The 121,896-nt window shown below is 32.7% G+C and overlaps 1 protein-coding gene across 1 annotated transcript; it reads right to left on the reverse strand.

The window, feature by feature from the left end:
• Positions 1 to 35,145: 35,145 nt before the first annotated feature.
• Positions 35,146 to 119,375, reverse strand: LOC142330049 (carboxylesterase 4A-like). The gene is made up of 12 exons (XM_075375077.1): positions 119,174 to 119,375; positions 110,406 to 110,495; positions 100,501 to 100,653; positions 94,089 to 94,236; positions 84,186 to 84,371; positions 81,925 to 82,121; positions 79,783 to 79,945; positions 71,088 to 71,287; positions 68,166 to 68,310; positions 62,009 to 62,147; positions 46,544 to 46,800; positions 35,146 to 35,525 (listed from the first exon to the last, which is right to left on the reverse strand). The coding sequence occupies exons 1-12, from the start codon at positions 119,300 to 119,302 to the stop codon at positions 35,401 to 35,403; spliced, it is 1,932 nt and encodes a 643-aa protein (XP_075231192.1). The 5' UTR covers positions 119,303 to 119,375; the 3' UTR covers positions 35,146 to 35,400.
• Positions 119,376 to 121,896: the final 2,521 nt, after the last annotated feature.

A 121,896-nucleotide genomic window follows, 5' to 3' on the forward strand; every position in this document is an offset into this window, starting at 1 on the left:
AGAAAACATTGCGATTTTCTAAAAATAAATACTAGCACCAGAGTCAGATTTGACCTGGAAATAAAATTCAGTCGGGAAACAATGGTGTTACTATCATTTGATGGGCTAAAATATTTGATAAACTTTCTCTTGGTTAGCATATGTGTTAGTCGCTTATCAAACAGGGCTTTAGTAATGATCATTGTCAATGTATTTGGCATTGGCACGAGTTCAAAAATTGTTTAATAATATGTTATTATGGCTAACTGAAAACTAACTTAGCTAACTAAATGCTAACTTAGCATTTTTTAAATTAATTTTACCGGCTGAATCTGGTACTTTGACAGTCACTGAAAAGGATAATGCTACTCGACATGAACGTAAGGGTTCATGGAATTAAAGTTCATCATTACACTTTTTATCTTACACCACTAGCAAGACAAGGACGATCTATTTTCCTAGAATTTTCCCCGCCATGGTATCCCTTGTCTGATCCGTTTCCTCCGCAGTAGCTCGTCAAGGGATCGTCTTCAGGGGGATGCTCATCTTTCACACCAGCATTAATTCTGTTCCTCATTAGGTAGGCATTATGGTTTGCGTCTTACGGAAGTGGTTAACGCAGTGGTTACTGTTGGAACACCTCCAGAATCCTATCTTCTTCTACGAACAAATATATTGACGCTACTTTGACAATACGAATTCACTACGATTCACTTAGGAGCTATCTACTTTTTTCATTTGACTGGTTCGCTGGAATGAGTTTTTTTTATTTCTGACTGGTTCGATGGATTGATTTATCCAGCATTTCCATCTCCAACATCTGCTCTAGGGTACATTAAGTAGCTCTGACAAAGAGGAATCTTACTTTCATTAACTGACCTTTTTTTTTACCTTTTTATCTTTTTTTCTATTATCAGCTCTCAGCAACCACTATCAGTTTGAAGGCAGTATGAAACATTTCTTTGGTCTTAGCATTGTAAAACGTTTTTTAAAGAGTTCACAATTTACATGCTAAGCACGGAACCGTAAATATATTTTTATGATTACGTTACATTCAAACTTTAAAACAGTATTGTAAAATAATAATAATATAAAATTTTTTCAAACCAGGAACGTCAAATTAATACCTTGGAATCAAGTACCGGAAATCTTTAGAAATCTTGTTGAAGCAACTGAATACAACATAATAACGTCAAGAAAATCTCGATTATGAAGCAGTCTTGCATTGAGAATGAATGTTTTAACAATAAAGAAAATAAATTTATTGATCAACTCTAAAATAAAATGTAAATGAACAATATTTGTAAAATTCAGCTTACATATTAAAAGATTTATAAATTAGATAACTCGGAAAACAAAATTCAGGAGTTTATTTATGTCTTTTTCTTATTAGAAAGAAACTGTTCTTTCAATTTTACAAACACTTTTATAAGAATAAAATTGAAAAATCAAACATCATATTTAATTAAATATGTTTAAATTAAACATCATTTTTCATTTGTCAATTATTGTATTTAATAAGGCAAATACTCTTTGTGTCATGCTTAAAGTCTACTTGAAAAGTTGAAGACCTGGGGATGACATCTCGTGTTTCAAAGGTGGTTACTGTATTGTAAGCAACAATTTTTCTTGTTATATTTTTTCTTGCAACATTAAATATTGTTACAATCCAATTAGAGAACAATTTCTTGACTTGATTAGAATTTTCAATTCCTTTTTAATAATTATCTGCATCCTCAAAGAGGGAAACAATGAATTATTGAAGATTTTGAGCCATATCATTAACGAATAATAATCTAAAAATTCTATATCTTGATATGAGCCTACATTTTACATGACTATTCTTATCGAAAGATGAAATTTCAACTGCCTGTTTACAGTTTTTAAGGCGTGGCTTTAAGGAATTGTAATCATCAGCTCCTCTGTTAAGTTTTTTATCAGTAAGAAATGTGAAACTAAACTAAATGCTTTACTTATATAAAAAAAAATTTAAATGAAATATTTAGCTATTTAGGCTATTTAAAATAGTCTAAATAAGAGTCCTAAATAACTGAGTTATTTCTCAGTTTATAAAAACAAAGAAATAACTGTGACAGAAGAGAATGTTTTTCTAAAACGATGCTAAAAATTTGTTAATACGTTATGTTTTTCAAAAGATATTAAATACAAATATACGCAATAGTTTCTGAGGTGATTAGCCAATATTGCAAAAAACATTCAAAATCTGGTGAAACATCATTTGAAAAAAAATATTTCAACTTGTTTGGTTTTATTTCTCAATCATTATATGAGGTAGCCGTATCTTTTTTTTTGTTATAGATGAGTCTGAGAAATCCCATTTACACACCCCCCTTAAATGGGGGAGTGTTGGACTCGCACGGGTTCGGCTAGATGTTATTAAGAGCCTATGTGTACCCGCACCCTACCAACTAAAACTCCTATCTCACCGTTTCTCCTCCTTCGGGGTCGGTCCTGTAGTTTAAGCATTGCGCGGGCCCAGGTCCTTTGGGTCCAGAGTCCCCGTGGTTCTTCAACCATCCGCACAAGTGCAGACGCACGACGGCTCCACAGGGGGCTGCCCTTCGCCCATTCACCTTCAAGTCACTTTGTTCGTGTCTCAGGTCTTTTGTATGGAACTTTGATTCCTTGCTGGATGATCTTCAGTTCTCTTACTGATCTGGGTCCTAAATCAGGCTCTATCCGATTCTCTAGCTTCTCTGGCTTTAGTTTTCAGGATACTTGTTGTCCCATTCCGCTCTTCCTATCACATGTATGGAACTGTTTCTTCCGGAGAAAGCCAACTTAACCCGACATCTTGTCTGACCACATTCCACAGCTGGCATTGGTAGATGGTATTCTCAACGGTATCCTCAAGATCGCAGTACCTGCATAGAGGAGATGCTCTCCTGTCTAATCGATGCAGGTACGCTTCAAACTTGCCATGTCCAGAAAGGAGCTCCGTTATATAGAAACCTACCTCACCCAGTCCTCTCTGCACCCATACATCTATTCTCGGAACTAATTTACGCGTCCATACACCAGTAGGTGAGGTGTTCCAGGCCTCCTGCCACTCGGCCAGAAGTAAGTCTTTAGCCTCGGTCTTAGGCATACCAAGATAAACCCGCCGGAGCATCAATGCACGCAGCTGCATAGGGGGAATCCCGGAGATGACCTCAACAGCGTTTCGCGAAACCGTGCAGTATGCGGCCGCAATGTTCAACGCAGCACGTCTTTGAAGCGATGATTTCTAATCTACATCCTTTTCTTTTCATAAAATATGAGAGATGGCATAAAATATGATAGAAGAAGCTACCGTATTATACGTCGTTTAGAAGCATGAGGACTTCTGTGGTTACGCATAAGCTTACCGAGTTTGTCAACAACTGCCTCAGCACGTACCAAGGTCTGCTGAAGGTGGACGTTGTAGTTTCGGCTCCTCTCCAACCACACGCTGAGGTACTTAACGCATCCTGACGTGGGAATACTGGTCTCAGCAACATTAATTTGCATTTCTCGCAGTCTTCTTCTCCCGACCAACGCTACTACGGAGATTTTATTAGATGCTAACTGTAGACCGCTCGTCTCAAGCCAACAACTTATTCGCCAGACTGCATTATTGGCTACCTCCTCTACTTCTGCTTCAGTGTGTCCGGCCACGAGGAGGGCCAAATCATCTGCATATACAACAAGTTCAACGTCCCAATCAAACTCAAATCTGAAAAGCCCATCAAAAGCGAGGTCCCACAGGAGTGGGCCGAGAACCGAACCCTGCGGAACCCCACCAAACACGTCAAAAACCAACTCACCATATTCTGTGGGGTTTTGCCCATTGCCTACATTTTGCCTACATTGCCTTCTGCAATGTAGGTAGCTGTTAATTATGCACATCAATAATCGTCGGCCACTGGAGACCACCAAAGGCGTTTCTGACGTTTAGGAGGATCACTAATTGGATCCTCTGTTCTTGCTTGTCGGTATGCAACAAGTAACTCGTCTACATCATTAGAAGTTCTCCTCATTGATCTCTGAAGTTTCCTTCTAGGAGCAATTATAGCTGCTCTCCTCGTAGCAATCTCATCAGTCCACCAGTGGACTCTTCTCTTTGCCGGCCATGCCGGTCCAACCGATCAGCCACCCTGTCCACAATACGTTTGGCCTGAACTTCTGAGGACCGTCACTTTTGACTACCGGCAGGGGTTTACGACCTTCCACATTCCCACCGTGAACATAATAGCCAAGTGGTCACCCGCCAGCTCTTCCTCACAAATCCGCCAGTCCTTGGTCCAATGGGAAATCTTATCAGAGGATGCGGTAACATCCACAACCGAGTCTCGCCCCCTGCCAACGAAGGTGGGAGAGGACCCAGTATTATGCGTCACAAGGCCGACCGCATTAAACATAGCAGCAAGTACGTAGCCTCGTGGAGTAGATCTCATACCGCCTAACTCTTGACATTCGGAGTTATAATCTCCAGTAAGTAACACAGGTTTCCTAGAACTACGTATACATACCTCTAAGTCATCAATAAATTGCTGAAACCTCTCATTTCCAGAATTCGGGAGATGTAGCCTGAGACTAGGCTAAAGTCCGCAAGCTCTACCATCACGTCTAGTAATACGGGATGTCGCATATCTACCTGACACATTGAGAATCGCCGCATTCGAATCTATGTCCACTATCCATGGTAGCGCAGCCACTCTTATCAGATTGGGTTCAGCCACCGTAAGGAAGTCATCATCTTGGTCTAGCGATGTCCTCCAAATGAGATCGTGAGCTATGGTACTCCTGTTGGCATTGATCTGCATTTTTTTTCAGTGCCGGAAGTCCTTACTTCCAATCCAATGACCGACCACACCACAAGCAACACATCTGGAGGGCGCAGAGCAATTCGCTTTTTGATGACCCTGACCACCGCGATTATAACATTTATATTACTCCTGTCAGGCCCTTTGCACTGGGAGGCGATGTGGCCACCCTCCCAGCATCGGTGGCAATGGGTAGAAGGCCTCCGCAAGTCGACTCGACAGGACTGCCAGCCCACCAAGATACGGCAACCGGTAGTCAATTTGACTGCTTCAGCAGACGACAATATCACTGTCGCATGCTGGGTCCTGCCAAAGGCAGGAGGGTGAGGCAACCCTCGCAGTAGAGTTACCACCCAATTTCTTATTCAAGGCCAGCAGTACTTCCTCTTCGGTCGCATCAGCGTCCAAATCTTTTATGTACACTATCGCCCTCCTGGTTGAGAGTCCTTTATCAATGAACTTGACATCAGGAGTTTGAGCAACAATCTTTTCCTTAAGACTTCCCCAACAGAAGTTTTAACCTTGCGTAATAAATTAGCATAAGTCGTTCCTTCCTGTCGTACAACCACAGTGGTAGCTCTAGGTTGATCACGTCTAGCAGACTTATCCGGTTCTCCGGTGAGGTACAGCGTGCAGTCAATCAACCGTCGTCTGGCTCAATACTCCAATGTCTTCTTAACGATTGCCCCTAGTATCCCTTTAGTTGTAGAGAAAATCAACGGGCGATTCTCCACAGCATAAATCTTATTAAGACCCAGCAGAAGACTGTCGAAGATGTCTTTTCCTTCTCCGCCCACTGCCAAAACAAAGGTATCGCCAACCGAAGTGAGTTCTTCACCTAGTATCTCTACAGAACCCACGCTGCGAATGACAGAACGAGGGGCTAAAGCACTCTTGTTGAGCTTCAGCCTCGCCCCAGCGGAGACCCCACAAATATGAGTCCCGAAGGGGGTCCGTTTATCACCAGTAAAGTCCAGGATGTAAACCTTGGGTTGAGGATCCTCCTCGTCAGGTAGAGCCCCTTCTCCTCCGACACCCTTTCATAGGCCTGATTAGGAAATCCCCCAGTAAACACTTGTTTAAACTCCTCAATGGTCCCGGACTTTACCTGCTCAGTAGTGCATCCAGATCAGTTCTCATCGTTTGCGTATATTTGTCAGACGTATTTTTCTTGACCTCCAAATCCTCAATGACTTATTTAACATCCTTGGCAAGGTTAAGGATTCTGTTCACCGACAAAGTCTTCTTAGGCGTGGGATGACTTTTTCACACATTACAGATTCTGAAGTCCATTTATCTCCTCAATTAATGTTTCAATCTCCGACGCAGCCTCCTCACCCGAAGAATCACTACTAAGCACTCTTCTTCGTTTTTTAGGCTTCTCCTCGGGCCCCTTATCAGGCAAACCAGTCTTAAACAGATCAGCGGTACTATTTGACGGCATAATGATGGGTGATCTTATCGTTTTGTTATGTGTTTTAAAGGAAGCCTCAAATTCCATTTCATCAGGAGGCTTAGCCATCCTAGGAAGAAAAGTTCACCAGATAATGAAAGTGGACAAAATTCCTGAGAATTTGAGCCCTCAATCGATTTGTTTTTGGTTAGACCGGGCGGTCTGGGGGGTTTTGTGGGAGGATGTAAAATGTATTCCTCCAAATCCTAGGTCTGATTTGGGGATTTGTGGAGGGGGGGGGGGGGTAAAATATGCTGTCGGGTATGGATCGCGTAGATCCAAGAGGAATTTGGGATTGGGGTATTGACATGGAGTTATAAGGAAAAGAAGTTCCCCGGCCAAATCAGTAACACTGTCGGACTTAGAAAAAATTCTGTACTCACCAGCTCAGGAAAATTTTCCAAGTCCTTATTTACCAGAAAAATGATGACTTATTCTTCCTGCAGCAACTTGTCGATCGACTTGGAATAATATTCACCTAGTAATAGGTTATGTAGAACCAACTTCAATGTATTTCTTATGGGAAATACAAACTCGAAGAAAAAATAAAAAAAGCGGTATTAACTCATGTCCAAAATTCACAGGCACGTTCACAATTCACTTACCAACAATGTACAATCGACAAACCAAACAAAAAACACCAAAAACCGAACTATATAGCAAAAACCGCAGAGCGGAACAACAGTAGGTCTACACCCTATGAATACTCCAACTCGACCGAGGTACCCGTATCTTAATGTTGTTATACTTTTTGTTGCTATACGATGTTGGGGAGCATTTTTAATGTTATTTATTATTATATGTCAGGTAATCGTAATACTGTCTTGGATAGTATGTAAAGAATTTAAGAGGGAGCTCATTTCAAAAACAGAAAAGGATTTATCTTTCATTTACAAAAAAATAACCTTCTTTAGAATTTTCATCATCATTTTAACTACTGAAGCAAACTTGCGTCCTCCTTGGGCACTATGGACAGTGCTCAGTGTTCGCACCATAAATGATCAGGTAATATTTTTTCTAGCTTCAACCGACGTTTTATAATCAAGATGGCGTATTGCCATTACCAAATACAGAGCATTTCAGTGAAGCGGGAAAATTTAAAAGTTTGATTATTCATTTGACGTTTGAGTGAGGAGGCTGATCTTGATAAATTTCAGTTATTTAATACCATTTAGCAAAATTGGAACATTGTTCAGGTGTACATCGTGCTTTCTGTTTTAAATCGTTCCATAAATATAGAGACGCCGGTTATGATAACTGTTCCAAGGTTATTTCGAAATCGGTTCAATATTCCGCGTCATAGGCGGGAACCTTCTGTTTATGCAATTAACGTATGGGTTAAAATTTAAGAAGATTAGAACTGAATATCAGTGAATCGTCGATTTGTTGAATTTTACATAAGAAATTAGGTTTTTGCCTCTATAAAATTCAAATCGTTCAGGAATTAGAAGATGATAATTTGGCAGTTTGTATGAATATTTTTTCAAGAAATGTTGCAGGATAGTGATGGAAACTTAATCAACTATATGGCAGACGAAGCTCATTTTCATCTTAACGGTTATGTAAATAAGTCAGTAATCACTTTTTCTGATAGAATGAGTGTCTATTCAGGTTGCATATCTAAAAAAAAACTAAATTACAGAAGATAGAATAGTAGTAACTATGGTAATAAAGTACACAGACCTTGATGGGGAAAACTTCACAACTTATTTCTGTTGCCGTGATGATAGAAATATAATAATGAAATAAAAATATCAATTTTTATTTTCTTTAATGAATAACTTTAATCCACAATGTCTCCCCCAAGGGGGCTAGGGCATTGATCTATGGCTTAAAACGTTACCTGAGACAACACGAAAGTACTATGGCTTAAAACCTGCCCTGAGACAACATGAATGTATCCTAAAAATTTGAAAGAAAATTGGTCAGTTGGTTCTTGCGTGATGCTGTTGCAGGCTAACAGACAGCAAACTTTGGAAATTATATTTGGTTATCTAATCTTCATAATTATAAAATCAACATATAAATAAACAGACTTGTAAAAACTGAGTTACAAATTTAAACTGTAATGTAGTCAGCCTAACAATTTTCTTAATTTGCATTAACCATCACTCATGAACAGTTGTTAAAATATTTTTGTCTATTCTTATCATAGATTATTCATATACAATCCTCCTCTATGAATCATGAGACCTTGTCGTTGGTGAGGGGGCTTGAGTCCTCAGTGATACAGAGTAGCTGGACCGATGGTGCAATCATATCAGAAAGGAATCTGTTGAGAGCCAGACTAAGGATTGATTCCTGAAAGAGGGCAGGAGCTCTTTCAGTAGTTGTTAAGGGCGTAAGTCAGGACGACTTAAACGGCCATATCAACATCACTCAGTCCTCTGAGTACTGCGCACCTGAAAGCAATGGAAAACTACAGCTGCTTTTTTAAAAAAAAATGTAGCTCTCTGCATTTTCATATAAAAATGATGGAGGCGCCTCCTTGGTACAATATTCCAGAGGTAAACTAGTTCCCCGTTCGGATCTCTGGGTGGGGACTACTAAGGAAGGGGTCACCAGAAAATTAAAAAATAACATTCTACGAGTCGGAGCGTGGAATGTTAGAAGTTGGAAAAAGGTTTGTAGGTTAGAAAATTTAAAGAGGGAAATGGATAGGATAAATATAGATGTAGTAGGAATTAGTGAGGTTCGGTGGGTAGAAGAGGAAAGCAACTTTTGGTCAGGTGATTTTAGAATAATTAACTCAGCTTCAAATAATGGGCAGGCAGGAGTAAGATTTGTAATGAACAAGAAGATAGGGAAGAGAGTAGATTATTTCAAAATGCATAGCGATAGAATCATTGTAATAAGAATAAAATCAAAACCTAAACCGACAATGATTGTTAACGTCTGTACGCCTACAAGTGCAAATGATGATGATGAGGTAGAGTGTGTATACGAAGAGATTGATGAAGCAATTAAACATGTAAAAGGAGATGAAAATTTAATAATAGTTGGAGATTGGATTCCAAGCATTGGAAAAGGCAAGGAAGGAAATATAGTGAGTGAATATGGGCTGGGCAAAAAGAATAAAAGAGGGGACTGACTTATAGAGTTTTGCACGAAGTATAATTTAGTAATTGCCAACACTCAATTTAAAAATCATAATATAAGAATATACACTTGGAAAAAGCCAGGCGATACTGCAAGGTATCAGATAGATTATATCATGGTTAAGCAAAGATTTAGAAATCAACTCGTTGATTGCAAAACTTACCCTGGAGCAGACATTGATAGTGACCATAATTTGGTGATAATGAAATGTAGATTGGGGTTTAAAAACCTGAAGAAAAGCTGTTAGATGAATCGGTGGAATTGAGAGAAGCTTGAGGAAGAGGAGGTAAAGAAGATTTTTGAGGAGGACATCGCAAGCGCTCTGAGTAAAAAAGATAAGATAGAAAATGTAGAAGAAGAATGGGAGAATGTTAAAAAGGAAATTCTTAAATCAGCAGAAGCGAACTTAAGTGGCTCACAGAGAACTGGTAGAAAACCTTGGGTTTCAGATGATATATTGAAGCTGATGGATGAACATTGAAAATATAAGAATGCTAGTGATGAAGAAAGTAAAAGGAACTATCGACAATTAAGAAATACTATAAACAGGAAGTGCAAACTAGCGAAAGAAGAGTGGATTAAAGAAAAGTGTTCAGAAGTGGAAAAGAGAAATGAACATTGGTAAAATAGACAGAGTATACAGGAAAGTTAAGGAAAATTTTGGAGTACATAAATTAAAATCTAATAATGTGTTAAACAAAGTTGGTACATAGATTTATAATACGAAAGGTAAAGTTGGTAGGTGGGTGGAATATATTGAAGAGTTATATGTAGGAAATGAATTAGAAAATGGTGTTATAGAGGAAGAAGAGGAAGTTGAAGAGGATGAAATGGGAGAAACAATACTGAAATCTGAATTTAAGAGACCATTAAAAGATTTGAATGGCAGAAAGGCTCCTGGAATAGACGGAATACATGTAGAATTACTGTGCAGTGCAGATGAGGAAGTGATTGATAGATTATACAAACTGGTGTGTAATATTTATGAAAAAGGGGAAGTTCCCCCAGACTTCAAAAAAAGTGTTATAGTCATGATACCAAAGAAAGCAGGGGCAGATAAATGTGAAGAATACAGAACAATTTTAGTTTAACTAGTCATGCATAAAAAATTTTAACTAGAATTCTATACAGAAGAATTGAGAGGAGAATGGAAGAAGTGTTAGGAGAAGACCAATTTGGTTTCAGGAAATGTATAGGGACAAGGGAAGCAATTTTAGACCTCAGATTAATAGTAGAAGGAAGATTAAAGAAAAACAAGCCAACATACTTGGCATTTATAGACCTAGAAAAGGCATTCGATAATGTAGACTGGAATAAAATGTTCAGCATTTTGAAAAAAATAGTGTTCAAATACAGAGATAGAAGAACAATTGCTAACATTTACAGGAACCAAACAGCAACAGTAATAATTGAAGAACATAAGAAAGAAGCCGAATAAGAAAGGGAGTCCAACAAGGATATTCCCTATCCCTTTACTATTTTACTAAACAAAATAATATTTTGTTACTTTTTAATCTTTACATGGAACTAGCAGTTAATGATGTTAAAGAACAATTTAGATTCGGAGTAGCAGTACAAGGTGAAAAGATAAAAATGCTACGATTTGCTGATGATATAGTAATTCTAGCCGAGAGTAAAAAGGATTTAGAAGAAACAATGAACGGCATAGATGAAGTCCTACGCAAGAACTATCGCATGAAAATAAACAAGAACAAAACAAAAGTAATGAAATGTAGTAGAAATAACAAAGATGGACCACTGAATGTGAAAATAGGAGGAGAAAAGATTATGGAGGTAGAAGAATTTTGTTATTTGGGAAGTAGAATTACTAAAGATGGACGAAGCAGGAGCGATATAAAATGCCAAATAGCACAAGCGAAACGAGCCTTCAGTAAGAAATATAATTTGTTTACAACAAAAATTAATTTAAATGTCAGGAAAAGATTTTTGAAAGTGTATGTTTGGAGTGTCGCTTTATATGGAAGTGAAACTTGGACAATCGGAGTATCTGAGAAGAAAAGATTAGAAGCTTTTGAAATGTGGTGCTATAGGAGAATGTTAAAAATCAGATGAGTGGATAAAGTGACAACTGAAGAGGTGTTGCGGCAAATAGATTAAGAAAGAAGCATTTGGAAAAATATAGTTAAAAGAAGAGACAGACTTATAGGCCACATACTAGGCCATCCTGGAATAGTCGCTTTAATATTGGAAGGGCAGGTAGAAGGAAAAATATGTGTAGGCAGGCCACGTTTGGAATATGTAAAACAAATTGTTAGGGATGTAGGATGTAGGGGGTATACCGAAATGAAATGACTAGCACTAGATAGGGAATCTTGGAGAGCTGCATCAAACCAGTCAAATGACTGAAGACAAAAAAAAATCAACTACGTCTTTATTAGATTCATTTTAACCAGAATCTTCTTGTTATGCAAAGAAGAAAGTTGTATTATTTTTAAAATGATTAAACCTTAGTTAAACAATAATTTTGTAACCTATTTACATTTTTTAAGTACTGTAGACATATTAACAATCTTAATCTATTATACAGTATCTGTCTCATTAGTAATTTAATTACATAGTATTTTACTGCAATGAAAATATGCAATTTTAATAGTCATGTTTACTGTGGACTTTATATACCATATGCATTTTTAATATTGCACTAATCTAAATTCACTTCACTATCCTGCAAAATTATGAGCTGTTGCAGATTTTTACTTTGTACTGTTATGATAGAACAAATCTTCTATCAAACGGTACATAAATCATTGGTGTAGGTCTTGCAGTTTCTGTACAGTAAGTGTTTCAAATTTTGTACTTTTTGCGGTATCTGAAAATTAGTATATATCCATCCCTTCACCTATAGTTGGAAAAGAATGTAGCTCTGCGTAAAACACATTTTTGAGACATTGGTTCATAAAACTAAATTTCAGGAAAAGAATTTGCAAACAAAACTATTATAAAACGTCAACAGAGTTGAGTCAAAGTTTACATCCACGTTAGGGAAAATGTGATATTGTGACTGATATCATTTACAGTGTTATAAATTTTACAAACATTTATGCAAAATTTTAATCATTATTTATTAATTTTTATATCATAAATATTATCTTTCACCAACATTAAAGATATCAGAAAAATTATTTCATTTGTATTAAGTTTTGTCTATTCACTGGGAGTCATCACAATTCAATTGTGAAATATCATATCAGTAACTATAAGTTTTAGATTTTATTAACTACTACAAATTATGTCATGTAGTGAGCAGGCAAACCAGTGTAAAAGAAGAAGAAATAGCTACATTAATTATTTTTAATAATATGACACTAGACATTATTGTGTGTGCTTTGAAGGTTGTCTCTATGTTAATATCAGAATTTTTAATATTGGTAGAATGCAACAAAAACCATTTTTACATTTGGTTAAGGTAGCGATAAATTACACAAACTTTTTCCACTTCCTTCTGGCTTATTAACATTTTAAAATTTATAAACATAAAATTAAAAAATTAAGTTATTTATAACTTGACCTTTTTGACAAGAGATTATCAGTATCGCAAAAGTAAAATCAATCGCTTTATGTTCTGAAAAGCTGCCAAATATCATTCTTTGAAGTAAGTTAGCATAAATCAATGTTAATGTTAGCATGTTAGCATGACTTCCTTGTACACCTATTAAATACATATACACATTTTTTTTAAATGAAAAGTACATAAAATTTTATTTCATTAATAACTTCTGATATTTTTTCATAATTTTTTTTTATTGTTATTATTGAATTATTATTTATTGTAACAAATTTTTTACAATCACAGGTTAATAATTATTAAGAAATCGATATATTTAAATTAAAAAAAAAAAAGTTAAAAAAAGGAGATGAAGTCGGATTTGAACCGATGGGTCTTTCTCTTCTTTGATCCAAATTTAATTTTATTTGGCTATAACTCTGGAACCAATGAAAATAAGTACCACCAACGATATATTATTGAAAAGCTCTCAATGTGGGCTTATACTGCAGTTAAGAAAAAGTAAAAAAAACCTAATTTTTGGGATTTTGGACTTTTTTGGACACTTTTGGCCCAGTCGATTGCCATTAAAAGGGGAGGTGCTCAAATACATGTTACAACAGTCCTAAATCCAAAATTTCTACATCCTATGTTTAATCGTTTTTGAGTTATGCGAGCTACATACGCACATACGTCACGCCGAAACAAGTCAAAATGGATTCAGGGATGGTCAAAATGGATATTTCCGTTGAAATCTGAAAACCGAAATTTTTCACGATCATAATACTTCCTTTACTTCGTACAAGGAAGTAAAAAAAGAAAATATTATTCATTACAATGATTTATTTTGAATTAGTTGTTATTACTATGCAATTTTTTTTTTTCATAAAGTGAAAAAGCCAAAAAAATACATACATATTTTTCGAGATATTTAAAAAGATTTATGTATATTCCACCCATTTTTACTTGAACTGATTTGTTAAGCTTCATTTTTCTGAAATCTGGAGCAATAAAATCGTTAACATTTTTCTTCTCTAGCATATTACACAGCAACAGAGTCTACCCTACTCTTCATGAAGCGGACTAACGTTTAGACCTAACTAGCCTGTTTCAGATCCAAAACATGATGCTAATGACTCGTAAGTCGTATTCATTTGCTACATATATAGGCTTTTCCACAACTCTGATTTTAATTTTTTGTAAGTCGTTCTTCTTGCTATTTCCACCTATTGTCAAAAAAACTCCCCCAAAAAATAGTAGTATAAAATTTTATACAACAATTTTTCCAATTGTTGAGGAAGGATTCTATTCCTTTTTCTAGAAAATCGCCATTTTACCTTAAGATAGAATTGTAATGCATTGTAACGTATCTCTGTGGTAAAAGTGTTATGAAAAACGTCATAAAAGTTTAAGTGAACATCTATATAACTACTACAATCAATCAGAGAATCAATGAAAAGAACCTAACTAAAATTTAATAAATTAGTATTTAAGAAAGTTTTCGAAAATAAAGTAACTATAATGTTAAATGTGAACACTGGGAAATACTCCAAATCGTTACCGAAAAAAATTATTAATTAATTGACGAAAAACAAAATTAAAAATCATTCTGCAGGTAATGAAGCAGGCCACTTAGTTAAATTGAAAAAATGAAAAAAACGCATATGATCCCTTGTAATTATCAAAACGGATTACCTTACAAAATTACAATAAAACAAAAATATTTCCATAGTATGACATAATTTCAATAATAAATGATTGATAAAACTTGTGGATTTACCATTAAAATTCATAAAATTTGTGTATAGAAATTTACATAGCCAGAAATCTTACTGAAAACCACATAAAAAAATACTAATGCAATTAAAAAAAAAAAAAAAAAAAAAAAAAAAAATTGAAACTGAAATGCATGAAATAATATTTTATTAGGTAATAGAAAAACGTATTTTCTAAATATTAATGATAAAGAAAATACTTGTAAAAATAGAAAAATGGTTGGTCAGAGAAACGTTTTGCCCATTACTACTTGAGGAGCTCAATATCATGTTCTTCTCGAGGTTTTGTAGTTGATCGACTGAAGCGGAACTTGGATCTCCTTGATCACTGTAAAAGTTGATGGAACGAATGGTAAACCATCATCTAGTGTGGTATCTTGAGAGAAACGACCTAACTATCCTCGAGAAACGTGATTTCCGGCAAGGTAGATCGTCTATCGATCCTGTAGATGTCCTGCAATATGTCATTCAAAACGCCTATTTCTACTTCACCGACATTGTTGTACTTTTCGTTATGTATAAGGTATATGACGCGGCTTTGAGGAGAGGGTTTATAAATGAATTGCAAGAACGTGGTATACTTCTCTTGCATTTATAGTCGGTCTTCGACAATCATCGACAGTATCCGACAGTTTCATACTAGAAAACGTAATACCGTAAGAAAGTGTCCTAATTCTTATCTTGTTTATCTGCTACGAAACACGATAATCCGTTTAAAATCGTGATATAAAACGACTGGATTCACCTTTTCCCCATAGAAAACGAAATGCATTTGCTTTTCCCGGTTAAGGGAACATGTTGACCATGTTTGTTTGCAGCATGCTTTCACTAACCGCGTTTTTGGACGATATTCTCTGTTTTCTGAAGTACTTCGTGATGAGAGTAAAGTGAATGGACCATCAACAGTAAACATCGACCAATAAAAAACACTGTGTTACCGTGGAGCTCTTCATTCAGGATTAACCACCGTGATGAGGTTATTTGCCGTTTACGATTAGGACTCACTAGATTTAGTCATGGACATCTCATAACTCAGACCGATGCACCCGCATGTCGCTGCAACTGCCACTAAATTGTAAACCACATCCTCGTGGATTGTGACTGTTATGCGGCATTGCGTCGGAAATTTAAATTAGGGGCTAACATCCTATTTATTTAAGGAAACAATATGATGATGTACTCGAATGTCTTGCTATTTCTTAGGCCGTGCATCTGTATTCAAATATTTGATTATTACTATAATGTTTTTCGTCTATTTATGCAGCTTAGCGTATGTCAGAAGGTAATTTTGTTGTTTTAAGTTAGATTTTTAATATTATTTCATTGTGGTTTTACTTCGCCTATAGCATAGGGCATAAGCGCTCTACCTATATGCTTTACTGTATGAGGAATAATTTTCATTACGATATTGTTGGTTTTAATTGTTAATTTCGTTTGCTTTATATTACTGTTATTTAACTTTTATGTTTGGTTATTAAATTAAATTTCTTATTATAATAATCATGGTAACAGGACCAGTATAACTTACCAGGGAAGCGGATTTCTTACAATTAAAAAGAAAGAAAGTGAAAATAATGAAAAGAAGAATTTAGAAGGAACTAAAAGGGATTCTTTTCGTAGAGTAAGTGGTCCGTTTAACAATCTGTTCTTTATAATACAAAAACTGGCTCCTCCAAAAGCTGTTGTTCGACCAGCAGAGTTACTGGACTGGAATAAGAATTTATAGAAAAACGTAAGGGCGCGAACGATGAAAATTATTATGCTTCAATAATTAAAGGGATGAGGTGGGTACTGGTTCTGCAAGAGAAATAAATACTACCAGGGACCAGCGAAGAGAATCAGTATTTCTGCGAGGCTGTGTTCGGCGCAGTCATGATAACAAGCGATAACAAAGTAGTTTTGCAAGCCCGAGTTCGACGAGGTTGCGATGACAGCGATATCAGTAAGTGTGTGGTAACAACGTGTGATGAGTATATCAAGAGTAATCCAGCAGGAAATTGTTCGGTGAGTTATTTGTAAACAGTAGTGAAAGTGACAGTGACAGTATTCTACTCATTCAGAGTGTAGGTAGTTCCAATGCGTTCCAACAGTAAAAGTAAAAATATTTGCAGAAAGTAAATTGTATGAATTTTAGACTGTTATGTTGTTATCTTGTTTCTAATGCAATATTAATTTCTATCAATCATTATAAAGTTTTGGTAAATTGGACTGTATTCTGGTTTACCTCCCATGCAACTCCCTCGAACGCCACCTATCCATCACACTGATTTCGGAGAAGGTATCCTCAAGGGGCTGGAATTTCTCATCACTGAGGTGTATAACCCCATGGAGCAAGCTGGACTGGCTCTTCCCTAGGAAGTATTTCCGGAGATTCAGCAGCTGCTTTGCATGAACCTCCCGCAGATCCACAACGCCTCTTCCTCCTCTATTCCTGGACAGGTGAAACCGCTCGACGGAGCTGCGCGGGTGATGGGAGCGGTGTCACGTGAACGATACACGCGTCATTCTATTAAGCCCTTCAAGGTCTTTCCGTGTCCAATTTATCAAGCCAAAGCTATAGGAAATCAACGGAACGGCAAATATGTTGATGGCTTTTACCTTATTAGAACCACTCAACTGGGAACTCATGACGGCTCTTACTCTACTCCTGAAGCCAGAAGTAAGGGCCTCTTTCGCTCGACTATGGCTAATTCCAATATCCTGCAGGAAACCAAGGTACTTATATGTCTCACCACGCCGCATTGCATTCATGAGTGCAGGAGCACCCATCTGCGGCACATCACACGCCTCAATCTGCGACAATTTTCCTCTCTTCATGGCATTGACCCTACACTTGTCAAGACCAAAACTCATGCATATGTCGACACTGAACTTCTCGAATAATCTGACAAGTTGCCGGACCCCTTTTTCAGTGTCAGAAATAAGCTTAATATCATCCATATACATGAGATGGCCAAAACTGTACTGCCCAAGAGCAAACCCCTTCTTGGACTTCTGTAAGATGGAAGACAGAGGGTTCAACGCTAAGCAAAACCGTAGAGCGCTCAAGGAATCGGCCTGAAAAATGCGTCAGTTGATTTGTGTTACTCCAACCTTAACGGGGTTCTTATCTGGAATAGTCAACAAAAGATTTGTGCACCACTTACCCATAACGACACTCAGGCACTCAAGGATAACGGGATCGACTTTGTACAGACGTAAGACCTTTATCATCCAGGAGTGCGGAACCCAATCAAAGGCCTTCATTAAGTCTATATAACCAGTATATAGGCTGCCCTGACTCTTCTTTGCCGTTACAGAGATAACGCTATCCATCACTAGCTGCTCTTTGCAGCCCCTACTACCCTGACGACACCTTTTCTGTTCCTCAGCTAAGATCTGATGACTCTCAAGTTGCTTATTGAGTTTGGCAATGAGGACAGAATTAAAACGCTTATATATTGTAGGGAGACAGGTAATAGGTCTGTACTTGGACGGGTCTGCTGTCGCAGGAGAAGATTTCAAGATCAGATAGGTCATTCCCTGGGTGAAAAAGGTCGGCATTAGACTTGCATCTCGCAAGATGGCAGAGTAAAATTCTGCAAGACGCTTCTAAACAGAAGAAAAACGCTTGTACCAAAAGTTATGCACTCCATCAATCCCAGGCGCCTTCCAATTATGGGGTTTCCTAACTGCCTCCTGTACTTCTTCTAGAGTGATTAAATGATCCACCATTGTCTGGACTCTATCAATTCGTTTTCGTTCCTCACAGATCCACGTTGCCCCACTGTTATGCTGTGAGAAACACGACCAAAGCGGGCCCCAATAACCAAGACCTCCCCACTAGTAGGGGACGCATTCGCCTGAACCTCCTGCAACTGCTTATACGGCTCCTTTTGATTGGTACGGAACAAGTGAGCTTGTTCCCGGCGCATGTTACTCTGCCGATACCGCCGTAGCCGACATGGCAGTACCATCAATCGTTGCTTTAACAAATCCAGGACTTCATGGCCGGTGGTGTTTTCCGGGTTCTCATACGTTTGATTATCGACTCCGCCGCCAATCGGATCCTTCTACTGGGGTTAGCAGATGTTAAGAAACTAGACAGACGACCAATCTCTTTCCTCAGCTTATCGACTTTCCTACACAGTCTCACATCCCAAGGTGGACGCTGGGGACTCTTACGCATTGCAGTAGCGACGATTAGCTGGCTATTTCCTTTGACTGCCGTGATCGCAACGATGTACACTAACTCAATTATGGAGGGTACTAATCTTACTTTTTCTTCAAGAATCTCATTAATAAGGCCCACTATGTTCCTCGTACCGTGATTAACCATCAGCGTTGGTATACGCTGTCTGGCCGACGGATCCATACCACCATACAGCATCTCGTTCTCTGCAAATTGATCAGAGAGGGGATTGTCGGCTCTTATCGCTTCTTCTACAGTACTTTCATCTCAAGATGGGCTGGATAACAACCCTAACTCCCTAGAAACATCAGTTCGGATGTTATTATTATTTTATGATTGTTATTATCATTATTTTTATTATATTTATTTATATTGTTTATATGTCTTTAGGGTAATAAATTGTATTTGAAAGAAATTCTTATGTTTGATACCTCTCAATATCCTTGTCAAACCGCAAACATGCTACAATATATTTAAATATTTTAAAGTAAAGATATATTTATATTTAAATATCTTTATTTATATCAAGATAATAATGTATCCTGGTGCTAAAAACAATGGTCACTGTCCACCCAGGAAAAAACTACCAGTCCCCCACTTTCCCTACACCACAGTTTCTCTGGCAGTCCGTGCATTAATTTTTTCAGTTACAGTATGTGAATTTTGGTTAATTCTTTGAAAATTTTCCTTTTAATATTATTTGTTAGTACCATTTATAGACATTATGCTATGGTTATGATAAGAGATAGTTTATGTTATGTTGATCACTAATTACAGAATAAAACCAATTCTATTGCTACTTTTTTTAAATAATAGAAAGTAATGCCACCTTGCCACTGCCACAATGTATGGGTGTATATGTCGAAGAATTTCTAAAATAGACCAAAGATAATTTGTAAAATCGTACTGATAGAAAATTTTTATGGAAAGGCTGTGAGATTATTTTCAAAGAGTCTGTATTAAGCTCCTTTTTACCCTTACATAGCTAATATGCTAATTCTGCAAATAAAACAATTTTTTTTTCTTCTGAGGAAAAAACTTTCACGTTATCATCGCTCACAAATAAACCAATTGGACAGTTTGAAAACTGAATTGCAATCATTAGAATTAAAATTTCTCTTGGTAAACATCAAATTCATAAGAGTTCCAAATATAATAGAAATTTCTTTATTAGAAGTATACTTGTACAGAAGAAAGTAAATAATGATATAAATATAGAATCATTTTTAAATAATCTGCTTAAAAAATAAATTTTTAGATGGATAATTGTCTAACTTAATAAGAAATGCTGAGGGCTTTATAAGTATTTTATAACTCTTTATTCTGTTTTAGTATTGAACAACTTTAATAGAAATATAATTTTTTCAAATTATCATCACATTACATGTTGTGAGATAGCTTTCTTGCACGAGTCTCCACTCTCCTCTATTTTCAGCTGTACTTCTGAGTCCGTGATAGCATCACTTCCTTTTAGATTATTTATAATTTTTACTGTCTTATCTATACCTTCAAGTGATTCTTCTAGACATATTTTAATTCAATCCATTTCTCACAATATGTCCCACTAGTTAGTATTTCTTTTTAATTGTTCTAATTAAGCTTCTGTACTAATTCATTTGTTCATTCTATTCATTATTTCTCCATTTTTCATTTCACCCATTTAACCTTCAACCTCCTCAATATTCATATGTCCTCAGAATATGTTTTTCCTTTTTTAAAAGTGCACATGTTTCCTATCCAAATAAACAGCATTACAAAGTACATTTCAAACATAAAACTTTACAGGTAATATCTTTGAGTTGAACTCCATTTTACCACATAACTGGTTTTTTTTCTATTAATTGCTTTCATTGTCAATGTTATTATTATATTCCTTTTTACTTTTACAATCTTCTGTTAATATTGTACCCAAAAATGTGTACTGTCTTTACTTCTTCAAGTAAACTTGGTGGACAGAAATGAATATGTTGCTTGAAGTAATATCATCCGAGCAACTAATTTTAACAAGATATAACAAGCTACAAAAAATAAGAAATAATTGGAAACCTACATTTATTTTATTGTTATTTATGCCTTTGATTAGAGTTACTACAATTAAGAAAAATTTGATTTAACAAAATCAGTTTATTGTTCTGACAAGAATAGAAATGTTGTTTAGTGTGGTTTTTAAAAAATTCCTGACTGAAATATTTACTATCTGAAAATGCAAAATTAAGATTAGTTAAAAAATTCCCCAAATTGGGTGACTATAATGAAAAAAGATTAGATTTAAGGAACTAATAGCCCATATTTTTTATATATTTTACATGAATGTGTAATGAGGTAAATTAAAATGTAGTGCAAAAAAATTATTTTTTAGGTTTTTGAAGAAAAATTTTTGAAATGAAATAAAATTACTTTAGTTACTGGAAAACTGGCTGGGAGTAATATAAGAGCACTCTAGGATTTTTTCTAAATGAAACGAGGTATAAGCTTCCAATTGTTTTTAAAGATGGATTGCACAATGTATGAAACATAAAAATAAACGCTGGAAACTTCATTTCTCTAATCTTAATTTAAATAATTATATAATTATTAAGATAATGTTATATATCTTATATAAAGTTAAATCTATATATCCTAAATTTTCAATTTATATAATGCTAAATTTCCATAATTTTAATAATTCTTGTTAAAAAAATTTTTGTTTCAAATTTTATGTTTTTAATTTTTTTTATCTAACTCTTTCTTTTATATAAAGGAATTATCACTGTTTTCTTGTAAACACATGGATAATGTACCTACCCATTCCAGATGTGATCTACATAATACATTATTGTTATCGATCAGAATAAAAGATATTTATTTAACAAAAATATGAGAGTTTTTTAATCTCTCATTTAATAACTTGATAACACAGAAATCCATTTAAAACATATGTAATAAAATTGGTAAAATGTCAATTGAAAATCTAAAATAATATAGAGAGTAATAATAATTATAAAGTTAAAACCCAGTGTAGGTATATGTCAGTAAAAACCTAAAAATCCCTTTTTTTATGTTTGGTAATCTAGCTGATAACACAGTAACATTCAATGGAATTTAAGCATGCATGTCTGGTTTGCATCCCTGTTTCTCAACACACACCAATAAGTTTTAAGACCTAAATTTTAGGTTCTTGTAAACGTTTAACCTGCATTAGGCATTATTCAGTTTGATGATCTAAAAGTTTTATTTTTAATGATAGTAATTATTGCCAAGTAATTAAAAAATAATTTAGAATTAAATTTTTATTCAAAAAACATTAAACAAGTTGTTTCAATAGAACCCTGTAATGAAAATATTGAATTCTGTGTCAAAAGCTCATTCATAGCCACAGAATGAGAGACAAATAGGAAAGTTATATAATACCTATTGTGAGTGTTGGAAAGGTTTATGATTACATTTTATAATACTGTTAAAATAATACTTATTCCTACAGCAAATAATTTTATTTTCAATACACTTGATTTGTTGAATACCATTTCTATGAAAATTATAACTGCTTTGTGAATCCTACCACAGAAATATTTTTAGACTGAATGAACCCCTGAAAATTACCCTCTATACCTCAATTCTGTAAGATTTCAATATACTTTTTGACTAAAACATATCATATACCTTCTCCAGGCAGAAAATGACAATAAGGAGTTGATACAGAACAAAAGTGCTCTGTATATTTATTTGAAAAGTGATTTTGTGTTTGTGGTATAATGGTTCATTTGAACTAGAAGGTTTTTTCTATTTAGAAAGACTGTTTGTGATTTACCATATCTTCTACTAGATCACAAAAAGTGCTTGTAAAAAATATAGGGGGGGATGTAAAAATGTAATGAAGATGGATGTATTCATTTCCAGTCATTGTCTCCTAAAATGGGTAATGATCCCTTTCCTGTAAGGAAGTAAGCTACCATACACAGTTTTTTTTTTTTTTTTAATATAAATGTAAAAAATTCTATAACACTGAATTTGGATGATGGGACACATTAATAGATAACATTATTGTTTTCAGGGACAGTGTCACAAAAGTATTTTGTAATGCATCGCAACATAAAGATATGCATATTTTTTCTTATTAAAACGCTATTTATATTGATTGCAGTAGGTGTGTCAAAATCTTGAGTAGTCATATCTTAGTTTTATTAATGCTACTCTTCATTATTAGTACTATAATATAGCAGAAAAGAATTATCTCAGATGAAGATAAATTTATATTTGGTATTTAAAATTGTTACACAATTGTAGTGGAAAAAAAAGATATACATATGTTAATTATTATCTCTCAATGTAGGGTAATCAATAAAAAATTAATAAAAATGTATTCAATAAAACTATTATGTAAGATAATATAGGCACGAGATATTGGTTAACACACGAGACTGAACAATGTTCACTAATTAATAATAAAGATTATTTATGATGTGTTATTTTTAAATAATAAACAAATAACGGAAAATACTATTGCCTCCTTCTTTTTGATATGTCTATTGGTAAATATAAATTTTTTTTGTTGCAACACAAAGGTGATTTATATTTAACAAGAAGACAATTAATCTGTGACCTTTGTTCTTTATGATAATTAATATTTCTAGCACTTATTGGTTTTAACTTTTTAACTAAATGATATTGTGTTATAGATATGTGTTGTATATTACCAAATGATAAAATTATTTGGAATACTTAAATGGTTTATATAAATATAACATCAGTGCACCTCATGTTGAATTGACAAAGAATGTTTTGTTTGTAATGCGTTATCAATAATATTTAGTCATTCTAATTTAATTGTTCATTGCTTACTGTTATTTTAATAATCGCTACATATCAGAAATTACAACACATTATTTTCTTTATTCAATTTTTTAATTTAGATACCAAGATAGATAACAAGAATAACTAAATAAAAGATAGAATGTCAAAAATTGCCTATTAATATACAGAACGTTTCATAACGTTCTTAGGAGTTACTAAAATTCAGTAAAAAAAAGTATTTCACTTACCTAAATGAAAGTTGTACGAGGCGATGCAGGAACTCAAATAGTTTTTGTTAAAATCTATAAATGTTCAATATGTGCTCTTATGGTGACACGGCACACATCAACACGAAAGTGTAGCTCTTGCCAAACTCGTTCTAACATGTCATTTTCGATAGAATTGATTGCATTGATTTGCGATCCTTTAGCTCAGCGATATCGTGCGGCATTGGCGGGTTAAACACCTTATCTTTCACGTAACCCCAAAGAAAGAAATCACATGGCGTGAGGTGTGGTGATCTTGGTAGCCACAGCATAATGTGTTGGTCTTCCTCAGACGCACGTCCTATCCAGCGCCGAGGTAATGTTGTGTTAAGGTACTATCGAACCTCTTTATGAAAATGGGCAGGACAACCATCTTGCTGGAAAATGAAGTCGTTGAGTAGCTGAGGCATAAGCCATAATTATAACATATCCAGGTATATCATGCCGGTTACTGTCGTTTCCATAAAAAAGAACGGCCCATACACTGCCTCACGAGAGATCGCACAAAAACGTTTACTTTCGGAGAATCCCGAATGTGTTCCACATAAGCGTGTGGGTTTTCAGTTCCCCAAACTCGCACGTTATGACGGTTTACTTTGCCGCTAATATGGAAAGTAGCTTTATCGCTGAAGACTATCTTGTTTAGAAAACCTTCATCTAACAACATCTTTTCCTGTAATTGTAAACAAAAATCGAGCCTACGTGTTTTATCTCCATCAGAAAGACGCTGGATTAATTGAAGATTGTACGGTTTGCATAATAAGTTTACGGAGAACTCTTCATACTGTTGTTTTCGGAATTCCTAATTCTCTGCCTGCAGCCGCAATCGATTTTGACGGGCTGCGAATAAAACTTGCACGCACACGTTCGACATTGACTTCTGAGGTTGATGGACGACCAGTTGATTTTCGCTTGCACAAGCAACCAGTTTTACTGAATTGTTTATACCATGCATGAATTGAATTGTCACTTTGTGGCTCCTTATGAAATTTCAACCGAAACGCACGTTGCACAGAAATTACTGACTTTGACAAGTGAAATTCTAACACACAAAACGACTTCTCGCTTCCCCTGGCAGCCATTTTGTCTACTGTCGACGCCTAGTATATGTTGAAAAAACTATTTGAAGTACTCTTTTTACAGTACCTATTTTATTCTTATGAGTGAAATAGTTTTTTATTAATGAATTTTCGAAACTCCGAAGAACATTATGAAACGCTCTGTATTTTACATGACAATAAACATTGTATTAATTTCAATAATTTTTAATCTACAGCAAATAAACTATCAACATGTAACCTAATCATACATATGGTAGAAAAGTAACATCTTCCTGTAAAATAAGGAAAATTCATTTTCCTGTTAAGTTTATCATTAAAATTTACTAAAATTATTATTTTTTAATCCTCTATAAATTAAATGATACAACTAAATGATTGTATGCATATGTCATGAATCAAAAGTTACTCCCAGAAATATTCCAGCTGTACTGAAGAATAAAAAGCATACCTTGTTAGAATTTCTTGGGGAATTAAGTAGTTTTCTGTTTTCTTCTTCACTAACTCAGTAAAATAGCATATTTCTGTGTCAAAACCATTGAATTTTTTTTTTTTTTGCCAAATACAGATGATATTTAACCGTATAAGTAACAACTTTACTCTTTTTACCACATGGACTGTCTATATAATGATCATCAGTAAAAGCAACTCAGATTGCTGCCTCTTTTATTTCTCAGGCGCTTTACATTCACACAATTATAAGAAAGACTGGAATAGAAAATGAAAAGCAACAGACTTATGAGCCTGTTTCTTTTGAGAAGTAATTTGTTACATTCACTGGTTCAATTCAGTAGGACAATAAAAATTATAGAATTTTAATTTTGTACAGTATTTACAATGTGTACAGAAACCAGATTATAAATAACCAAATAACCAAATCTGAAAGTAATATATAGTAAATTGAAATAAAAACTCTATACATTCACTCTTTATATCCCATCGTTTTTCAGATCTGATGTGGATGTAAGGGTGAGTAACTTATTTTTCAATAAATGAAAAATGTTCTGGTTAGGTGATTTAATGTTTTGTAGGTAAGATATATATACATACACACACACACACACACACACACACACACACACACACACACACACACACACACACACACACACACACACACACACACACACACACACACACACACACACACACACACACACACACACACACACACACACACACACACATATATATATATATATATATATAAATGTTAAAAGAAATCATGAAATTATATATGTAATATTTATTTTCAAGTTCATTTTTTTGTGATGCACTGATAGTTATAATAATGCAATTTTATATGCTTTTGTAGAAAATTCATTTTGGTTTTCTTTTGATATAAATCTGAATTTCCTAATAACTTTATCCATTGTTGCTATTGTCATCAGATCATAAGAAAGTGTACACTTACAAAAAAGCACCAACTTTCTAATTCTTGTAAGGTTGCAGGGGACTTCATAACTTTACAGTACACTATTAAGGTATATGCAGTGGTTTACTCCATATGAGCCATGATCAAGAGTCACAAGTGTACTTTTTTAATAGTTCATGCTTTTTAGATTACAAAATTGCAGACATATTTGTTTATAATATATGTTTACTTATTGAATAATATTTTTTTCAAAACTCTTGCTTCAAGAAAACAAAATCTTTTCTAGGAACAGAAAGAGTTAAGACATCAAATGCAAACTAAATTTTGGTTTTCAATATTCAAGATCCATCTTATTTCTTGCCAGTAACCTGGCTGCTTCCGAATGGGCAATATTTTTTCTGGGTCTAGAAAAATTTTTATAAAAATGAAACTAAAAACAGAAAATAATACAAAAAGAAAAAAAAATTTAAATACAATAAAATGTAAACAAAATATTATTTTTCAATTCAAATTTTAACTTTTTGATGTCGATAACATTTTTTTTTTTTTTTAGAGATTAATTTATTACATAAGCTTGAGGCTTGTGCATGGTGACTGGAAAGAACATTTTGTAATAAATGAAAAATATCATGCCTGACCAGGATTCAAACACAGGAACTACCAGATTAAAAATTGTAACACCACGTTTTCTCCATTAAAGTTACTAGAGTGTAGGTAAATAAGTAGATGTTTTAATTTTGGCAGCAACTTAAAAAAAACAAAATTAATTAAAAAAAAATTTTAATTTGCCAGTTTCATTTATTTATTTATATTTAACCTTTATTTTTACTTGATATTTTTTTAAAATTAAATTACAAGGTGTTGATTATCTTTTGCAGAACTGCACAAGGTATTTTTTATATTATTATGAGTAATCTGACAATGAGAATGTTCATGTGAAATTTTGTTTTGAATAATCCAAAATATTTTTTTATTGTAATTTGATCATTTGCAATTATAAAAATGTATTTTTATATTTTTTAATTTCTTATATTTTGGTTTTAGCTGGGTCTACTTTATAAAATATTATAAAAGTGGGGGGAGGCAAGACTTTTTTTTATTTTTGAGTTCCACTGGTCAAGACAAAAAACTTGCATATCCATAGACCAGTTGTGGTCTGGAGTACTGTTGATAATCATTGTGACTTTTCTTGTTCTTACATTATATCATCCAAATACACTGAAATCATATGCTATTACTATTATTATTGTAAATACTGATAAAAAAATAAAATGAATCCATGAGGCTTTCATATAATGTTTATTAATATTTATTACTAGTTACAAAAATTTACACATTGGTAATCAATGGCACAGCAGTGATGGGAGATGGTATTAAATCCTGACACTATTGCTTTCATTATAACTTAAAAACTACAGCATTAATTTTGTTTTCTAAGTATTTACACAGATATAAGATATTTAACATTATCATTTAACACTTGTTTTATATTTTACATTTATAAACTTTACCAATTTAAAATTTTACTGTTCCATTGATTATAATGGTAAAATAGAAAATAGATAAGTAATATTATAACTAATTAATTATCCCTAAATTCAGCATAAGAGCTATCCAGTGATTATTTGTAGCAGTGAGAATACTGCAGTCTGGCAGTGATGTACAGAAGTACAAAATATATACTCATCTACCTTTTGACATAAGTGTTATTAAGATTTTGTTTACTCTATTGATGTATATGGAATTATATTATGAGCTTTTATTTATTATTCACCAATAACATTAATGACTCATAACATTTTGAGGCAGTCCATATTGTAGGACAGCAATTTCTTTATAAAAGGATAGCTGTTGCAGTGAACATAATAACAATGATCTGTACAAATAATATTTATATTTATTTTATTATTAAACATTTTACTTAATTTTTATGAATTCACAGTGGTAACAGAAAAATCATCAAACATAATTACATTTTAATAAATCTTTATGTAATTTTTTTCTATGAGAACTACCTACCCTAGACATGCTCTGATTACTTTATCAATATTATTAAAAAAAAAATTAAAACATTAATTAGATAACAATAGATACAATGATGCATGCTATTACTTAAACTAGACAGCTGAGGAGAATGCTAAATATTATTATATTGTTTGACTGTAAGTACAGGAAAAGTGATGAGGATAATTTAAGAAGTTTTGAGTCTTGAAAACTTAAAAAGATGGAATTATTAGATGCAAGTGAATTTATCAAAATAAAATCATTTAACTGATAACTGTAAACATGAAAAAATTCTTCATTGTTAGTCTTTTGGTTGATTTGCTAATTGTCAAAACAAAGATCCTGCATCTGGTTACTGTCGTTTCTTAATTTCTCTCATTACTTAATCTCATAAACTATGAGACAATAAAAGCAGTTCAGTTAATGATATTCAATTCAATTAGTATATGATTCGAGTAAGGAGACTTAGTCTGATAGGATGTACTATTATGAGCTCTGTGTTTTTTGTGATTTTTGTTAGAATTTTTGATGATTAATTGAAAACGGATGATAGTAATTGATAGGCAAATATTTGCTGATTGTGTTTTAGTGATTTTTATAACAGACGACTTTTTTACAGCAATTTTGGTTACTTCAACCTTTTTGCTATAGGCAATAAAGACTACATTGGAGTGACTAGTTGTGTTTTGTGTATTAACAGGAAAGACAATTGCTTATGTCAATAGTAACAAATAAGGACTTGGAGAAATTTGACTATTCTCAGACAACTAAGGTGAGTGATTGAATTTTTTCTAAGTGTTTGGTTCAAGTTACCAGGGGAATTAATTCTCATCTTACTATAACTCCTGTAATAATATCCGATTTGGGTCATTCCGCATCTTTTGCCAAGATGCTACAAATTTAACCCCTCCAACCCCCCCAAAAAATATATAATACATTTTTGAACTTATATATTTTACTTCCCCCCTGACATCCCTCCCACCAAAATATACTGAGTGGGGTGTCTGAGAACTCGGTTTTCGCCCCTCTTTGCAATATTGAGGGTGGTCTAAATTGAATTAGAGAGCTGGTGAAGATGGAGATGCGAAGATCTCTACCTCTGGTAGAGACCACCAAGCGAGTACTTCATGAGTGGCCCCAGCGACCAGCGCTAAAAACCTAGATGACTTAAAAACCTAGATTTTTTGACTTAACCAGAAGACAAGATAAAGAAGACATGACTTCTGAATCAATGATAAGACGAATTATAAAATCTGACATTCAGAATTTAGTATCTACAATGCTTGCAAGACCAAAAACTTCGAGGTAACATCAAAATATATAACGGAGAAAGAGCAGGAAGTGAGGGGAGGATAGACAGCTGTGGAGTCATCACTCGTCTGTGCTTGCATGGATGAGCAGCGGCGACGATGAAGCAATGGGACTCTTGAAACCCTGAGCTGTTAAGACCAAGTCCCGGCAGGGGTTCTCCTGTTTGAGGCAGACAATGTTGACTTCTTCTGTAATAATGTTCACAGATAATCTTTGATTGGATCATAAGATTTCATGCATCTTGGCTGTGTTGAGATCTGTCCATGAGGTTGATGATCGTCCACAGCAGTCTTAGTCTTCAACATTTGTTCTGCCTTCACAAACATTTCATACCAATGAAAAACTTAAGCTCATTTCCAAAAGTCTTCTGATGTTTGCCGTAGGTTGTTGACTCATTCTCACCGAGTTTAAAACAAAAAGAAATGGCATACTGTTATGCAATATTTCACGATTCCACTTCCATAAAGAAAGACCAAAACACATGTTGACTTATTATACCACTACTCAAGAGTGACAGCTTGTACGGATGTGCTGCTTGGATTATTATTAGTGGCGGGAAGATCAAGGTCAAAGATGGAGTGTCTATGAAGGCAGGGTTAACACATTTTGTTCAAAAAAGTCAGTCTCTTTACTTTATTGTTGCACTTGTATAAGCTCTAGCAAGCTACAGAGGCACCTTGACTTATAAGGAACAATGAAATCCAGTATTATTTTGATTACAAAGGATATACAGTGTTTCAGTTTAAAGTGTGAACTTTGACCTAACTACCACAAAATCACTTGGCAGCAAACCTAGGACACAATAAGGGTGACATGAGAAGGTTTAATCGACTGCACTTTGTAGACCTAAGTGTCCCTACAGCGTCTACAGTAACTACATGTTCAAAAAACATGAGCAAAAAGTAAATCAAAAACAATTATTTACAAAATCAATAAATTACAAACTAAAAATCTATAAATATTATAGTACACTGTTTTTGGCTACAAGACTTGAAGGAATATATTGGTACCATTTTATCTTCCTGTTTAGCCTTAGTATAAAGGTAATATATGTAAATATATATTACACTGTGAAATATGTTACCATATTTACCTGGTTCAATAATTACCAAAAATAAAAATAGTGTTGCAACTTTAACATAAGAGTAAATTTTTGTTTATAAACAAAATGCTAATCCTCCCTTCATTAACATTTATGTTCCTATCCATTAATTTACATCTTCTATATTTCTCCTTTCCTGATTTTGCTATAATTTGCTTTAGAGATCCTTCAAGTCTTACATGCAAATATTAGTTATTATATCCTATCATCAGTGTACAATAGTAACTGATCATCAAAACCTCATAAAGAGATATTCCTAAATAAAATAAATTCTTCCATGCCCATAACATGTTGCAGTGTATACATGCTGAAATTAGTATGAGAAACAGAGTATCCTCAACCAACTCATTTATTTTTCAAAATGTCATTTGTTATTTTAAAATCCATCTCCATTGTAAATGGTATTATTATAAACAGCAATTATATGATTTGGACAGTCCTTATTTTAAAATCTCCCACAATAAAAAATTATATGTATTATCAAAAGTTTTGCTCTACAACACTGATTACAACAGTTAAATTCATAACATCTTAATTAAATTTGTTTATGTGAAATTTGTTTTATAATTTAAATAATGGAATTACTTTTGCCTGAAACAATTCTTATGAATGTATGATATGTTGTTTTCAACAAATGTTTATACATGAAAAAAATAAAATAATATTTCATTTTATTTTATCAGTTAAATGTTTGATTTGTTCAAGCCTGGTCCCATATGTTTTTTTATTCCCTTATGCTTTGGAGTGCATCGATCCTTCACAAAACTAGGTCCTATAAGGCATATTCCTGCTAGACCGAAAGGTACTAGCACCAAAAGGTCTTCAGTAGACAGATTGAAGGGGAATTGCATTGGGAGAAGAACACAAATATCTTGCTAATCTCCCAAGAAATGACCAAAGTAAAATACTTTCACAAGCACGATCTATAAAAGATCGGAATGCAATTCCAGTTTCCATCCATCCTAAATACAAAGTACAAGTAAATATAGAACCATCATCAAAAATATAAAAATACCTGCCTGATAAATAGAAAGACCCAGCAGCAAGGGACTGATGTCCAGGCACTGCAATGAATGGGGGGATAAAATACCCCTTCCAGACATTCTTGCGTTCTGTTCCGTTCTGAAGTAGTATAACAGATGAGCCAGACGCTCTGGCTGATGTCTACTGTTACAGACAATACAAGCATCGCTATTGTTGCCATAGGGATTGATGAAGACCGTCGCATAACAGTGAGACTAATTGAAAATAAAACCGCAATACCAAAAACTATAGTACAGCATATTTTAACGGAACATTTGTACAAAAAAAAGATTACAGTGCAATGGGTACTACAACAACTGAATGAGCACATAAAACAACAAGTCTCAAAATTGCACGCGAACTGCTTATACATTATGAAAGGGAAATGAGCAGTTCTTGAAAGTAATAACTGTTATTGATGAAACATGAATATATGATTTTTTACCTGAACTGAAATCACAAAGCATTGTTTGGAAAAGTCAGTACTCTGTGAGACCAAAGAAATGTTGTGATATGCAGTCAAAAGTGAAGAAAATGATGATTTTCCCTTATGATAAGATTGTATTATTGCTGTGGACAGAGTGCCAAATGATCTAAGAATGACTGCTTGTTACTACACAAAATTTAATCAAAGGTTGTGCCACTGTAATTTTGAAAACTGGATCCAGAAAAAATTGGCAGAGGTGTGTCAGTTTTATATGAAAATGTGCATCCAGATATTGCAAGTTCTGTCATTGCAAATGTGTGCATGTGTCTTTGCACATGAGGGGAATATATTGAAGGGCTGTAAACCAATAAATCTTTTTTGAATCCTAATGAACTATGCATTATTTTTGAGACAACCTCTGGAATTAAAATAAATAAATTATTGCAATCAGATAAAAACTTATCACCAATCTCATCTGTAACAAATTTTTATAAATTGATAACATCACACTAAAATTTTAATTTAAATTTCATAAATTAATTAGATAGGTATAATGGAAAATTATTATTGTAATTTCATGTTTATCCATGGTATTATCATAAAATATATTTATTCTAATTATACATTCATCCAAATTTACAACAAAAAAAAATTAGATTTTGATGGCTTATATATATATATATATCAAAAATATAATTTTTTTCGAGATGTGTTAAATTAATTTGTTTGAAATAATATTGCATTACCACAATTTGTTTTAACTCATGTTTTTTCTTTTATCATGTTAAAGAATCCTTGCCAAATAATTTAAATAATAATAAATAAAAAATAATTAACTGTTTTTAAAAATTTTAAAAAAGTATACATTTTTCCAAGTTTTTTATATTTATTGTTTTAATTACAGTACAATTACTTTAAATAGTATGCCTTAATGAATCAAAATTAAAAAAAAATTGTAATTATTATTTTAAATAACTATTTTGACCTAACATCATTATAAATGAATCATATATATATTGAAAATATAATATAAAAAAATAAATGAGTAAATAATGAAATTTTTGCAAATTTTTAAGAAGGTATACTTTATATACAATATAAATACATTTTTACAATTTAATTATTATTACAAGTCTAAAATTTAAGCACTTTTGAACCTGAAAATGGTTTTATCATAAACCAATCATTAGTTAGATCATAGAAAAAGATTTGTGAATTTTACATTTTCAGCTATTAAAATAGAAAGGATACTTTATTTTGAAAAAGATCTCACTTTTACATGGTTCCAGTCTTTATATTATTTTTACTCAATTAATTGTTACAAAAATTTTCAATCTCATTATCATTGATCTGATTAAATTCAAATGAAAAATTTACGTAATGTAATGGATAATCTAGTTTTAGCTTCAATTTCTATGAAAAATGATAATCATATAACAGTAAATGAGGAAGAAAATTACTCAAACCTGAACCTGAAATGTGCATTCTACAGAAAATTAATTGTGTATTAGTGAATAAAAATGTTGTAAGTGACAGTGTGCAAGGATTTTCCTTTTACTAAAATTTTATGACTTCTTCTATCATTACTAAGAAACTAAAACGCATTTTTCTTACACTTAATTACAATTATCTAATAAACAAACAGTTAAAGCAATACATTAAGAAAAATGATAGTGGAAACAATATTTATGTTTAAAAACAGCAGATACTATACATTAATATCTGAATGAAAAATAATAGTTATTATTCTTCATATTAGATAATTTGACATTCCACTTTTATTGTCACTATCCAGTCCAGTCCAAGGAACTTTGCTTGATTGCCAGCAAGAGGTTTTCTCCTGGTTGTGTTATGAGTACTTCACAAGATACTTTGATGTTATGAACTGTTTTCTCACTGCATCCAGACATGCAGAATTTTTTTTCAAAGTGTATTCCCCAAGGTTTCTCCCCTCTGTCAGCTGTTGCTCATATACCATCAAGACTACTGGTCAATTTTTTGTTATTTGAAACATATTAGTTATAGGTCTATGAAAAACAAAACCCAAATAGAAACTATTTTTAATTACACTATGTAATGGTTCTACCTTTGTTGCTGTGTGGATGTGAAGTGTCAAAGTCTCTTGCAATAATAACTCAGCAGTAGGCAACTACGTGTTTCCTTAGAAAGATGACAAGAAAAGATTTCCTACGAAATCAAAGTACGGCAAGAGTTGAACATAGACTTTATAAATGATAAGAAAAATGTATAAAGGCATATGTATTAATCATTTAAATTGGTATTTGACAAAAAGGTTTTTCATCAGTGATGTTAAAAAAGTGGATTCATGAGCAGACAAAGACAACCTGGGCTAAGATAGTGTTAGATGGAAATGTCATAAGAAAGAAAGATATTCCCCTGTAAATAATAGGCGCAAGAGGCTTATTATATACATATAAATATTTATTTAAAACAATAGATGTTTAGAGAACAATCAATTCCCTTTGGTATCAGTTTTCAATTATTTGGGTTGTAAAATATAACTTCTGTATCTGTTAAAAATATTTTAAAGAACATAAGAATTCCACGCTGCAAATTTTAATGTTATTGGTCTTACAGTAAAATAATAGTTTTATTTTACTGTACAAAAATGAATTTTCATAAAGAAAGAATGGTATAAATTATTTCTACATATAAATTCTTTTTAAAACAACTTTTAAAAAGAAAATTAACGCTTACTTGAAAAAAGGTTTAGTCGAATAAAATATGTACCTTCTATCAAAGATGTTTTCTGCTTTATCTGATCTTATAGCAATAAGCTAGCCCCAGTATCCTTATACAAATAACTTGCAAATTAAGGGCTTATATGGAAAAATTGAATAATAGATTCTTAACCTATTATTATTAATCATGTTAATAGTTGACTGCTCGACTGCTTCCTGATCTACGCTGTTTTTCATGTACTAATTCACTCTCTCTCAAATTATTCTTGTTTTTCAACTACCTGTGGCTGGATTAAAACAAATGCACACAACTAAGAAAATAAGATACATTTTTTTAATTTCTATGTTGGTAACATTAATTAGTAATAACTCTTATGACTTATTTGTAAGTTGGTAAATTACAATATCTTTTGAAGTTACAATGTAATTAAAACTAGATTTAACTGCTAAAATCTATTTGCTGTAAGATTATACTGCCATGAATGCGGGGGAATACGAATTATACTGCCAGCTGTTGTTGATGGGTGTTGCATTTGTTCTGTATTACTCTTCTCCTCAGGACTGTCTGCTGGTTGTCAGAATAGGTCTCGTTCTCTTTCTTTAGCTCGCTTCTTAAGTAAGACAACACAGACGATGAGCAAAATCAACAAGACAATCACAAATGCTATCAAGGTGTACATTGCATTGCGATAAGGTTGATCTGTTAACAATAAAATCAAACATTGTTTATCGAACATAAACAGTATCGTATTTATTTAGGCTATGTAAACTGTATTAAACTGGTAATTACATCGAGTATAAAAAACAGTCATCCAGTATGTAGTAAGTTCCTCTCATCAGGAATGTTTTCATAATAGAATATCCAAAATTTGAAACCTCTACTTTAAATCTTAAATAGAAAACTTTAATGGTGAAATCTTTTCTCCACAAAAGTAAAGATAACAGTAAAATAACTGATTAAGTTATTTTAATGAAGCTTGTTACATAATTTAATATTCAATTTAGTCACTAATTTCAGGAAAATAATCAGAAAAAATTAAACTAAGTTATTAATATAAGTTTTGGTTTCAGATATTTCCTACAACTTTTTTATTCTTTGTCATTTATTTTAAAAATAAAGTTTTTTTATATAATTAAATAAAATGTGGCAAAAAATTACTTCTTTACAGTAAATTACATTTCAAGATTTCCAAAATGAAAAACGTTTTGGAGTACAAACTTTGACTTATTTTAACAATTGATGGTTGACAATGTTTGATAAAGACGTAGTAGTAAAACATTACTTTTAACAGTTACACAGATATTAATAATTTTAAATGTGGCTTCCATTTTAAATTTTGAAAGCAATAATAATTATTTACTTGAAAATTATTACTGATGATTGTTAAAGAATTTTATAATATTATTAAAATTCCTTACTTATGTATTTTTTTTATTAAAAAGCACCATAAAACTAAAACAGATTGACAAGTGAAAATTAAGCATTTTAGGATGCATGTTTATGAGAATTTTTATTTTGATCGAGCAAAGAATATTGTACCGTAATAATGGTAAATTTCTATGTACTTGGTGTACAATTATTTCTGGTTTTCCTCAGTCAACATCAAAACTGGTAAATGAATGGCCATTTAGAGAAGCTTATAACAATTCTATAAAATCATTTGAATATTGATAAATAAAATCATTGCTTGTTTAAAAGAATGTTTAGGAATTAACACAAAAATGGTGACTGATTTTTGTTAAAATGTGTTGTCTAGATTACTATATCGTTTAACAAAAGGAACTTACTTCCGAAGAAACTCTGTTACATTTTTAAACGTAATTAAAAATAGATTTTTTGTTTAATTTAAGGTAGTGTATTCAGTATTGCAATATTGTCAAATCCCACTTTACCGCAATGTACCCATTCTCTAAGATTTCTTTTAATAGTGTATTTTCCAATTCTTAATTTTCTACTCTTAATTCTTTTTTCTTATTTTTTATATTCATAAAATAATGATTGATAAAAAAGATTTATTCCAAGATGAGCGGATAATTAGTTATTTCATAATTGCGTTTTGTTAATATTTTTAATATCCTGTTTTGCAATGTTTGTAGTTGTTTATTATTTTTATACGCTCCTCTCCACACAATTGTGACATAATTAATATAACTGAAATAAGGCATAATTAATAGGAATTAGTATTTTCACTTCAATAAATTGGATAAATTTAGAGGAAACAAAAACTAGATACTTCGTTTTCTTTATTAAATAATCTATATTGTTTATCCCATTCCATATTGTCGCGTGTTCGCGGTTCGGCAAGGATGTTGAGAGTCTAACAAGCGTAAAAATATCTAATAAGTAAGATTTATTACTCTATAGACATATAAACAAAATAAACAATAAAAATAATAATTATAACAATAAATATATATATATCATACAACTATTAATTAAAATAAAAAGATAAGATCTATTTAATGACAGTTAAATTATAAATCCCAAAATACAGTCCAAATTACTTTAATTACCTCTGGCCGTATTTATACCTCCTGGCCTGGAGAACCAGTACCAGACTCGTACTTTTAATTGTTAAAGCTTAATAATTTTCATTGTCCGCGCTCTTAAGTTTTTCTATAAATTCTTATTCCGGTCCGGTAATCCTTCTAGTCGAACAGGAGCTTCTGGAGGTGCCATTGTCTGAATTACAAAGAAACAGTTGTTAAAAAGACCCGTTATTCTAAAAAAATAATACCTTTTAGTTTCCTTCTAGATTCTTCTTTATTTTCTCTTTCTTTCTTCTTAATTGGAAGAACCCGTTAATGCTGGTCCTGTTTCAATATTATAGTCAAAGTATTTTGAGTACTTCCTTTTATTTATTCTTTTATTACATTATACAACGTTTTATTAATTTTCTGATTTTTTAACCTCACCCTTTAGTTTTACAAGAAGTAGAACTTCGGAGAACAAAAAAAGAGTGAAGTCTTTTTGTTTTAAAATAGATTTTATTTCTTTTTTCATAACAGATTTAAAGATAAATTTTGGTTGAATAACCAAAAACTAGATGGTTGATTAATAGGATCCATTTTTTCATGAATTAGTTATGCCTCAGTTTTGTTTCGTAAAATTTATTTTATTATGCTGCAGTATTACATATAAGCATTTAATATAATTTATGTTTTTGTAGTTTATGAAATATTCAATGAAATTACACGTTTACACAAATTCAATCCTTGGGCAGACAAGAAAAGGTAAACATTCGTGGAATATGACACAATTATTATAAAATAATAATTGTAACACTTATTTAAATGTTGCAGGAGGTTCCTGAAGAAATGTTATAGGGATATTCTTCTTAATAAAATAATAAGTTAATAGAATATAATTAGTTAATAAGATAGTTCATTTAAATATCGGTTTGGAAACGCTTTGCTTTCGAATTACAATACATCAAATATCTCCCTTCTGTTTTTGTCTTAAAGATAATACATCTGTGTGTTTGTGTATTCGCGCGCGCACACGCACACAATTAATAGGGCTAAATTTATGATTTTAGGTAAAGGATTTTAAAAAAATTGGTTTCATTCTCAGGCAATGAGTAATTTTTGAGAAATTTCAATGAAATATAATAACAGAAAAAACTGGTTCATGAAATTACATAAAATAATCACTTTTTAAAAATGCACAAAAATAACCAAAACTTGGGTAGATGTAAAATTCTAATTTTGAATAAATTTTTCTAAAAAAAAAATCAATCGTAGATGTAAAACAAAAGTACTAGTTAGGCTTTACAATGAAAACAAAAGTACAAAAAAATGAGTTAAATATTTGTTTGTCTGAGGTAGTTAATTTTATTACTAATTTTGTAAGACATTCTCTCGTAACCAGGATCACTGTAATACTGCATAGCATCACTAGTTTATACACTATAGCATCTCATAATTTGATATTACTCGTATTTCAATTAATTTTTGGGTTAGTGACTAAAAAGATCGCGGTATTGTACTTTATTCGATTCGATTCATGAGTTAATTTTCAGTAAAATATAAAATGCGAATAGGAAATAGTTTAAAAATGTACCTAATAATTTTATTGTAAGTTTAGTTACTTGATCTTCAAAATTATTGACACTAAGAGAGCAGTAAGAGAAAAAATAATATTTTTTTAACAATTGGGTATTATGTAGATTATATTCATTTTATTTATGATAGTTATGGTAATGCTACACAAGTTGTTGAGGAACGTCGCTGATAATTTTCCAACCAAAAAATTTCTAATAGACAGACAGATAATTATAAATATTTAGTCACCCATGTAAAAATATTAATTTAAAGTAACATCAAAATTGGAAAGAATGATCACAAACAGGTTTTTCCGTTGATATATCGAACACGTAAAATGAGGTTGACGTAAAAAACATGAACACGTAAAATAGAGGTCCATACAATTGTCATCCTCAACCTATTCAACATCATGAAGAACATTTTTATAATCAGTGATTGAATTATTGTCAGTGATAGTAGAATACTCGTATACTACCACTACCATCACAAATACTCTTTAATGGTGAAGTAACGTTTACGTATGAGAGTATAAATAATACAGGGAACTAATTTTTAAACGACATAAATGCTAATTTGTTTTCGATTTAATCGAAATATTCATTTTTGTGTTAATAATTGAGTATCGCTGTGCGAGAAATGACCTGAGTACTACTATTAAAGCGGTGAAGGCAAAAGCACGGGAAGACCTCGCTGCTAAGTTGGACGTGGGCCAGTAGAGAGTGGGAGGTGTAGACTGGTCATGAACAAGTTTGGTAAACCTGCTGCCCCTGGCAGTGGTGGATCACTGCGGACAGTCTTGGAACTCTTTCCGGTCCCTGAGACGGAATGGCATGAGATGCATACCATACATACACATCGCTTTACGACTGACAAATTGGTGGAAGCTGGCCGGAGACTGCACCCTGACAAGAGTCCAGGACCTGATTTAATAACCGGTACGATTGTCAAGGCACTTGTTATACGGTACTCATGGATCGTCTTAGACGCTTTTAATCACGCCTTGGAAGCCTGTTGTTTTCCACATTGTGGGAAAGAGACAAGGATGGTTTTGATTCCGTAGAAGAAAGACCTTCGTGTCCTCCCATTTGCCTCCTCAATACTGTTGGCAAGTTATTTGAACGCCTCATTGTCGATATACTGTGAGTGGAAGTCGAGGAGAAGGGTGGACTCTCCCCCAATCAATACGGCTTTGTTCGGAGGAGGTCCACTATTGATAACCTGAGGCATGTCATTGGATGGGCAAGAGATCGTGCTGCCGGGACCTGACGTCGGGAAAGGATCCCATTAGTGGTCCTTTTGACGTCAGGAATGCATTTGGGAGTGTGCCGTGGCGTGTAATAAACGAAGCCCTATAGGAGAGGAACATCAGCGAATACTTGCATTGCTTAATTAATAGTTACCTCCATGATAAACGGGTAAAAACCAATGCAGAAAATGGAGAGATGTCGTTTGACACGTGGCAGGGTTCCACAGGGGTCGGTTCTGGGGCCACTCCTGTGGAACTGTCTTTGACGGCGTGTTGCAGTTGGGCTACCACGTGACGTTGAATTAGCGGCCTATGACAACGATCTGGCTCTCCTGGACGCCGGCAAAACTGAGCCAGAAGTTGAAGGGGCTGCAAATTTTGCGGTTAGACAAATAACCTTAGTGGTTAAAGGCAAGAGGCCTGAACCTAGCTCCGGCCAAAACATCTGCGATAGCACTCGCCGGGAGAAGGCGACTCAGAGACATATCGGTTAGAATTGGAGTCATCAACATTCCCACGTCAAGATCTGTAAAATATCTCGGCGTGTGGTGGGAATCGAGTCGCCTGTACAACGAGCACATCAAGAAGGTTACTGAGACTGCTGAGGAGAGTACTGCTAAACTATGTCGGCTAATGAGTAACCACCGTGGACCGCGTACATCTAAAAGGAGGTTAATTATGGCAGTGACCTCATCTATTATATTTTATGCGATCCCAGCATGGGTTGAAGCTTTCCAGAAGAAGAAGAATGTGGATAAGATATCGGCGATCCAAAGGCGTGTGGCGATTGGTTGGTAACCACCTATAGGACTGTTAGGAGTGCTATTGAAGTGATAGCACTCCTAATTATGAATGGCAGGACGAATGGAATGCCTTCGCAACGGGAATACGAACGACGCATAATACCGCGAGTACATGATTGGATGCAGCAAGACACTCCTGAACATAATATTTTTCGGTGTAATAGGTGGGACGACAGGGTTTGAGGCTGAGTTGGCTTACTCCTGACCTATGAATTGATATGTGAATACATGCTAACTGGGAGGAGACAGTGGGACTAAAGATTGGGATTAAGACTAAAGATTGGGATGCAAGGGGGGACGGCATTTTTTGATAGATAGGGACTTGATAGGTAGGGTAGCCTGCTCGGGAGAAGGCGACTCGATGAGGTGGGCCGTCTTTGATGAGCGACCGAGGACCCCACTTGCTGGGAAACAAAATACCGTAGTCCCGGATGGAGCCCACCCTCACGGGAGGGCACCGGTTAGAGGTGAGGCAACATAAAAAGGACCGAGTCCCGGCAAACGGGAGGCCCCTTTGTGGGGCACGGCATAGCCGGATCTCATAAAGTCCTCCTGGGGATTAGAGGCCAAGGCACCCACCGTGGCTGCGCAATGCTTCGGGGCAGAACCAGCTCAGTGGTAAAGGAAATTAAAAAAAAAATCTTTAATAAAAGTGGAAAGTTGCACAATTGCTAAAATTTTAATTTTTATTGACATCTAATATTTATACAATACTTAATTCAACAATCTTACCTGAAATATTAGGTTAGAGTAAAAGTTCCTTGAAATAATTTGTTTACTAAATAATCCAATAATAAAAACCAATTATTCTTCACCGTAAAGTCAAAATTAATATTTGTAACCAGTATACAGGAGTCACTAAACGGAATAGTTTAATTATTATTAACTTTTATTTATACGACACACCAGAAATTTTGTGCGTATTATGCACAAAAAAATAAATTCAACAATCACTTTATATTGAATACAATTCAAAAATGTATTTTATTTTTCTGTCAAATAATTAAATAAAATGATTTTTTAAAAAAAAATATTCAATTTTTATAAGGATTTGCTAAGAAAATAAAAAAAAATAATACGATTCTAAATGATAATTTTTATTAATATTAAATAATCAGATATTTCACCAAATTTATTACATATACACATACGTAATGCCTATTAAATTACATTTACACATTTTTAAAAGTACAATTTTATTTCAGAAATAATTTTTTTTTTATTATCATTGAATTATTTATTGTAAAAATATTTTTACAATCACGGGTTAATAATTATTAAATCAATATATTTAAATTTAAAAAAAAAATAAAAAAACAAAAGGAGATGAAGTCTGATTCGAACCGATATGCCTTCCCTTTACGTTTCAAATATTTCATTAACTAAATTTTAATTTTAATTTCGATTGCAATCAAAAAGGGAGGTGCACAACTAGATGTTACAACAGTGCTAAATCCGTAGGATCCTACGTAGCCGTAGGATGTTGAAATTTTGATTTCAACATTCTACGGCTAATCGTTTTTGATTATGCGAGATTCAGACGCACATATATACGTACCTATGTACGTGCAGAGGTCACGCCGAAACTAGTCAAAATGGATTCAGGGATGGTGAAAGTGGATATTTCCGTTGAAATATGCAAACCGAAATGTTTCGCGATCACAATACTTCCTTTACTTCGTACAAGGAAGTAAAAACCACTTAGAATAAATAAATAAAGTTGGATACAATTCTGAGTTAGGAAATTCTGCCTTAAATTTTAAACTTTCCTTTCTAAAAGCACAATTTGTACTTAAATTTAATACTCGCTTTCAATTTCATGCATTTTAACTAACTTACTGCGAAGAAAAATAACTAACTTAATTAACTAACTGCGAAGAAAATTCTTCTCATCTGAATATTTTTTTCATTACAATGATTAAAAAAAAAAGTAATAAAGTATTAACACAAAATGTATGTCAACAGAAATTTATACTTAAAATTTCATAACCAAAAAACTGAATATTCATAAAACAAGTTTTAATATAAAAAATTACCTAACCGGACGAATAACTTAACACTATTTTTTTAATCCGAAATCTAATCTAATCCGAGTCTTTTAACCAGAGATTTTTTTTTCTACAACACAAATATTAAAATAAAATATTCATTTGTTTAGAAGTTTTTGTATATTTTAAATCTTCATTTCAATAAAACTTAAATTGACAATTAATTTTAATAATTAAAATGATCTAACTTTGTCAAAATTTCATCTTTCGCAAATGCTTTTGTATCGCCTAACTTCTTCAGTTTTCCCTTGATTCATTGGCAGCTTATCGTTTATTATCCATGATATTAATAATTTTTCCTAAAATTAATTTTTATTCCATATTCTAGTATAATATTTTTTTTAATTTTAAAAACAAGTCTGCATATCCCGAGCTTTATCTCCTTAAAACAGCGTATCATCTGCAAAACGTATACAATTTATTTTCCTTCCCTCTACACAGATCCTTTCAACGGATTCTAGAGGTCTTTTTAATCATATCTTCAACTTACATATTAAAGAAGATTTGAAAAAGGCAGCGCCATCGTTTTACTCTTCTTTCAGGTCTAACTACCAGTTTGTACATCCTCTATTTTCATAGACTTTTTGATGCACGTACCACTCTGAGAAAGTCTGGTTTATAAAGTTTTAATTTTTAGTCGATTCGTGATAAATTTTATATCCTTATTCGCTTAAAAAATCAATGGGATTATTAACTTAAATAAATATAAATAGAATACCCTAGTACAATTTGATTACTTGTTCGTGGTAACATTACAATAAGACACCATACCTCATCCGTCCGTTATATGTAAAATCTTTCATTTTCATTACATTTTTTTAGTTTAAAGTCTTGCTTCTTTTGCCTATCACTATTGCTAAGACTCCTGAAAATACCAAAGAGGAATACTGAACAAGCGTTCTACGAATTCCTCAACGATCAGGAAAATACAACTCATTCTTATTACACATGTCGAATGCAACAATACGAGGTGTACATTATCACGATATTATTTTCCAACCCCATCAAATTCAAATCGTTCAGAATATTCTACTAAACAATTACTAAATTGTCCAAGGTCTGGTTGGTCAGAGAACCACTACCTACAGTTTTGTACATTAATATAATCTGTAAAATAGAATGAGCATCGTCTGACTGTTGCATGAATAGCATAGGTAGTGGTTCTCTGACCAACCAGACCTTGGAATTAACAACGACTGCATTGGAAAAGTGCATTGGAAAACTGTTTAGCACGGATCGTCAATGTTTGAAGCCAAATTATGTCAAAAAATTGTAACAAAACAAAAACTGTAGTAGATAGAAAACTGTAACATGAATTACTGGCCGTATGCTGATATATTAAAAAAAATATTTTGACCGTAAATGTTTAAACAGTAATGGTGAACTATGCTTCTAGTTAGGTGGTGCTACATATATTACGAAATCACCATACATACTAGTATTTTACGAAGAATGTTTAACTGTCGATTGATTTCTCGAAAAGGAAATATTTGTATCATTTCTTTTTGTGGTGTTATTAAAAATCAAATTTGTATGAAAAAACCATGATCAACTGAAGGGTCGAAAAATATCATCCAACAAGTTACAATTATAAATAACAATGTTCTGGAGTGCGGGTAGATCAATCTAAAAATGGATTGTCAACAACCAAGTGCATTATTCTGATGTTATTTTCAAAAAGTAAAATAAATGACATAAATAGCATTAATATTTTATTCTTATTGCCCCTGATTATATCCTTTAACTAATGCGGGTGATTCGAAAATCGGTCTTATTCTCCGGTATCTATAGCACCTTTATATTTTTCTATTTTTATTGTTAGATTTTTAATGGCGTAAAAACAGGGAAAAATAAAGGGAAGGGAATTTTTTTTCGTAACCTAACTGCTGAAATCAAAACGTATCGATAACGAATCCACTTATCACAACCCCGGTTGCGAAATCATATCTTGACCACAAACACAAAACCTGGTTACATAAAAATGTCCGAATTTGTGTGAAACGTGCGTATCACAATTTTAATATTTAACATAAAGGAAACTGAATGTAAATAGGAATTCAATCTGCTAATATTGCAAAAATTGTTAATACCAGTGCAAGGTCAATTGTGACGGATTATTTGTTGATAAACGATTCACTGCGTTGTAGAATTTTACGTTTATGAACTGCTTTACAAAAAAATAAAATTATTGTTTTGTGAAAAAAAATTTCAGTAATAAATTAGTATTTCACAGGTCAACAGAAACAAACGTTGAATAACAAAATTAAACTATCACGATTTTTCATGTATTTAAAAGCGTTTATAAAGCTTCAAACTCATCGGGGAATATGTAACAGGTCTACTAGAATTGTAACATTTTGTTATTAAATCGATATAAAACGGTAAAATAAAAATTAACCGAATAATTGGACAATAGTTAGAAAACGGAAATTACATACTATTTAATTTGGAAATGTCTATTTTAACTATAGAAGCTCAAAGAGAGACATAAATTAATTATTATCTGTTTGAATTTTTTATTTATTCTAATGGGGCGTAGAACAAGGAAAGTTAAACACAATAAATATGTCGGCCAAAAAAGTCGGCTTCATTAAATTAATTGGTAAAGAAAAAGAAAGAGAAAATTGTATTCATGAAAAACAATATGGCATGCAGTGCTAGCGAGAATATAGGTTCACGCATTTGAAGGATAACATATCATATTGTTGAAGATTAAAATAAGCACGTATTAATTTCGTTTATACTCATTTTCACTAATCTGCGTAGTATATTATTTCTGATAAAAGACTCGACAAAATTTTCCAATAGAAATCAAAGTTATCTGACCTTCAGTACTTTAGTTCTTAATGACTCATTAGAAACGCTACTAAATTTCAAACAATGTCTTTATCTAAATATTTGGATCTTCTATTCTATTTTTATCTAAAATCATTTTTGGTTTTAAAATATAATCTAATATCTTTTCATTAGGACTCATGAAAGCATTACTTTATGTCCGAAAGAAAAATGTTAATGAACTTTTCAAAAAATCATATTTTGTTGTCGAAAAAATAAAGAACAACCTAAAACTATCGGAGATTGTAATTTAATTTTTAACTAGCTGAGATGAAACTCGCTTAAAAAATTTAGGGATTTGAAGTAAAAATTTAGATTTATATTACTAGTAATTTATTAATTTATGTAATAATAATCTTTCCGTTTCATAAATTTATTTTATTTTTAATCCCAGTGAAACTGATTTAGACTCAAATATTGTAATCAGTGCATTTTTTTTTTGCTATTTTGTGCAATATTTTATGGGGTTTCACAAAAAAAAAATTTAATGCACGACTTTGGCATCAACGTTTTTAATCTTTTCATTTAAGATTATATGAAAACCATAAATTTGACTGTATAAATTGCGTTTATATAAATGCCAGAACCTCATTGTTTTACCTTAGATGTCAAAATAAGGGAAAATTTTTGACTGGCCGCAACTAAAAAAGAAAGCGATTTCAGGCCTATATTTACATAATCTTATTTCATTATCTTAATAGAAGAAATAAACATGTAATCCATTTATATATATACTTACCATTTGTTAAATGCATTCCAGTTATATTATTTCTATTTGTTCTGACTAATATAGGTAGCGAGATGTTATGTAATTTTGGAAGGAGATCATTCCACAGACTGATACGGTATTTTGAAATAAAATCATTTGTTGGAGTCCATAGCACTGGTTGTTGTGGGGGTTGATTGTTGTCAGTTTTAAGTATAACATAATTATTCTCTTCTGGTACAAATCGTCTCCATGTCACTCCATACCCAAAAGGACTTGGGCTTAAATTTCTGCAAACAAAATTTTACTCAGTTTTAATTAAATTAGAAATTGATTTTTCATTAAAACATTTAAATGTTTATTATTTGAAAATGAAGACTTGTAAAAATGATATTTACTCGTACATGAATATTTAGCCACTATGTATTGTATGTATTATATCAGTTAAATCACAGTTAAATCATAGTGATTTAACTGATATAATACATACAATTCTTGTGAATTCTTTGTGAATTCTTTGTTGTGTGAATGGGGTAAAAAAATTAAAATCAGTAAGCTAAAAAACTGGAAACTTCTAATCTCATAATTATGTTTAAATAGTTGATATAGAAAATGTATATGAATTACATAAAATACTTTCCTTTTTTTGCATTAGTATTTTATTATCATGTAATATAATTTAATGGTGGTCTATCAGGCTCTTTCTAATGCAATGTACCTAAAAAAAATCCTAGTAAGTTTTTGCCAGGAAAAAGTAAAAGAAAAAATCAATAAAGTAGTTAAATTAGATTGTAGACTAACTAAAGTAGATTTGACTTCTGAATATTCTACTGTAAAAAACTATAACTAAAAGAAGGTAGCAATAATTTTTATTGATACAAATAAATAAATTTATCGTACATAATAATGTGATATATTACACGAACAAATTATCAGTTTGATGAATGTTATTGTTAAGCTTTCATGTATCGGTGCATTAATGTATAATACTGTAATAATATGGTCTAATAATTAATAACATGCTTTGTACATTAACGACAGCAAACCATTTATTTAGTTGTTTGAATAATAAAGTGAAATCCAGAGAACATTGTTCAATAATTATATTGTCTTTTGTTGAATATAAAAAATGTTCATCAGTGAAATTGTTGGTGTTTGCTTATGTCACAATTCTTCTTTCTTAATAACTATATGAAGTGTTAATAAAAACTTGATGTTTACATTTTAGGTTTTAGATTACAGTTAAAGAAAAAAAAAATTCATTTAATATGAATTAACAGGTGTCCCATATGTAACTGTGCAACTAAAGAAAATCATTTGAATCTCAATAAATAAAGTACAGATTAATTAGTTTTTCATTTTCTCATTTTATAATTAAAATCATCAACAGCAAAACTATCAGCTAACTCTGTTCACAGCTGATTTTGATTTCCCATTGTCAACAATACATTTTATTTCCCTAACCATTCAAGCTTGTTTACTCCTTTGTCTCCAGTGAACAACAATGGTTTTAACATTTGAAGCTTGCCTTTTCTTGAATGGAAATTTGTTTTGTTGTAGGGGTGAGTACATGGTATTTGATGTGAAGGAAATGTTTCATCAAAGTTTTTCAGACATCAGTGTTCCACATTACAGTGTTGTACAAAACTTTATTAAGTTCCAAAAAAATGGATCTGTCAAAGATGCACTCAAATCCAGAAGACCAACTTACCTGACAGAGGTAAATTTGGTGATATTTCTGATCTCCTGGATCAAAGTCCAAAAACACTGGCACAACAAGCAGAAGTCTGAAGTAGATTTATAGAGCACGATCTACATTTAAAACTGCATCCATACAAAATAATTGCAGTGAGCCAATTACACAATATGAATTTTCAAACATGTCAAATACTGCCAGTGATTTTTGGATTTTATAAATGAAAAAGAAGTCAGTTAATATTGTAAATAAATTTCAAAATAATTTCATAAGTCAATATATTAGAGCATTAATATGAAAATAAGATTTCAAATAAATAAAAAATTTAATCATTTAGAAGTTGTTTAAAAAAATAGTTCGTAATTATTAAGTAAATAAAACAAGGTTATTTTTCTATTAACAAGGGTAAAATAATAATATAATATTTATTATATAGTAACATTATAACAATATCGCTGATATACAAAATAAAACTTTTTTAATGCCTTTCCCTGTATTTCTTTTCCGTATATTACAGATCTGTAAATAGAATCTTTCTATCACCCTGAGTTTAATAGAAATGGCACATTAAAGGCCTATAAAAAAAGAATATAACTAAAGTTATGGAATGTCATATACTGACATTAAAACCTCTTAGCAGGTGTACTCCTTCTGCAGATAGCCTCAGTCACATCTCAAATTAAGTCTAACAGTAATCAGCTAGCATATAAACACTCTATTTGCCTTTTTAATGGTTTTCCAATACTAAAATATTTTGGTGGAAACATTTACCATGTTTATCACTTACTGCTCCAAGGTTTGACTGGAAGAAATCCAGATGTAAAAGCAGGAAATGGACTTTTAGTGACATATTATATCCCACAGTTTTGTATGAATTGATCAGTTTGTCTGTAATATCCTGGTAATTATATTTTTATGGAAACCCAGAAGATTTTATTAAGTGTTTTTAAATGCTGTCCAAGCAGTGAACTCTACATTGGCCAACACAGAGTTAAACATTCCATTTTTGACCAGTTTCCTTATTTCTGAGCCAGAAAAACCTTCAATTTTTGCTTCACTTACTTTTGGAAGTTTCTGCCTTATGTATAAGAATCTTTGATTGTCCTTCATAGCTTTTACAAAAAAGGTGAAAATCCTAGTTTGATATGAATGGTACAATATTTTTTCTGGTTTCATGAATAGTTAAGATCTCATGTTTCTTCCACTTTTTACTACATAATGCTGAGCACTTGCTTGGCAGCCATTCAAAAATAAAACAACAGTATTTTGTTTATCGTAACTGGATGGCAAACAAAAAAGGTATCGCTGGATTATAATTCAAAGTCTGAATCATGAGTCGCTGTATTCACAAACCCAGTTTTCAGGAACCTGGGGAACTGGAATGGATTTGCTATGACATACAGGTCTAAGTGTAGATCGCAATGAGGTATAAAATACAGTGTATTTAAACTTCTTTGAGATTCCAGACACATTAATTAAACAGAGATAGCAATTGGTTAAGCGTTTTTTTTTATTCACGCCAAACCATAGGTACACAAAATGACAAAGTCCTTTTAAAAGGTTTCATGTCTCTTCTTGTCATCCTCTTAAGTTGACTGCACAGTTACTTCATTTTTAAGAAATGAATTACAGCATGTATTTCACAATCGGCTACAGTCATAGGCGTTTTAAACACATACAGGAAAATGTAACCCAAGACTAACAATCATGTAATGACATCTGTAGCAAACCAATAGATGTAGTACTCAGTGAACATGCACAAATTGGCGACAGCCACACTGCAGCTGACACATCAAAATAATACTTACTTAGAAAAACATATGTGCATAATAATAATAATAATAATAATAATAATAATAATAATAATAATAATAATAATAATAATAATAATAATAATAATAATAATAATAATAATAATAATAATAATAATAATAATAATAATAATAATAATAATAATAATAATAATAATAATAATAATAATCCCCCAAAGTAAATCCATCTCCACGTCCGGATCAGTAACATCTACGATCCATGTCCGGGGGGGATAACGGCTGTGTACTTGTTTCAGACTTGTACGAAACTCAACTCCAAGCCGTCTAACGGGGCAATGGTCAAAGTCCATTCTTGATGATGTGGTTATGGGAATATAGATCACTGTCGTTTTTCATCTCAAGACTGAACTCCCTGCGTGTTTGCCGTGCGCGGAGAAAATGGGTTCCTGAATGGTTTCCTGTGTCGCTGAAAATGGGGATCCTGGCGCTTCAGTGAAACCTTGCCGTTGGTTTGGAAAACCACGGTTGGATGTAGCAATACGGAGCTTTGGCCTCTACTTTGGCTAAACAGAAGGCCGGTTTGCTAACCACTGCCGGTCAATCGGCTCGTTCATGACTGAACCTTCCGCTTGCTGAGGAGACGGGTAAACAGGTGAGAACCCGAGATACCTTGACCGGACTTGTTTCCTGTTTGGGATGGATTGGGATCTATTCTCTCTGGTAGCCCTGGCATCCGGATGAGCGTCTCAAATGTGTGGCTCTGTGGTGGGTGGGGAGCCAGAGAGACGAATTATTCTGTAACACTCTTATGGAATCTAAAACTTTAAACCCTCGTTCGGTAACCCCGGACAATCTCGAGGGCAAACGCGCTCGTTCTGAAGTCTCTCCTCCTTCGACGGCATCGTCAAAGAAGAAGAAAAGTGTAGATGTACGTGCGCCGGTAGTTCCATCAACAGGAGTTCCTCGACCGAAATATCTTGTTATTATAAGAAATCGGAAGAATCGGAATTATAAGAGAATCGGAAAGCGGCTTTTCAAACATTAGTCCCTTCGTCATAGCTAAGGAGCTCTCGACGAAAACTGGTGGACCAGTTAAGGAAGCTAAGAAGACGCAGGCTGGATTATTCATTGAAGCGCTGAACGACATACAATCAGCGAAATTATTAGAAATGAAACAATTAGCGAACATTGATGTTACTGTGGAAGCTCACGGCACACTCAACTACTCCAAGGGAGTAGTAGTCTGTCGTGATTTACTTAATTGTAGTGAAGAGGAGATTGTTAGTGAAATGGCGTCGCAAGGCGTCATCGCATGTAGGCGATTGAACATGAGAAGGGATGGTGAAGTGCTACCCTCTTCTTCTCATGTCCTTACTTTTAATAAGCCGTCGTTGCCTGAAAAAATCAGGATCGGAATCCATCGGTTGGATTTGCGCGCCTATATCCCACCGCCGATGAGATGTTTCAAATGCCAACGTTTTGGTCATATCTCCGACAGATGCAATCGTGAAGAGATTTATGTGTGTGGCCAAGCAATCCATGAAGTTGAACCCTGTAAGGAAATCCCTTTATGTGTCAACTGCGGAGGACAACATTCAGCAAGATCTAGGAATTGTCCTACTTTCAAGAAAGAAATCGCGATACAAGAGACTAAAGTTCTCAGAAAACTTAGTTATCTTGAAGCGAGGAAAATAATTAACGCACAGACGCCCGGGAAAAATCCTAACCACGGTTTTAGACAAATTTATAGGAAGGAAATTTGCTACAGTTGAACCAGTGCCGTCGACTGGTAGTTAGCAGTCAATCATCGCCAAATCAAATGAACCATTGACGTCGCCAACACGAAGGCGACGTCAATCTCCTCACTAATGAGAATGAACGTAGCGGTAAGAAGCAATCTACAGCTGGTATTACAGGGGGATCGAGTTTATCGAAAATCAAATGTCCTCCGGAACCTTTAGATCTCCGGCAAGGGGATAAGCCACCAAAAGGTCGGAAGCCGCGGAAGAGCAGTACCTCTGTTGTAGTCAACTTAGACAAAATGGAAACGACACAAGGCGTGACGGCGCCGCTGACAATTCATGCATCTTCGACCGGATTGCCGAAACCAGCAAATCCCGGTCTTACGCAGAGTGCAACTCTGCCAAACCCTGAGACTATGTTAGTCTCAGGTGAGGAGAATGACTGCGGTTCTGTGCGGTCACTAACTGACTCAGGTTGTACTACAATTATGAAAAAGAAGTAAGGATGACCAAAGAGTAAGCCACGCTTATAAAGTAAATGGAGAATATAATACAATTTAATATTAACGGTTGTATCTCACACCTACCTGAGCTTCAGCTACTTACAAATGAGCGCAATCCTGCATGCGTGTGTCTTCAAGAAACACACTTTAAGCCAGAACATGATTTCCATCTACGTGGATATGATGTAATACGTGCAGATGTTGTATTTGATCGACGAGCAAGCGATGGTGTTGCCACTCTTGTACGCTCGCATCTGTCTTTTCAACGAATACAACTAAATACTACCTTACAAGCTGTCGCTATACTTTTATCATTTCCAGTTGAAGTCTCTGTCTGTAACATATATCTGTCGGACGGCAACTGGAACAGTGATGATCTGCTAAACTTATATGGCCAACTCCCAGGGCCGATAATTCTGATACGAGATTTCAATGCGCCTGACCCACTTTGGGGTTAACAACGATTGGAACGCAGAGGGCACGACGTCGAAGAATTTATATCAAACATCGAGCTGATCCTGTTAAACAAAGGTACAGGAACGTTTTTCAACATACGAAACGGTGAAACTTTGGCGATAGATCAGTCATTTTGCAGTCCAGTATTGTCGCTTTCCTTAGACTGAAATGTTGACCAACATCTTCATGGAAGATGTTTGTCACTTTCCGATTATAATTACAACAAATATACGGCGGAAGGCACCAAATTTTATTCAGCGGTGGTGTTTTAAACGTGCCGATTGGATTGGCTATACAGACAACGTTATACCAAGTTATACTGGAAACATCAATGAAGATATAACAGAGGCAACGCGGACAATTTTAAATTCAGCAAAGGAAAACATTCCTAAAACCACCGCAACTTCGACGAAACCCAGTGTACCGTGGTGGGGAGTCGAAGTAAATATAGCAATTAGTAAGAAAAGGAAAGCTTTCAATCATAAAGAAACAGCCTACCCCGGAGAATCTAATATCTTTTAAAAAACATCGTGCCTACGCCAGACGCACAAGGTTGTCTGCGAAAAAACATCCTGGGAGGTATATGTATCCTCCATCGATAGTAACACATCTGCTACGCAAGTATGGAAGGAGGTTAAGGCCATAGCTGGCTGGTCCAATAACCGTTCAATAAACGCACTCAAACAAGCCGGTGTCGTTTAGTCAATCAACAGGCTATAGTTGAATTGTTGGCCGATCAGTTCGAAACTGTGAGTAGCAATGAAAATCATCACATCGATCTCATTCGCATCTCAAGAGAGAAAGCGTCACTAAACTTTATAACGGTCAACGACCTTTGTTATAACCTACTATTTTCATTTGTCGAATTCAATCATGTTCTGCAAAACTCCAGTGATACTTCACCTGGATATGATGATTTTCCATATGCATTCGTCAAAAAGGTTAACGACGCTAATAAAGCGTGGATATTACACTTACTTAATAGAATTTGGACCTCGGCCTCATATCCACAATTGTGGAAAGAAGCAGTGATCATACCGCTTTTGAAACAAGGTAAAGATCCTTTAGACACTAAGAGCTACAGACCAATATCTCTAACCATCTCCAATATCATGTATCGGTAAATTCTTAGACAAAATGATAAATGTTCGTTTAGTATGGTTATTAGAAAGGAAGCAACTTCTTTCACCGTATCAAACCGGATATAGACAGCGATATAGAATGCTTTTATTAACAATAAGCACTTCGTAGGCGTATTTTTTGTCCTTGAAAAAGCATTTGATATGACGTGGAGGTATGGAATTTAAAAAAAAATGTATGAGTGGGGATTACGTGGAAATCTCCCCATGATTATCGCGAGCTACTTATCTCAGAGAACTTCAAAAGTACGCGTTGGCAAAACCTATTCGACAAGTAGGCGATTACAAAATGGAGTTCCCCAGGGATCACTCCTTAGCGGCACCCTGTTTACAATTGTTGTCAATAGGATTGTACAAGCAATACCACTAGGAATTGGTAAATGTATGTATGTCGACAATCTGGCGATTTTCTTGGAGTGTCAGCAACCGTTGACAGTGAAACACTTATTGGAGGACTGCATCGTACGAGGGTTATTTTTTCAAGGTCCGATCGGTCACGAAATTAAAACCACAGTGAAAATAAAAAAAAAAATATTTCTAACAAGTACTTACATAGTTACGCTATTTTTCTACATAGTCGCCACTCCGATTTAGACATTTGTCGTAGCGTGGTACCAACTTTCCAATACCCTTGTCATAGAACGAAGCCGCCTGTGTTTTCAGCCATGTTTCTACTCTGGTATGCAGCTCAATGTCTGTGCCAAAATGTTGTCCTCCTAGCCAGCGTTTCATGTGAGCAAAGATGTGAAAATAGGATGGAGACCGGGTTGTATGGCGGGTGATCAAACACTTCTCAACGAAAATGCAGGAGCTTCTTTGTTATGCTGGCTGTGCTAGCTGCAGTGTGCGGCCGAGCACTGTCATGGAGAAAGACAATGCCTGATGACGACATTCCTCTCCGCTTATTCTGAATTGCCCTTCGTAGACGTTGAAGAGTCACGCAGTATGAGGCTGCAGTGATGGTCGTGCCACGTTCCATGAATTCCACCAAGAGAACTCCATTCCGGTCCCAGAACACACTAGCCATACACTTTCTGTTAGAGAAGGTTCACTTGAACTTCTTTGGTTTACTGGGAGAATGAGAGTGCATCCACTGTTTGGATTGTTCTTTTGTTTCTTCAGTTTCGAAATGGACCCATGTCTCGTTCCCTTGACAATTTTGTTCAAAAAATCTTCTCCTTCATTGTGGTAGCGCTGGAGAAACGTTAGGGAGGCGTCCATTCACATTGTTTTGTGATTGTCGGACAGCATCTTGGGAACCCATCTCGCACACAGTTTGCGGTACTGAAGTATCTCACTCACAATGGTGTAGAGAGCTGACCTTGAAATTTCAGGAAACGAATCACTCAATACAGAAACTGTGAATTGACGATCTTCTCGAATTGCCTCATCGACTCGCTCAACGAGATCATCGGTTGACACTCGCTTCCTTCCCTGACCGCCTGCATCATGAACATCTGCATATCCTGCAATAAAGTTCCTGCACCATTGTCGCACTTTGCTGTCACTCATTGAAGTTTCACCGTACACATTTCTTATTCGTCGATGAATTTCAGCCGCATTACATCCCTCAGCCTGAAAAAATCGAATTACCGCACGCACTTCACACTTGGCGGGAGATGCTATTGTTGTAGATATGTTTACGTGCTAGCTGCGTGTTCAGAACTAAACGAAGTGACGCAGTGTGATTGAAGGCCATACTAGAGATGCTGCGCAACACATATGCGCAAAGGTTCATCCGATTTTTGCGCGGGTTATTATTTTGCGACTGATCGGACCTTGAAAAAAAATAACCCTCGTACATCACGATCTGCGTCGTCAGTTTAAAATAGAAGAAGGAATAAAGAGAAATTTGAGAAATGAGGAATGTGCTATTAGAGACTTGCTCCTTTTTCTTTATTCGGTCGGGCTCTTCTACTGTATTTAAATTTAATTTTCGGAGGCATGTCTTCCACATATATTTTATGTCCAGAGAGGATAGTTAGATTTTCCTTTTCTTTGTTTTATTTTTTGTTTTTTACATCCCATTCGGGTGTGTGAACTTTTATCAACGTGTGTATACTTCTCTTTTTTTTTGCTACTTAAAAAGCTACTTAAAATTAACCAATTAAATGCTTTTAATTGAATGCTATCGTTTATTCGTACTTTTGTTTTGGGAATTAACAAGGGCTAATGATCTTGGTAATCGATGCCCAATGCCAAAAAAAAATTGTATCACATTATTTTAAAACATAAACCTAATTAAGTGAATATACAGGTATTAAATTGTTTATTAGTACACACTCTTTTAAACATTGCACTGTTATAAATTACTTCATAATTCAAAAAAATAAAATAAAAAAAGGTTTTTAAAAACATACTGATTTTGCAAAGTTTACAAATCCAAAATTTCATACATGAGGTACACAACTTTCTCAGACTTACGTGCGACTGGATAAACTGGATTTAAAAAAAAAACTTTGGAAGTATTATTTGATAAACATGAAGCCTATTTTGGTATTGTTACTAGTCTATTGACTTCTGCCACAAGAAATTGAATGGTTCTTTATATCCTCTTATTTATTAATAAATAATTTATTTACAGTTTCTATAATAGATTGACATGAATATGATGGCAGCAAGTTTTATAGGCCAGTGAGAAGTTACTATGCTTTTTGTGTGGAACACAGACTTTCAGAATACTATGTCAGTTTGGGAAGTATCATTAGTTAGTGAATGTATAAAACATAATAATGATTTCTTTCTGCTTCATAGAATAAATTTTTCGGTTCAATGCTATCAGAAAAATAAATAACAAACTGATTCAAATGATAATCTTGAAGTTTCAAAATATTTAGTGTGACTTTACTGATTCAAAGCCTGCATTCCTGTCCCATGTTCATGTTTAATAGTATCTGTAACTTTTTTCACCTCTGGATTGCCATGCAAGTATGTATTGTCAATTAAAACCCAACAACAGAATTATAGTGACGAATTTATAGTGTTAAAATATAATTGAGTAGTAAAAATAGAATACAATGTAAATGACAAAATTAAAAAAAAAAGAGTTTTTCATGAATGGATTTCTCTTGTATTCTGTTTTTGTTTTTGTTGTTATTCTTGTCCTTTGTTTTGTTTTGTTTTGTTTCAATGTTACTATGTTGTTATTGTTCTGGTAATATTTTTGTTTTGTGTTGAACACATTTTTACCTTCTATGGGTATTATGGGTAAATTCCTTTGTTTAGTTAGGTCCTTTCAGTTTTGCTTAAGACTCGGTGAGATGTGTTTTTTTTTGTTGAGTTTATTATATAGTAATACACTGATGTGAATGTCACTTTGTTTTTTCCGCTAAAAGATTCTACTGATACAGACTCCAGAAGTTCAGCTTGTTACTTTGATAGCTTTAAATAGCGATCTAAATCATTAAGTTCATGTTGTTCAATTAAGTAAGGAGATTTCTCATCAGATACAGGAAGAAATTCTTCAACAGCTTTATTTTCAGATTGTTCTTCTAGCAATGTCGGATTAAATGGTGGTACAGGTACATATAACTCTTCTCAGTGTGGTTCCAGCTTTAGAGCTGTGGATACATCTGCATATTTTATAAACTTTCTATTTTTGAATGAAAATTCAAATATATTTGTCTTAGAAAAGTAGCAGTCGGTGAAGTGGACCTTAGGTTCATGCCAAACCATCAGTACAGCAACTGGCAAGGCTCATAGTTTCCCCTTCAACCATTTAGTTAGAGTTACCGAACACAATATGCAAATTATGTGAGGAACCAAGATTTTATTTTAATCCCTGAGTGCACAATCAAAATTAAATTTATAGACTGTTTTTATCTATTTAGAAAAAGTTTTTCTTTGAGATTTAATCGCAAATTAACCGTAGATAAAACAAAAATGCGTGATTTGATAATTCACAAACTTTTGCAGGAGCCATGTTGTAGCAAATAAAAACGAGAAAAGTCGCTTTTGTATTCTTAAGTATCTATAAAAATATAACAAAACCACGGTCAAGACCTGACGTACTCGGCATCGGATTCTGAGGGCGGTAAAAATGCCGTTCGCAATAGAAACGATCGAGGACCTCAGCTCGGACCATTCTCCAGTCTTACTGGAGTTGAGCCTAGGAGGGGTCGTGCGAGATCCACCACTAACACCCCGAAGGTCAATGAAGTGGGAAAGTTCCACGATGCTCTCCAACGGGATTTTAGGCCGGTAGATCCAGGACTCCTGACCATACCGGAAGATCGCGTCACGTCGTCCATAAACGAGGCTCTGTCTTATAGGACTACGAAGGCCGCACGGACCCTCCGTAACGGTCTTCCACCTCACTTCTCTGAGGCAATCTTGGAAAAGCGCCGGATGAGGGAGGAGGAGATGCTGCTTCATCCTGTCCCCCGATGGCAAGCGGGCATTTTACAGACAAACGGACAGAGTGAAAGTGCTGCTGTCAAAACATCGCGAAAAATCTTGGAGAGATTATCTCCAAGATATCGGACGGCATCTCTTCGGTGTTCTGGTTGAATAAACCCCTACGCGAAGGAAATAAGCCTCGCTACCCGGTGCTCGGACGACGAGGTTTCTTGGCTTATTCCAAGTCGGACCGAGCGGAGGTCTTTGTAGACACACTGGAGGAACAGTTCACTTCAAACCCTGCCGGCCCAAAAACGACCATGAAACCAAGGTGAAGTCTTTCCTCACGGACTACTTTGCTCAGGTAGAGGATGCCCCCCGCGATTTAGACCGCGTCACTGAAGCAGAAGTGACCGCGGCTATCAAGGACATAACCTCCGATAAGTCCCCAGGGGTGGACGGGATCAAGGCCCGAGCATACCTTAACGTTCCCCCCGCTCTCATAGCGATCATGGTTACCCCTTTCACGTCCATTTTGTACGTAGGGTATTTTCCACAAAGTTGGAAAACGGCGAAGGTGATATGCCCGTCCAAACCGGAGAAAAGTCTATATTCCCTCCGGAATTATAGGCCGATTTCCTTACTACCTGCGTTGTCAAAGTTGTTCGAAAGAATTTTCCTCGAGCGACTTCAGCGATGTTTGGGGCCGAAGGTTCTGTCTGAGCATTTCGGGTTCAGAGAGGCCATTCGACGACCCTCCAACTAGTTCGACTGGTGGATAGCCTTGTCGGAGGCTTGAACAGGAAAGCGGTGACCGTGGCCGTTTTCTTGAATGTGGCTAAAGCCTTCAATAAAGATTGCCATGACGACCTACTATATAAACTCGCTCTCACTACGGTTCCTGGCCGCCGTCAAGCTAACAAGGTCTTAGCTACTAGGAAGACAGTTCGCAGTACACGTTGGGGGATTCTTATCAACTACGAGGGCGATAACCGCCGGGGTTTCCCAGGAGGCAGTCCTTTCGCCGATTCTGTACACTGCATATACAAATGACATGCCGTTGTCGGAAGACGTCAACACCGCTTTATACGCCGATAATACGGCATATTACTACACATCCCGAAATATAGATTACGCGGTCGAGAGACTTCAACGGCAGCTGGATTTAGTGGTGCCGTGGCTTGATATGTGGAGAATCAGTGTCAACGGGGAAAAGTCCGTGGCCGTGCTATTTATATGCAAGCGACACCCTCCGGCCAGACAGTTGGAAATCTCATGGGGAAAAATACCAAAAAGTATTTTTGGTATTAAAGGGTATCTGGGAGTGATCCTGGATAAACGGCTTACCTTAGGGGAATATGTAATATATGTGACCAGAGGGCAAAGGCCGCCAGGGCTTCTCTATATCCAGTGCTTAATCGAGCCAGCCCCATTCCGCTGGCCACTAAGATACTCATATACAGACTCTACGTCTTGCCAATTCTGATATACGCCTACCCGGCATAGTGGAGGCTTTGTTGTGCTCCACGTTCCGGAAAAAGCTGGAGGCAGTCCAAAACGTGGCGCTGCGGACGATTTTTGGGGCGCTGTGTTTGTCGGAAATGCCACTTCGCTAAGATGCGTGCATAAAACCCGTGTTGGAAGTAGGCGTAGCACAGGCGCACGGACTGTTCGGGAAAGCGACCGAGCCCGAGCACAGCCGAGGGACATCTGCCGAGAGGACCCTGCACCGCAGTGTGTGAGGAAAAGGCCTCACGCCGTGCTAGATGAACCACCTTGAAAAAGCAGGACGAGGGTTTGTGTGTGATAAACCAGGCGCCAGGAGCCTCTACATCGGGTGAGCCAACTGGGAATTCCCAGAAATGATTGCAGGCTTTTAAAAAAAAGATCATAAAAAGTGATGTTCGCGTAAAGTCTATTGCGCGTAAAGTTGTTACAGTTCATAACTGTGTGGATATACGTTTTTTTATTTAACCAAAATTAAATCAATTTTATTTACCCCATTTCAGAATCGTACAATACAACAGAAATAGGAAATATAATATAACACACTAACTAGTGCTTAACAAATAATTAAACATTTAGTTGTGTTGTATTTTATTTAAATTAAATGTAAAATAAAAAAATAAAAAAACAATAAATACTTGAACCAATGTTAATTTAATCTACCCCACTATAATATCCTACAATAGTATAGATATAGATAAAATCTAATGTCCTAATGAGTGCTTAATGATAATTAAACATATTGTTTTATTGTATTATGCTCCGCAGGTGCCCTCAACAGAAAATAGATAAGACGCTGCTACCTGGCCGGACATTGTCTATGGTCAAGTTAGTGGAAGTCTTCAGTTAAATAAATAAAATAAAATATCTTTTAAAGCTTTTATTCAAAATCCATTGACTTGGTATTACGTTGATTCCATCCTAATTTAATATTCGCTATTACTTACGGAAATAAATCTTACCTGACCAGTGTTAACTACTAGTAGAACACTTATTATTCAAAATGATAAATTAAATAAATTGTTAACTTTCAACTTTTGTTGAAAACATCTGAATCTAAACAACCCATACTATCCTAATTAATATTTTTTGACATTATTAGGTTTTTTTTTTTTAATGACCTTAACGAGGTCTGTTATATCTTTCTTTCAATATAGAATATGCCTCCTTTCTACGTCTGTTTCAGGTGAACCAAAATGACGGTGGCCATGCAATCCCTCCAAACCCTTCCTGGACACGTGTGTCTGGAAGCTTCCTCCAAACACTAGGGCCCCCACAGAAGGCAAATTCCTGTTAGATCGAAAGGCTCTAGCACAGAAAGGACTTCAGAGGATGGACTGAAGGAAAATATCGCCAGAAGTACAAAGCACATACACACTTAGTCTCTCTGTATCAGCCCTGGTCAATTATTTCTCATTGATCTAAAGGCAAACGCAAATCCATCCATAAATAAAATAAAACAAATAAAATCTATAACCGCCACTAAACAAATAATAACCCACAAGATAAAATAGGAAAACACAGCAGCAAGAGACATTTGTCTAGTTTCTGGAATTAGTAGGGAGAAAACAAACTCCCGCTATCCTTGTTTTCTATTCCATTCCAGCAAAACCATTAATAACTGTGAAACACAACATGCAGTTTAGACAAGTGAAGCTAGAGTGAATAAGATTTTAAGCTCTGTAGTAGGCAACAACAGATGTTTTCTGTATGATGTCATGATACAGACATGTTTGTACGTGTCTACTTCTCATGATACAGTGTGTATATTTATTTATTTTTTCTTTATTAAGCATGTATGCATATTGCTTAAAAGTAAAAATATAGAAACTATTCTTAATTGAAATCAGTATTTGATCAAAATGAGTTTATTATAAAAAAACTACAAATTTACAGTTTACATAAAACCTTTACATAGTAATACAATTTCAATAGCATATTTGAAATCAGCACCCAAAATAAAGTGAGAAAAGTTGTGTACCATGTTAGACACAAATTTTGTGTTGACTAGTGTAATTATAAAAAAATAATTAGAATAATTAACAAAAAAGAAGTTACATTTCATGACTGTGAATGTTTGGCATTCATATTTTAAGATGTTACTTAATTTAACAAATAAATGAAATAAATGTAATTTGTCCAGTGTAATAACCAAAGAATAAAAGTTGTTCTAAAGATAGTAAATTTAAATATCTTTCTTCTTTATGATATTTCTTTAAATACTACTTCTCTGATACTTAATACACTAATTTCAAAATAAAATATAAAATGTGGTGGAAATTTCTTATAAATAATTATGTAACATAAATTTTACTTCAAGTCAACTGATAATTGAACAGCACTGACCCTTGTCTGATAAACTCTGACCAGAGTCGCTTGATTGCAATGGATAAACGATCTTCAGCCGGTGTAAACCGTCTTCCGACAACTTGTTGCATTAGAGTAGGTCCAAATAAGAATAAGAGTTCAGTGCCATGTGCTGCACCTTATAAACCAAAACAAAACAAAAAAATGTTCCATTATTGTTTACACATACTGTAAATAGTTATATTATTTTAATGCTATTAAGTAGAGTAAATAATTGCAGTAGTAATAATTTAAAAAATAAACTAAATAGAAGTCAATTACAGATTAAATACTAAATGGTTTTGTTCAATAAATCTTTTGAATTAAATAGTTATGTAAAATAAAAGCCTAATGATTCATTACAGCAGATAATTTAACTAAACTATGTTATCAATGATAATTAGAATACCTAATGAAAATTTCAACTTCTTTAGATTTTCTTCAAACACAGTTTGCTACCATTTCAGTTTTGTTCAATTTGTTTTTGCTTACCATTTGCAGTTTGATACAACAAATGGTAATTAGGCAATGATAGTCACTAAATAGCCAGTAGTATGATGAATAGAATGAAGGTTTCACTGTATTACTAAAGATCATTTGCCTCTTTTCTGAGCTTGACGTGCTGATGTGTAACAATATATTTGGTTCTGTAAATGAACTAAATGACACTACTTCACTCCTCGTGTTTCCACTTCTTGTAAGACACTTGGTTTCTCAAAAATCACTGCTATTTTCAGGAGTGACTTATGTTCCCTGTCAGTTTGCCTTTATTATTCCGTTGAGGTACCTAAATGATAAACCATACTCCATTAGTAGAAGGATAATTCTGAATAAATCTTAAGAGGCTGAGTTGTTAAACTTCTTAAAAACAAAATTTTCACATTTCACTATATTTTAGTGATTAATGGTAAAATTGTTTTAGAGGTTATTTAGAGAAACCTAATTTTCATAAATTTTAGTAATTATCCCTATAGAATTAAAATGTGATTTGAATGTGTATTTATGAATTGGACAGAACATAATTAATTATACTTATTACTGAATCTTTTTCTATCTGAATTTTTCTATCACGGTTAAAATTTATATCAACCTAGAACACTATCAACTTTTTAAAAGATGATTAATTCTTGAAGAAAAAGAACTTTTAAATTTAAATACTAGGTGCAGTAAATACTATAACTAATATACTATTCACAGATGTGAAAGACTACAGGAGCAGTAACACAGGATCAGGGCATAATTCACTGATATAAGATTCCAAACAAGATGGATGGTCTACACTTTATGTAGTGTTTGAAAAATACAAAATCAAAAGAGAAATATTGAATTGGCTGTTTATATTGGTTAAGAGGAAGGTATCAGCTTGAACTAAATCACAGTGCAAAATGTCAACTCTAAATCTGTAATCTGTAATCTGTAAATCTGTATAAATCTTTAGGTTTACTACTATATAAATATTGTGATCTTTTTTTTCCGTAACAATTATCTAAAGAGTATTGTAAATGATAGTAAACTACACAAAAACCACTGAATTTGGTAAAGCTCTTAAGAATTATATATTGAATGTAGCAAATAACTTACAGATAGGGAAAAATAATAATAATGAATGGAATGCTTAGTAATAATCTATAGTTACCAATATAAAGAAAAGTAAACATGTTTTTAAAAAATACCATGATTGTTTTACAAGTGTAAATGTATGCCACCAAATTATTATTGAAGATGGCAGTTTACTTAAATTATTACTAATATATTTATAAAAAAAAAAGATTATTTTTGTCTCACTGTTCATTTGGTCATGGTAAATATAGTTTTATTTCTAACAACACAATTAACTATGAGAGCAAGCTATTTTAAAAATTGATTGTGGTTTGGATCATTTTAATTTATTTCTGAGAAGTATTTTTAGCTAGGATTTTTGTTTATATATTACATGCATTTTTTCTGTTTTGGTTGTTTATAATATCAATTTAATACTTAATATTTTGTCAGAAGAAAGATTTTTATTAATTATTTATTTCTTTTCCTTCCCCTTTTGTCATTAAGCATCAGAGTTGACTGAATATTATAAAATGCAAAATTGTCATGATAAATCTATAATTAAACTCATAGAATTAATGAGAAGATAACTTGTTTGGATCATAAATATATAATAGAACATTAAGATTTATCAATAACCATTTACCAAGAGTATACAGATATTCAATAAGGTTGTTTTGTGGTTTCTTAATTACATTAACAATGTTTCTAACGAAGAAATACTAAATTATCGAAATTATCTAACTGTGATCACTCCACACTGACTATATAAAACAACAAAGATCTTTGTAGCATGCATTTAAACTTTTTCAGGTAGAAGCAATACTGGTTCACCCCCAGCTCAATTAAAGATACACATGCAGTAGTGTGAGCATGTTCCTGATTGGAAGATGCTCAGTAAAATCCAGAATATCCTTAATACCTTAAATATCTTTGATATATTATCCTTTACAAATTTAAAATACACCTCACTTAGAAACTTTCTTTATCTTAAGATTGCTGAGGCTTTCTACATTAAGAGTATTACAGCAGAAATTAAAATAGACTGTTGTCAATTTAGTTTACTCAGTAAGAATTTTTTATTCATCTTTAGATTAGCTTTATTTTCTTTTATTTTTTTATTAAAAAAAAATTCCAGGCGATGATAACGCGCAGGCGTTTTTCGCCCCCCCCCCCCAAAGAAAGTAAGAATATTAATAAATTCTATATTAATAAAATTAATATACAGAATGATTCAGAAGGTAAGGAAAATAAATTGGAAACTGATTCTACAGCTTGAAATAAGAAAAAAATTTCATACAAACTACGGCCGAAAAAGTTTTGTTATCGAGTTGTGGCTAGCGAAAAATTTTTCCGGATTTCAGTTCCCCTGCTGAAATGAGATCATACTGAAATTTTTAAGGTGTTATATAAGCAATAGACATGATAGTTTCTTATGTTTTTTGACCTGAAAAATCAAATAAATCAGATGTGAGAACTATATTTCTCATAGTTTTCTTGATATCCAAACTAAAACAGAAAAATTTAGTGATAAAAACCCTTTTTTTTTAGGTTTGAAGTACAATAACTTCGTTAAACGACTAATAAATGCGTAAATCAAGTCTATTGCTTACATATAACCCCTTAAAAGATTCAATATGACCCTATTTCATCAGGAGAACTGAAATTCAGGTAGTATAATTCACTAGCCGTTACTCGATAACAAAGCGTTTTCGGATGTATGTTTACGTGAAATTTTTCCTTATTTCAAGCTATAGAATCAGTTCCCAAATATTATACGCCTTTCCTTCTGAATCACTTTGTATAGAAACATCCAGGGTGATTCACCACGATATGCACATTTTTTGGCAACTCATTCTACAGTAAAAATAAAGAAAAAGTAAATATAAACATAGATCTGGAAACGCTTCGTTAACGAATTACGGCTAGCGAAAAATTTCGCCCAGATTTCATCTCCTCCAGTGAAATGAAGCCATACAGTAATTCTTGGGACGCAAAAATGTAAGCTAATTTGATTGTTTCTTAAGAAATTCAATCTGACAAATTGAAAAAAATGAGTCCGAGAACTGTAACTAATGTAATTTTTTTAGAAAACCGGCGAAAAGCACAAACAACGGGAGTCGAAAAACGCACTTTTTTACGTTTGCCTTGTAAAAACTTTATTAAATTTCCAATAAACAGATAAAAATCCTTAATAAAACTTATAGGGAATTTAATTGTGAACAGAATAGTACAAATAAAGTAAACAGAAAATAAATAATAGTTGCTGTTTTTAGTCCATCGGGGCTGTTCTTTAACAACGCAAAAGTATCAGTAAAGTATTTACTTTCAACTTATAAAGGTTCACTTCATCCAACCCCATACATAAAAATCCATCGGCGTAAGATCTGATGGTCTAGGTAGCCAGGATTGTGAACCACCTCGACCGATCCATTTATCTGGGAATTGCTGATTTAGGTAGGCGGAAACAATACGAGAGAAATGTGGCGACGCGCCGTCGTGCTGGAAGTACATCTGGCGTCCTACAAGTTTTTGTTGAAAGGTTTTATCTGTTTATTGGCAAATTAGCAAAGGTATTACAAGGCAAACGTAAAAAAGTGGGTTTTTCGCTAGTTTTCTAAAGTTCTAGTTCTAGTTTTAGTTTTAGTCTAAAGTTCTAGTTTTCGCTAGTTATACAGTTCTCGGAGTCATTTTTTCAATTTGTCAGATTAAATTTCATATGAAATCATCAAATTAGTTAACATTTTTGCGTCCCAAGAATTTCCATATGGCTTTATTTCACTGTAGGAGATGAAATATTGGTGAAGTTTTTCGCCAGCCGTAATTCGTTAACGAAGCGTTTCTGGACCTGTGTTTTATGTAATTTTAACTTTATTTTTACAAGTAGAATGAGGTGCCAAATTATCTGCATAACGTGGTAAATAACTACACACAGAGTGATTCCAAACTGCACGGCAATCTATCGGGAGATGATTCTATAATAAATGTATAAATTATGTACCTTACATTTTTAATATGTTTTAGAAGGATGTCTTTCAAACTTATTTTTATAATCTTTGGTATTTGTATGTCAATTGTTCTGTTCAAAATCGTATCATTTTTCCGATCCATTTAGTGTGTTTTGTTTTTAATTAAAATTGAATTTCTCAAATTTATGTTTAATAGATGTTATTTACATGAATTTTCTCAAAATTAAATTCTTTACAAAGTTAACTAAAAATTCTTATTTGTATATCGGTAAATTAACAAAGTTATTTTATTGTAAACCTATAAAAGAGTATTTTCTGACAAAATGTTGTGTTTTACCCCATTTTTGTTAAAACCTAAGTGAGATAGAGGTCTGGGACCACGTTTATTCAATTTCTTAAATTAAAACCCATAAAGAAGCACCAAATTTCCCTCGATTTGTACCCGAAGAATTTTAATACGGTTTAATTTCACAGAGGGAGCAGAAAGCAGGGTTAAATGTCTCGCCAGCCGAAACTCGCTAACGAACCGTTTTCTGACCGATGTTTATATGAACTTGTTTTGTAATTTTTGGCTATAGAATCAGCTACCGAGAGATTGCCGTGCAATTTGGAATCACTCTTTATTTACAGGCCTGTTGTCTCTGTGCTCTGCGGTCGATTTTATTCATGTTAGATTTATCGTTCAAACCAAAATTAGACTATTAGCTGAGGAGAATGTTTTTTCAGTATCCTGAGTTACTAGGTTATTCCATTCGCGCTGAAAATTACAGTCTGTACTCTACAGATCTGGTCCAAAAATTTGCAGATATTAAAGACTGCTCAATGGTAAAACGTGTGTAAAAAAGATTCTTATAGGTGTGGGATGCGACTTACCACAATTTCCAAAACTGATAACATTTTTTCTAAAACCATTTAAAACTGTTATCTGTATAACACCGCCCTCCATTTAACTGCGCTACTCTAAGTTTGTGGACTGTGCTGTTTAGAGCTTTCTTTACTATGAAATTTATAATCGATACAAAATGTTACAATCAAATTCTAACATCTTAACTTATGTAAGATGCTTTGATAACAAATACTACTACACCATCAGAAAGTTACATCTACATAGTCTGCATTTTAGCTTTCTTTTTCGCATTGTATGATCAATCTCTTTTAAATTTAAGAAAATTTGTTTCCTTCCTTTACATGAGTGGCCTATTGTCAAACAATTTAAAATCTTTGTTATACAATGAATTGTGTGTACTAGACTTCTCAGATTTATTTATTTCTAATTTTCACGATTTCTTAAACATACTTCTAAACATACGATTATTTGGATAATAATTTTTATCATTTACCAATTTTGTTTTTGAACTGTGTATAACCCATTTATTTGTAACAACCTCATTTTTGGGGAGTTTAACCTCCTTTCCTACCTGAATCAAAGGAATCAGAAAAATAATGCAACCTAAAAACAGATTAAAGTTTTATTACCTGATATTGAAAGAATTATTATTTCCTAAATAAGAGAATGTGCATCCTCTTATTTTGTTTGACTTCAAAACATCTGTTTAAAAACACTATCTCTCTCCACTTTTCAGAGAAAACATGAAAAATTCAAAAATGTATTATAACCTTTTACAATTATGATTTGTCTTTAAACTGACCTGTGACATTCAGACTTTTTCCATAAATATCTATTCCCATCTGCTCAAACTGGTATGCATAGACTAGATTAGCTGGTTCTGAAGGCTGTGTCAATAGATTAAGCTGTTTAATGTGCGGTGCTTTAAATTGAGCATCTGAATAGAACTGTAAAATATGTAAGAAAAATTTATTCTGTACTATAACAAAAATTAAAAAAAATATATACATATAATTGTAACTGTCATGTACTTTTTTAATCTATGTAAAATGTAACTAAGAAATCAATGTAAAATACTTAGTCTCCTAATAATGTCAGATTTATATGAATTTATTTATGATAGCTGAATCTCTCTTTAAAAACATTGCATGTTTGTTTAAATAATAAAATCTGAGGGGACAGATTTTGTGTTCTGGTGGGTTAAATAATATTAATGGGTTTATACAATATTTCTTTAGAATATTGTAATATGTAAAGAATTACATACAGGAAATACTTGCCACTCATATTACTAATGGTCAGAATTAGAAAGAGATTAATTTTCAGCACACCACTGATATTGTCGTGTATTTGACAATTATTGAAGCATTAATTCATCTGCTAATAAGCAATCCGATATTACAAATAGTAAAACCACAAAAATAAATGTTGTATAAATTGTTTTATTAACAACAAAAAAAGAAAGAAGAAAATTTATTGTCTGTAGGGAAAGTTTTGCATATGCTAAATCATGTCAAAAATGAAGAGTGACAAAAAATTGTCCCCTTTTTGTCTCGCTACCAGTTTTAAAGTTTCTAAGTATGTTTTATAAAGCATATTTACGTAAATAAATTTAGAAAAAAAACAACTATTAAATAAGATACTTATTTATAAAAGTGTTATTTTTATAAATTTGCAGTGATGAAGTAACTGATTCTAAACATAGATTTTACATTTGGTTGTGTGAAGTGTACAGTAATAAATAACACAACACTGGTGATAATGAAAAACACAGAAAATCCCCAAATGATTCAAAGTCTCTGCTGAAGGTCTAAGTAACAGAGTAATTTTTTTTGTTTATAAGTCAGTTCTTCAGTAATTTGGTTTGGCGAATTTGAAGATTCATTTTGTATTATTTCTGTCTTAATTCATAACATTATGCAAAGGAAAAATTATTGTTTTCAAATATGTAACAATAACTAAAGGATAGAAGAATATGAACACTTAATATATACGAGGGTAAATCAATTATTATCCGCAATTTAGTTATATTTTTGTTTATGTTGGTAGTACTGTCGTGTTGCGTAGATGACGCATGCGTTATGTAATTGTTATGTGAGTGCAGGTTTGATGCTGCTAGGTTAGTTCCATTATCGCTGCCCTGCCGTTAACCATGGCTGCTCCGCTTTCTGTTTGCACCAAAGAGGAGTAACGTTCAGTGATCCATTTTTTGTGGTCGGAAGGGGCCAAAATTCATCGAAGACTTTCGGTACAGTACGGGAACAGTGTGTTGCCGCAACGGAGTGTCTACAAATGGATTGAAAAATTCAAAAATGGTCGCACAAGTGTTATGCACGACGAAGGAGCCGGACGATCGTTTACCGCTACAAATGAGGAAAACATTGATCGTGCACGTGACATGGTTTTTTTAGACAAACGAGTAACTATTGATGAAGTGGCACATCGTCTGAAAATTAGTCACGGTTCTGTCTATGAAATCATCCACAACAGACTTGGATTTCATAAAGTCTGTGCAAGATGGGTCCCAAAATAACTCACACAGTTGCATAAACAAACGCGCTTGGACATCTACCAAAAATATTTGGATCGCTATGGTAACGAACGGGACATCTTCTTAGACAGAATCATCACTGGTGACGAAACATGGATCATCATTACGAGCCGGAGAGTAAACGGCAGAGTTTGGAGTACTTCCAAATTCGCTCTGCAAAAAAACGTTCAAGACCCAACCATCCTCAGGAAAACTGATGCTTACGGTTTTTTGGAACTCACAAGGCCCAGTACTGGAACATTATGAGGAAAGGGGCACGACAATAAACAGTGAGATGCTTACTGCCAAGCTGAAGCCTGCAATTCGGAGCAAACGCCGAGGACTACTGTCGAAAGGTGTTGTGTTGTTGCACGACAATGCCCGTCCACATACTGCTGAAATGCTCCAGAAACTCAACTTTGAAATACATCCTCCGTATAGTCCTGATCTTGCCTCTTCTGACTACCACTTGTTTGGTCCACTCAAACAGGTATTAAGGGGTCTTTGATTTACCTCGGACGAAACAGTGAAAGAAGCGGTGCATTCCTTGTTCACAGCTCAACTAAAAACCTTCTTTTATGAGGGCATCAGGAAGCTTGTGCAGCGATGGACCAAGTGCGTTGAAATGCAGGGGAACTATGTTAAAAAATGATGTCGATGTAAGTTTCCTATTTGTATTGCAATAACATTTATAACTACATTGCGGATAATAATTGACTTACTCTCGTATATATTTCTTGATGTTGAGATTATCAGACAATGATATTTTTAATGATTAATGTGATTTTCTTCCTCTTAGATACTGTAAGTATTCATAGCTTTCATGGTTTCAGTACTTGGTGAAGGTAGCCTGTTTAAATGGTTGCCTCTTTTGTCTAGTAAAACTTTTCCTTTTTCATTTTAACACAGTTGGCAAAATAATTAATTAAATGTAGATTAAAATAATAAAATTAACCGTATGATTATACATAATTAATGTTTTAAATTAACTCAAAGTAACTAAAGTCTCAAACTCTTAATGTTATTCCAAAATTATAATTACCCTGATTTCTTTTTAATATTTAATGTCAACACAAAAAAAAAATATTTCTAAAAGATATATTAAAGACAATAAAAACATTTTTACAGAAAGAAAGGAAATATAAAAAATGTTACAAATAATCTTTTAGCAATGAAAAAAATGTATGATCTCACATCAATTAATTGTGACAGTAGAGCTATTGTGTCACCATGCCTTGCATTATCTATATACTGCCATTCCAGGAGAGAAGAAATTTCTGGTATACTTTGGTGGTTAGAAAATCCATACCTATATATTACAGATGGAATCACAGAAGTTTTGAAAAACTGTCGAAGTTGTGAATACCCCTGAGCCATCAAATCACTCCATTGAGCTAAAAAATAAAGTCTTTAAAATAACACCAGATTTTTATTATTTTATAATATATAACTGAGATATTAAAATATAATTTTATAACTTTAAATTAATTACCGTATTTATTCGAGTACCCCCCGCACTTTTTTTCTTGGAATTGGAGAGAAAAAAAAAGGTGTGGGGCTTACTTGAAACATAGCCTTTAGCCAGGATAATTTATGTAAAGTAAACGTTTTCTTAGAAGTACCTAAATTCAGTCACATAAATATAGTGTTACATTAGGCTTTCGTTTATCAATACCGGATGCCGCTTATATAGAATACATCTTTAATTATTAACATCCTGTTCATATTATCGATAGGATCGAAGTTACGGTATTTTTATAAAACTGATTCATTCTGTATAGGCTGCATCCGGTTCTAATGACACTACAGTTACAGTATCAGTAACCCACTGTCGTCTTGTCTATTCGCCATAGTCATTGTACTGTTTGTATATGTGGACGGTTATGTGCATTTTATCTGTTTAGTTTATCTTGTAAAGTTTAATACGGTAAAATGAGTACAAAAGGACAGCGTCTACGATCTTTTACAGTAAATGAAAAACTGCGCGTTATAGAAGAGGCTGAAAAAATTGGAAATCGGGCGGCAGAAAGAAAATTTGACGTAGATAAAAGCTGCATTCGAGACTGGCGTAAGAAGAAACAACTTCTGGTGAAAAGCACTGGTAATAAAAGGGCTTTTCGTGTCTTAAAACCAAAATACACAGACATAGAAAAAAATTGTATGACTTTGTTATGGAAAAAAAAGAAATTCGGTTATGCTGTCACGACAGAAATGTGTCGATCATATGATCGTGAAATCGCTAAATCATTGAATAAAGTTAATTTTAAAGCAAGCCGTGGATGGATAACACGATTTTTTGGACGAAATGATTTGTCAATAAGACGAAAGACGACCATTTCTCAACGACTTCCAGACGCTTATGAACAAAAAATATTACATTTTCACCAATACATAATAAAATTTAGAAAAAATAAAGGCTATTTGCCTTCTTAAATAGGAAAAGCTGATCAAACCCCCGTATATTTTTAAATGCCGTTTGACAAATAGGTAAACAAAAAAGGTGAAAAAAGTGTTACGATTCGCACCGGTGGTAATGAAAAATAAAGGTGTAGTGTTATGCTTTGCATTACTTCTGATGAATCAAAATTACCTCCGTTCATTGTCTTTAAAAGAAAAACTCTTTTTACCGTGCAGGTAAATGGAGTTAGTATCAGAGCACAGGAATCAGGTTTGATGGACGAAACCTTAATTTTAGATCGGATCAGATATGTATGGCAAAAGCGATCAGGAGATTTACTTACCAAAAAAAATACCGGTATGCTAATAATGGATAGTTATCGGGGGCATACGACTGATAAAGTGAAAGACATGTTAAAAAAGGGTATGACAGACCAAGTAATAATTCCAGGCGGATTAACATCTCTATTGCAACCACTAGATGTCTGCATTAATAAACCGTTCAAATCTGCATTAAAACAACTGTACAGAAAATGGATGGCTGATGAAAATTTCTTTCTCACGCCTACAGGAAGAATCAAACGCCCAGATTTTAACCAGATTTGTGTTTGGATAAAAGATGCTTGGGAAGGTATTTCCACGGATAAAAAATGCGGAATATCTAATGAACTTGATGATAGTGAAGGGGATCACCTTTGGTAGTGCGACGTGGAGACTAGCGGTAACTCTTCTACAGACATTGACAGTGATTAATTAAAAATTAAAAATAAAATCCCATATTAAAAAGTGAATTGAAATGATCCTTTTCAACATGATACTTTCTTTTCGTTTTACTGACCTACTGATTCTGAACTAAACGAGTACTTAGGTAATTAATTATTAATGTAACATTAATATTGTAATTTAAATGAACGAATTAAATGCTTTACTTTCTGAATATTTTCGTATTTAAGTTTTTTTTTTTATCTTATCTGTTGCACTTTAAAATACCGGTATATACTAGATTTTTTTTTTGATTTTAGGTCCGGAAAATCGAGGCTCGTGGCTTATTCGATGGTGGGGGGGGGGGTACTCGAATAAATACGGTACTTGAAACGTTTTTACAATTTAACAATAATTTGTATATAATTTATTACAAAAATTTTACATGCTTTTTGTGACATCTTTAATTGAAATCTTGCAAATAAAACAATTTTATATTTTATATTAATATTTTATATGTTTAGTTTAATTAATTTTATAATTTATTATATAAATTTGTGTGTGTGTGTGTGTGCATTGTGTGATTATATATGTATGATTAAATAAATTAAAAATTTTATGTAACCAATCTGGTCACTTGCCTCTTAATAAGACAATTAAATTAACTAAATAAATGAAAACTGTACAAAAATTCTATTCGTAATTCTTCATTATAACTGCTGTGTAAGATAATGTGTTGTTAAACTTTATTACACTGGGATGTAATTATGCAATTAAATAATCCATCATTATCAAAATCTGTTATTTCATTAATTAGTTTTAATGAATTTTATTTTTGAATAAAAAATATTTTTTCAAACTATTCATATATTTTCATTTATATAAGTGCTTTAGAATTATCATAAATTTAATTTCATATTCTGCATTATGTTTTTATCTATTTTAAATGTTGAACCATATCAAATAAATTTTATGTACTATTTTCCTAAGCTTTGTAATGATTTCCAATAACTTAGTTTTTTCTTTTTATAACAGTATGACCTGAGAATTATTTAACTTCAAATATTAAATTTTGTCTATAAATTCCTGTTTTTTTTGAAATTTACATTTCTTCAACGCATGTAAATCTTTTTTTTAATGTTATTCTTAGTTTCAAATATATACTGTATTTTTTAAAAGTACCTTATTTCTTTTAGAGGACTTGTTATTTTAAATGAATTTTTATCACTAAGCCTAAATATTAAAAAAAATAATAATATTTCTCAGTAAATTTTAATTTGTAGTTTCATTAGTTTTTATCTAGCATAAAATATTTTTTTTTCTTTTAGCAATTATAAAAACATAATCTAGTGCTCTATTAGTTATGTAAAAAGAAACCATAATACCTATGACCAACTTTAAATGGAGAAACTTGCCAATTTTTATGAGGTTGTAGAATATATAATATTCATGTTTCTTGTGATCTTGTAACTATTTTTTTAAACTTTTTTCTATTTGTTTGATCTTTGTTTCTATTTTTTTTATAGAAAATATAAATTATTTAAGTGGAACTCATTTTTATTTACATTGTTTTTGGGTAGAAAATATACTTTACATGGTTTTTTGGTTGATGTTTTTTCTAAAACATAATCCTTAAAGAAGGTTAGCCAATTTAAAAAAAATCTGCCCATTTGGAAAAAATATTTTAATAGTGTAACCCTTTTTTTATTGAATTTCTGGGTAGAACAGATCAGTTTAGGACATTTTTATGTAATCCAGATCTAACTGTACAGTGACATAGCCTATTAAAGCTATTATATTAGCAACATTATATTTAAATTATATTACGCACTTCCTTACCATTACACTCCTTACTTACTATACATGGGGAAAGAATTTTTATTTTACTAGTTCTTTAATTCGCAATGTAAACCTATCATACAATTTTATATTTTTTCAATAATCTTTTAATTAAAAATTATAAAATAAAATTTTTGTTTCAATTGATGTGAAAAGATTAGTATACATGAAATAAAGATCTGATCTACACTACATGACTTCCTTGTACGCCTATTAAATTACATACACTTTTTTTAAAATGGAAAGTACATACAATGTTATTTCATGTATAGATGTCATGCTGGAACTAGTTAAAATGGATATCTCTGTTGAAATCTGAAAACCAAAATTTTTCATGACCATAATACTTCCTTTACATTGTACAAGGAAATAAAGATGAAACAGAAAAGAGAATTCTTTTGTTTCATGTAAGGGACACAACAAATTTGAAAATCGCCACCACTGCTGTAAATATAAGCATGTACTCTTCCACAAATATTTATTACCCATAGTTTTACACAATATATTGTGGTGAATGTTGTTCAAGATTCACATTATTCCAGCCAACATTTCTTCTAACTGATCCATAGCAGAAAGAGAAGTACTATTTGTTTAGTACAATTTTTTTTTTTTAATCTCCACAGATAATAGTCAAGATATGACAAATCTGAGGAGTTTGCTGCCCACACATATGGATTGTTTATGTCTACCCAAAAAAATCTTCATTATAATTTTATTACAAAATGGCAGACATTAATGTGTCTAATTTAATTACACATTATACATACAAAAAACGCATTTTTTATGATCTAAATTTCTTAGTTTTGCAAATGCAAATCTAATGGTAGATTGTTATTACATTTTTTATGAGTTAATCTTATATAATTTTATTATATAGGATTTAAATTGTAAGTAAAATTTATAGGATTTTCTATATATCTAATATTATATAATTTTATTACATAGGATTTAAATTATAAGTAAAATTTATAGGATTTTCTATACATCTTTTTACCTTATTATATTTTATTAGACATTAAACATACATTCTTGTACAATACTAATGTTTTCTTTACATAATATTAAGATAACACCTAAGCATCTTTTAAAAAATTCATCATTATTCATATGTATAACAAAAATTTCAACTTATTTGTAAATTTAAAAAATATATATTCTGTGATCAAAACAGTTCATAAGTATTTCAGCTAATATTCTTGTAGACAGCTACTTAGGGCTAAATCTTAACCATAATAACTCAATCAAAATAATCTGTTTGGCAATGCTAATTATCAAAATTATATTAGATAATTTAAAAAATATATTTCTGCTAGACGTCACAAAAATTTAAAAAAAAGCAGGTAACATTTGCAGTATACTCCAAAAACCGTATTATAACTTTTATGAGATTTTAATAGAATAATAATTTAATGTCGTAAGAAATGATAATAAAACTTGAAAATAAAGTGTGGTAAATGTAATTTAATTTTTCTAAGAGTAATACACTAACAAAATGCTTGTTTATAATAGATTACAGTAGAATTAAAATTATTTTAATTACTTTGTCCATTACTGTTACCAGTCCATTTTGTGTTTTTTATTAGGTTTGAAGAAGGATTTTATTTTGTGATTTTTATTTTCAAGACAGAATTTTATTTGATTAAATATTTTACAAAATAAAAAATTTCTTGAAGTTCTAAAAGACTTCTATGCATAAAATACATACATATAATCCCTTTTCAAACAAAAATTGAAATTATTGGATATTTAAAAACAATAATTTTTTTATAAAAATTATAAAAGTCAAATTTGTTCAGTGAACATTAAGAAAACTTTAAATGAATACCATGGCTGTGTAAGATAAAAGAATATAATAATAGAAGTTATTAAAATGATAAATTAGAGATTTCCGGTATAAGGGTGTCACAAGATTCTTTATTTTATTTAATAATTTATGATGTAGAAACGGGTGACCATATAGTAGTATACATCATGTAAATTCAAATCTATACCCTTTTTAAAACTATATACAAAAAAACAATAAAAATTGTTTTTAAGATTAAAAATTAAAATATTTTACCATTGCATTTGGTGCAACTATTAATGTTTACACAGTTGCGTAATGTACCTAACACTTATTCAGCAGTGTGAAGACAATTTGATATTTCTTCTTTTATCTACTCTTCTTAAAAGTTGATTTAAAATGATTTGTATCATTTTCTATTTATAGTTTTTTAAGTAGAGAAAAATATTTATTTCTATGTAAAATGGTCCCATTCTGCAAGGCTGCTGACCTGTTGTTAGGGAATAGAAGATCTGTAATATAAAACCTGTGAAAGTGGATATTTTTTCTAAATAAATTCATGTAGAATGATTGACAAATTATTCTAAATATAGAGTATTGCTTAACAAAAACAACTACTCTACGTTCTCCAACCCCCAAAATTCTGGTAATTTATAGATTTTGTAATATTCTTTTTTTTTCATTAATTAAATTTGATTCTTTTGTCATAATTCACTAATTTATTCTTTATTTTTTGTAGTATTTACAGAAATTTTTATCCTCTTTTATTTTGTACAAATTTTCAGCTTTCATTGTTCTTTTCTATTTCGAGAGATTCTTCTCATCAAAATTTTTCATTTAATAATCTTTCAAATTTTATTCAAAAAGAAAAAAAAATTATTTATCAAATTTTCAACATTACCTTTTGACTCTTATTTTTAGAGATACTTTTCATCCAAATTACCTACCTTATTTTCTCCCTTGTCCTAAGGCAGTGATTCCCAAACGTTTTTGATTCTTAGTGTCCTTTTTGAATCCAGATTTTCCCAATGTGGCATATGTTAGGAATAGCATAGTGTATTTTCTAATTCCAATAAGTACGCTTTGAGAAATAGCCAATAATTTTTTGCAAGGGTTAGGTGAAAATAAGAAAAACAAATTTTACTCATACATCTAAAAAAGTATAACTAAACAAAGTGTAATTGTAAAGTGTAGTTGAACAAGTTCAAATAAATATAATAATTTGTGGAATGAATGAGCCTGTTGACTGCTACACATTTTTTCAAATTTTGAATTAAACTGAACCGGTTTAATTCAAATGTATGAGATAATACTTTACCACAAGAAAGTCATTGTGAATACCTGTAGACTGCATATCCTTATGTAATTCTTTGAAAATATTGCCTTCAGTTCATGAGTTCTTATTAAATTTACTACATACAGTACATATTCTAAGCTCTGGTTCAATGTAGAACTCAGATATTTTGATATGAGTGCTTCCCTGTAATAATGCAGTGGGTTCAGAGCACTTCAAGGATTTTGCTTTAAATAGAAGCCTGGAATCCTCCATAACAGCTGGACATATATTGAGTTCATCAATACAGAACAAAAGCGCTTATTCCAATCCAAACTGTTCTCAAACAAGTCTTAGCCTTTAACAAGCAGTAATACTTTTACAGAAGAGAAGGTCTTCCACAATGTTATTGCCATCTATAAACTGTACATAGAAATTCAAGTGAGCTTTATTATGCTTATCTGTGGCCTCATCCAACTTCAAGTCAGAATAATTTCCCTTTTAATTTTTAAATTTATTGATCATTGAGGTCCTTTGTTAAGAACTGTATTCTGTGGCTGATGGTGTAATTGGACAAAGGCTTAAAAGTAGCTTTCCCAGCAGATTCACCAATCAAAATGTTCATCATATCTATAGCAGCGAGTAGAACGAGTTCTGTGTTGAGTTCTAGCCATTGAGGAATCACAGTACAAGACAAACAATACCATGTACAGAAAACAGCTAAAACATTTCGTATAAGCTGTTTCGTATAAGCTCTTTCCTACCACCATTTAGAAAATTTTTGTATTTATCAGAGACAGGAATAATAAGTGATTAATAATGTCAAATAGCTTAATATATTATGCAAAAACTATTTTTCTTCAGAAAATAAATAGCTATTCAAAACAGGTTCAAGCTCTAAAGGAACACCTTGATCTACCTCCAGATCTCTCTAGCATGGAATTATAAACTGTTCTGCCAAAACTCTATCAAAGTACACTCGAGTAAATGAAAATGCTCTGCTGGAAATGAATGAATATATTTTATGTAATTCCAAATTTATTTCTAATCATAAAAAAAAAGATGCTAGGTAACTATTTTATTGAATTTTTCATTATATTCACTTACATTATTATTATTATTATTAATATACATATATCAGAATCTTCTAATTATTTTCATTTATACATGAAAAAAAAGTCATTCTATATTTTTAATATACCTTTAAGGTATACAGAATTTGCCGTACTAAACATTTGTTGGAATAAAATAACTGTTTAGCAAGAGCACATTCATATAAATTATTTTTTGTTTTGAAATATTAAAGTCTTGCTTACTAGAAATACTATTTTTAAATATACATTCTGAACTTCATAATTAACCATTTGAATTATTCATAGTGTAACAAGTTTTAAAATCTTCAGAATTTATTCGACTACAGTAAACTTTATATTTTACATAAAAGCTTTTTCTACAAACATTTCTGTGTCTGAGCTAGCTTTTGCTCTCAGTAACTACAGTCAATAGAAAAAACTAAGTCAAACAAAGATAAGGTTATAAGGTTCTTATAACTTTTAAGTTTAGACTATGACTATTACAAAATAGTTGTAGATTAAACTAACAAGCTGAATGTAGAGTGAAATGTAGAGTGAAAGTAAGTGTAAAGTGAAAAGCAATTGCTAGCTGTTTGACTATATATGTGGTAGTCAATCAGAAAAAATCTTTTCAATATTTTAGACCTCGTTTTTTGTTAATAATAAAATTTTCCATAAAGAGTTATAGGAAAATTTACGGTAAAAGTTTCTTAAAATTAAATTTCATAAGTTTCTTAAAAAAATCTCATAAATCAAAAAAATGAAGCCTGTCATTCTTATAATAATATTTATTTAGTTACCATAATATTTTCATTTACTTACATACAGCAATAGCTCCTTCATGATTGGTAATTCCAGTTAATACAGGAACTTTAAGGAAAATTCCTGCTTTCAATGCATCTACTGGATCTCGAGGTAGATATTGTTCAATATCAGGAAGGAACAAATCAACTACTGGAAGGGCTAAAGAAGTCCAGTTTCCATTCTAGACAAAAAAAATCATATATGTATTCTTTTAGTTATTCAACACTTCATGCAGATATATTTTATTAATTTTTTCAATTAAAAGTTTAGATGAGGTAAAGTTATGAGTATCAAGTTTGATTTGTGATAGACACATGTTATTTACTATATATTTTGTTTAAAATAAAACATTGCTTCCAATTAAAATATCTCAAAATCAAAATTTTCATTAACTCAACAATATTAAATTCAATCAAAAAAAAGTATTCACCTAGTAAAGAGAAATAATAAATTTGAAAATATTGTTTCTTACTGAAAACATTTCACTGATTAACAAAATTTACTGCAACAAATTACATTATTGCTATGATTGATGAACTAATATTAATAATAATTCTTTTTCTTAAATAATATGGCTCCCACACTACCTTACACCCTGCCTTTCTACCCAAAGACAGACAGAAAGTAGGCACTCAGGGGACAATAGGAGCACTGAAAAGGCATTAGATCAGGCAAAGAACCTTCATGTAATACTCTTTAACAAAGAAAATTTAACAAGGAATATTTAACATAGAAACAGCAAACATGAAATGCTTAACGTGAAAAACGAACAATATGTACAGAAAGATACATCAAAAACATCAAAGAAAAGAATATAAAACAAATAAGAGTAGCTAATTTCTCCCTAGTATTCACAGCGATTCCAAATTGCAAGGCAATCTCTTGGGAGGTCATTATATAGTTAATAATAAGAAAAAAAGTTTATACAAATATAAAAACTTTATAGATATAAACCTTGTACAAAGTATATATGTATGAAGTTTGTATTCATATAAAAACATTATATCAACATATAAACCTTGTACAAAGTATATATGTATAAAGTTTGTATTCATATAAAAACATTATATCAACATATGTTCAGAAATGCTTAGCTTACTGGATATTCGCCATTTTTTATTTTTAACATAAAAATATACTTCTCAGGAATGGTTAACCGTATTAAGTATGTACACAGTACATACTCTGTATGTACACAGAGTTTCTTATTTTTGTATAATAATCAAAAGAAAAACAAGATTTCAGATAATCATATTAAAACATAGTATATATATGTTTTAAAACTGCTGGATTAATTTGTTTGATTTGTTGTTTAGCACATTATAATATAATCCTCTATACTTGTTCTGCAATATCTATTTATTATTTATTTTTAAAATGTTTTTATGATGTTTCTTAAGTTTACTAGGGCTGTAAACTCTAAATATGTAGGCTATTTAAGGTAAACTCTAAACCTATCTGAAAAGTGTTAAATAAATTAAACAGACAAAAGGTCAAGTTAAAACAGGACCTAGCCTCACTTTTTCAATGATGTGCACAAATAAATAACAAATGTATGAAATAATAAAAAAATAAAAATACATCAAATTTACACATATGAATAATAAATAATACTGTTTAAATTAATCAAATATGGTTCTTTAAATTACTCAACTCTTTCCAAACATTAGGGTGTGGTGTATATGCATGTGAGTATAGATGTGTTCGTTGTACATAAATACATTAGATTTTAATGTGGGTGCCTTTGACCGAGATGAAGCAGAGGCTAGCTCACCACTGTCTTCTTAATCTTTTAACATTAAATGTTCTTTATTTACTCTCATTATGCGGATTTATTATTTTTCAGGAGCACTCTTCTGTTAGGGAGTCATAAATTTAATATTGTACTACTTTTAGACATTTATGGTTTTCCTCTTTTTTCTCATAATACTAAAAGTAGTGAATATTATATTTATTCTTCTAAATATTAAAATAGTGTCTTCAACCTAACTTTTTATCCCTCTTAAACCAAATAAGGTCATCAAATCTATCAAAAGAAACATCTTATGCCAACTACTTTTGCAGAAAATATCTTTTTAAGATACTACTTGTGCACACTGTATTTTTTTAATGATACTGGTAACAGTTTTTATTAAATACCATGTACTGATTTTTAATTACCATGTACTGAGTTTCATATGCCCTTAAAATTTCAGATGTTGATTTATTGCGTAGGCAAGCTAATATCATTTTTGAATCTGATGATGTGTGACATCCAAGGCTGCGTGCTATTGCTCGTGAAGCATTACTGGGATGCTGTGACATAGACCATGGTGAAGTAACACTACCAGACATGATAATAGCTCTATGAAATAAACCTGCAATAGATAAAAAGTAATATCGTAGTAAGTAAAGTAGTTATAAAGTTAGTAAGTAGTTAGTAACTAATTTTGCAAGTAGTAATGAAGTAAGTTAAAAAAGAAAGATCCTTAACAAATGACCCCATCCTAGACAACTGGATAGTATTTTAGAAGTCTGCAAATAATCAGTATGGCCAATATTTTATTTGTCTCAAACCCCAGACAGTGACCAAAAGTTAAACATTTTTTTTGTTATTAATTAACAGATAAGATGAGTTCAACTAATTTTATTAAAATATTTAATTAACACTAAAATACCTAACTCATAACTTCATGTCCATTAAAAAGAAATAGAGAATGTTTAATTCTAACAGTTTTACTGAAACCTTACATGTTAAATTTATTCTCAGTCTAAATTAATGTCTGATTATAATTTTATAGTACTGATCTAAAACTTTATTTTTATTGTAGTAAAAACTCAAAAAGACTCAAATGTTTTGTTCAAGGATTGCTATGTCAAATCCAGACAGGAGTGCTTCATAATCATGAATTGGCAAGCTAAGAGCCTTCTGAGTCTGATCAAACTCTATGTTAATGATTAGTCATCAGTTTAAGTTTTTGGCTTGAGTATCACTGAGTCATGATTGTTTTACTACTTCTGAGATGAATGATTTTAATGATCTGCATATCAATATTAAATTTTATCAAACTGGATGAAACCTTCACAGAAAACATTTTATTTTATCATTTGATACTAAACACTTATGATAATCAATAATTAACTTATATCCAATGCCTTGGACAGTTTAAAGATCCTAAAGGTAATCAATTGGTAGTAGAAGAGGATTTTTGTTTATCAACCAGGCCTAACAGCATTAACTTTCAATATTTATGTGAAAAGTTAAACTAAATTATTCACTTCAATCAACATCTTGTTCAGTCAATTAAAACTGTTTAATACCTTAGTTAAAGGACAAGTCACGTCCTCATTACTAAAAATATCAAGCCCTGATCAAGAATGTTCTTGTAAATGACTATTTAAAACTGTAAGGGTACCACAAAAGGCCATGATTAAAATCTTTATTTGGTAAATGGAGCTGATGAATCATTACTTGAAAAATAAGCTTTACTCTCCTGAATAATCATTGAACCATCGGTAAAACATAATGATTTAAGAAAAAGGCTTTGTCCAAGATTTACACTTTTCTCTTTCCTTCAAGGGGATGGGGGCTTGTGAAGATGTGTATTAAATAAAAGCTTTGGTAACATCTATATAACTTTATGATATATCTTTAATGTTATTTAAATCATTTGTTTTTCATTTCCTATTCAATTGATACTGACATTATTGAGTGCAATCCAAGAATAATAGTCTCAAATGTTTGCAGTGTTTATACATAATGTAACAAAGCAGAGATTTGTAAACATCATCAAAAGGCATCTGCCGATCCATAAAAACTAAATGTATGGCTCAACTTGTTTCTCAGTGTTGCTTTAAAACTGCTTTTGGGATAAAAATTGCATCAATGCACAACTATCCCTTTCTGAATTTGATTTTCTCTTGTCAAGAATTTTGTTACCTTTAAGAGGCATTTGTTCATCAAGAAGGTGGTTATTACATGCATTCACTATTTGTCATTTGTGATATTAGTACGAAAAAATAGATGAATATACATTATATATGCATATATATATATATGCACAATCTTCTGACTTTCGCTAGCAGATTTTTTACTTCAAGAATTTTAATTACTAATAAGAGAAAGAAAATTATGAATGAAAATATAGCAATTTAAAAAAAAAAATGTTTAATATTTTCAAAAACATGTTTTCATTCTTGAAATCAGGACTGATTTGAGAAATGAAATTCATTGATACAGGTGTGAGAAGGAGATCATTAAACTTCCAGTAGAAAAATTTGACTGTAAATTGAAAATTGCATCTGGCTGCTAGTTTTATGGAAATGGTGCACTATAAAGTTGATATCACTTATAAACATAGGTATAAGTATCATTAAAATAACATCATAAAAACTATAATTTCTATTACTTTGAGGTTCATTTATAATTATTGCTAAATAACCTGCAGTACGAGGTGATACCATATGAAACATGACACTTGTAGCTCCAGCTGAGTGTCCCATCATTGTCACACTGCGAGGATCACCACCAAATGATGCAATATTTTCTCTTACCCACAATAACGCTAGATATTGATCAAGAAGACCCAAATTTCCTCTTGCTTCTGTATCTTCCAAGCAGAAAAATCCTGAAAATTCATAAAAATGTTTTATTTCATTACTGGAAATTCATTCCTAAAAATAAGCAAAAAAAGGGAGAAGTAGAAATAAAACAAATCAGATTGTGAAATAAAATATATCAGAAATGTTTAAATAAGTCTCAATTTTTAATTTCACAAAAGTTAATTAAACAATGGCATTGAAAAAAAATATTAATAACAATGGTTTACAAGAATTTTGTTACACAGATAATTTTGGATATTTTTATGTATTTTTTTAACACTGAATCAAAATATAACCCCTCAAAATTTATCCTAAGGGATAAAAAAAAGTGATTTTTTTTGTAATTGTCACTTGTAAAAAATGAAAAATTTTAAACTTCTATTTTCCCTATTAAAACTGTAAACATTTGTTGTTAATCAGTGTTTATATTAGTAATGAAATATGAATGTCTGAAGAAACTTATAAATGGTTAAGTGTGGAATAATTTGAAGGAGTAACCATATGATTAATATAATATTACATCATAAAATGACATCAGTATTAACTGTTTACTATGACTTATTTCCTTCTACAAAAAATAAATTTATCTCAGCAATATGATTCAATTAATCAACATCCTTAGTGTCATCATAATTGATGAAGTCATTTCAATCACTATTTTTATTGTGAAATAACCAGACAGTGAAGTGGTTTAGCTTTCATGTGAATATCATGACCAGTTTGGTTTTTTGTGTTAGTCTTATTTCTTCTTATACAGACCTGTACTTTTTTTTGTTGGATTTCATATATATTATTTTTTATATACTGTTAGTATTTATAAAAAAATGTTTTATAATTGTATAAATTATCATAAACATTTTTGCTGTGTGTGGTGAATTAACTTTTAAATCTCAAAGAAGAAATATTATTCCTTTGTTTAAAAAAAAAAAAAATCACATTAACTCTATTTTGAGTGTAAAGAAGGTGATCAGAACACATATTGGGCCCTTCACATCTGCTGTAATTCTTGTATAACTAAGGAGCTGGCTAAGTTGGAAACCGTGACATATACTCGCACATTTTGCTACCTTCCTATGGTACAGAAAGAGCCTAAGGACCATTTGACAGACTGTTATTTTTGTATCCCAAAAATCAACTAAATATCACTGGTAAAGAAAACCACTAGTAAATTCAAGATATCTGTTTCTTTTTCTAGTCCTTTAGCCATTAGACTTATTCCACAGAATGAAGAGATGCCTTTTTCCCTTCTACCAGAAACATGAACTTAGAAGAAAATGTTGAAGATGAAGAAGGCTATATGATTTAGAGTGAAATAAAGAAGGATCTGGATTTCCAAAGAGAGAGCACTGAACTCCACAAAATTACTCAAATATTAATGATCTGAAGTGTGAGCATCTGTTCTTACAAAATAATACAGTGTACTGTAATGATTTAAATTCTTTACTGGATTTAATAGATCAGTATCACAATCCTGTGGAATGGAGATTATTTATAAATACACCTAAAATGAATTTGAAACCCGTCCATCTTCATAATGAAAATGAGAAGCCATCAATTTCTCTTTCTTATATAGCACAAATGAAGCAGACGTATAAAAATATGAAATTTTTCTAACAATGATGCAGTATGAAAAGTATTCTTGGCCCATATATAGAGATCTAAAGGTGGTAGCCATTTTATTAGATCTGCAGCTTGATTATACTTTAATTATTGTTATTTCTTATGTGAGTGAAACAGTAGAGAAAGGAAAAATCAGTAAATTAAAAAATTGGCCGAAGAGAGAAGCACATATATCTGGACAGAAAAATATTATTTGTCACGCTTTTATGAATCCGAAGAATGTGTTCTTACACCATTACATATAAAATCTGGTTAGAAGAAGAATCTTATCAAAGCAATAGATAATAATGGTTAAGGTTTCTCTACCTTAAGAGCAAGCTTCCCAGAACCAGTGAGGTAAAAATCAAAGAAGAAATATTTGTTGGACTACACATATGTTAGCTAATGACTGATTTGAAGTTTGAGGGGTTTAAATAAATCTGAGAAAGCAGCTTGGTTACCATTTCAAAATACTGTCAAATCATTCCTGGGAAAGAGAAGGCTGAGAACTGTACAGACTTGGCAACCATAAAAAACTGAGACGCAATATGTCTAAAAATACACTCGTTGCATTTACATTTGGTTATTTTCCTCTAACCTTGATGATGTAAGTTATAAGCATGGTGAATGCTTCCACCGAATAAATATTAATGATGGAAACAAATTATCTAGCAAAGTGGAGCTGAAATATGTCTGCCAGTTACAGATATACACTGAAAAAGTAAGTTCCAGAGACTGCATACAAGAGAAAACTACAGTAAAAGTACAATAAGGTAATAGTATAGATATAGGCTATATAATTTCTCAAAAAATCAGTTTTTCTTTAAATCCATGTTAGTAAAATACCCTCCTACTATTCAGTTTTGGGTTTTCAGACTTGAAATTAAAGAAAAAAAACTACTGTAAGACAAACTTTATTAAGTGCATGTAACAAAAAAAAAAAAAATAATTTTTTATTGTAGACCAGTACAATGATCTACTGTACTGTACTCTGTGCATAAAACACAGGGTATATGCAAAAAGACTTATCACATATTCAAAATCACAATCCTGGTAACAATAAGTGTCGTCCATTAGCAGAAATACGACTGCGCAGACGTTTGGAAGAAAGTGAAGGACATCTGCAGTCGTACAAATTTTACTGCTACAACTTGCCTTCAATCTGAAGATGAACTATTGGATTCACCAAAGGGAATTACTGAATTATTAGCAATCAATTCGAAGGAGCCAGTAGATCGGCTAATTATGACGAATGTTTTAAAAATAAAAAATCAGACTTGAGGCCACATAAATTTTAGGATCAAAATGAATTTCTCATACAATAAACCTTTCGAAACAATGTGTGACAAACTCGTGAAAGTGTTGGAAAAAAACAGCAATACAGGATCTGGTCTAGACGAAAAAATACTAGAAGACGAAATCCCTTACTTCATAATCAATACTTAGCGTTCTGTTTCCTTGACGTGTGTTGTTGGGAAAATTTTCGAATAAAATTAATTATCCACTCGTATGGATTTTAGAAAGAGAAGTTCTTTTATCCTTCCATGAAGCAGGATTTCTACAGTACTATTCGATTACTGGCCAAATGATCAAACTAGAAAGCCTTATCTACAACAGTTTCATTACTAGGAAATACTGTGACGGAATCTTCTAAGATCTACAGAAGGCTTTTGATATGACATTACTTCGTAGAATAATCCTTTAACTACATAAATGGGACATTTGCGGTAATCTTTTGATAATATTTGGTTTACAGGAACCACGATACTTTTTATGTACCGCTTTATAATGAATTCTTGTAAGAAATAAATATTAGAGAATGGCACATCGTTGAACGGTACCTTATTTACGATCATCATTAATAAACTGATAGACATTTCAGAAGAAATCAACAAAAGCGTCTACGTCGTTGATCTGGCAATCGCATATGCCAGTATCAATATAGTTACGGTGAAGTATAAATTATAACAAGCGATAAACGCCTCAATGAAGTTGCAAGGAATGAAGGATTCAAAATTTCACCACAGAAATCGTACTGTGTACACTTCTGTAGGAAGAGAATTCTTCATCGTAGTCCTATTTTGACCGTTGATGACCATCCAGTTCAATACAAAGATAATGTGGGGTTTTTAGGGTCTACTATAAGATAAATCGCTTACTTGGGTACTACAAATACAGCATTTGAATGTTAGATGCAAGAAAGTCCTAAACATTGTTATAATATGTTTATCAAACATCAATTGGGGCTCAGATAAAAAGACATTACTGCGGTTATATAAAGCCCTGGTTCAATTGAAGCTCGATTATGGTGTATTGCATATCCCTCCGGTAGAAAATCGTATCTAAGATAGACGTAATACATAATAACGAAATCAGATATGCCACAGGCGCTTTTCGTACAAGCTCGCTGACTAATTTAATATCTAAAGCCGGCCGGCATAATGCTACTATATTAGAGAAGAGAGGTCTTACTATTAAGATATGTAGCAAATATATGGGCATTTCCTGCCCATAAAAACTATAACATTTTTAATAATAATTCTTTGGCTACTTTATGTGAACACCAAGCTACTTAATCCGGTACACGGAATACGGTACCGTAAATTAGCAACAATACACGAAATTGCTTTGCGGGATACATTAGTAATTTCTACGAGAGAAATACTACCACCGCTAGTGTCATCTAGAAGCGCAAGATTAGTTCTCTCTTATAAAAAAATAAAAGAGAAACCAGCAATGATCATCCAACAGAAATTTTTAACAATCATCAGTAACTAAGAGGGAAATATGAACACTTTTACTTATGGTTATAAAACTGATCGTGGTATTGGATGCTCTATATACATAAATGGGGAAACAGATTCGTGGAAACTGCCAGGGATAGCAAGTGTTTACAGCAAGCTTTTCACTGCACAGAACATTTCTGCGAAGAGAGAGTGCTTATACGTTCTGACTCTTTAAGCGCACTAACTGCTATTTGGAACAAGAACATTGATGATGTCTTTATTGCAAACATCCTGTCAATTTTGTATGTATTACCGAATGGGACAGCGATGTGTATTTGTATGGACGCAGGGCATGCTGGTATCTCAGGAAACGAAAGTACAGACGAACCTGCTAGAATGGTAAAAGTTTGTGAGAACCCGGATATGATTTCTATTCGTGAGGCAGAGGTAAAAAATCATCTACAATAACCATCAAAACCACGTGGAATAATGAATGGAGAAGACAGGAAAGAGAATACAAGAAATTGAATGCAATTAAAATTAGTTCATATAAATGGACCAGCGACGCGAAACTGACTCGCCGGAATAAAGGAATATTGACCAGACTCAGAATCCGTCACCTGCGAATAACATTTCTTATTTCTGAACCGGAGAAGAAAGGCCAGTATGTTGTGAATGTGGCAACTCATTTATTGTTAAGCTTTTACTGGAACGCTGTACAATATGTGAAAACCTCAGAAAGAGGTACATCTTAACAGATAATATCACTGCTGATTTAGAAAATGGTAAAAAAGGAATAATAGCTGATTACCTCGTACATGCCAATCGATTACTTACCCGTTTGTTGGTTCCTTCGATGAAAGTGAGTGTACGTTATGTTGACTGAGAATCCCATATGTGAGGGCCTTTTTATCTGAACATAGTGTTCTCATAATCTGAATGATATTGTCTAAACGTTTTTCTGTATTTTATTTGAAAGTGTTTAATGTTTACATTTTATTTTTGCATTTTATATAAATCAGGGTAACACATTACAGCCTGCATTTTTTATGTGTCTATTTTATCTAAATATCTTAATAGTAATTATATTTTTGTGTTTTTATTAAAATGTAAGGCCCCTATATACCCTTACACTGGACGACACTGATGATTCTATTCTATTTTTAAAGAATATGACGAGGGCTAATGATCTTAGAAATCGATGCTCATATATCTCATTAAAATAATAATGTTCATGCATGGCATTTTCACACACACTACAAATCATTCATCTCATCCTCTGAAGCAATACTTAACGGTGGTGTCGGAGGTTAAACAAATAAAGTAATAAAAACTGTGATCTGTGGAGGCATGACCGTGATCTGTTCACAGTTCACGGTCATGCCTCCACAGATCACGATCATCTCACAGCATCCCACCCACAACCCGAAATTTGAGCCATTCAGCATGAGTCAGTCACTTCGGCCCTTGGCAGGGATTGTTCCGTGGGTAAGGGTATCGGAGCCTTTACTGCTTCGTGCGAGCCCTGGGATGTCGGTATCATGGGTCAGGCAGTACCTGACGCCCCAGCCCGGGTTAAATTTGTGGGAGGCGGCTGACTGGGGGAACCCAGGCAAGATCAATGATCGGGGGCACTCCCAACCGTCTCTCCGCCCGTACCTTGTGACATCATGACGGGCGTATTAATAAGATTATGGACAACTTTTCATCCTCCGTGACCGAGGGTTCACGTAAATACCCTCGTTCTAGAGAGCCTTTGTCTTCGCAGGCGAAGAGAAGGAAGAGTGTAGAATTTAGTGATAAAGAAGAGGTTATAGATCTGGAAAAGAAGAAGGACATACGTAAGTTTAGACCGAAGAATAGTGATTTAGTACCGAAATATTTAGTTATAAAGAAGAAAGATGGCGAATTTTTGAAAACTAGTCCTTTCGTGATAACTCGTGTCATCACGGAAGCTGCTGGAGGACCGGTCAAAGAGACAAGGAAAACTGCAGTGGGTATTTTTGTAGAAACTGTCAACGATGTTCAATCGTTGCGATTATTAAAAGCCAAGAAGATCGGAGTCACGGGTATTGAGCTAGCTCCCAATAGTACTTTTAATAGCTAAAAGGGCATTATATTGCGCAAGGATTTGTTAAACTGCACAGAAGAGGAGATGAACTACAGGAATAAGGTGTTGCGTACCGTTGCTTAAACATGCGTCGGAACGGAGTTTAATGTTCTGTTATAAATGTATTTAAATGTTTTGTTATTTTTGTTTTTTTAAATAAAATGTAAAGGCCCTTTATATTCTTATGCCTGATGAATCTGTAGGTGATTTAAATTCTTTTTCTAAAGAATGTGACGAGAGCTAATGACTGTAGAGGTTGATGCCCATATAAAAAAAAAAGTAATAATTAATAATAATGAACATTAACTCTAAGTTCAGAATTAAAATCCCTTGAATACTGCATATGCATTATGTATGAAAATAAAATAAAGTGAAATTTCTTGAATTTACTGAAATTTTGATTGTGATAATTTATGCCATATCTCATTTTAGTTTACAAAACTAGGGGGAATTTATAACTTGAGAATCATTTTGTAGATTTACGTAAAGTTTGAGCAAGTTATATTTTTCAGTGAAGAAATTATCTTAAGTGTTTAATATAACCAAACACTCATGTGTCTCTACCATGGATAAAGGTTGCACACTAGTGGTCAGCAGCTGCAGTGGTACTTGCTATTCATATCTCACTCTATTCATATCAAAACTCTATTCATATAGAATAGATATGAATAAAGTGGTAACTCTATTCATATCAAAAACACTCCTCTGCCTGAGTACCTATTCTTAATAAAAATTGTTTATTCCTTATTTCTTGTCTTAACTTAAATTACAAACAATTTTATTTCAGCTGTCTAATATATTTCAATTATGACATTATTATAACTATTGGATTCGAGGTTGGAAAGCAGTTCTTCAGTTATCCACTTCATATAATTACTACTGTCTGTTTTGTCATGATATCCACTCTACTCTGGCTGGCTCTCCACATCATTAAAGCATTTAGGACAAATCCCTTCTCTATGCCCGCATGCGCTTAAAAGGTATTCTCATCTTACTGTCTGTATTCTTAGATTTTATTTTGAAGAAACTTATCAAGTTTTTTCCTGCAATGACACTCTTGTAACTTGGCTGGTCCTTTCTCAGACCTTGCTCTTCTTAATAATTAGGCACAGTTTATTGGCCTCTTCAATCATAATCTTATAGATTCCACTCACAATCTCCCTACTCAGAATATTCAGAACCTTACTACAAAATTTTGATTTAAAAGCAAAGTTTTTCAACGTAGAAGTGTTAACTAAAGCCTTAAGTAATTAAACATTGTTTTTACACAAATAAAAAATAAATATTAAATTCACCCTGTATGAAGTAAGAAGTTGATTAACAATATTGTGGTAATTGTCGGATTTTTGTTTGCTGAGAAAATGTTTGCAAACATCTTTAAATGAAGTCCAAGCTGCACTTTCTACATTATTAACATTGCATTAAATACATCATCTTTGACCAAGTCTCTTATTTGAGAACCAACAAATATTCCTTCTTTAATTTTTCCTTCACTTACATTCGGAAATTTCTGCCTGATGAACAAAAATCCAGAACTATCCTTCATAATTGCTTTAACAAAATTTTTCATTAGTCCTAGCTTGATATGGAATAGGGGTAAAAATATTTTTTTGGATTCAACTAAGAGCTCATGAATAATATTTTTCCCAGTTGGAGTTAAGTTGTCTTATTTCCTCCATTCGTTGGTAACATAATGTTTATTCCAGAATGGCCATCCCATTTGCAAAGAAAACACATGTACTTAGTATAGCCTAACTGCATGTCTAACAAAATAGCTATAACTTTCAAATCACCACATATGTTCCAGCTGTGTTTTTTATAATTTACTTTTTCAAGAACGTCTTTCATCACATCGTATGTCTCTTTCAAATTAATACCATAAGTGATTGGTATTGAAGGATATTTGCTACTATTGTGCAGTAGAACCACTTTTCAACTATACTTGGATGAATCTACGAAAAGACACCAGTCCTCAGGTTTATGAACTTTCTAAAATGCAACATAAGCTCACCAATATTTGTGTAATAAACCAAATTATTTTCATCAATAAAGTACTGAGAAAGTTTTTTTGTCGGCTTCGAAAGCCCAAAATTTATGTATTTTTTTGAAGTAAATTCCAATCTCGCAGTCTTGTTCTAACAGTTCAGCTTGATTTTTGATAAATTTAAATCCCTAACCAAGTCATTTAATTCACTTTGAGGTATAAGATGTGGCTTATTAGAAGATAATTCAAGATCAAAATCATTGTTGTCTTCTTCAGTACTCCTGATTCTTCATCGCTGCTTTCAAAACATACATTCACGGCTGACTCAGGAGGAACTGGAATAATTTCACTGTGAGGTACAGACCTGATTGCAGATTGCAATGAAGGATATTTTACAGTATGTTTAGATTTTTTAGAAATTCCTTACACCCTTGTTAAACAAAAGTAACAATCGGTTACATGATTCTTTAGTTCATGCCAAACCATAGGTACACCAAATGGCAAAGCCTACCATGTACCTTTCTCAGTCATACTCTTAAATATACAGAACAATTAGTGCATACTATATGAGGAGCCCACGTCTTATTCTGATCACCAATTTTACACTGAAAGTATAAATGATGCTTTTTTAATTAAAGGTGTAATGTTTTTTCTATTTGATTTTACAGTAAACTCACCACATACATAACGAAAGGCATCCACATCATTTACACAATTTCGAGAAATTATGACACTACACTGTTAACAAAGATAGCAATAAAATTGAAAAAATTAATTCATTCCTAAATTCAGTGCTTAATACAAACAACACAACTGTGTTTTCAGTTACACGTTTCGACCTACTCAGACATGATTAAACTTGACCATGAAGGTTCACTCTTTAGTATTAGATATGATTTCATAGTATGTGACTATGGTATGATTTAATACTTTGTCTAGTATTGTTTATTCATAGCTTACAAATTATGTTAACAAAGTTAAACAATAAAAAATGAGATAACAAAATACAATATAGGAGCTTAAAATGCTAACTATATGTTGAAAGATGAAAAAAATCCTTTAATTAAAATTTAAAACTTTTTCAAAAATGGTGGATGATAGAAAGATTCTGAGTTCATATTCATTTTCAGCATCAAAAAACAGATTAAAATCATATATCGTATGTAAGGAAACAAAAATTATGTTTATCAGTGTTATTACCATAATTCATTAACTAAATAAAAATTTAAGTGCTTTCGATGTTATAGTAACTGTATATTTATTAAGCAACAATTTTGAAACTCTTTAAAATTAAAGTAATATTTTAAAAGTCAAACATACTAACCAAAAACATTCATCCTGTAGCCTACAGAAACAACGACTACCCCTTCAGCTGCAAGATCTTGACCAGGTATACGATTTGGTGAACCAGAGATAAATCCCTCTCCCTCTAGAAAAACAACAACAGGTGCATTTCGGTAATTCATCGCCTTCTGAAATTTAAGAAAATCAAATTTAGAATTTTTTCAACATTCATAGCTAATTAAAATTTTAATTTAGATTATTAAATCTAAATTAAACATAATATCTAATGAAAAATATAAACCTTCCTTTAATGATTGGAGAGAGTGTATATAATGTGTTTATATACACATATTGTTTACAACAGAAAGTAGAAAGAGGTATCAATAATCTGTTTCCTTATAGTATCATTTTCAGTTCTACTTATGGCTAATGATGGGTGTAAGATATCTGAGGTAAAATAGCAATAGATGTAGCATTACTGTAAGTATTTACTATTTTCTTAGAATCCAGTTTTAGGTTTTTAGTTAAAATCTAATCAGATTAGAAATTTTAGAGATAAAATTTATGAATAGCTGGTATTTTCACCCCTAAAAATGACTCTTTTTAAGTTAAATGAAAATAAAAAGTTCCTTTTTGACAGTGACATCGTGTTCATTGACTGAATATTTCCTTGATAGGGAAATAGTTTCTACAGTTCTGTAGGCCTCATTTTAATGTTATCCACTTGTTATTTGTATGCAGCATTTGAATATGACTCTTAAATAATCCATTGAGCTTGGCATAACTGAAAATCTTCAGCTGGTATGAATATTGTTTATTATTTTTATATGTAATTATTATTTTTATACATAATTGTTTATTATTTTTTTAAATTAGAGAAACAGGAACCGAAAGCAAGATCATGGCTTAAAACTCATTCATATTTGTTTTCTTGTAGATGATATGCAGATGAAACAATTAAATAAACCAATTAAACAATTAATAAAGGAAACAATTTATAGAATAAATCCAGTATGTTAGTTTGTCATTAAAATCTTGTAAAGTTGAATCCATTGTGGAAAGTATCTGTAAAACTCTTGAAAACTTCAAAAATTCATATGAAAATGTGTTTGTTTAATGAAAACAAAAAGAAAAATAAGACATAATTTTAAATTTACTATAGTAATTTGTGTATATTATAAATTACAATCTCAGTGATAACACTGAGGCAAAAGTTTATCAAAAGTTGTTAGTATACTTAAGATAGCTGTAAAATTAATCAGAATACCTCAGTAGTCCAGACATTAAGGAAAAGGCAATCCTTATCTTGTTGAGTGACAGCATCACAACCCTGTAGGGGGAAGACACCCACCTTGTGACGTTACTGGTCGCCACACCACCCCCACCATTCCAAGCACTGAGGGGCTTTACCGAGGTCGTCTTTAGACCCTCTAACTGATTACATCTCATACTCATCAGCCAGGTCTCGCTCGGGATGCCACAGATGTAAATGCCTTGGCAGACATTTGCATCAGTAAAATACATATCAAATTTCACCTTCACGTAGGCCTCAAACGGACATCTTCACATCCAACCTATGATTACCTCAAACTAACTGACCAAAACCACGGAGGTGCGAACCCTGCGCCTAGTCCAGGTTTGTTAGCACCATTCGTGACTGTGAATGACTCAGAAAACGAACGAGTTTATTAATTCAGTGCTACACTCATACCAATCAAAATTATGTCTTACGCAACATAGAACTTCAGACCTACACCCAAATAAGTTGACCAATTTAGGTCACCTAACAAGGGGAACGCAACCTCATTCCGGTTCGCGCAGGAGCCGGGAACAAACACCGCACCCCCACCCGGTCCCATCATGGTCCCGGTCTAATCACGTGGTATTACCAAGTCACGATCAGGGCCATCACCGGCGGAGGGAAGCCACGCCCCTGGTCGTTTGGGTTAATATATCCCGGCGGCGCGGTTACCCCCCACCAGCGGGAGCCCCAAATCGAATCACAAACAATACCAATACAACCGTGGCACGATGCCAATACGCCTACCTCTAACCATTCCAGTGCCTAAGCCGGAACTTTAGCCAACCGGGATCCTACCACGATTGAGTACCTCGATTAAACTCCCTCTGTAAACCTACACACCGCAAGGGCACGAATAAACAAGCCACTATAGACCACTCCTCGCGGATCATCCAGTTAATACGGAGATCCAGAAAGGAATGTATTCTCTCAAGTTCCCTAACATCTCGTGAACGTTCGACCTCGTATCGGAGACAGACGTAGAGAACGTGGTCCACTGTGTATTATCAGTCCCAAATCCGGGCATTGACTCGAATCTACCAAACGAAACCTAGCCAAACTTGCCCGAAAGGCACCATACCCGGAGAGAAATATCATTCCCGATTGCAGACCCATCCAATTGCACTAAATCAGACACTGTAGGAAATATACGATGCGTGTGGCCACCTGTGGGGGATTCTACTCACCTGATCTGCCAAGACACAAGGGCCTGGTCTTCAATCTCCTGCTTTCGTTCTGACGTAAATAGGTTATTTACCTTGGAAATGTAGCGTTCCTTACGCTCGTTAGCTAAGATCTATTGGTTTGATTTCGGCTATAACACAGACTGCCTCCCGCGAGATTGTTCTGTAACCGCCTATAACAGACAGCAAGAGGGGTCACTGGGCCCACAGCAAAATATCCGTGTAATACCTAAAAGCCATGCGATGATCCCAGACAGGTGCAGCATACAGCATAATAACTTCGCTGACATCTTTGTAAAGGATACGCATAGCACGGTAATTCAACCCCCAATGACGAATGACTTTACGGATTCCATAAAAAACATCAATGGCCTTTTTTGCTACATATTTTAGATGTTCCTTAAACCGAAAATTCTCATTAAGGATAACACCCAGGTATTTTTGAGCCGTAACGTACCGAATGGGGAGATCAGCCATCCGAACCCGGATTCGTCGGGAAGCAGCCATCAGCCCTTAAGCAACACCTTTGAGGTTTCCTTGGGCTGAAAATCATTTTATGTTAGAGAGTATACAGTAGGAGTGTCTCACAAGCACGAGCAGCTCGGAACTCTACCTCGTTACGCGAATCCCCTTCAATCAGTAGTAGCGCGTCGTCAGCTTAAGCGACGACACGACAACCACATGGCAACCTTAAACGTAACATGGAATCGAATTGTATAATCCAAAGAAGGGGACTCAGAACACTGCCCTGAGGGCATCCTTTAGTTAAGGTCTTACTAACCTCCGAGCCGCCATTACGCAGGGAAACGGTCCGATGTCTGAAATAACTTCAGAGCACTTCTAATTCATTTCGTGTACACTTACGCTTCTGGATTTGTAACAAAGCAGAGGGCCACCATAAGTTGTTAAATGCCCCGGATGTGTCCAGAAAAATCCCTAATACATATTTACACGGACTAGAGGAAGTTATATGCATTACTTTTAGTATGGCATCCTCAGTGCTCTTGCCCGGTCAGACGGGTTGTCCATTAGCAAATGATCAGTGGCCAATCTAACATTAATACGCAAATGTAGGACCTTTTCAAAAACTTTGCCAATCACAGGCAAGAGTGTTAGTGGACGGTAAGAAGAATTAACAGTAGGATCTTTGTCGCCGCCTTTGAACAACAACACCAAGTCTCCGCGCTTCCAACACGCCGGAAAGTGGCCGGCGAAAAGCAACCTATTATATATTCTAGTTAGAGGACCAAGGACTACTGGAAGCGCTCTGACGAGGAGCTCCACTGTGATAAAATCATATCCAGGAACCTTGTGCCGTGACATACTACCGATCACTTGGAGCACCTCCGCTCAGTGATATCAGAAGATTGTAAGTCAGTCTCGAAAATCGTGACTTCCTGCCAAACACGTCGGTGGTATGAACCTCACCCACCATAGTGTCATCCGGGAGCAAATCATTCAACAAAATATTGACACGGTCCTTATCAATTACCACACTCTCGCGGGTTGACAAAGCTGACGACATCTTTCCTGCGCTTATGTCGAATGGCTCCATACACAAAGCTCCAAGGGTATCTATTCCCTTGCTCCTGAACGAAGAAGCGCCAGGAATTACGCTTGGAGGATCTAATGCTATGAAAGTACCTAGCCCACCTTCTGCGGTAATCCGTAGTTAGGGCCGCACGCCGATCGGGATCACCCTCTCGTTGCCCAGCCCTTCTGAGTCGATTCACAGACTGGTTCATTGCTGTCAGATTCCGAGACTACCAACCAGATATACGTTCCCGGCCAGTGCCTCTAGGAATGGCGGCTTCAGCCGCTTCCATCACCGCGGAAGTGAAATTTTTTGCCAGGACAACTAATGGCAGGCTGTCAAGGTCTCGAGTAAAAATCTCCAGTCCGGACTTAAACAAGGAGTATTTTGGCCAGTCAGCCTTTCTATGCAGGAAGCGCCTCTGGTAAAAAGTATCCAGGATACATATTAAAGTATCCAGGAAAATATGGCCATCCGCGCAGCTCATCCGCTATTTCAAAAAGTATCGACCGATGGTCGCTAGAACAGTCGTTGATCACAGACCAGTCAAGGATCCTGCCAGGGATGTCCCTACCAATGGTGATGTCAATATTTGTACCTGAAAAGGCCCTTCGTCCGTTAACCGTACCGACGTAAGTGGCCAACGGGTCTGCAAAATTAAAGACCTCAGAATTGTGCTGCGCGTTGAAACTGTCAATTAAGCCACCGCCATGATCAGTGATCTCACTGTGCCAGAAAAGCGACTTCGCATTAACATCAGCACCAATAAGGATTGCACTATTGCCCACAATACGAAGGATCCTATCCCATCTCGCTAGGTGTTCCTCAGTAAGATCCCTGTCTTGAAAATATGAACTAATGACTGTAAGGTTCTGACCGCGAATGGCAAGTCTGACAACAACATGATGCGCTTCAGAAACCTGCTGTGTAAAGACACTATCAAGCGACTTCCTGCACAGAATAGCAGACATACAGGTATGCCCTACACAAAACGTTTTCCAGCTGTGAAAGCCTGGCAGATCACCCCTAATTACATATGGATGCTGCAGGAGGACAACATCGAGGGTCCGTCTTTCTACAACCTTCCTAATTCAACCTGGACTACATAAGCACCCTGGGCATTTAGTTGACCGATCCTAACCATCTTAGGAATTAAAGTACAGCGCAACAGCCCTTACGTAACAGCCACATCCCTTACTAACAACTGGGTGCTCATGATTCTTGTGCAACCTCGTACAGTTAGCACAGGCCGGAGCCTCGAAGCTATGCGAACAATCGTCACGTTTGTGGCCCTCCTCGCCACAGTTGGCACACACGAAGGCAAACTTACAAAATTTAGCCCTGTGACCATATCTGCAGCACTTGAAACATCCTTGGACATCCACGTACTCTTTTAGTCGGCAGGACCCTAAATCGATAAATAGTCTGCTTGCAGACGTAAATTCTTGAAAGAGACCAGAACTTACTTCAAAGACTCCGTGATATTTGTGGGTATCACGCCTACCGGTTTTAAAGACCAACCTGCAATCCTGCCGGAAGGCGGCTTCATCCAAATCAGTGTTCAGCTCCCTAATGAGGGACAAGAAATCTTCATCCGTAAGGTTACGGTCAATATCATAGACTATAATACGAGGCCTACGCGTTCTCTTCGGGTCTATTTTTACATTCAATCGCTTAACCGCCGTGGAATCTCTAATTGCCTGAATGGTCTCTGTGTCATCCGCTACCACAAATAATCTCTTGCCGGTCTCTTTAATGTTCCTGATCATAAGACCTTTCCCGTCACCCCGAAGGGCAACCTGGAGGTCTTTCTTCCGCTGACTGCTAGACACAGTCGAGCCCTCCGCCCTGCTGACAAACCCAACCTCAGGTTTTTTGGACTGGCTGGTTTCAAGTCCGTCCCTAACCACCTCAGCATATCTACGCGGCCACATTGGGGCCGGGGCCGGTTTATAGACTGCAGTTACTTCCTTAGGTTTTGAGGCAAGATTTTCAAAATCCTCGACAAGAGCTGTGAAAGCCGCTAGGAAGCAATAATCTCCTGTTGGTAGCTGCCCTAGTACACTTAGGGTTTGCTAGATACGAAAACAAGCCATCTATTTCCGCCAAAACATCATGGGCCAACAAGGCAGAGCTGCCAGACCTGCTCCCGGCTTGCAAAACTCTTAAATGGGTGGGTTCATACCCTCCAGGGTGGTCACCCGTATATTTACTTCTGAATCATCATTGTCAGAACCACAGTTCGAGGTGGAAAGTATAGAAAGTATCTGTAAAACTCTTTAAAATTCAAAAGTTGTGTTTGTATAATGAAACCCAAAAAAGAAATAAGACATAATTTTAAATTTACTATAGTAATTGTGTATTTTATAAATTACAATCTCAATGTTATTAAAAATTGTTAGTATACTTAAGATAGAAACTGTAAACTTAATACCTCAGTAGTCCAGACATTAAGGAAAAGGCAATCTTCATCTTGTTGAGTGACAGCAGCTAGGTTAGGCATTAAATGATGGACTGGTTGGGAGCAAGCTGGAGCAAAGTTTCCTGCGAAAAACATTCTATCCCAACCCTCGTGCCTCTCAGGTGCCTTAAAAATATTAAGTAGAATATTGATTAGAAAAATAAAGCTTGAACTACTATATTGAAAACCAATAATTCAATAATTACTTATTTACCTAATTTTATTATAGTTAATTAACTATAATTAATTTTTATAGTTTATTATTGTTCTACAAGTCAAGAAAAAAATACTGTATCTCATTTATTAATTTACTGTTCTCATTTTTTCATTTAATTTTTTAATAAACTTCAGTAAATGTCTAAAATTCTCTTTTTTAAGCTTTGGTGCAAATAAACTCTTTTAATTTGCTAAAAATATTTAAAAAACTTTTCAGTTAATAAGTTTAAGTTTGATCAATTTTATTAAAGGTAATAAAAAATAAAAGCTTAAAACTTGTTCACTAAATTTATTTAAAAAAAGAAGAAGAAGAAGAAAGATTTTAATAAAAATGGGTTTTTAGGTTTTTAGGTTTTGTAGCTGGCTACAGTTATAGAAAAAAAAATCTGATGTGGACACTACATGACTTCCTTGTACGCCTATTAAATTACATATACACGTTTTTTGCTGCACTTCATTGCTAAAGTATTAGTTTTTATTAACATTAAATATTTATACAATTATTAATTCAACAATCTTATATGAAATATTAGGAAAGAGTAAAAGTCCCTTTATTACTCGTATTACTAGATAAGTACTATTCGTATCTTCGCGAGTTGCTGATTTGTAAAAGTTTCAGATTTCTGGTGTGTTGTATAAATAAAGGTTAATAATAATAGATTAAGGTTAATATTAATTAGTGAACTCCTATATTCTGGTTACAAATGTTAATTTCGACCTTACAGTGTAAAATATTCAGTTTTTATTATTGGATTATTTAGTGAATAATCAAAAATGAAAAAGAAACAACCATACCGGAAAAAGAAAGATAACATGAAGAAATATATCTCAAAAAAATGACAAGAAGATGAATATGAAGAGGAAGAAACTATTAATGGAAGAATAACAAGATTAAGAGAAGATGATAAATATAAAGAGGAAGGAAATGTTAAAACCAAAGAAATAATAAATAGATTGAGAGAAGATGATGAATATAAAAAGAGAGAAAATTTGAAAACTAGAGTACCTTAACACAAATTAAGATCAGAACAATTATTAAACCAAAGAGCGATTAAATGATTGGCAACAAAAAACAAATAAATGAAATGATGATCAACTCCGACTTAAGAAGAATATTGACCGACAATATCAGAGGAGTAATAAACTAAAAGATAAGAATTTTTTGCAATTTATTAAAGATCGGGCTTGTACTTGTATGCCTCAGTGTATATGTTGTTATTGTGAGGGTTTCTTTTTCAGTCACTCTGTAGTTAACTTTAATGTAGATAAAATTAAACAGAAATCCTGAATAACTAAATAAAATTAAACTAGAAAATCCAAAAATAATACGATTCTAAATTACAATTTCTAATTAATATTAAATAATCAGATATTTCACCAAATCTGTTACATATACATATATGTAATAATGCCTCTCTCTCTTTACCTGTTTAGCCTCCGGTAACTACCGTTAAGATAATTCTTCAGAGGATGAATGAGGATGATATGTACGAGTGTAAATGAAGTGTAGTCTTGTACATTCTCAGTTCGACCATTCCTGAGATGTGTGGTATGTAATAATGCCTATTAAATTATATATCCACATTTTTAAAACTACATAAAATTTTATTTTACTAATAACTTTTGTTTTTTTAATTTTTTTTTTTTTTTATTGTTATTACTGAATTATTATTTATTGTAATTTTTTTTTTATAATCACGGTTTAATGTATAAAAATGAGCGTTTGTTTGTTCCGTATGAGTTCCTATACCAATCATCTGATTGCGATGAAACTTTCGTGAGTTGTGATCACGCCCGTGAAGGTTTCTGAATTAGTTTGAATCCGCTCAGTGGCGCGGGGGTCGAGATATTTCAAAAAATTGTATTTATAGTCCGATTTGGCTCAAATTCAGAATATATATTAGTTACGTGAAAATAAATATTTTTGCAAAAATGGACCCGCTAGGTGGCGATGGGGTCAAGACATTTCGAAAAATTGTATTTATGGTCCGATTTGGTTTATATCCAGAAAATGTATTAGTTACGTGAAAATAAATAATTTTGCGAAAAGGGAAATAGGAAAAAGGGGAAGGGGTGAAGATTGGAAGAGGATAGAAAGAAAAAAGGTTAAATTTCGTGATGTCCCGTAATGTTTAATGTTTTATTAAACTTTCATTAGTGTTCGTTTAATCCATATATATATATATATATATATATATATATATATATATATATATATATATATATATATATATATTATATATTCACATTTATTATATATATTTATATATATTTATTATATATATATATTCACATTTAGCAATAGCGAAGCATTGCCGGATCAGCTAATTATTAATAAATCAATATATTTAGATGAAAAAAAAGTAAAAAAATAAATTTAAAAAAGTAAAAGAAAAAGGGTTCGAAGTCTGATTCGAACTGATGTGCCTTCCTTTCTAAGATCCAAATATTTCATTAATTAAAACATTATTTGGCTAGAACTGTGGAACCAATGAAAACAAGTAGTACTTATGATATATCGTTGAAAAGGTCTCAATGAAGGCTTATTACTGCAGTTAAGAAAAAGTCCAAAATCTAAATTTTGTTTGGATTTTGGGTTTTTTTTGGACACTTTTGGTTCAGTCGATTGTAATCAAAAAGGGAGGTGCACAACTAGATATTACAACAGCTCTAAATCCAAAATTTCAACATCCTACGGCTAATTGTTTTTGAGTTATGCGAGATACGTACGTACAGACGTCACGCCAAAACCAATCAAAATGGATTCGTGGATGGTCAAAATGGATATTTCCATTGAAATCTGAAAACCGGAATTTTTGGCGATTACAATATTTCTTTACTTCGTACAAGGAAGTAAAAAAGACAAGAAAGGAATTAAAAAATGTTAAAAAGAATCGAAATTTAAAACTAATGACATTTCAATAGTGAAACAATCAGTAAGTACTAAGAAATTATATTTTAAAAAAATGAAAAAATGGTGTTGAAATTTTTAATTACAGAAATTTATGAAACAGTAAAAAATGAGCAGTTCTGCAAATTCTGGCCACTTCAGAAGTTAGTAACATTTTAGGAATCTTAATCGGAAGCATAAAATAAGCTTAAAACCAATCCAAATCACTAAAACTTCCACTCAAGATTACTACCATGACAAAATGCACACCCTTTCGGTATGGTTAATGAGACAAAAATTTATTTCAGAAACATAGCAACAGAAAGAAACTTAAACCAATCAAAAAAAAAATTTAAATACAGAAACCAATCAAAGAAAGATAGATTTTGTTCGTGGAAGGTATGTAACTAAATAGTGGATAATTAAACCAACATAAATAAAAATATTTGTAATTATTTATGACATTTATATTGGCTTTTGTTTTCATTAATTGATACCATGGCCATCCATAGCCATTATAAGCTATTAATTATAAGATAATAAATTATGTTAGATTAAATAAGTTTGAAAATCTAAAAAAAAAGCCATATAAAAATCAACATCTCATTTGATGAGTGGAATTTACTGTGGTTCAAAAAATAAATGTACAAAAAAATAGTTAAAATTTCTCATTACTGCCCACTGAACAGTAAATAAATTTAAAACTTATTTAAAGCTAAGCAATTATTAAAATGGAAAAAATGTATTAAATAATATAGTGAAATTACTTTGTGATATTTTTTTAATAATACATACTAAATGACTGTGAACAGTGAAGGATCTTATTAGGACTATATATGATCGAAAATAAATGAGTGTAAATGAACCAAAGTGAATATGGTTGGTTTCTTCCTCTCAATGAAGACAATGTTGACCAACAATTGTAGGCTATAGCCTCTAGTATGTAATTTATTCTATTTATTACTATCCTTTTTTATTTTCTCAGTGTGTTTTCTCTTTTATTCCTTTGTTGTTTTCAAAATAAGGCAACATGAATCATTTAAAATATCATTATACAGTGTCCATAAAGTCTTTCCTTGATTACAAAAATTTATTACAGTTATAGCTGTGCGGTTTGTGGTAACAGAAAGAAAAGATTATCAAGTTTATTTTACTGTGTCAATAAACTTCAACATGTGTGCCTTTTGCCGCTAATAGAATGTCCATAATGTATATTACTTTAAGAACTTCTTTTCTATAACTTGAGTTTTTTTTAAATTGAGGAATAAAAAAATCTATTTTCAAGAAATCATGTTTTTTTTTTATTTATTATCTTTTTTTTTTTAATTTTATCATAGCCAACTCTTTTTTATATGTGTGTTGCATAATAAACATTTCTTTACTTCTATAAATAACTTGAATGACAAATTCTGTTAAATAATTTACACACAGTACACTTGTGCAACTTACTGATATACTACTGTTTAGAATTATTAGTGCAGTACATCAAAGAGACCTCAAGTAGTATGAAATACATAAAAACTAAATAAATCAGTAATAATAACAATAATATATATTTTTTAATGGATGGTCTCTCTGATCCCTTATAGTAATCCTCTATCAGAAAGAAAACATCTAATCTATAAACAGGACATGCAGGGAAGACCTAATTAAGTATAAAAAGAAGAGCAGCAAGTTTTATTTACTGTTAAATAAATGAAATACTGAATTATCCTATTGGAGCTTGGTAACTAAAATTAAACTATGTAACTTAATTGCTCATTATTTAAAACAAAACAGTTGTACACAAAGTGCAGGCAGTCAAATCAAGCAATACATGAGTAATGTACCTATTCTAAATTAAATATAAAATAAAAAATACAGAATACTTTAGATCGACAAATTGTAAAATAACTAATAAATTATAAATAAATTGCATAGTTTATTCCAGTTAATCCTGGCACATTGATTGTCTGGTATCATTATCCTACATCACTCATGAATTTGCTGCTTAGCTAATTAAAATATCCTGTCAGTGCTTCAAGACAAGGGTTGGAGCTGAAATAATGGATGTCAACTAGCAGGTTATTACCATTACTCATTCGTATTTCAACCCAGACACATTACGTAGTAAGGTCTAAATCATTCCTCCTTAGGAACTTAATTTTCTTATCAACCACAATAAGAAAAGCACCTCTATGAGTTTTATCAAGTTCTGGGTTGTTCTTATCAACTCCAAAAACTATCTAACTGTCAGAAAAGTAATCCCACATTAAAGAGTGTCAAGAAAAGAAGTCCCTGTAATATCTATAATATCATGTTATACTGGAGCCGCTGATGAAAAAAATTCAACTGCTTTAGTGCTAAGGCCAATTACATTTTGAAATAAAATATCAAGTTCAAACAACCCATTGTTGATGTTCATTCACACTCTCCGAGGTCATATTTTTTTATATATTTCTTCAGAGTTTCTTCAGTGCACCACAAAATGGTAAGACCAAAATTCCCTTAGACAGATCTCCAGTTTAACATTTCTTATAACCTTCAGTAGCACAAAAAGAGTTGTATCTATCTTTCTTAGATTTGATCTTGCTGCAATCAGTTTCATTTATCTTAGTAACATCTTTTAATAAATCTTCATCTTTTAATAGAAGCTTGAAAAATGTCTTCAAAATCGTGTCACAATAATGCCTTCTTTCTTGGTTTGACAAGATATATGTTAACTAAATTACTGCGAATAATAATTTCCTATTTCCTATTTTCATTCATTTTCATAACCTCAATAGATTTCTTTGACTGCTTACTGGGTTTCCTCTGTGAAGCAACATCAGCAGTTATGGGTACTTTATTTTGACTTGATATAGGTTTTACCTTAACTTGTTTTGCCTTCACTTTGCAGCTTCATTCAACTTTCTTGTCAACTTTTGCGGTGCAACTATACAAAATAGCACTACTGACAGGAGCTGGACTAAATGTAACTTTACAAAAAAAGGAATCCAGCTTTTCTCTCAATAAAACATTTTCATTCTTCAATTCTTAATTGTTATTGATGAGTTACTCATCTGCATCAACATTTGACTTATTTATTTCTAAACTGCTGATGAGTACAAAGACCTTGGGATCAAATCGTCACACATAAAATTAGCCTTAATAATACTTTTTTTTTTCAATTTCAATCCAGTTGTTACTTTTAGCAACTCTATTTATGTTATTCCTAGTAGATAAATGTGAATTGCCAGAACTAATCAGTGTATGATCCTTTGGGTATGCATAAGCAGTCATCACAAATATATTTGCTCATACCATTAACATTGAGGAAATCATTATACTCATCTCTAATACCAATGCGTTAAATGAAATATTGCAGCACATGGACCATTGCACAGCAAACACTTTTGCTTTCAAATGAAATCTTTTATACATTTCTCACAATTTTTCATTAGATGTGCCATCCTGTCAAAATTAAAAATTAAATCTAACTAACCTAAATTAAAATTTTCATGTGCCAACAGCTGGTGTATCTGTTCAATAGGTATGAGAAATAAAATTCAACCTTTGGCCTAAGATCAGTGAGAAGGTTATTGGTTTCTTGACCTGCATCAAATCAGGAAAAGGTTTGACCTCATGACTTAATTATTAAGACAGATTTAAGGCAAAAAACAACCAACAGAAAAAATGAGAATATCCAAATAGTACAAGGGAAGAACTGGTCAAACCCTTTGAAACGTTGGTTATTTAACCATCCTGTGGAAAAATCCAGTAAGCTAATATCATTGAGAAAATCACATCATGTAGCTGTCCCAGCTGGCCTTACAAATGAACAAGGTTTGACACACAGGCTGTTAGATGTTGGCCTAAAGTGCTGACGATGTCTGAAATGAGAAGTCTGGAAGTTAATGAATACCCAAATAGAGCTGTCAAAGCATCCATTGTGATGGTTTATCTTCTGCCTCTCATGTGCTCACTCTAAACAGACTTTCTTTGTCTGAGAAAGTGGGTGCTGCTATACACCATCTAGATGTGCAAGCTTTTGTTCCCCAACTTAAGCAATGCTTCAGATGCTAAAGATTTGGCCATGCTGCAACCCGATGTGAGTGACCGCAAATCTGTGTACGTGGTGAGAGAAACCATGAAGGAATCCTACTGTCTTCATTAGGTGCAGAGGACAACATTCATTCCAGTCAGAAATCTGTCCTATTTACAAAGACGAAACTGCTCAAGAAGTGAAAAAAATTTCAATTTCATAAGGAGATTCACATATGGATCAAGGAAAATATGGAGGACGGATATGGATCGGAGCCAATACAAAGCGCCGATCCATATCCGTCCTCGTCTGCCACTTCCATAGTATCCGGCTACATGAGACATATTAATACATGTGACGACATATTAACGGACAATGAGACGGTACAGATAAAAACAGATAAAACTAAAGGGTTGGTCAAAAGGCATACTCGGATATTAAACCTACATCGTAAACAAGTCGATTTAGCAATGGGTATTTGTCAAACATCCTTGAGCTCCAATTGCATGTTATGGATCTTGACTGCATATGTCTGCAAGAAACAGACATTTTCGCCATGATGTAAACTTCAAATTAAGAAGCTAATATTTATCGATGAGATCAACTGCTTGAAAGAAAGAGTTAGAGGTGGATCTGTAATAACTTCTACCAGAACTGCTACCTTAGCGGTTGAATTACGCACAGAACTGCAAACAATCGCAATTAGAATGAAGTGTTCGTTGCAAATTACAATCTATAGCATATATTTGCCAAAATTTGATTAAAAGTAGGATGAACTAATGCGATTACACATAATTCCATTATCAAGAAAATTAAAATTAAAATTCTATAGGGGAAGAATCGAATAATCGCCAGAATAGAGCTACAGATCTTGAAAACCATCTCCTAAAAGACCACATGAAAAGCAATTGTGACTTTCAGGATTTGGAGGATATTTCCTATAATATATAAGATATTTTATTTCAAATATATCTTTCTACTAAATATTGGCAATTAATAAAAGAAATATTAAAACACAGTACTGCAAGGGGCCAAATTTAAGCTATATTCTGAAAATAATTTTTAACAGTTGCTGATTCAGTGAAATCCATTTCGAAAGTGAGAAAGGAAGTGGCTGATTACTCAAAACTTTTGAGTAGCAAAGAGAATTAAATATCAACAGAAAAAAAATCAAAGCAATTATTCCAATTTTTGTTATATTTTAATATATATATTTATGCAAGTGAGACTTTATTGCAAGTGGTTATACTTACAAACACTTCTGGCCAAAACAACCCAAACCCAATCAAGAATGTAAGTTTTGTGAATGCTAATTTGGACCTATCAATTGCTGTCAGTTCTGAATTTACTCAATCAATTGCAATTACCAGAAAGAATTTTTTAAATTATAAAATTCATCTTGTGTACACTTCTTGCAATTTTACATTTAGGACCCAACAAATACACTAGCAGTTCTGTTCAAAAACGTCAACCCAACAAACCAAACTGTAGTAGATTTATCATGAGATTTTACCACATTTTGCTAATTAGATGCTTGTATAGGTCTACCCTACAGAATATTCTTTAAAAAACGTGAAATATTAGAATAAAGTATTTTACATCGATGAAAAGTAAGTACAAGATATATACAAAGCGTATCTAAACTGGTTGGCTGGCTATACATTTTCGAATTCTATATATGAAAACGAACAAAATATTTCTAATGAAAAAAATTTAGAATTTTCCCCTTCCTTTACCTTCTATCCGCCATTTTGTGTTTATTAAAAAAAATGTATATCTCAAAATCGGACTGAGGGATCAAAATAATATTTTGTACATACATTTACACCAATATTATCTAGTGTCTAGCAACCAACAAATTAGTGTAAACATATTCACAAATTTCAAAATGGCGGCCATGTCAATTTTTAAATACTTTACAATCTCGGTAATTTCCAGTTTTATCGTATTTCGCTTTGTACGCAAAAACGTTGAACATTTTATTTTGAATAAAATGACACCTTCGTTCTGAAAATCGATTGGCAAATAATCAACTTATGAGAGAAAATATATGAAATAATTTTATGCTCTTTATTGATTTATTATGCTCTTAATTGATTTACTATTAATATTTTACTAATTATTTTGATTTATTATTATCATGTTAATATTATTTCTTTAATTGGTTTCAAAATATGTAATAAATTTGTCAAGAAAAAAGTAATAACAAATACCTACATAAATAACAACGTTTAAATTGACATTTCACGACTATTAACTAGAAAAATTTAATTTGGTAAAGTTAGTCGTTATGCTTTAAAATTATGCATTTTAACTGCATATTTAATTTTTTTTTTTTAATTACGCATTTCATGTTGAGTTATGAAAGATTAATAGATAATGAGCCTCTTTCTGCACTGAAATTACTGGAAAAACAAGTATGTAAAACGTGTCTTTATGAATTGTAACAAAAATATTTACTTCCCGTTTAATTTCTAGCTTGAAAATACACTATTATAAAAGTTATATAGACAGAACATGCCTGTAAACAGTAATTTGCATAATACCGTTCCATTTTTTCTGATTTTGATTTGAACATCGATGATTATAAACAATAGATATTTAATATCTTTAAATTTCTATTATTAATTTAATAAGGTGTTTTTATAAAATATATCACAAGAATTTCTGTATAATTTAGTATCGAATTAATAGTTTAATTTTTTAAAGTAAGTCTATAATGTACAATATTTAAAATTTGTACGGTATCTACAATGGATTAAAACTTACCATAAATCTCAGTTCACCGACTGGAGGTTTAGCATATGGAATTCCAAGGTATGCAATAATACTTGTTTGCGACCCGGTGTAGATTTTAATCTGAAATAAAATAAAAATTTAATTACTAATTCTTATCAAACAATGTATATGTGTTGGTTTAAATATAAGCTGATCATCATAAACAGAAACGAGTATAATATTTAAAAAAGGAATCCGAAAATAATTTTTAAAATACTTACAACCCTTGTCAGGCTAGACGGGTTAATAATATATTAATAAATAAATAAATAAAAGGATTTCTCTAGAAAATAAAAGATACTAACGAACTGGATGGCAATCGATGTCCAATGTGGAATAACTTTCCTTGTTTTCATGTATTTTACGGAAGCTGAGTGTTCTCAAGACTTAGAAAATAAATACTCATTACCATTTTCCGTAAAGAAAGAGCTTTTCGATAAAAATCTTTCAATTACCATAAAATTCTAAAGAAGGGTTTTAGAAAGAAATTTTTAACAATATTTTTGTTTAGTTATGATTCAGTAGTCGGTTAATATTTTGAGAGACCTGAATAACTATCAAGGTCAATCATAACCTTACTACTTGGTAACCTGTTTTTAATAAAAGGAAGAATGTAGTTGTGTATTAATGGAAGCTAGGAGAAAGTCTTGGAAGAATTACGTAGACACCATACCATGTACTACTCCCACGTCTGCTGTGTGGAGACAACAGGCAGAGGTCCAAGTCTTGTCTCACTCTGCTTATGATATTTCCTCGAGGGGGAATAGACTGTTTAGCCCCATGAAATATGGTGAGCATTAAAGTCTTCTACTATGAGACGTTATCTCTAAAGTAAAGACTGTTTCATTGTAAAAAACTTTATTCTGAAAACTATAAATATTTTGTATTTTTCTTAAACTACATACCTTACACTACTTCTCTATATAATCGCCATATGAATTAAGACATTTATTGTAGCGATACACCAGTTTCAATATACCCTCATTGTATTCTTCTGCCACCAGTCAATTTAGCCACTGATTAACAGCACTTTTAAGTTCATCGTCACCCGCTAATTGCTTACTGCTCAAAAATTCTTTCAATTTCCCAAACAAATAGTAATCAGAAGGAGCTAAGTCCGAACTATATAACGGGAGATCATAAATTTCCCATCCAAATGTTCTCAGTAAATCACATGTCAGACCCGCAACATTTGGATGTGCAGCAGGACAACACCGTTGGTCAGCCGCCGACATTTGAATGGAGCACCGTAACACACGTAGAATTTTTCCCTGTAGGCTTCTGCATTTATAGTCCTTCCACGTGGCATAAAATCAATCAACAGTATGCCAAACCGGTCCCAAAAGAATGTGGCCATCAGTTTGCATCCAAATGGCTGTGGCTATGCCTATGGATACTACTAGGCTTATGAATACAGAAGACTATGGAAAACTACTATATTAAACATCATAGTGATAATTCCTTGCATCACGCTATGATGCTGGCTTTTTGTGTTGAATGTTCTGGAGTTAAAATAGCTCCTCTTTTAGGTCTCTGGGAGTAGCAATAGAAGAAGTTAAAGGAACAACTGGATATTGGAACTTGTAATTCCAAGGCTTAGTTATCGAGCAGAGAGTTAGAAAATCTCAAGAGGGAAATATAATGTATATATTAAGATTGTTTGAAGTGAGGTAGGAAGGGTGGGGTGAAATGAAGAAAGCAGATGTTACCATATTGCACTTAGAAGAAAGAAAAGAAAAAATGGAGTAAAAATTGTTATATAAAATGAAGTAATGACATTTGTGCAGAAAATATATTATATAAATGATAGATTAACATCGTTGAAGATTGACACGTAACCAAAAGATTTAGTTATAATACATGTATATATTTCAACATTGAATTATGAAGAAGAAGAACTTATTGAAGAGGTGTATGAGAGTATTGAAGATGTACTACCCATCGGTAAAGGTTTGCTGTATGAAAGGTACTGATGGGAAACTGGAATAATGCGGTCAGAGAAAATGAAGAAGAAACTGTCATAGGAAACTTTGGCTTATTGGTAAGGAGTAGCAGGGGAAACAGATTAGTAGAATCTTGCGAAGAGAAAAGATTATTTTTAACGCAGTTCTAAAACCACAAAAAGAGAAATGCATTAGGATATCTCCAGGGAATAAAGCTCACTATCAGATGGGCCATAAGTTAGTATATGAGAGGTGTAGGAATGTTGTTAAGAAACTGATGGATTACCAAGTTTCAGATGTTAATAATGAACATCTGCTACTTATTATGGAAATGAAAGTAGTTTTAAAGGAAGAAGATAAACTGAAGATGGATAAGAAATGGAACTTAGAAAAACTGAAGAAAATGGATGAAGAAACAATGGGAGAAAAACTAGCATGAAAAGGAAGAAAACAATGGGAACAAAGTAGCAATGTGAAAAACTAGGCAGTTACAGAAAACAAAAAGGAAAATGAAAACAGTGAGGGAAACTGGATATACATAAAAAATGCCATAATAAAAAATCAGAGGAAGTGGAAGGCTATAATGAGGGAAACAGAGCCAAGAAATTAAGGGTAACAACAGAAATGCTAATGAAATTGGAAGAAAATGCGGTAAAAGAATAAGACAGAAGAAAATGAAAGAGTCGTATAATACAAATTAAGCAATGAGTTAAGGAGGGAAATATAGAAATCTAGGAAAAGATAGTTGAAGAAAGAATGTAATGATATTGAAAATTTACAAAAGAAAGGGCAATACAATATGGTGTGTAGGATGGTGGATAGTATTACTGGAATAAATGGAAAGGGAATGATAAAATGAAAGAAATTGAGTAAAAAGATGGAAAATACTATATGAGGAGAAAGATGGAAGAAATACAGTGGAGGACCTGTACATCACAAGAGAGAAACCTGATAAATTAAACATAGAAAGGCAATTCCTTTTTTGATTCCTTTTCTGATTAATGATTGATGGATAAAGAACCTTCAATCATTAAAAGATGAAGTTCAGAAAGTAATTAAAGAAATAAGGAAAAAAATCGACTGGAGTTGATGAACTTCACTTTAGTTTTTTATAAGTGCTTAAATGAGGAAGTAATGGAAAAAATAGTTGAACTGTGTAATAAGATATACTGTACCGGAGAATGACTGAAGACTTTGTAAAAATGGTAATAATACAAATTCTAAACAAATGGTACCAGAAAATATACACAGTGACAGAACGATAAGCTTAATAGCCCATGACACTGTATTATTAATATTGTAAACCGAAAGTTGATAAAAATAATGAAAAAGAATTCAGAAGATGAACACTTTGGTTTCAGGAAAAGAAAAGGAAACGATGAACTACTGAGTTAATAAGAATGGTTGGAGAGAGATATTTAGAGAGAGAAGAGAAGCGAGTTTATGCTTTGTACATTTAGAGAAGGCATTTGATAAGTCAAATGAGAGAAAATTATGAAGATTCTTAATGAGAAAAGAATTGAATGGAAAGACTGAAGGTTATTTAAGACTTAAACATGAGACTAATAGCAGCTATGAAAGTAAGAAAGAAGACTGAACGGGTGGATCTAGGTCTAGTGTTAGGCAATGAATCTGACTCCCACTGATGCTGTTCTACATTTACATTGATAAGGAATGAATTGTTCAATAGTATGATAAGAAACACATTAGAAAAAAAGAGAAGAAGAAATAAGTACAGAAGGATGAAAAATAAGGTGCATGAGGTTTGCCGATGATATAAAAATTCTAGCTGATGAAACACATGCTTTTTAAAGATTGTTAACAGCCCCGTGGAGGCAGAAATGAAAGAGTATAGAATGAGAATAAATACAGGAAAAAATAAAATAATGGAAGTAAAAATTAATGAGGATTTAGTGGTAAAGGCAAGAGAAGGAAGAATATATAAATAAAAAATTACTGATGTTTGAGGATTATGGTGGCAGAAAACTGAAGAGCGCAATGGAAGTAAAAGGAAGGATATCAATGGCAAAGGAGCCGTTAATAAGAAGAGGAGATAACTGCCTGGTAACTAAAAGTCTGGATTAAGGAAGAGGTTTGTCAAATGCTATGTATTAATTGTCTTGTATGGAAGTGAAACTTGGACAATGAGAAGGATGGAGAAAGTAAGATGGATAGATCAATTGAGAAACAGGGAAGAAGTGAACAGGATTAAAAAAGAAAGAACACTTATGTGGGAAGTACAAAGAAAAGGAAACTGGTTATCATGCGACTAGCGAAAGTAGAATTTTAACAACTGCATCGGAAGTGTCAGTGAAAGGAGAAAGATAGCGAGGAAGAAGGATCTACTTAATAGATGAGGTGAAGGTTGAAAACCACAAGGCAACGAAGGAACATCGAGCAAAAATGTAAGGTGACTGTGGTGATATATAAGGTACCTGCTGCCAGGCAGACTATCAGGTAATGATAAATCTGTGACTGTGGGAAATAATTTTTGAAATAACAAATCCAAAAACAAAGAGTGGATAAATTTCTGGTAAAAAATAATAGAAAATCTTTTCCTGCAACTGAAATATTTTTGCTGTATTTATAGCCATTTAATTCAATTTGTATCAATTAAAATCTTTCAGACCTAGAGGAAAATCAAGACATATGGTTTAAAAATCATAAACCATATGCTTATGGTTTATGATTTTTAAAGTACACATCTAAAATCTTTTTTAAAATAAAAAAGGCACCCTCAGAGATGTAGGATACCATAACGTAACATTTTCATTTTTACATTCTTTCTCTTCGGTTTAAAAAAAAATGCGAGTTGAAAATAACGGGAAACAAATGGCGATATAATTAATTGTATAAATACAAGGGAACCCTTTTGTCAATTTTATTTTATATTTTATTTTTTCATTCGGGATAATCAAATGAAACAATTAAACTTATTAAAGAAAAGACATAAAATATTTAAATAATATTTTATGAAATTCAATCGACCTATGCCTTCCTCTTTAGCAAATCAATTTTTATCAGTTACTCTCTCAGGATTAATTTAAGGAAAAATGCCAAATTAAGAGAAATTAAAGGATTAACAATTTGTAATTCAATTTGTTCGCAAAAGTTTGCGAACAAATTGAATTACAGGATTATTTTTTTAATTATCCTTTTCGGCCATAATAAACTTTATATTAGATATAATACGTATTTTTAATTGACTTGAGAAACGGGAGGAGGTTTTCAACACAACCCATATTGATTTTCTTATGTACTTCAAGTCTTATTCTTCATTAAGATTTTGGTCAATTATTTATTCATAATTCTTGTTATGCTTGACGAGAAAGTTACTTTGATGGTTCTGTTGTTTTTAGGTAATTTAGGAAAAAGAATTCTTAACTAAATATTGCACCGTATGTAAACTATTTTAAGATATTACAATTTTTTTCCGGCATTGTTGTTCAGAATCAAATATTTATAGCGAAATTATGTAGATAGCTTGACGTTTTTCAAATTGCTTACGGGCAAAGTTGATTTCTTATTTTCAAGAAGGCTCGCGTTTCTGTTTTTATCATTTCTTGTGAGCTTTTGTTCTCAAATGCAAAAGTTTTCTTTTTTTGTAGGTTTACGCACATTTAAATTAAAAGTTGAACTAAAAAATTTTAAAATAATTATTTATATATATACAAAACCAACTTTTAAAAGATTCGTTAAAAATAAAAAAAAATACCTTTTCAATTATTCCATAATTCAAATTCTTTAATGGAACGGCTTTACTATTTGAAAGCTACATTGAAATCGGATCAGTGGTTTTTAAGTTAAAGAAAGAGAGAGAGACAAATAAAAATTCTAAAAACAATATAACTCATCTTGACGCAGTATTACATAATTATCTAAACTCTGTAGGCTTGTGGTTTATTGGGTGTTTCGTGTTTGAATTTTTGTATAATAACCTTGAATCTTCATGTAATGATAATTCTATATAAATAATAAATCCTTTTTCGTATTAATTTAGTTCTATTGTGCGGCATTATATGTCTTGTGTGTACAGTGAAATTGTGATTAGTTTTAATGACCATAGAAATTCGGATATATGCGTATTTCAGATTTTTTTTATTAATTGGTTTAAAAAGAATTATGATGCACCTATTAATTTCAGTTCCTGTTGTCACGTCTAATAAGCGTCATCTATATCCTGCTTCAGTTATCTAATATGTTTTCATATATTTATATTATTTTACACTACGTTTATGTTTATCGATGAAAAAACACGCCCGCATGTTTGAGTTGTGAGTGTGTGTGTTTTTTGTGCGCTTGCGCGCTCGTATGTACGTATCAGTAATAGAACGGAAGAGAGTGATCAAACCTGGTCACACTAAATTATTAGAATGTAATTATAAAACACGAATAAAAAAAATATTCCGTGGCTATTGATTAGGTTATTCTTATGTAGAACAGGTGATTTTACATATGTTGGTCCCGCATAATTAAACTAGGCTATCTAGCATCATCCATTTTGTTTATTATTTGCATAATTTTGCGTGAATCCCGTTTAGAGAAAAATTTATTATCGAATAATTTTCACCATATAAAGAAGTTTTAATGTAATGTTTTGTGAATACTTTAAATAATTACCAGATAACCAAAAATACTAGCAAAAACGAATATTTTTCCTCAATTTTTTGTATTATACAAACAAGAATTAACCGTTAAAAGAAAAAGGAGGAACTATTCCATTATTTTATTCGGAACCATCTTTAGGTATTGTTTCAGAGGATGAGATGAATGATTTGTAGCGTGTGAAAGTAATGCCATGCCTGACCGGGATTCGAACCCGGGACCTCCGGATGAAAGGCCGAGACGCTACCACTTGCGCCACGGAGGCCGGAAATTGACTATAACTTAAAAAACATTTTACTCACTCCACAAGAGGGATGAAGTCCCCATTTAAAACTGGATCTTAAATAAAAGTGCTGAAAAATACTTAAACATTAGTTATTGATAAAACAAAGAGGAGTAAAGTTCCGTAATTAGTTCTCAAGAAAAAAAATTTAGAGTACATGAGTCTCCTACTCATGTGAAGTTTTAGGTGGAATTTTTGGTAATAAGAAAACAGCAGGAGAGTTTAAACGTTTTAACCAGGGTACCACCCGACGTTTTAACCAGGGTACCACCCGATTAGAGATTCAAAAATCGTTTCTTAAAAATGTTTCTGACAATTGTTTGTTCTTTAAATTTAGTTTCATCCGTGTTTTGTTAAAAGATAAAATAAACAAGAAAATGGTAGGAAAAGTTGTCTTTATGTTTAGAGAAGATGCCACTGACAGCCATGTTTTTCATATCTTATATGGTCTATCATTTTTTTTTATAATCCGTCTTTACAATTTGATAGCTACATTGAAATCGGATCAGTGGTTTTTAAGTTAAAGAGTGAGAGACAGATAAAAATTCTAAAAACAATAGAAACCACCTAAAAAATCAATTTATATCTTTGCTCGTTTATTAATATTTTAACCAAACTACTAATATTTAAATGCAATGAAACTATTTCGGATGTATAATAATTACGTCTCCGATGTAATTTGTAATCAATATTCGTGTACGGTTGAATTAAGACATTTTTTTACAGCAATTATTATTAAATAATACGCTACAAGGTAGATTTAAGAAATTGAAAACTACCTTGTAGAGTATGATTCTCAGGAGCTGATCTATTACCAGAGATTTCAACCTAGAATGAAGTTACAAAATCGCATACGCTTTATTTAAAAAACTGCCGACTTAAGTTGCAAATGTTAAATCTTTTGTTTTGACATCCTTTGTTTTGATCTTGGATCAACTAATAAGTTTTAAGAAATGCCTACTAAATCTTTAGAATTATGAAATATATTTCCTTCAATCGTACAGTATTTATTAAACTCTCTTTTCATAAAAATCTTTTAGTCCAGATCACATAGCCTTTAGCAATATCGATCATTAAGATAAAACAGATGGTAACTAATATCCGTAAAATAAAAGTAAAGGTAAACCTGAAGATAACAAATAATATCAATATTTTATCTTTATGTATTGCAACAAAGTGTATTTTCGGGAGCACGAGATAAAAATTTCTTTATGTAAATTCTAGATTGTAAATTCTATATTTTGTTTTTAACTTCCACTCTAATGAAATCTTAACTATCTATCAAGTGCTAAACAACTTTTTCATTTATTTGTTGTATCTCGTAAATAATATACCGTTGTATCTTCAGTCCTATTAAATTTTGAAAATGTGTTATGAAACGAATCGGTTTCAGATATTTATAATGGTTATTTAAGGATTACTGTTTAGTTCATTCTCCTGATTCCTTTTTATTTTTAAACTGATTCCCACTATTTGTAAAAAAAATTGTCAACTAATTTTATTTAAAAAGAAGATTCATCTGAAAGAGTTCATTAAAAATAAATGCTTATATTTTAGAATATGAAAACATTAACTCTAATGAAAAGTTAATTTTAATTAATTATAATTATAATTATTTGTGTATTGTTAATTTCAATTTTAGTGTTAAGTTAATTTTAAAGCATCTGATAACATATCAGCCGAAAGGTTTTACTTCCATTTTCTGATGAAAAATCATTTTTGAATGATAAAAGTTCTCAAAAATAAAAATTGATAATTAAAAAATGATAAACAAGTTGAGAGAATAGTAGTGGTTATTTAATATTACAGTATTATTAAAAAAAGGTATGGCTTATAAAGGACTTTATGGCATAAAATTGTTAAATTTTGTGAATTATTTGAATGAATCTATTAAATTTAGGTAAAATTTATTTCTAGATAATACATACCCCGCGCAAAGCACCTTGTCGAAGAATTACTGAAGGTTCCTGAGCTCCAACGGTTATTGCTAAAGTGAGAAACACTCCCGAGTTAAGAAGACCGACCAACTGGTACCGGTAAACGCAACCAGACGACATCTTGTTCACTAATAACAAATATTACTTGAATCCGCAACCACCATGCTGCGATTGTACACTGCACTCGCATGAAGCTCAGTGGGGATCGTGTGGTGTGGAAACAGAGCGTTTCCGGTGGCCGTATTGTGTCGGTCCGCACTTCCTGGTGTACGGGGGACGAAGGTCGCTCTGTTCGAGTGTGAAACAGGACTCCATCTCCATCACCATCTTCTACATAATAGAGCTCGGTTGCGACCTTTCTGAATCCTAATTATTAGTAGCTGATTATCATTGTTTGCAGAGAAAGGTGAGTAGCTTCTTCAAGTCAAGGACGTTTTACACATTTTTCTCAATAAAAAAAAAATTACTTACATTAAAGTGCGATTATTTTGTCTAAAAAGCTGTCATGTTATTCAGCGGCTGTTTCAAATAGTTATATTTTAGGGTAAAGATGTACTCGTACTCATATCAGTATCAACCTGTACATTGCTTACGATTATTCTGTTGCGAATCAATTCGCATCATTACACCGTAAACGATACCGACCGTATCATCAACCCGTATCATTGGTTACAACAGGATTATCAAACGGCATGATATGAATCCGATGCAAATGCAGTTGTGAACTAACCGTAAGATCAAGTAATCAAAAAATATCATTAAAATATATCAGTGAGTCTACGTAAAACCGCGGTATTGTGTAATTTTTCCCTCGCAGCAGAGAACGGTAACGCTATGTTTCTAAAGGCTGTTACATGAAACCGAAGGGATCGGAGCTCAGAAGTCGGCAGAAACTTGAAGACATTTACGCACACCCTACAACTACGTACATTAAACGTATCATAAATACAGTAATATTTGTAAAAATTTAAATGAAAACCTAACGAACGATCACAAATAAATAAACATATTCATGTATTCAACAGCGAATTTTAAAACCAAGGACTCTATTTTTTCTGTAGTTGGCTGAATAACCGTGCATCATGTAACAAATAGTTGTGACAGTTTGATCCGGAAACAAATAAATTTGAATAAATAAAAACATAACAAAACAAAATTAAGTAGGTTATGTAGGCATCTGTAATTTTTAGAAAAAACAAAATCACTACTGTAAACAAAGCATGATGTTTTAGTAACCTTCTATTTACCAGATTATTCAAAAATGGGTACTAACAAAAAGTTTTAGTTAACCTAATAAACTCTTAATACCCAATACCTACAGGCGAGCTTCTGTGAGAAATAATTACTAAAATGATTATTTTTATTTTCATCTAGGAATTAAAATTTTATTAGTGTAACAGTAAAAATGAGAAATCTCACGCAGTAAACTTACTCTAAAAACGTTTAAAAACGAAAAATAAATAAAAGAGTACCAAAAGTATAAGAGACGTTTGTCAGAATTTCTTTTTATGAAAGTAAATGTATTACTTGTATTTCATTTGCTAAGGTAAAGAAAATGGAAAAAGTTCCTTGTAGTACTGAACACCATTTGCATTTGGATGGACTTAGTATACTGATGTGCGACAATAAGTTCGACTCACTAAAGAAGACAACGAAAAACTACTTTACTCCTCCCTTTCTTCGTAGTTGGTATGAAATATTTTTTTTTTTTTTTTTTATAACGGTTATGTCTTTTTTTTTGTTAAAATCTATTAGCACATATAAAAATTAACTCGGTGATAATATCTTTTTTCAAAAATATCCATCTAATATACTAATAAAATTAAAAGAGTTTTCCACTTTACTATTAAAGGTTGAATTTTTTTGTTCTTTTTAATCGTTTTTTCACGTAAAAACCTTACTTGTTGTTTTTGAAAGGAATTAAAATATGTACTGTTGACTTTATAACTTTATTAGCATCATTCAGTCTCGATAAACGCCCAAAAAGCCGATTTATAAGAAAAATAAAGTAAGCGCATTTTTTTTTATAAATTAAATTTAAAAACTGTAATTATTCACTAGATAAATGCATTAAGAATAACAAAAATAAAGCTGATTTTACAAATTCAAAAATCAGGAGTTTACAAACACGATTGTGGTTCTTGAGGTAAAGTTTATATTGGTCAGACAGGTAGATATTTGAAAAATGTATACTATACTACAAATCTTGCTCTTTCAATAATAACAGGGATTCTAATTATGGCTGTCACTTAATTGATGAAATTCATGTTTTTAGTCATAATTTCAAGGAAATACATGTTGAGAACAAGGAATTATATTTTGACACTAAACCTTTTAGAGTCTTTGGAAATTAATAAACTTAAAAATTCAAATTTACTCTCGAATGATCAATTGGACTTGAATAGTTTATCGTTATTAAATTTATAAATGTGAGATAAGCTTCAAATCTAAATGAGAATACTGCGTATTTCCTGAAATAGACCAGTAGTATTAATTGATAAATTTATATATAACTGAAAGATATCTTCATTTCCTACTATTTAATTTTATCTTTACGGATTTAATACATTTACCTTATTTGTATCAACCTTTAAGTTTTTGTTATGTACTCAATTTCTGAAGAAGGTACTGCGTATAGAAAAAGTTGTATTGTTCAAATAAAACTAGTGAAAAAAAAAACATATTGTTTTCATTTTTACTTCCTTGTACGAAAT

The sequence above is a fragment of the Lycorma delicatula genome, chromosome 1 (assembly GCF_047948215.1).
Source record: "Lycorma delicatula isolate Av1 chromosome 1, ASM4794821v1, whole genome shotgun sequence".
In the NCBI taxonomy this organism is placed as follows: domain Eukaryota; kingdom Metazoa; phylum Arthropoda; class Insecta; order Hemiptera; family Fulgoridae; genus Lycorma; species Lycorma delicatula.

Coding starts and splice junctions, on each gene's coding strand:
- LOC142330049 (XM_075375077.1), bottom strand. CDS start 119,302: ATGTCGTCTGGTTGCGTTTACCGGTACCAGTTGGTCGGTCTTCTTAAC. Junction 110,496..119,173: donor GACAAGGTGCTTTGCGCGGG/GTATGTATTATC, acceptor ATTTTATTTCAG/ATTAAAATCTACACCGGGTC. Junction 84,372..94,088: donor CTACAGGATGAATGTTTTTG/GTTAGTATGTTT, acceptor ATGAATTTTCAG/GATTTTTCTGCTTGGAAGAT.